The sequence below is a fragment of the Mytilus trossulus genome, unplaced genomic scaffold, assembly GCF_036588685.1.
Source record: "Mytilus trossulus isolate FHL-02 unplaced genomic scaffold, PNRI_Mtr1.1.1.hap1 h1tg000486l__unscaffolded, whole genome shotgun sequence".
NCBI lineage: Eukaryota > Metazoa > Mollusca > Bivalvia > Mytilida > Mytilidae > Mytilus > Mytilus trossulus.
The window spans coordinates 245,826-390,004 of record NW_026963378.1 but is presented as its reverse complement, the minus strand read 5'-3'; the positions used below and the strand labels follow the sequence as shown (position 1 = coordinate 390,004).

The 144,179-nt window shown below is 34.3% G+C and overlaps 1 protein-coding gene and 3 long non-coding RNA genes across 5 annotated transcripts; 3 read left to right on the top strand and 1 right to left on the bottom strand.

Moving 5' to 3' along the window:
* The first annotated feature begins 36,995 nt into the window (after nucleotides 1-36,995).
* On the top strand, nucleotides 36,996-54,550 carry LOC134702469 (collectin-10-like). The gene is made up of 10 exons (XM_063563368.1): nucleotides 36,996-37,017; nucleotides 37,255-37,395; nucleotides 38,652-38,838; nucleotides 39,270-39,328; nucleotides 40,201-40,368; nucleotides 40,815-40,877; nucleotides 41,749-41,925; nucleotides 45,927-46,021; nucleotides 52,018-52,099; nucleotides 53,268-54,550. Exons 1-10 carry the CDS (start codon nucleotides 36,996-36,998, stop codon nucleotides 53,495-53,497), a joined length of 1,224 nt encoding a protein of 407 aa, XP_063419438.1. The 3' UTR covers nucleotides 53,498-54,550.
* An 18,465-nt stretch (nucleotides 54,551-73,015) lies between these two features.
* LOC134702476 (uncharacterized) lies at nucleotides 73,016-143,255 on the bottom strand. Its single transcript, XR_010104422.1, has 2 exons — nucleotides 143,090-143,255; nucleotides 73,016-73,489 (listed from the first exon to the last, which is right to left on the bottom strand). It is a non-coding gene; the product is annotated as an uncharacterized LOC134702476 (long non-coding RNA).
* LOC134702467 (uncharacterized) lies at nucleotides 96,993-111,691 on the top strand. 2 transcript variants are annotated; one of them, XR_010104418.1, is made up of 3 exons: nucleotides 96,993-97,070; nucleotides 105,252-105,449; nucleotides 111,304-111,691. It is a non-coding gene; the product is annotated as an uncharacterized LOC134702467 (long non-coding RNA). The 2 variants fall into 2 exon arrangements; XR_010104417.1 differs by lacking the exon at nucleotides 96,993-97,070 and adding an exon at nucleotides 103,778-103,873.
* Nucleotides 114,238-120,801, top strand: LOC134702478 (uncharacterized). The gene is made up of 3 exons (XR_010104424.1): nucleotides 114,238-114,941; nucleotides 115,387-115,438; nucleotides 120,747-120,801. It is a non-coding gene; the product is annotated as an uncharacterized LOC134702478 (long non-coding RNA).
* Nucleotides 143,256-144,179: the final 924 nt, after the last annotated feature.

The window sequence follows — 144,179 nt, the reverse complement described above, 5'->3', positions numbered from 1 at the left end:
ATAAACAAATACACCGTATCAACTATAGCATTTGTACCAACTTCAGATTGAAAAATATAAAAAAAAAAACGTCTTGATCTCGTAGAATTGAATTTATCTGAAACCGATCATTGTTTAATATTCTCTTGTTGTCTTCGAAAATAATGTGGAGTGTTTCAATTTGAAGTGATTAATTATAAAAAAAAAAAAGAAGATATGGTATGATTGCCAATGAAACAATTCTCCACAAGAGACCAAAATGACACAGAAATCAATAACTGTAGCTCAACATACGACCTGTTTCTTTACTTTGTTTGCTTGTTTCTTTAAGCATGTTACTCGTACTATCACGTATACCTTGAGTACATTCACATTAGTTTGCATTTTACAATTTTTAAGGTAGCATTCCGTTTAAAGAAAGACTAAACTTTGCACTACGGAGGTTTCACATTTAGATGTTGGTTTACACAATATTATATCAAAAACGAAATAATGAACTAATTAGTAAAATTTAATCGCATCTCTGATTTAAAGTTATTGTTAAAAGAACATGTTTACCAATCATGTTTCTTTTAGGTCCTGCCCCTAGCTCTTATTAATTTATGTATTTAGGATCATTAATAGCAATCAATCTACTGGACAAATGATCTGTCAAATTAATAACCACGACGACAATTTTTAAATAAAACATAACTATTTAATGATTTCCATGCAAATTTATCTCAAAACTATCAAAATTGAAAAAAAAGTCCGGTTAACCGGTTAGCGTTTTTGGTATTCGGTATTCGGTTGTTCGACCGGTTAACCGGTTAACCGGTTAACCGTTGACAACACTAGTTATAAGCCAAAAACTGCATTTTACCCCTATGTTCTATTTTAGCCGTGGCGGCAATCTTGGTTGGTTGACTGGGTCACGCCACACATTTTTTAAACTGAAATAAATGATGATTGTGGCCAAGTTTGGTTTGATTTGTCCCAGTAGTTTCAGAGGAGAAGATTTTTGTAAAAGCTAACGCCGGACGACGACGGACGCAAAGTGATGAGAAAAGCTCACTTGGCCCTTTGGGCCAGGTGAGCCAAAAATAAGATTGGTATGTACTGCGCTGTTTCTGGTGTTGCAGTTAATTGAATGTATGGAATGTGTATTCAAATTATTACTGTTATTAATCTTGTATTTATGCAGACATTCTCAGCTTAGTGGTTTCATTCCAAATCTCGGGATTAATGCAGTCTTTTGTAAAGGTTAAAGAGATAGATACAGAAAATAAGGGCGTAATTCATGTAAAGGTTAAAAAAAAAACGTTGAGAGTAGCAAAGCATTTTTTTGAAGATTCATCCTAAAAAAATGATACCTCTATTTACCGGTTTACTATCTTAAAGGAGAGGAGGGGGGTTTCAGAAGGATAAGAAGTGTGCTTCAGCTGAACCCCCTCCCTAAAACACACACACACAACAAGATATAATGTTATCGGAATCTAGAACTTGTGAGATATATGTAGAACGACCCATAGTAAGGAATGATTCCTTATTGATACAATTATATTGCTTTATAATTCTGATTTGGTACTTTTTCCGGTAATAGCATAATTATTCTTCCGGGATTAACACAATTCCAACTTAGCAGATGTATTCTATTTGTCTATCTCAGAGATCCTGAATTTCAATTGCAGGATAGTAGTACAACAAAGCAGTTATTGATGAAATGTGAATAGCTACATGTATATATTGAGAGGATTCCATTATACTGGACTTCCGATATTAGCTATCACCCATTGCGTATTATTATTTTTAAAATCACCACTAACGTAAAATGTGTTCAATTTGCCTGTCCGTCTATATCCACCCGTCCATCACACTTCAGTTTCAGTTTAGAAATGTTTTGACCAAATGATTCTATTAATGGTTTGTTAATATTATGTTACGGATCAATTTTGTGATTTATGCTGGTGGAATAACATCTCATCTGCCATAAGAAATTAAGATTTTTTTTACATTTGTTAGGGCCATATATCTCTCGTCTTTCCATAAGCCAAGTTGACCCAGCTATTGCAATCCCATGAAGTTCATCATCTGTCAACCTTAAACCAAATGCTCCACAGGGCACAGCTTTATACGACCACAGAGTTCAAACCCTGAACAGTTGGGGCAAGTATGGACACAACATTCAAGCTTGATACAGCTCTGAATTTGGATTGCGATTAAATAGTTGACAAAACATAGTTTTCTGACCCAGAATAAATGTGGTATGAGAACTATAACTCAAAAACTTAATAATTGGACATTTACCTATTATGGTCCAATATCCAAAATCTAAATACATGATTAGATTCAGCATATCAAAGAACCCCCAAGAATTCAGTTTTTGTTAAAATCAAACTAAGTTTAATTTTGGACCCTTTGGACCTTAATGTAGACCAATTTGAAAACGGGACCAAAAATTAAGAATCTACATTCACAGTTAAGATTCGGCATATTAAAAAACCCAATTATTCAATTTTTGACGAAATCAAACAAAGTTTAATTTGGACCCTTTTGGTCCCTAATTACTAACCTGTTGGGACCAAAACTCCCAAAATAAATTCTAAACTTCCTTTATGGTCATAAACCTTGTGTTAACATTTCATAGATTTCTATTTACTTGTACTAAAGTTATGGTGCGAAAACCAAGAAAAATGCTTAATTGGGCCCCTTTTTGGTCCCTAATTCCTAAACTTTTGGGACCAAAACTCCCAAAATCAATCCCAACCTTTCTTTTGTGTTCTTGAACATTGTGTTTGAATTTTATAAATTTCTATTCACTTATACTGAAGTTATTGTGTGTAAACCAAGAAAAATGTCTAAATGGGCCCTTTTTTGGCCCCTAATTCCTAAACTAAAGGGACCAAAACTCTCAAAATCAATCCCAACCTTCTTTTTGAGGTAAATAACCGTGTGTTTAAATTTCATAGATTTCTATTTACTTACAAGAAAGTAAAAGTGCGAAAACCATTGTTTTTTCAGACGACGAAACGCTATTAACTTTTCAAATATCTACTTGTATGCAACATTTGAAAAAATCAACTTACCCCCTCCCCCCTATTTCCAAGCACGCCCCCCCCCCCCCCCCCCCAACCCTAATGTTTTATGACATTACATTTATTGAAAAATCTGAAGAAAAAATCCCAGACAAGACTGTGAGTGAAGCAAAGAATGAAGTCATATTCCAATTTGAACCCTTTATTTATCTATTTTTTTCACATAAATTTCTATTTATGCAGTTTTTTAGTGGATGTTGCTATGGATAATATGTCTGTTCGTGGTAACTATTGAACTCAACAACACTTAACGATTGTAGTTTAAAGTTTGCATTAGCTTTTATGTATTTTTCTTATCAGTTATGAAAAATTCAGGACATTTAAGCTCTTAAACTGCAATATTCTGCAAATGAAAACTCCGTTTCCAAGGAAAAAATCGGTTGCTATGGTGATAAAACTAAAAAAAATCCCACACATTTTTCTATTAAATTTGGTAAAGTAGTATCCAAACTTCATAACTACAGTGCTAACTATTCTGTACACATTTGCACTTTTCTGAAAAACACCAGAGAAAATGGGGTAATTCAGCAAAAATCCCAATTTCAGAAAAGTTGAAAAAATGCATTTTTTCACCAAGTTTTACAAAAAAAATACAAATTTGGTTGACATGCAATTTTCACTAAAATGAAGCTTAAAGCAAGTTCTATCAATGTTACATATGAAAATTAATGAAAAATGCATTGTTCTATTCATAATCAGGCACTGAAATGTGGTGATTTACTTGATTTTTGAAAGATTTTACAACGCTTAACAGCCAAAAAATTGTGTGTCCGTTACCATGGCAACCACTCATAATTTCACACTCAAAATTATTTTTTGAGCATTTTTCATATAAAGCTTCTACTAGGCCAATTATAGATAAAATCTGAAACCCCCCATGTATCACATGTATATGGCACACTGTCTGGTTCTTATAAAGAGCTGTACTTAATTGAAAGGACGATTGTGGTTCACCTGTACAGTGTAGTGAACGTTAGAAAACTTAATTGAAAGGACGATTGTGGTTCACCTGTACAGTCTAGTGAACGTTAGAAAACTTAATTGAAAGGACGATTGATGTTCACCTGTACAGTGTAGTGAACGTTAGAAAACTTAGTTGAAAGGACGATTGTGGTTCACCTGTACAGTCTAGTGAACGTTAGAAAACTTAATTGAAAGGACGATTGTGGTTCACCTGTACAGTCTAGTGAACGTTAGAAAACTTAGTTGAAAGGACGATTGTGGTTCACCTGTACCGTCTAGTGAACGTTAGAAAACTTAATTGAAAGGACGATTGTGGTTCACCTGTACAGTCTAGTGAACGTTAGAAAACTTAATTGTAAGGACGATTGTGGTTCACCTGTACAGTCTAGTTAACGTTAGAAAACTTAGTTGAAAGGACGATTGTGGTTCACCTGTACAGTCTAGTGAATGTTAGAAAACTTAGTTGAAAGGACGATTGTGGTTCACCTGTACAGTCTAGTGATTGTTAGAAAACTTAGTTGAAAGGACGATTGTGGTTCACCTGTACAGTCTAGTGAACGTTAGAAAACTTAGTTGAAAGGACGATTGTGGTTCACCTGTACAGTGTAGTGAACGTTAGAAAACTTAATTGAAAGGACGATTGTGGTTCACCTGTACAGTCTAGTGAACGTTAGAAAACTTAGTTGAAAGGACGATTGTGGTTCACCTGTACAGTCTAGTGAACGTTAGAAAACTTAGTTGAAAGGACGATTGTGGTTCACCTGTACAGTCTAGTGAACGTTAGAAAACTTAATTGAAAGGACGATTGTGGTTCACCTGTACAGTTTTAGTGAACGTTAGAAAACTTAGTTGAAAGGACGATTGTGGTTCACCTGTAAAGTCTAGTGAACGTTAGAAAACTTAGTTGAAAGGACGATTGTGGTTCACCTGTACAGTGTAGTGAACGTTAGAAAACTTAATTGAAAGGACAATTGTGGTTCACCTGTACAGTCTAGTGAACGTTAGAAAACTTAGTTGAAAGGACGATTGTGGTTCACCTGTACAGTCTAGTGAACGTTAGAAAACTTAGTTGAAAGGACGATTGTGGTTCACCTGTACAGTCTAGTGAACGTTAGAAAACTTAATTGAAAGGACGATTGTGGTTCACCTGTACAGTTTTAGTGAACGTTAGAAAACTTAGTTGAAAGGACGATTGTGGTTCACCTGTAAAGTCTAGTGAACGTTAGAAAACTTAGTTGAAAGGACGATTGTGGTTCACCTGTACAGTGTAGTGAACGTTAGAAAACTTAATTGAAAGGACGATTGTGGTTCACCTGTACAGTCTAGTGAACGTTAGAAAACTTAGTTGAAAGGACGATTGTGGTTCACCTGTACAGTCTAGTGAACGTTAGAAAACTTAGTTGAAAGGACGATTGTGGTTCACCTGTACAGTGTAGTGAACGTTAGAAAACTTTGTTGAAAGGACGATTGTGGTTCACCTGTACAGTCTAGTGAACGTTATAAAACTTAATTGAAAGGACGATTGTGGTTCACCTGTACAGTCTAGTGAACGTTAGAAAACTTAGTTGAAAGGACGATTGTGGTTCACCTGTACAGTCTAGTGAACGTTAGAAAACTTAGTTGAAAGGACGATTGTGGTTCACCTGTACAGTGTAGTGAACGTTAGAAAACTTAGTTGAAAGGACGATTGTGGTTCATCTGTACAGTCTAGTGAACGTTATAAAACTTAGTTGAAAGGACGATTGTGGTTCACCTGTACAGTCTAGTGAACGTTAGAAAACTTAGTTGAAAGGACGATTGTGGTTCACCTGTACAGTGTAGTGAACGTTAGAAAACTTAATTGAAAGGACGATTGGGGTTCACCTGTACAGTCTAGTGAACGTTAGAAAACTTAGTTGAAAGGACGATTGTGGTTCACCTGTACAGTCTAGTGAACGTTAGAAAACTTAATTGAAAGCACGATTGTGGTTCACCTGTACAGTTTTAGTGAACGTTAGAAAACTTAGTTGAAAGGACGATTGTGGTTCACCTGTACAGTCTAGTGAACGTTAGAAAACTTAGTTGAAAGGACGATTGTGGTTCATCTGTACAGTGTAGTGAACGTTAGAAAGCTTAATTGAAAGGACGATTGATGTTCACCTGTACAGTCTAGTGAACGTTAGAATACTTAATTGAAAGGACGATTGTGGTTCACCTGTACAGTCTAGTGAACGTTAGAAAACTTAGTTGAAAGGACGATTATGGTTCACCTGTACCGTCTAGTGAACGTTAGAAAACTTAATTGAAAGGACGATTGTGGTTCACCTGTACAGTCTAGTGAACGTTAGAAAACTTAATTGTAAGGACGATTGTGGTTCACCTGTACAGTCTAGTTAACGTTAGAAAACTTAGTTGAAAGGACGATTGTGGTTCACCTGTACAGTCTAGTGAATGTTAGAAAACTTAGTTGAAAGGACGATTGTGGTTCACCTGTACAGTCTAGTGATTGTTAGAAAACTTAGTTGAAAGGACGATTGTGGTTCACCTGTACAGTCTAGTGAACGTTAGAAAACTTAGTTGAAAGGACGATTGTGGTTCACCTGTACAGTGTAGTGAACGTTAGAAAACTTAATTGAAAGGACGATTGTGGTTCACCTGTACAGTCTAGTGAACGTTAGAAAACTTAGTTGAAAGGACGATTGTGGTTCACCTGTACAGTCTAGTGAACGTTAGAAAACTTAATTGAAAGGACGATTGTGGTTCACCTGTACAGTTTTAGTGAACGTTAGAAAACTTAGTTGAAAGGACGATTGTGGTTCACCTGTAAAGTCTAGTGAACGTTAGAAAACTTAGTTGAAAGGACGATTGTGGTTCACCTGTACAGTGTAGTGAACGTTAGAAAACTTAATTGAAAGGACGATTGTGGTTCACCTGTACAGTCTAGTGAACGTTAGAAAACTTAGTTGAAAGGACGATTGTGGTTCACCTGTACAGTCTAGTGAACGTTAGAAAACTTAGTTGAAAGGACGATTGTGGTTCACCTGTACAGTGTAGTGAACGTTAGAAAACTTTGTTGAAAGGACGATTGTGGTTCACCTGTACAGTCTAGTGAACGTTATAAAACTTAATTGAAAGGACGATTGTGGTTCACCTGTACAGTCTAGTGAACGTTAGAAAACTTAGTTGAAAGGACGATTGTGGTTCACCTGTACAGTGTAGTGAACGTTAGAAAACTTAGTTGAAAGGACGATTGTGGTTCACCTGTACAGTCTAGTGAACGTTATAAAACTTAGGTGAAAGGACGATTGTGGTTCACCTGTACAGTCTAGTGAACGTTAGAAAACTTAGTTGAAAGGACGATTGTGGTTCACCTGTACAGTGTAGTGAACGTTAGAAAACTTAATTGAAAGGACGATTGTGGTTCACCTGTACAGTCTAGTGAACGTTAGAAAACTTAGTTGAAAGGACGATTGTGGTTCACCTGTACAGTCTAGTGAACGTTAGAAAACTTAATTGAAAGCACGATTGTGGTTCACCTGTACAGTTTTAGTGAACGTTAGAAAACTTAGTTGAAAGGACGATTGTGGTTCACCTGTACAGTCTAGTGAACGTTAGAAAACTTAGTTGAAAGGACGATTGTGGTTCATCTGTACAGTGTAGTGAACGTTAGAAAGCTTAATTGATTGGACGATTGATGTTCACCTGTACAGTCTAGTGAACGTTAGAAAACTTAATTGAAAGGACGATTGTGGTTCACCTGTACAGTCTAGTGAACGTTAGAAAACTTAGTTGAAAGGACGATTGTGGTTAACCTGTACAGTGTAGTGAACGTTAGAAAACTTAATTGGAAGGACGATTGTGGTTCACCTGTACAGTGTAGTGAACGTTAAAAAACTTAATTGAAAGGACGATTGATGTTCACCTGTACAGTGTAGTGAACGTTAGAAAACTTAATTGAAAGGACGATTGTGGTTCACCTGTACAGTCTAGTGAACGTTAGAAAACTTAATTGAAAGATCGATTGATGTTCACCTGTACAGTGTAGTGAACGCTAGAAAACTTAATTGAAAGGACGATTGTGGTTCACCTGTACAGTCTAGTGAACGTTAGAAAACTTAATTGAAAGGACGATTGTGGTTCACCTGTACAGTCTAGTGAACGTTAGAAAACTTAGTTGAAAGGACGATTGTGGTTCACCTGTACAGTCTAGTGAACGTTAGAAAACTTAATTGCAAGGACGATTGTGGTTCACGTGTACAGTGTAGTGAACGTTAGAAAACTTAATTGAAAGGACGATTGTGGTTCACCTAGCCTGTACAGTGTAGTGAACGTTAGACAAACTTTATTGAAAGGACGATTGTGGTTCACCTGTACAGTGTAGTGAACGTTAGAAAACTTAGTTGAAAGGACGATTGTGGTTCACCTGTACAGTCTAGTGAACGTTAGAAAACTTAGTTGAAAGGACGATTGATGTTCACCTGTACAGTCTAGTGAACGTTAGAAAACTTAATTGAAAGGACGATTGATGTTCACCTGTACAGTCTAGTGAACGTTATAAAACTTAGTTGAAAGGACGATTGTGGTTCACCTGTACAGTGTAGTGAACGTTAGAAAACTTAATTAAAAGGACGATTGATGTTGACCTGTACAGTCTAGTGAACGTTAGAAAACTTAGTTGAAAGGACGATTGTGGTTCACCTGTACAGTGTAGTGAACGTTAGAAAACTTAATTGAAAGGACGATTGATGTTCACCTGTACAGTGTAGTGAACGTTAGAATACTTAATTGAAAGGACGATTGATGTTCACCTGTACAGTCTAGTGAACGTTAGAAAACTTAATTGAAAGGACGATTGTGGTTCACCTGTACAATGTAGTGAACGTTAGAAACTTAGTTAAAAGGACGATTGTGGTTCACCTGTACAGTAAAGTGAACGTAAGAAAACTTAATTGAAAGGACGATTGTGGTTCACCTGTACAGTTTTAGTGAACGTTAGAAAACTTAGTTGAAAGGACGATTGTGGTTCACCTGTACAATGTAGTGAACGTTAGAAACTTAGTTGAAAGGACGATTGTGGTTCACCTGTACAGTAAAGTGAACGTTAGAAAACTTAATTGAAAGGACGATTGTGGTTCACCTGTACAGTTTTAGTGAACGTTAGAAAACTTAGTTGAAAGGACGATTGTGGTTCACCTGTACAGTCTAGTGAACGTTAGAAAACTTAGTTGAAAGGACAATTGTGGTTCATCTGTACAGTGTAGTGAACGTTAGAAAACTTAATTGAAAGGACGATTGATGTTCACCTGTACAGTCTAGTGAACGTTAGAATACTTAATTGAAAGGACGATTGTGGTTCACCTGTACAGTGTAGTGAACGTTAGAAAACTTAGTTGAAAGGACGATTGTGGTTCACCTGTACAGTCTAGTGAACGTTAGAAAACTTAATTGAAATGACGATTGATGTTCACCTGTACAGTGTAGTGAACGTTAGAAAACTTAATTGAAAGGACGATTGTGGTTCACCTGTACAGTCTAGTGAACGTTAGATAACTTAGTTGAAAGGACGATTGTGGTTCACCTGTACAGTCTAGTGAACGTTAGAAAACTTAGTTGAAAGGACGATTGTGGTTCACCTGTACAGTCTAGCTAGTGAACGTTAGAAAACTTAGTTGAAAGGACGATTATGGTTCACCTGTACAGTGTAGTGAACGTTAGAAAACTTAATTGAAAGGACGATTGTGGTTCACCTGTACAGTCTAGTGAACGTTAGAAAACTTAGTTGAAAGGACGATTGTGGTTCACCTGTACAGTCTAGTGAACGTTAGAAAACTTAATTGAAAGGACGATTGTGGTTCACCTGTACAGTCTAGTGAACGTTAGAAAACTTAATTGTAAGGATGATTGTGGTTCACCTGTACAGTCTAGTGAACGTTAGAAAACTTAGTTGAAAGGACGATTGTGGTTCACCTGTACAGTGTAGTGAACGTTAGAAAACTAAGTTGAAAGGACGATTGTGGTTCACCTGTACAGTCTAGTGAACGTTAGAAAACTTAGTTGAAAGGACGATTGTGGTTCACCTGTACAGTCTAGTGAACGTTAGAAAACTTAGTTGAAAGGACGATTGTGGTTCACCTGTACAGTGTAGTGAACGTTAGAAAACTTAATTGAAAGGACGATTGTGGTTCACCTGTACAGTCTAGTGAACGTTAGAAAACTTAGTTGAAAGGACGATTGTGGTTCACCTGTACAGTCTAGTGAACGTTAGAAAACTTAGTTGAAAGGACGATTGTGGTTCATCTGTACAGTGTAGTGAACGTTAGAAAACTTAATTGAAAGGACGATTGATGTTCACCTGTACAGTCTAGTGAACGTTAGAATACTTAATTGAAAGGACGATTGTGGTTCACCTGTACAGTGTAGTGAACGTTAGAAAACTTAATTGAAAGGACGATTGTGGTTCACCTGTACAGTCTAGTGAACGTTAGAAAACTTAATTGATTGGACGATTGATGTTCACCTGTACAGTGTAGTGAACGTTAGAAAACTTAATTGAAAGGACGATTGATGTTCACCAGTACAGTCTAGTAAACGTTAGAAAACTTAATTGGCAGGAGGATTGTGGTTCACCTGTACAGTCTAGTGATTGTTAGAAAACTTAATTGAAAGGACGATTGTGGTTCACCTGTACAATGTAGTGAACGTTAGAAACTTAGTTGAAAGGACGATTGTGGTTCACCTGTACAGTAAAGTGAACGTTAGAAAACTTAATTGAAAGGACGATTGTGGTTCACCTGTACAGTCTAGTGAACGTTAGAAAACTTAATTGAAAGGACGATTGTGGTTCACCTGTACAGTCTAGTGAACGTTAGAACACTTAATTGAAAGGACGATTGTGGTTCACCTGTACAGTCTAGTGAACGTTAGAAAACTTAGTTGAAAGGACGATTGTGGTTCACCTGTACAGTCTAGTGAACGTTAGAAAACTTAGTTGAAAGGACGATTGTGGTTCACCTGTACAGTCTAGTGAACGTTAGAAAACTTAGTTGAAAGGACGATTGTGGTTCACCTGTACAGTCTAGTGAACGTTAGAAAACTTAGTTGAAAGGACGATTGTGGTTCACCTGTACAGTCTAGTGAACGTTAGAAAACTTAGTCGAAAGGACGATTGTGGTTCACCTGTACAGTGTAGTGAACGTTAGAAAACTTAATTGAAAGGACGATTGTGGTTCACCTGTACAGTCTAGTGAACGTTAGAAAACTTAGTTGAAAGGACGATTGTGGTTCACCTGTACAGTCTAGTGAACGTTAGAAAACTTAATTGAAAGGACGATTGTGGTTCACCTGTACAGTTTTAGTGAACGTTAGAAAACTTGGTTGAAAGGACGATTGTGGTTCACCTGTACAGTCTAGTGAACGTTAGAAAACTTAGTTGAAAGGACGATTGTGGTTCACCTGTACAGTGTAGTGAACGTTAGAAAACTTAATTGAAAGGACGATTGTGGTTCACCTGTACAGTCTAGTGAACGTTAGAAAACTTAGTTGAAAGGACGATTGTGGTTCACCTGTACAGTCTAGTGAACGTTAGAAAACTTAGTTGAAAGGACGATTGTGGTTCACCTGTACAGTGTAGTGATCGTTAGAAAACTTTGTTGAAAGGACGATTGTGGTTCACCTGTACAGTCTAGTGAACGTTATAAAACTTAATTGAAAGGACGATTGTGGTTCACCTGTACAGTCTAGTGAACGTTAGAAAACTTAGTTGAAAGGACGATTGTGGTTCACCTGTACAGTCTAGTGAACGTTAGAAAACTTAGTTGAAAGGACGATTGTGGTTCACCTGTACAGTGTAGTGAACGTTAGAAAACTTAGTTGAAAGGACGATTGTGGTTCACCTGTACAGTCTAGTGAACGTTATAAAACTTAGTTGAAAGGACGATTGTGGTTCACCTGTACAGTCTAGTGAACGTTAGAAAACTTAGTTGAAAGGACGATTGTGGTTCACCTGTACAGTGTAGTGAACGTTAGAAAACTTAATTGAAAGGACGATTGTGGTTCACCTGTACAGTCTAGTGAACGTTAGAAAACTTAGTTGAAAGGACGATTGTGGTTCACCTGTACAGTCTAGTGAACGTTAGAAAACTTAATTGAAAGCACGATTGTGGTTCACCTGTACAGTTTTAGTGAACGTTAGAAAACTTAGTTGAAAGGACGATTGTGGTTCACCTGTACAGTCTAGTTAACGTTAGAAAACTTAGTGGAAAGGACGATTGTGGTTCATCTGTACAGTGTAGTGAACGTTAGAAAACTTAATTGAAAGGACGATTGATGTTCACCTGTACAGTCTAGTGAACGTTAGAATACTTAATTGAAAGGACGATTGTGGTTCACCTGTACAGTGTAGTGAAAATTAGAAAACTTAATTGAAAGGACGATTGTGGTTCACCTGTACAGTCTAGTGAACGTTAGAAAACTTAATTGAAAGGACGATTGATGTTCACCTGTACAGTCTAGTGAACGTTAGAAAACTTAATTGAAAGGACGATTGATGTTCACCAGTACAGTCTAGTAAACGTTAGAAAACTTCATTGGCAGGATGATTGTGGTTCACCTGTACAGGCTAGTGAACGTTAGAAAACTTAATTGAAAGGACGATTGTGGTTCACCTGTACAATGTAGTGAACGTTAGAAACTTAGTTGAAAGGACGATTGTGGTTCACCTGTACAGTAAAGTGAACGTTAGAAAACTTAATTGAAAGGACGATTTTGGTTCACCTGTACAGTTTTAGTGAACGTTAGAAAACTTAGTTGAAAGGACGATTGTGGTTCACCTGTACAGTCTAGTGAACGTTAGAAAACTTAGTTGAAAGGACGATTGTGGTTCATCTGTACAGTGTAGTGAACGTTAGAAAACTTAATTGAAAGGACGATTGTGGTTCACCTGTACAGTCTAGTGAACGTTAGAAAACTTAATTGATTGGACGATTGAAGTTCACCTGTACAGTGTAGTGAACGTTAGAAAACTTAATTGAAAGGACGATTGATGTTCACCAGTACAGTCTAGTAAACGTTAGAAAACTTAATTGGCAGGAGGATTGTGGTTCACCTGTACAGTCTAGTGATTGTTAGAAAACTTAATTGAAAGGACGATTGTGGTTCACCTGTACAATGTAGTGAACGTTAGAAACTTAGTTGAAAGGACGATTGTGGTTCACCTGTACAGTAAAGTGAACGTTAGAAAACTTAATTGAAAGGACGATTGTGGTTCACCTGTACAGTCTAGTGAACGTTAGAAAACTTAATTGAAAGGACGATTGTGGTTCACCTTTACAGTCTAGTGAACGTTAGAACACTTAATTGAAAGGACGATTGTGGTTCACCTGTACAGTGTAGTGAACGTTAGAAAACTTAATTGAAAGGACGATTGTGGTTCACCTGTACAGTCTAGTGAACGTTAGAAAACTTAGTTGAAAGGACGATTGTGGTTCACCTGTACAGTGTAGTGAACGTTAGAAAACTTAATTGAAAGGACGATTGTGGTTCACCTGTACAGTCTAGTGAACGTTAGAAAACTTAATTGTAAGGACGATTGTGGTTCACCTGTACAGTCTAGTTAACGTTAGAAAACTTAGTTGAAAGGACGATTGTGGTTCACCTGTACAGTCTAGTGAACGTTAGAAAACTTAGTTGAAAGGACGATTGTGGTTCACCTGTACAGTCTAGTGATTGTTAGAAAACTTAGTTGAAAGGACGATTGTGGTTCACCTGTACAGTCTAGTGAACGTTAGAAAACTTAGTTGAAAGGACGATTGTGGTTCACCTGTACAGTGTAGTGAACGTTAGAAAACTTAATTGAAAGGACGATTGTGGTTCACCTGTACAGTCTAGTGAACGTTAGAAAACTTAATTGAAAGGACGATTGTGGTTCACCTTTACAGTCTAGTGAACGTTAGAACACTTAATTGAAAGGACGATTGTGGTTCACCTGTACAGTGTAGTGAACGTTAGAAAACTTAATTGAAAGGACGATTGTGGTTCACCTGTACAGTCTAGTGAACGTTAGAAAACTTAGTTGAAAGGACGATTGTGGTTCACCTGTACAGTGTAGTGAACGTTAGAAAACTTAATTGAAAGGACGATTGTGGTTCACCTGTACAGTCTAGTGAACGTTAGAAAACTTAATTGTAAGGACGATTGTGGTTCACCTGTACAGTCTAGTTAACGTTAGAAAACTTAGTTGAAAGGACGATTGTGGTTCACCTGTACAGTCTAGTGAACGTTAGAAAACTTAGTTGAAAGGACGATTGTGGTTCACCTGTACAGTCTAGTGATTGTTAGAAAACTTAGTTGAAAGGACGATTGTGGTTCACCTGTACAGTCTAGTGAACGTTAGAAAACTTAGTTGAAAGGACGATTGTGGTTCACCTGTACAGTGTAGTGAACGTTAGAAAACTTAATTGAAAGGACGATTGTGGTTCACCTGTACAGTCTAGTGAACGTTAGAAAACTTAGTTGAAAGGACGATTGTGGTTCACCTGTACAGTCTAGTGAACGTTAGAAAACTTAATTGAAAGGACGATTGTGGTTCACCTGTACAGTTTTAGTGAACGTTAGAAAACTTAGTTGAAAGGACGATTGTGGTTCACCTGTAAAGTCTAGTGAACGTTAGAAAACTTAGTTGAAAGGACGATTGTGGTTCACCTGTACAGTGTAGTGAACGTTAGAAAACTTAATTGAAAGGACGATTGTGGTTCACCTGTACAGTCTAGTGAACGTTAGAAAACTTAGTTGAAAGGACGATTGTGGTTCACCTGTACAGTCTAGTGAACGTTAGAAAACTTAGTTGAAAGGACGATTGTGGTTCACCTGTACAGTGTAGTGAACGTTAGAAAACTTTGTTGAAAGGACGATTGTGGTTCACCTGTACAGTCTAGTGAACGTTATAAAACTTAATTGAAAGGACGATTGTGGTTCACCTGTACAGTCTAGTGAACGTTAGAAAACTTAGTTGAACGGACGATTGTGGTTCACCTGTACAGTCTAGTGAACGTTAGAAAACTTAGTTGAAAGGACGATTGTGGTTCACCTGTACAGTGTAGTGAACGTTAGAAAACTTAGTTGAAAGGACGATTGTGGTTCACCTGTACAGTCTAGTGAACGTTATAAAACTTAGTTGAAAGGACGATTGTGGTTCACCTGTACAGTCTAGTGAACGTTAGAAAACTTAGTTGAAAGGACGATTGTGGTTCACCTGTACAGTGTAGTGAACGTTAGAAAACTTAATTGAAAGGACGATTGGGGTTCACCTGTACAGTCTAGTGAACGTTAGAAAACTTAGTTGAAAGGACGATTGTGGTTTACCTGTACAGTCTAGTGAACGTTAGAAAACTTAATTGAAAGCACGATTGTGGTTCACCTGTACAGTTTTAGTGAACGTTAGAAAACTTAGTTGAAAGGACGATTGTGGTTCACCTGTACAGTCTAGTGAACGTTAGAAAACTTAGTTGAAAGGACGATTGTGGTTCATCTGTACAGTGTAGTGAACGTTAGAAAGCTTAATTGATAGGACGATTGATGTTCACCTGTACAGTCTAGTGAACGTTAGAATACTTAATTGAAAGGACGATTGTGGTTCACCTGTACAGTGTAGTGAACGTTAGAAAACTTAATTGAAAGGACGATTGTGGTTCACCTGTACAGTCTAGTGAACGTTAGAAAACTTAATTGAAAGGACGATTGATGTTCACCTGTACAGTGTAGTGAACGTTAGAAAACTTAGTTGAAAGGACGATTGTGGTTCACCTGTACAGTCTAGTGAACGTTAGAAAACTTAATTGAAAGGACGATTGTGGTTCACCTGTACAGTCTAGTAAACGTTAGAAAACTTAGATGAAAGGACGATTGTGGTTCACCTGTACCGTCTAGTGAACGTTAGAAAACTTAATTGAAAGGACGATTGTGGTTCACCTGTACAGTCTAGTGAACGTTAGAAAACTTAATTGTAAGGACGATTGTGGTTCACCTGTACAGTCTAGTTAACGTTAGAAAACTTAGTTGAAAGGACGATTGTGGTTCACCTGTACAGTCTAGTGAACGTTAGAAAACTTAGTTGAAAGGACGATTGTGGTTCACCTGTACAGTCTAGTGATTGTTAGAAAACTTAGTTGAAAGGACGATTGTGGTTCACCTGTACAGTCTAGTGAACGTTAGAAAACTTAGTTGAAAGGACGATTGTGGTTCACCTGTACAGTGTAGTGAACGTTAGAAAACTTAATTGAAAGGACGATTGTGGTTCACCTGTACAGTCTAGTGAACGTTAGAAAACTTAGTTGAAAGGACGATTGTGGTTCACCTGTACAGTCTAGTGAACGTTAGAAAACTTAATTGAAAGGACGATTGTGGTTCACCTGTACAGTTTTAGTGAACGTTAGAAAACTTAGTTGAAAGGACGATTGTGGTTCACCTGTAAAGTCTAGTGAACGTTAGAAAACTTAGTTGAAAGGACGATTGTGGTTCACCTGTACAGTGTAGTGAACGTTAGAAAACTTAGTTGAAAGGACGATTGTGGTTCATCTGTACAGTCTAGTGAACGTTATAAAACTTAGTTGAAAGGACGATTGTGGTTCACCTGTACAGTCTAGTGAACGTTAGAAAACTTAGTTGAAAGGACGATTGTGGTTCACCTGTACAGTGTAGTGAACGTTAGAAAACTTAATTGAAAGGACGATTGGGGTTCACCTGTACAGTCTAGTGAACGTTAGAAAACTTAGTTGAAAGGACGATTGTGGTTCACCTGTACAGTCTAGTGAACGTTAGAAAACTTAATTGAAAGCACGATTGTGGTTCACCTGTACAGTTTTAGTGAACGTTAGAAAACTTAGTTGAAAGGACGATTGTGGTTCACCTGTACAGTCTAGTGAACGTTAGAAAACTTAGTTGAAAGGACGATTGTGGTTCATCTGTACAGTGTAGTGAACGTTAGAAAGCTTAATTGAAAGGACGATTGATGTTCACCTGTACAGTCTAGTGAACGTTAGAATACTTAATTGAAAGGACGATTGTGGTTCACCTGTACAGTCTAGTGAACGTTAGAAAACTTAGTTGAAAGGACGATTATGGTTCACCTGTACCGTCTAGTGAACGTTAGAAAACTTAATTGAAAGGACGATTGTGGTTCACCTGTACAGTCTAGTGAACGTTAGAAAACTTAATTGTAAGGACGATTGTGGTTCACCTGTACAGTCTAGTTAACGTTAGAAAACTTAGTTGAAAGGACGATTGTGGTTCACCTGTACAGTCTAGTGAATGTTAGAAAACTTAGTTGAAAGGACGATTGTGGTTCACCTGTACAGTCTAGTGATTGTTAGAAAACTTAGTTGAAAGGACGATTGTGGTTCACCTGTACAGTCTAGTGAACGTTAGAAAACTTAGTTGAAAGGACGATTGTGGTTCACCTGTACAGTGTAGTGAACGTTAGAAAACTTAATTGAAAGGACGATTGTGGTTCACCTGTACAGTCTAGTGAACGTTAGAAAACTTAGTTGAAAGGACGATTGTGGTTCACCTGTACAGTCTAGTGAACGTTAGAAAACTTAATTGAAAGGACGATTGTGGTTCACCTGTACAGTTTTAGTGAACGTTAGAAAACTTAGTTGAAAGGACGATTGTGGTTCACCTGTAAAGTCTAGTGAACGTTAGAAAACTTAGTTGAAAGGACGATTGTGGTTCACCTGTACAGTGTAGTGAACGTTAGAAAACTTAATTGAAAGGACGATTGTGGTTCACCTGTACAGTCTAGTGAACGTTAGAAAACTTAGTTGAAAGGACGATTGTGGTTCACCTGTACAGTCTAGTGAACGTTAGAAAACTTAGTTGAAAGGACGATTGTGGTTCACCTGTACAGTGTAGTGAACGTTAGAAAACTTTGTTGAAAGGACGATTGTGGTTCACCTGTACAGTCTAGTGAACGTTATAAAACTTAATTGAAAGGACGATTGTGGTTCACCTGTACAGTCTAGTGAACGTTAGAAAACTTAGTTGAAAGGACGATTGTGGTTCACCTGTACAGTGTAGTGAACGTTAGAAAACTTAGTTGAAAGGACGATTGTGGTTCACCTGTACAGTCTAGTGAACGTTATAAAACTTAGGTGAAAGGACGATTGTGGTTCACCTGTACAGTCTAGTGAACGTTAGAAAACTTAGTTGAAAGGACGATTGTGGTTCACCTGTACAGTGTAGTGAACGTTAGAAAACTTAATTGAAAGGACGATTGTGGTTCACCTGTACAGTCTAGTGAACGTTAGAAAACTTAGTTGAAAGGACGATTGTGGTTCACCTGTACAGTCTAGTGAACGTTAGAAAACTTAATTGAAAGCACGATTGTGGTTCACCTGTACAGTTTTAGTGAACGTTAGAAAACTTAGTTGAAAGGACGATTGTGGTTCACCTGTACAGTCTAGTGAACGTTAGAAAACTTAGTTGAAAGGACGATTGTGGTTCATCTGTACAGTGTAGTGAACGTTAGAAAGCTTAATTGATTGGACGATTGATGTTCACCTGTACAGTCTAGTGAACGTTAGAAAACTTAATTGAAAGGACGATTGTGGTTCACCTGTACAGTCTAGTGAACGTTAGAAAACTTAGTTGAAAGGACGATTGTGGTTAACCTGTACAGTGTAGTGAACGTTAGAAAACTTAATTGGAAGGACGATTGTGGTTCACCTGTACAGTGTAGTGAACGTTAAAAAACTTAATTGAAAGGACGATTGATGTTCACCTGTACAGTGTAGTGAACGTTAGAAAACTTAATTGAAAGGACGATTGTGGTTCACCTGTACAGTCTAGTGAACGTTAGAAAACTTAATTGAAAGATCGATTGATGTTCACCTGTACAGTGTAGTGAACGCTAGAAAACTTAATTGAAAGGACGATTGTGGTTCACCTGTACAGTCTAGTGAACGTTAGAAAACTTAATTGAAAGGACGATTGTGGTTCACCTGTACAGTCTAGTGAACGTTAGAAAACTTAGTTGAAAGGACGATTGTGGTTCACCTGTACAGTCTAGTGAACGTTAGAAAACTTAATTGCAAGGACGATTGTGGTTCACGTGTACAGTGTAGTGAACGTTAGAAAACTTAATTGAAAGGACGATTGTGGTTCACCTAGCCTGTACAGTGTAGTGAACGTTAGACAAACTTTATTGAAAGGACGATTGTGGTTCACCTGTACAGTGTAGTGAACGTTAGAAAACTTAGTTGAAAGGACGATTGTGGTTCACCTGTACAGTCTAGTGAACGTTAGAAAACTTAGTTGAAAGGACGATTGATGTTCACCTGTACAGTCTAGTGAACGTTAGAAAACTTAATTGAAAGGACGATTGATGTTCACCTGTACAGTCTAGTGAACGTTATAAAACTTAGTTGAAAGGACGATTGTGGTTCACCTGTACAGTGTAGTGAACGTTAGAAAACTTAATTAAAAGGACGATTGATGTTGACCTGTACAGTCTAGTGAACGTTAGAAAACTTAGTTGAAAGGACGATTGTGGTTCACCTGTACAGTGTAGTGAACGTTAGAAAACTTAATTGAAAGGACGATTGATGTTCACCTGTACAGTGTAGTGAACGTTAGAATACTTAATTGAAAGGACGATTGATGTTCACCTGTACAGTCTAGTGAACGTTAGAAAACTTAATTGAAAGGACGATTGTGGTTCACCTGTACAATGTAGTGAACGTTAGAAACTTAGTTAAAAGGACGATTGTGGTTCACCTGTACAGTAAAGTGAACGTAAGAAAACTTAATTGAAAGGACGATTGTGGTTCACCTGTACAGTTTTAGTGAACGTTAGAAAACTTAGTTGAAAGGACGATTGTGGTTCACCTGTACAATGTAGTGAACGTTAGAAACTTAGTTGAAAGGACGATTGTGGTTCACCTGTACAGTAAAGTGAACGTTAGAAAACTTAATTGAAAGGACGATTGTGGTTCACCTGTACAGTTTTAGTGAACGTTAGAAAACTTAGTTGAAAGGACGATTGTGGTTCACCTGTACAGTCTAGTGAACGTTAGAAAACTTAGTTGAAAGGACAATTGTGGTTCATCTGTACAGTGTAGTGAACGTTAGAAAACTTAATTGAAAGGACGATTGATGTTCACCTGTACAGTCTAGTGAACGTTAGAATACTTAATTGAAAGGACGATTGTGGTTCACCTGTACAGTGTAGTGAACGTTAGAAAACTTAGTTGAAAGGACGATTGTGGTTCACCTGTACAGTCTAGTGAACGTTAGAAAACTTAATTGAAATGACGATTGATGTTCACCTGTACAGTGTAGTGAACGTTAGAAAACTTAATTGAAAGGACGATTGTGGTTCACCTGTACAGTCTAGTGAACGTTAGATAACTTAGTTGAAAGGACGATTGTGGTTCACCTGTACAGTCTAGTGAACGTTAGAAAACTTAGTTGAAAGGACGATTGTGGTTCACCTGTACAGTCTAGCTAGTGAACGTTAGAAAACTTAGTTGAAAGGACGATTATGGTTCACCTGTACAGTGTAGTGAACGTTAGAAAACTTAATTGAAAGGACGATTGTGGTTCACCTGTACAGTCTAGTGAACGTTAGAAAACTTAGTTGAAAGGACGATTGTGGTTCACCTGTACAGTCTAGTGAACGTTAGAAAACTTAATTGAAAGGACGATTGTGGTTCACCTGTACAGTCTAGTGAACGTTAGAAAACTTAATTGTAAGGATGATTGTGGTTCACCTGTACAGTCTAGTGAACGTTAGAAAACTTAGTTGAAAGGACGATTGTGGTTCACCTGTACAGTGTAGTGAACGTTAGAAAACTAAGTTGAAAGGACGATTGTGGTTCACCTGTACAGTCTAGTGAACGTTAGAAAACTTAGTTGAAAGGACGATTGTGGTTCACCTGTACAGTCTAGTGAACGTTAGAAAACTTAGTTGAAAGGACGATTGTGGTTCACCTGTACAGTGTAGTGAACGTTAGAAAACTTAATTGAAAGGACGATTGTGGTTCACCTGTACAGTCTAGTGAACGTTAGAAAACTTAGTTGAAAGGACGATTGTGGTTCACCTGTACAGTCTAGTGAACGTTAGAAAACTTAGTTGAAAGGACGATTGTGGTTCATCTGTACAGTGTAGTGAACGTTAGAAAACTTAATTGAAAGGACGATTGATGTTCACCTGTACAGTCTAGTGAACGTTAGAATACTTAATTGAAAGGACGATTGTGGTTCACCTGTACAGTGTAGTGAACGTTAGAAAACTTAATTGAAAGGACGATTGTGGTTCACCTGTACAGTCTAGTGAACGTTAGAAAACTTAATTGATTGGACGATTGATGTTCACCTGTACAGTGTAGTGAACGTTAGAAAACTTAATTGAAAGGACGATTGATGTTCACCAGTACAGTCTAGTAAACGTTAGAAAACTTAATTGGCAGGAGGATTGTGGTTCACCTGTACAGTCTAGTGATTGTTAGAAAACTTAATTGAAAGGACGATTGTGGTTCACCTGTACAATGTAGTGAACGTTAGAAACTTAGTTGAAAGGACGATTGTGGTTCACCTGTACAGTAAAGTGAACGTTAGAAAACTTAATTGAAAGGACGATTGTGGTTCACCTGTACAGTCTAGTGAACGTTAGAAAACTTAATTGAAAGGACGATTGTGGTTCACCTGTACAGTCTAGTGAACGTTAGAACACTTAATTGAAAGGACGATTGTGGTTCACCTGTACAGTCTAGTGAACGTTAGAAAACTTAGTTGAAAGGACGATTGTGGTTCACCTGTACAGTCTAGTGAACGTTAGAAAACTTAGTTGAAAGGACGATTGTGGTTCACCTGTACAGTCTAGTGAACGTTAGAAAACTTAGTTGAAAGGACGATTGTGGTTCACCTGTACAGTCTAGTGAACGTTAGAAAACTTAGTTGAAAGGACGATTGTGGTTCACCTGTACAGTCTAGTGAACGTTAGAAAACTTAGTCGAAAGGACGATTGTGGTTCACCTGTACAGTGTAGTGAACGTTAGAAAACTTAATTGAAAGGACGATTGTGGTTCACCTGTACAGTCTAGTGAACGTTAGAAAACTTAGTTGAAAGGACGATTGTGGTTCACCTGTACAGTCTAGTGAACGTTAGAAAACTTAATTGAAAGGACGATTGTGGTTCACCTGTACAGTTTTAGTGAACGTTAGAAAACTTGGTTGAAAGGACGATTGTGGTTCACCTGTACAGTCTAGTGAACGTTAGAAAACTTAGTTGAAAGGACGATTGTGGTTCACCTGTACAGTGTAGTGAACGTTAGAAAACTTAATTGAAAGGACGATTGTGGTTCACCTGTACAGTCTAGTGAACGTTAGAAAACTTAGTTGAAAGGACGATTGTGGTTCACCTGTACAGTCTAGTGAACGTTAGAAAACTTAGTTGAAAGGACGATTGTGGTTCACCTGTACAGTGTAGTGATCGTTAGAAAACTTTGTTGAAAGGACGATTGTGGTTCACCTGTACAGTCTAGTGAACGTTATAAAACTTAATTGAAAGGACGATTGTGGTTCACCTGTACAGTCTAGTGAACGTTAGAAAACTTAGTTGAAAGGACGATTGTGGTTCACCTGTACAGTCTAGTGAACGTTAGAAAACTTAGTTGAAAGGACGATTGTGGTTCACCTGTACAGTGTAGTGAACGTTAGAAAACTTAGTTGAAAGGACGATTGTGGTTCACCTGTACAGTCTAGTGAACGTTATAAAACTTAGTTGAAAGGACGATTGTGGTTCACCTGTACAGTCTAGTGAACGTTAGAAAACTTAGTTGAAAGGACGATTGTGGTTCACCTGTACAGTGTAGTGAACGTTAGAAAACTTAATTGAAAGGACGATTGTGGTTCACCTGTACAGTCTAGTGAACGTTAGAAAACTTAGTTGAAAGGACGATTGTGGTTCACCTGTACAGTCTAGTGAACGTTAGAAAACTTAATTGAAAGCACGATTGTGGTTCACCTGTACAGTTTTAGTGAACGTTAGAAAACTTAGTTGAAAGGACGATTGTGGTTCACCTGTACAGTCTAGTTAACGTTAGAAAACTTAGTGGAAAGGACGATTGTGGTTCATCTGTACAGTGTAGTGAACGTTAGAAAACTTAATTGAAAGGACGATTGATGTTCACCTGTACAGTCTAGTGAACGTTAGAATACTTAATTGAAAGGACGATTGTGGTTCACCTGTACAGTGTAGTGAAAATTAGAAAACTTAATTGAAAGGACGATTGTGGTTCACCTGTACAGTCTAGTGAACGTTAGAAAACTTAATTGAAAGGACGATTGATGTTCACCTGTACAGTCTAGTGAACGTTAGAAAACTTAATTGAAAGGACGATTGATGTTCACCAGTACAGTCTAGTAAACGTTAGAAAACTTCATTGGCAGGATGATTGTGGTTCACCTGTACAGGCTAGTGAACGTTAGAAAACTTAATTGAAAGGACGATTGTGGTTCACCTGTACAATGTAGTGAACGTTAGAAACTTAGTTGAAAGGACGATTGTGGTTCACCTGTACAGTAAAGTGAACGTTAGAAAACTTAATTGAAAGGACGATTTTGGTTCACCTGTACAGTTTTAGTGAACGTTAGAAAACTTAGTTGAAAGGACGATTGTGGTTCACCTGTACAGTCTAGTGAACGTTAGAAAACTTAGTTGAAAGGACGATTGTGGTTCATCTGTACAGTGTAGTGAACGTTAGAAAACTTAATTGAAAGGACGATTGTGGTTCACCTGTACAGTCTAGTGAACGTTAGAAAACTTAATTGATTGGACGATTGAAGTTCACCTGTACAGTGTAGTGAACGTTAGAAAACTTAATTGAAAGGACGATTGATGTTCACCAGTACAGTCTAGTAAACGTTAGAAAACTTAATTGGCAGGAGGATTGTGGTTCACCTGTACAGTCTAGTGATTGTTAGAAAACTTAATTGAAAGGACGATTGTGGTTCACCTGTACAATGTAGTGAACGTTAGAAACTTAGTTGAAAGGACGATTGTGGTTCACCTGTACAGTAAAGTGAACGTTAGAAAACTTAATTGAAAGGACGATTGTGGTTCACCTGTACAGTCTAGTGAACGTTAGAAAACTTAATTGAAAGGACGATTGTGGTTCACCTTTACAGTCTAGTGAACGTTAGAACACTTAATTGAAAGGACGATTGTGGTTCACCTGTACAGTGTAGTGAACGTTAGAAAACTTAATTGAAAGGACGATTGTGGTTCACCTGTACAGTCTAGTGAACGTTAGAAAACTTAGTTGAAAGGACGATTGTGGTTCACCTGTACAGTGTAGTGAACGTTAGAAAACTTAATTGAAAGGACGATTGTGGTTCACCTGTACAGTCTAGTGAACGTTAGAAAACTTAATTGTAAGGACGATTGTGGTTCACCTGTACAGTCTAGTTAACGTTAGAAAACTTAGTTGAAAGGACGATTGTGGTTCACCTGTACAGTCTAGTGAACGTTAGAAAACTTAGTTGAAAGGACGATTGTGGTTCACCTGTACAGTCTAGTGATTGTTAGAAAACTTAGTTGAAAGGACGATTGTGGTTCACCTGTACAGTCTAGTGAACGTTAGAAAACTTAGTTGAAAGGACGATTGTGGTTCACCTGTACAGTGTAGTGAACGTTAGAAAACTTAATTGAAAGGACGATTGTGGTTCACCTGTACAGTCTAGTGAACGTTAGAAAACTTAATTGAAAGGACGATTGTGGTTCACCTTTACAGTCTAGTGAACGTTAGAACACTTAATTGAAAGGACGATTGTGGTTCACCTGTACAGTGTAGTGAACGTTAGAAAACTTAATTGAAAGGACGATTGTGGTTCACCTGTACAGTCTAGTGAACGTTAGAAAACTTAGTTGAAAGGACGATTGTGGTTCACCTGTACAGTGTAGTGAACGTTAGAAAACTTAATTGAAAGGACGATTGTGGTTCACCTGTACAGTCTAGTGAACGTTAGAAAACTTAATTGTAAGGACGATTGTGGTTCACCTGTACAGTCTAGTTAACGTTAGAAAACTTAGTTGAAAGGACGATTGTGGTTCACCTGTACAGTCTAGTGAACGTTAGAAAACTTAGTTGAAAGGACGATTGTGGTTCACCTGTACAGTCTAGTGATTGTTAGAAAACTTAGTTGAAAGGACGATTGTGGTTCACCTGTACAGTCTAGTGAACGTTAGAAAACTTAGTTGAAAGGACGATTGTGGTTCACCTGTACAGTGTAGTGAACGTTAGAAAACTTAATTGAAAGGACGATTGTGGTTCACCTGTACAGTCTAGTGAACGTTAGAAAACTTAGTTGAAAGGACGATTGTGGTTCACCTGTACAGTCTAGTGAACGTTAGAAAACTTAATTGAAAGGACGATTGTGGTTCACCTGTACAGTTTTAGTGAACGTTAGAAAACTTAGTTGAAAGGACGATTGTGGTTCACCTGTAAAGTCTAGTGAACGTTAGAAAACTTAGTTGAAAGGACGATTGTGGTTCACCTGTACAGTGTAGTGAACGTTAGAAAACTTAATTGAAAGGACGATTGTGGTTCACCTGTACAGTCTAGTGAACGTTAGAAAACTTAGTTGAAAGGACGATTGTGGTTCACCTGTACAGTCTAGTGAACGTTAGAAAACTTAGTTGAAAGGACGATTGTGGTTCACCTGTACAGTGTAGTGAACGTTAGAAAACTTTGTTGAAAGGACGATTGTGGTTCACCTGTACAGTCTAGTGAACGTTATAAAACTTAATTGAAAGGACGATTGTGGTTCACCTGTACAGTCTAGTGAACGTTAGAAAACTTAGTTGAACGGACGATTGTGGTTCACCTGTACAGTCTAGTGAACGTTAGAAAACTTAGTTGAAAGGACGATTGTGGTTCACCTGTACAGTGTAGTGAACGTTAGAAAACTTAGTTGAAAGGACGATTGTGGTTCACCTGTACAGTCTAGTGAACGTTATAAAACTTAGTTGAAAGGACGATTGTGGTTCACCTGTACAGTCTAGTGAACGTTAGAAAACTTAGTTGAAAGGACGATTGTGGTTCACCTGTACAGTGTAGTGAACGTTAGAAAACTTAATTGAAAGGACGATTGGGGTTCACCTGTACAGTCTAGTGAACGTTAGAAAACTTAGTTGAAAGGACGATTGTGGTTTACCTGTACAGTCTAGTGAACGTTAGAAAACTTAATTGAAAGCACGATTGTGGTTCACCTGTACAGTTTTAGTGAACGTTAGAAAACTTAGTTGAAAGGACGATTGTGGTTCACCTGTACAGTCTAGTGAACGTTAGAAAACTTAGTTGAAAGGACGATTGTGGTTCATCTGTACAGTGTAGTGAACGTTAGAAAGCTTAATTGATAGGACGATTGATGTTCACCTGTACAGTCTAGTGAACGTTAGAATACTTAATTGAAAGGACGATTGTGGTTCACCTGTACAGTGTAGTGAACGTTAGAAAACTTAATTGAAAGGACGATTGTGGTTCACCTGTACAGTCTAGTGAACGTTAGAAAACTTAATTGAAAGGACGATTGATGTTCACCTGTACAGTGTAGTGAACGTTAGAAAACTTAGTTGAAAGGACGATTGTGGTTCACCTGTACAGTCTAGTGAACGTTAGAAAACTTAATTGAAAGGACGATTGTGGTTCACCTGTACAGTCTAGTAAACGTTAGAAAACTTAGATGAAAGGACGATTGTGGTTCACCTGTACCGTCTAGTGAACGTTAGAAAACTTAATTGAAAGGACGATTGTGGTTCACCTGTACAGTCTAGTGAACGTTAGAAAACTTAATTGTAAGGACGATTGTGGTTCACCTGTACAGTCTAGTTAACGTTAGAAAACTTAGTTGAAAGGACGATTGTGGTTCACCTGTACAGTCTAGTGAACGTTAGAAAACTTAGTTGAAAGGACGATTGTGGTTCACCTGTACAGTCTAGTGATTGTTAGAAAACTTAGTTGAAAGGACGATTGTGGTTCACCTGTACAGTCTAGTGAACGTTAGAAAACTTAGTTGAAAGGACGATTGTGGTTCACCTGTACAGTGTAGTGAACGTTAGAAAACTTAATTGAAAGGACGATTGTGGTTCACCTGTACAGTCTAGTGAACGTTAGAAAACTTAGTTGAAAGGACGATTGTGGTTCACCTGTACAGTCTAGTGAACGTTAGAAAACTTAATTGAAAGGACGATTGTGGTTCACCTGTACAGTTTTAGTGAACGTTAGAAAACTTAGTTGAAAGGACGATTGTGGTTCACCTGTAAAGTCTAGTGAACGTTAGAAAACTTAGTTGAAAGGACGATTGTGGTTCACCTGTACAGTGTAGTGAACGTTAGAAAACTTAATTGAAAGGACGATTGTGGTTCACCTGTACAGTCTAGTGAACGTTAGAAAACTTAGTTGAAAGGACGATTGTGGTTCACCTGTACAGTCTAGTGAACGTTAGAAAACTTAGTTGAAAGGACGATTGTGGTTCACCTGTACAGTGTAGTGAACGTTAGAAAACTTTGTTGAAAGGACGATTGTGGTTCACCTGTACAGTCTAGTGAACGTTATAAAACTTAATTGAAAGGACGATTGTGGTTCACCTGTACAGTCTAGTGAACGTTAGAAAACTTAGTTGAACGGACGATTGTGGTTCACCTGTACAGTCTAGTGAACGTTAGAAAACTTAGTTGAAAGGACGATTGTGGTTCACCTGTACAGTGTAGTGAACGTTAGAAAACTTAGTTGAAAGGACGATTGTGGTTCACCTGTACAGTCTAGTGAACGTTATAAAACTTAGTTGAAAGGACGATTGTGGTTCACCTGTACAGTCTAGTGAACGTTAGAAAACTTAGTTGAAAGGACGATTGTGGTTCACCTGTACAGTGTAGTGAACGTTAGAAAACTTAATTGAAAGGACGATTGGGGTTCACCTGTACAGTCTAGTGAACGTTAGAAAACTTAGTTGAAAGGACGATTGTGGTTTACCTGTACAGTCTAGTGAACGTTAGAAAACTTAATTGAAAGCACGATTGTGGTTCACCTGTACAGTTTTAGTGAACGTTAGAAAACTTAGTTGAAAGGACGATTGTGGTTCACCTGTACAGTCTAGTGAACGTTAGAAAACTTAGTTGAAAGGACGATTGTGGTTCATCTGTACAGTGTAGTGAACGTTAGAAAGCTTAATTGAAAGGACGATTGATGTTCACCTGTACAGTCTAGTGAACGTTAGAATACTTAATTGAAAGGACGATTGTGGTTCACCTGTACAGTGTAGTGAACGTTAGAAAACTTAATTGAAAGGACGATTGTGGTTCACCTGTACAGTCTAGTGAACGTTAGAAAACTTAATTGAAAGGACGATTGATGTTCACCTGTACAGTGTAGTGAACGTTAGAAAACTTAGTTGAAAGGACGATTGTGGTTCACCTGTACAGTCTAGTGAACGTTAGAAAACTTAATTGAAAGGACGATTGTGGTTCACCTGTACAGTCTAGTGAACGTTAGAAAACTTAGATGAAAGGACGATTGTGGTTCACCTGTACCGTCTAGTGAACGTTAGAAAACTTAATTGTAAGGACGATTGTGGTTCACCTGTACAGTCTAGTTAACGTTAGAAAACTTAGTTGAAAGGACGATTGTGGTTCACCTGTACAGTCTAGTGAATGTTAGAAAACTTAGTTGAAAGGACGATTTTGGTTCACCTGTACAGTCTAGTGATTGTTAGAAAACTTAGTTGAAAGGACGATTGTGGTTCACCTGTACAGTCTAGTGAACGTTAGAAAACTTAGTTGAAAGGACGATTGTGGTTCACCTGTACAGTGTAGTGAACGTTAGAAAACTTAATTGAAAGGACGATTGTGGTTCACCTGTACAGTCTAGTGAACGTTAGAAAACTTAGTTGAAAGGACGATTGTGGTTCACCTGTACAGTCTAGTGAACGTTAGAAAACTTAGTTGAAAGGACGATTGTGGTTCACCTGTACAGTCTAGTGAACGTTAGAAAACTTAATTGAAAGGACGATTGTGGTTCACCTGTACAGTTTTAGTGAACGTTAGAAAACTTAGTTGAAAGGACGATTGTGGTTCACCTGTAAAGTCTAGTGAACGTTAGAAAACTTAGTTGAAAGGACGATTGTGGTTCACCTGTACAGTGTAGTGAACGTTAGAAAACTTAATTGAAAGGACGATTGTGGTTCACCTGTACAGTCTAGTGAACGTTAGAAAACTTAGTTGAAAGGACGATTGTGGTTCACCTGTACAGTCTAGTGAACGTTAGAAAACTTAGTTGAAAGGACGATTGTGGTTCACCTGTACAGTCTAGTGAACGTTAGAAAACTTAATTGAAAGGACGATTGTGGTTCACCTGTACAGTTTTAGTGAACGTTAGAAAACTTAGTTGAAAGGACGATTGTGGTTCACCTGTAAAGTCTAGTGAACGTTAGAAAACTTAGTTGAAAGGACGATTGTGGTTCACCTGTACAGTGTAGTGAACGTTAGAAAACTTAATTGAAAGGACGATTGTGGTTCACCTGTACAGTCTAGTGAACGTTAGAAAACTTAGTTGAAAGGACGATTTTGGTTCACCTGTACAGTCTAGTGAACGTTAGAAAACTTAGTTGAAAGGACGATTGTGGTTCACCTGTACAGTGTAGTGAACGTTAGAAAACTTTGTTGAAAGGACGATTGTGGTTCACCTGTACAGTCTAGTGAACGTTATAAAACTTAATTGAAAGGACGATTGTGGTTCACCTGTACAGTCTAGTGAACGTTAGAAAACTTAGTTGAAAGGACGATTGTGGTTCACCTGTACAGTCTAGTGAACGTTAGAAAACTTAATTGAAAGGACGATTGTGGTTCACCTGTACAGTTTTAGTGAACGTTAGAAAACTTAGTTGAAAGGACGATTGTGGTTCACCTGTAAAGTCTAGTGAACGTTAGAAAACTTAGTTGAAAGGACGATTGTGGTTCACCTGTACAGTGTAGTGAACGTTAGAAAACTTAATTGAAAGGACGATTGTGGTTCACCTGTACAGTCTAGTGAACGTTAGAAAACTTAGTTGAAAGGACGATTTTGGTTCACCTGTACAGTCTAGTGAACGTTAGAAAACTTAGTTGAAAGGACGATTGTGGTTCACCTGTACAGTGTAGTGAACGTTAGAAAACTTTGTTGAAAGGACGATTGTGGTTCACCTGTACAGTCTAGTGAACGTTATAAAACTTAATTGAAAGGACGATTGTGGTTCACCTGTACAGTCTAGTGAACGTTAGAAAACTTAGTTGAAAGGACGATTGTGGTTCACCTGTACAGTCTATAGCTAGTGAACGTTAGAAAACTTAGTTGAAAGGACGATTGTGGTTCACCTGTACAGTGTAGTGAACGTTAGAAAACTTAGTTGAAAGGACGATTGTGGTTCACCTGTACAGTCTAGTGAACGTTATAAAACTTAGTTGAAAGGACGATTGTGGTTCACCTGTACAGTCTAGTGAACGTTAGAAAACTTAGTTGAAAGGACGATTGTGGTTCACCTGTACAGTGTAGTGAACGTTAGAAAACTTAATTGAAAGGACGATTGGGGTTCACCTGTACAGTCTAGTGAACGTTAGAAAACTTAGTTGAAAGGACGATTGTGGTTCACCTGTACAGTCTAGTGAACGTTAGAAAACTTAATTGAAAACACGATTGTGGTTCACCTGTACAGTTTTAGTGAACGTTAGAAAACTTAGTTGAAAGGACGATTGTGGTTCACCTGTACAGTCTAGTGAACGTTAGAAAACTTAGTTGAAACGACGATTGTGGTTCATCTGTACAGTGTAGTGAACGTTAGAAAGCTTAATTGAAAGGACGATTGATGTTCACCTGTACAGTCTAGTGAACGTTAGAATACTTAATTGAAAGGACGATTGTGGTTCACCTGTACAGTGTAGTGAACGTTAGAAAACTTAATTGAAAGGACGATTGTGGTTCACCTGTACAGTCTAGTGAACGTTAGAAAACTTAATTGAAAGGACGATTGATGTTCACCTGTACAGTGTAGTGAACGTTAGAAAACTTAATTGAAAGGACGATTGATGTTCACCAGTACAGTCCAGTAAACGTTAGAAAACTTAATTGGCAGGAGGATTGTGGTTCACCTGTACAGGCTAGTGAACGTTAGAAAACTTAATTGAAAGGACGATTGTGGTTCACCTGTACAGTCTAGTGAACGTTAGAAAACTTAATTGAAAGGACGATTGATGTTCACCTGTACAGTCTAGTGAACGTTAGAAAACTTAATTGAAAGGACGATTGTGGTTCACCTGTACAGTCTAGTGAACGTTAGAAAACTTAGTTGAAAGGACGATTGTGGTTTACCTGTACAGTCTAGTGAACGTTAGAAAACTTAATTGAAAGGACGATTGATGTTCACCTGTACAGTGTAGTGAACGTTAGAAAACTTAATTGAAAGGACGATTGATGTTCACCAGTACAGTCTAGTAAACGTTAGAAAACTTAATTGGCAGGAGGATTGTGGTTCACCTGTACAGTCTAGTGAACGTTATAAAACTTAATTGGCAGGAGGATTGTGGTTCACCTGTACAGTCTAGTGAACGTTAGAAAACTTAATTGAAAGGACGATTGTGGTTCACCTGTACAGTCTAGTGAACGTTAGAAAACTTAGTTGAAAGGACGATTGTGGTTCACCTGTACAACAGTCTAGTGAACGTTAGAAAACTTAATTGAAAGGACGATCGATGTTCACCTGTACAGTCTAGTGAACGTTATAAAACTTAATTGGCAGGAGGATTGTGGTTCACCTGTACAGTCTAGTGAACGTTAGAAAACTTAATTGAAAGGACGATCGATGTTCACCTGTACAGTCTAGTGAACGTTAGAAAACTTAATTGAAAGGACGATTGATGTTCACCTGTACAGTCTAGTGAATGTTAGAAAACTTAATTGAAAGGACGATTGTGGTTCACCTGTACAGTCTAGTGAACGTTAGAAAACTTAGATGAAAAGACGATTGATGTTCACCTGTACAGTCTAGTGAACGTTAGAAAACTTAATTTAAAGGACGATCGATGTTCACCTGTACAGTCTAGTGAACGTTATAAAACTTAATTGGCAGGAGGATTGTGGTTCACCTGTACAGTCTAGTGAACGTTAGAAAACCTAATTGAAAGGACGATCGATGTTCACCTGTACAGTCTAGTGAACGTTAGAAAACTTAATTGAAAGGACGATTGATGTTCACCTGTACAGTCTAGTGAACGTTAGAAAACTTAATTGAAAGGACGATTGTGGTTCACCTGTACAGTCTAGTGAACGTTAGAAAACTTAGTTGAAAGGACGATTGTGGTTCACCTGTACAGTCTAGCGAACGTTAGAAAACTTAATTGAAAGGACGATCGATGTTCACCTGTACAGTCTAGTGAACGTTATAAAACTTAATTGGCAGGAGGATTGTGGTTCACCTGTACAGTCTAGTGAACGTTAGAAAACTTTATTGAAAGGACGATTGATGTTCACCTGTACAGTGTAGTGAACGTTAGAAAACTTTATTGAAAGGACGATTGTGGTTCACCTGTACAGTGTAGTGAACGTTAGAAAACTTAGTTGAAAGGACGATTGTGGTTCACCTGTACAGTGTAGTGAACGTTAGAAAATTTAATTGAAAGGACGATTGATGTTCACCTGTACAGTCTAGTGAACGTTAGAAAACTTAATTGAAAGGACGATTGTGGTTCACCTGTACAGTCTAGTGAACGTTAGAAAACTTAGTTGAAAGGACGATTGTGGTTAACCTGTACAGTGTAGTGAACGTTAGAAAACTTAATTGGAAGGACGATTATGGTTCACCTGTACAGTGTAGTGAACGTTAAAAAACTTAATTGAAAGGACGATTGATGTTCACCTGTACAGTGTAGTGAACGTTAGAAAACTTAATTGAAAGGACGATTGTGGTTCACCTGTACAGTCTAGTGAACGTTAGAAAACTTAATTGAAAGATCGATTGATGTTCACCTGTACAGTGTAGTGAACGCTAGAAAACTTAATTGAAAGGACGATTGTGGTTCACCTGTACAGTCTAGTGAACTTTAGAAAACTTAATTGAAAGGACGATTGTGGTTCACCTGTACAGTCTAGTGAACGTTAGAAAACTTAGTTGAAAAGACGATTGTGGTTCACCTGTACAGTCTAGTGAACGTTAGAAAACTTAATTGCAAGGACGATTGTGGTTCACGTGTACAGTGTAGTGAACGTTAGAAAACTTAATTGAAAGGACGATTGTGGTTCACCTGTACAGTGTAGTGAACGTTAGAAAACTTTATTGAAAGGACGATTGTGGTTCACCTGTACAGTGTAGTGAACGTTAGAAAACTTAGTTGAAAGGACGATTGTGGTTCACCTGTACAGTCTAGTGAACGTTAGAAAACTTAGTTGAAAGGACGATTGATGTTCACCTGTACAGTCTAGTGAACGTTAGAAAACTTAATTGAAAGGACGATTGATGTTCACCTGTACAGTCTAGTGAACGTTATAAAACTTAGTTGAAAGGACGATTGTGGTTCACCTGTACAGTGTAGTGAACGTTAGAAAACTTAATTAAAAGGACGATTGATGTTCACCTGTACAGTCTAGTGAACGTTAGAAAACTTAGTTGAAAGGACGATTGTGGTTCACCTGTACAGTGTAGTGAACGTTAGAAAACTTAATTGAAAGGACGATTGATGTTCACCTGTACAGTGTAGTGAACGTTAGAAAACTTAATTGAAAGGACGATTGATGTTCACCTGTACAGTCTAGTGAACGTTAGAAAACTTAATTGAAAGGACGATTGTGGTTCACCTGTACAGTCTAGTGAACGTTAGAAAACTTAATTGAAAGGACGATTGTGGTTCACCTGTACAGTCTAGTGAACGTTAGAAAACTTAGATGAAAAGACGATTGATGTTCACCTGTACAGTCTAGTGAACGTTAGAAAACTTAATTTAAAGGACGATCGATGTTCACCTTTACAGTCTAGTGAACGTTATAAAACTTAATTGGCAGGAGGATTGTGGTTCACCTGTACAGTCTAGTGAACGTTAGAAAACCTAATTGAAAGGACGATCGATGTTCACCTGTACAGTCTAGTGAACGTTAGAAAACTTAATTGAAAGGACGATTGATGTTCACCTGTACAGTCTAGTGAACGTTAGAAAACTTAATTGAAAGGACGATTGTGGTTCACCTGTACAGTCTAGTGAACGTTAGAAAACTTAGTTGAAAGGACGATTGTGGTTCACCTGTACAGTCTAGCGAACGTTAGAAAACTTAATTGAAAGGACGATCGATGTTCACCTGTACAGTCTAGTGAACGTTATAAAACTTAATTGGCAGGAGGATTGTGGTTCACCTGTACAGTCTAGTGAACGTTAGAAAACTTTATTGAAAGGACGATTGATGTTCACCTGTACAGTGTAGTGAACGTTAGAAAACTTTATTGAAAGGACGATTGTGGTTCACCTGTACAGTGTAGTGAACGTTAGAAAACTTAGTTGAAAGGACGATTGTGGTTCACCTGTACAGTGTAGTGAACGTTAGAAAATTTAATTGAAAGGACGATTGATGTTCACCTGTACAGTCTAGTGAACGTTAGAAAACTTAATTGAAAGGACGATTGTGGTTCACCTGTACAGTCTAGTGAACGTTAGAAAACTTAGTTGAAAGGACGATTGTGGTTAACCTGTACAGTGTAGTGAACGTTAGAAAACTTAATTGGAAGGACGATTATGGTTCACCTGTACAGTGTAGTGAACGTTAAAAAACTTAATTGAAAGGACGATTGATGTTCACCTGTACAGTGTAGTGAACGTTAGAAAACTTAATTGAAAGGACGATTGTGGTTCACCTGTACAGTCTAGTGAACGTTAGAAAACTTAATTGAAAGATCGATTGATGTTCACCTGTACAGTGTAGTGAACGCTAGAAAACTTAATTGAAAGGACGATTGTGGTTCACCTGTACAGTCTAGTGAACTTTAGAAAACTTAATTGAAAGGACGATTGTGGTTCACCTGTACAGTCTAGTGAACGTTAGAAAACTTAGTTGAAAAGACGATTGTGGTTCACCTGTACAGTCTAGTGAACGTTAGAAAACTTAATTGCAAGGACGATTGTGGTTCACGTGTACAGTGTAGTGAACGTTAGAAAACTTAATTGAAAGGACGATTGTGGTTCACCTGTACAGTCTAGTGAACGTTAGAAAACTTAATTGAAAGGACGATTGTGGTTCACCTGTACAGTGTTGTGAACGTTAGAAAACTTAATTGAAAGGACGATTGTGGTTCACCTGTACAGTATAGTGAACGTTAGAAAACTTAATTGAAAGGACGATTGTGGTTCACCTGTACAGTCTAGTGAACGTTAGAAAACTTAATTGAAAGGACGATTGATGTTCACCTGTACAGTGTAGTGAACGTTAGAAAACTTAATTGAAAGGACGATTGTGGTTCACCTGTACAGTCTAGTGAACGTTAGAAAACTTAGTTGAAAGGACGATTGTGGTTCACCTGTACAGTCTAGTGAACGTTAGAAAACTTAATTGAAAGAACGATTGATGTTCACATGTACAGTCTAGTGAACGTTATAAAACTTAATTGGCAGGAGGATTGTGGTTCACCTGTACAGTCTAGTGAACGTTAGAAAACTTTATTGAAAGGACGATTGATGTTCACCTGTACAGTCTAGTGAACGTTAGAAAACTTAATTGGCAGGAGGATTGTGGTTCACCTGTACAGTCTAGTGAACGTTAGAAAACTTAATTGAAAGGACGAGTGTGGTTCACCTGTACAGTCTAGTGAACGTTAGAAAACTTAATTGAAAGGACGATTGTGGTTCACCTGTACAGTCTAGTGAACGTTAGAAAACTTAATTGAAAGAAGGATTGTGGTTCACCTGTACAGTGTAGTGAACGTAAGAAAACTTAATTGAAAGGACGATTGATGTTCACCTGTACAGTCTAGTGAACGTTAGAAATCTTAATTGAAAGGACGATTGTGGTTCACCTGTACAGTCTAGTGAACGTTAGAAAACTTAATTGAAAGGACGATTGTGGTTCACCTGTACAGTCTAGTGAACGTTAGAAAACTTAATTGCAAGGACGATTGTGGTTCACGTGTACAGTCTAGTGAACGTTAGAAAACTTAATTGAAAGGACGATTGTGGTTCACCTGTACAGTCTAGTGAACGTTAGAAAACTTAATTGAAAGGACGATTGTGGTTCACCTGTACAGTCTAGTGAACGTTAGAAAACTTAATTGCAAGGACGATTGTGGTTCACGTGTACAGTGTAGTGAACTTTAGAAAACTCTTTCATCATATCGTGAATTGTCTTTTGATCCTTTTGGGGATTGCGTAAGTGATGATAATGTGACAGGTTATATTCAAACTATTCTTCTATAGGCAACTTTTCCATTTACCTTTCCAATCCGAACACCTGAAAAAACTGAACAAATCGCAAAGTTCCGTGGGTGTTCGGTTTAGACAGGTTTCACTGTAGTTCGATGGGATAAATTCGTTCAACATAGTCAACATTTTTTGTATTATTTAGCGAGAGTACATTATCTATAAAGTCGAATGTTAAGTTAAAGTATATTGCTAACTTTTTATCTTTCTCCCTAAAAAGTTCCTATATGAAGTCAGTCTCACAATAAGAAGAGGGTCACAACTTGTTCCCATTTGAATTGCGACAGTGTGTTAAAAAACACGTTACACAAACGTCTTTCGAACGTACACGTAGCAACTGATGGGACTCGAATATCTTACAAAACGTGTTAGGATGTAATAAGGGTGATTTGAAATCTGATGAGTAGGTCAAGAGGGTGATATTAGAAAATTAAATATGAAAAATAACTGAAACATTTTTTTTCCATTTTGAAAATTGGAAAAGTCAAGGTTTTTCATCATTTGTCACTTCCAGTTTCCAATAAATAGCGATGTATATCATTTCCAACCAAGGTAAGTGGGGATTTGATAACAACAAAATATGTCCTTGTTTGTCTATTGAGAAAATTATATTTATACGTTAAATTTTCTACGAAAACACTTGACAATGATTTTTTTATTTGTGGAATGAGTTGGATTAGACTGTTGGCACAAGGATATTTTTATATTTTGTTAATCACAATTAAATCCAATACTGAAACTATTTAGGAATATGTACAAAAGTTACTGAATTGCTTATTAATTTTAAAGGAAATAACTATTTGAATATGGAAGAAAAAGTTGGACATGCAAACGATCTACTAATGGAAGACCTAAATGCAACAAAACACGAACGTAGTAATATTACTGATAAGTTAAATGATAAACAACTTACAGATCTTTATAAAGCAAGTAGGCACAGAGATATCCTATTAGTGGTACTGATAATAATGCAGTTCATTTGTTTATCAGTGGCAGTTGCATCCATTATTGTAAATTTTCGTGGTAAGAATTTTTCAATCTTTTACTTATTGTCAATTTAGTATGCAAGTATACCCAAAATGAAAAAAGAAACGCAATCCACTTGAAATCTCGACGTCTTGCATTAAAGGTGAAATATACGCTGAAGAAAAAAATACCATTACTTCTTATCGAACAAGAGAGGCGAACTATACCAAATGAACATTAAAACTCAGTATTAGAAAATACACTGGCAACGCTTTGACAAAAACAAAATGACAAAAAGACCAAAACTAGATGTGTCAAAGCGACACGAATGGCCCCGTCTCAAAAATTTTCAAAATCTGCATTTCAATAACACATATGGGCGCAAACATGATGGTAGTCTCACATATCAAAAATCAGCTCAAAATCTGGAGGCGTGTAGAAAAAAAGTCTGTTACATGTAGCTGTGATTTTCAACAATTTTCAAAGTTGTAAACCCTTTATTTTGGCAAAAATTAGCAAAGTGGAACGAACTCAAACTGTTCTGTAACTCATCATGGTTAGCTCACATACAAAAAAACAGCCCAATATTTGAAAGCATTTAGAAAAAAGGTCAAAATAACTGTGATTTTCAAATATTCATACGTCCAAAGCACCAAATAACAACAAAAATTAGCCGAGCGGAACGAAACTTAAACTTGATCTGTAACTCATTATGGATAACTCACATACCAAATATCAGCCCAATATCGGAAGGCTTTTAGAAAAAAAGTCCGTATAACTGTGATTTTCAACAATTTATCAAAGTCCAAAGCCCGTAATTACGGTAAAAATTAGTGGAGCGGAACGAAACTTAAACTTGTTTTGTATCTCATCATGGTTAACTCACATACCGAAAATCAGCCCAATATCCTAAGGCGTTTAGAAAAAAACTCCGTATAATGGTTAATAGTTTCAAAAACTACTAGAACAGAGGGGCGAAAAATACCAGAGGGACATTCAAACTCATAGATAAAAAACAAACTGACAACGCCATGGCTGAAAAAGAAAAGGACAAACAGACAAATAATAGTACACAAGAAACAACATAGAAATCTAAAAACTGAGCAACACCAACCCAACCAAAAACTAAGATAAGTTGGATGTTTACAAAATGTTATAAATATTATTTATGTTACTTTTCTCATTCGCGGTTATTTATCTTGACTCATTTTGTTTAAAAGAGACAGAAGAAAACGGCTCAATCGGTTCACAACTTCCACTCGGAGACAATGGTACAGTTGGTGCAATAGATCTGAATGAATACAAAGGTGCTGTTGGGGAAAAGGGTTCGAAGGGCGATATGGGCATGTCTGGTATAGATGGCACAAGAGGAGAATCGGGCTTAAAAGGTGAACCATTGCTAACATAGTATCAAAGCTATCCATAGAAAATATTATAGGGTTTATTAAACCTGTACAATGTCAAGTGGAGTCAAAAAAGAAAACTACGTCTATTCTGGAAAAAAAAACCATTGCAAGTTCATGAGAATAATAGAGAATGAACAGAATACTGAATTGAAAAAGAGAGAAACAAATATTCTATGACCAACAATTGCTGTTACATTAGTAAATTAATTAAGAGAAGACCAACTTGTCTTTATGACGAATAAAATAGTATTGCTTTAATTGTTTGTAAGGTAATTTTGCGACATTGCGTGTTGTCCTTTTTTATGATGATTGCTTGTCCATCTTGGTATCTCTTGTTCCATTAATGCATAACATATAATATATAAAAAAAAAATACATTTTCATTATTCTTGACAATATTTTCATTAAATAACTGTATTCTTATAATAGGAGCAATGGACTAAAAGGAGAAAAAGGAGGACAAGGTGAAAAGAGAAGACGAGGGGAATCAGGTACATTAATGGGGATATTGATTTTTTTTCTTTTTTTCAGAAAGCTCATTGTTCCTTACCAAAAGCTAATTTTACTTGTTGGCGAAGTTGTTATAAATGTCAGAGATAGTTTTTTTAATATTAAACAGAGGAAGATTTTTTTCCAAATCATTAATAACATGCGCATATATTTGGAAAAGATGTTCTTGGACATCTTCTTTGTAGTTCGGTTCCAGCGTTCCTGATTTGGTTAAAGATTTGGAGTACGCAATGGATTGGATTATCGTAACATCTTATTAATAACTAGTCACAAACTACGCACCTACCCTTTATGAGCCACACAGGCTTTTTAGAGCTTTTTTTTATTATTATTATTTGCGAGTTTTCAAGATTTCGAATGATGAGTAAAAAATATATCATTACCTAGAATATTAAAACTTTTTTCATAATTTATTTTTCTTATTTTTCTGAGTTAATCTTTGAAGCATTTTAAAAATAATCATACTTTTGATTTGAGTTAACTATTTTAAACATCATTCCAGTCAGCTAAGAGGTATTTTTGAAAAAATAATTCTGTTTTTGTCATTATGTTTGTGTATGTGTTGCTTTGTTTGAATGTAATGTATTGTTCCTTGTTTTGTGGAGAGGGCTTACATAGGCTATGCGTGTTGCCCAATCCAATTCAATTTATTTGAATAAAGCATTGTTTAAACTAAAAAAAAAAGAAAAAAAAGAGGGGCGAAATATATAGAAAGGGACATTCAGGTAAACAAACTAATTAACTATGCTGTGAAATAGTCTATTTGCATATTTACATGTTGTTATAAATATTTATCAAATTAATGTTACTTTTCTCCATCATGGTTATTTATCTTGACTTTTTTTTTTTAAAGATCCAGAAGATAACGGCTCAATCGGTTCACAACTTCCACTGGGAGACAATGGTACAGTTGGTGCAATAGATCCGAATAGATACAAAGGTGCAGTTGGGGAAAAGGGTTCCAAAGGCGATATGGGCAGGCCTGGTCTAGATGGCACAAGAGGAGAATCGGGCTTAAAAGGTGAACCATTGCTAACATAGTATCAAAGCTATCCATAGAAAATATTATAGGGTTTATTAAACCTGTACAATGTCAAGTGGAGTCAATAAAGAAAACTACGTCTATTCTGGAAAAAAACCCATTGCAAGTTCATGAGAATAATAGAGAATGAACAGAATACTGAATTGAAAAAGAGAGAAACAAATATTCTATGACCAACAATTGCTGTTACATTAGTAAATTAATTAAGAGAAGACCAACTTGTCTTTATGACGAATAAAATAGTATTGCTTTAATTGTTTGTAAGGTAATTTTGCGACATTGCGTGTTGTCCTTTTTTATGATGATTGCTTGTCCATCTTGGTATCTCTTGTTCCATTAATGCATAACATATAATATATAAAAAAAAATAACTTTTTTATTATTCTTGACAATATTTTCATTAAATAACTGTATTCTTATAATAGGAGCACATGGACTAAAAGGAGAAAAAGGAGGACAAGGTGAAAAGAGAAGACGAGGGGAATCAGGTACATTAATGGGGATATTGATTTTTTTTTTCTTTTCAGAAAGCTCATTGTTCCTTAGCAAAAGCTAATTTTACTTGTTGGGGAAGTTGTTATAAATGTCAGAGATAATTTTTTGAATATTAAACAGAGGAAGATTTTTTTCCAAATCATTAACAACATGCGCATATATTTGGAAAAGATGTTCTTGGACATCTTCCTTGTAGTTCGGTTCCAGCGTTCCTGATTTGGTTAAAGATTTGGAGTACGCAATGGATTGGATTATCGAAACATCTTATTAATAACTAGTCACAAACTACGCACCTACCCTATATGAGCCACACAGGCTTTTTAGAGCCTTTTTTTATTATTATTATTTGCGAGTTTTCAAGATTTCGAATGATGAGTAAAAAATATATCATTACCTAGAATATTAAAACTTTTTTCATAATTTATTTTTCTTATTTTTCTGAGTTAATCTTTGAAGCATTTTAAAAATAATCATACTTTTGATTTGAGTTAACTATTTTAAACATCATTCCAGTCAGCTAAGAGGTATTTTTGAAAAAATAATTCTGTTTTTGTCATTATGTTTGTGTATGTGTTGCTTTGTTTGAATGTAATGTATTGTTCCTTGTTTTGTGGAGAGGGCTTACATAGGCTATGCGTTTTGCCCAATCCAATTCAATTTATTTGAATAAAGCATTGTTTAAACTAAAAAAAAAAGAAAAAAAAGAGGGGCGAAATATATAGAAAGGGACATTCAGGTAAACAAACTAATTAACTATGCTGTGAAATAGTCTATTTGCATATTTACATGTTGTTATAAATATTTATCAAATTAATGTTACTTTTCTCCATCATGGTTATTTATCTTGACTCTTTTTTTTTTAAGATCCAGAAGATAACGGCTCAATCGGTTCACAACTTCCACTGGGAGACAATGGTACAGTTGGTGCAATAGATCCGAATAGATATAAAGGTGCAGTTGGGGAAAAGGGTTCCAAAGGCGATATGGGCAGGCCTGGTCTAGATGGTGTTAATGGAAGAAAAGGAGAACCGGGCTTAACATGTAAGCCATTGCTTATGCTATATCAAAGTTATCAATAGAAAATATTATGTGGTTTGTTCAATTCAATTCAAATCTTTATTGCTATAAAACTACATATTAATAGTTGGTGACACAACATAACAAAATGAAAATAAAAGGATTGATTGCCTATTGAGGATCAATATCACTAAAATTTCGTATCTGTAACAAAATTAACGCATACACGATCTTATCATTTTAAAAATGTTGCTTGACCCTATTGATATTTGAAAGTGTTAACAACCTGTTCAGTCTATTGTTTTCAATTACATGGTTTAACCGACTAATTCTGTTTGAAGTGATGATGCAATGGTGGAATTTAAATGCGGTTGTAAATAGACTACCAACCTATTAGAGGCCGATCAATGCATTTGAATTGGGACATATGGTTGGACCCCACCCCCTTATCCTAGGTTTGAAACTCCCTTTCGAAAACGGCTGGATCTGCCCTTGAGGTCACACTGCTATAGCCTATCCAAATGGGTAATATCGAAACAGACAAAAACTAGATATGTCAAAGCAACACGAATTGTCCCGTCTTAAAATGTTGAAAAATCTGCAATTTCAATAACAAATGTGGACACAAACATGACGGTAGTCTCACATGTCAAAAATCAGCTCAAAATCTAGAGGCGTATAGAAACATAGTAAGTATAAATGTGATTCTCAATAATTTTCGAAGTTGTTAACCTTTAATTTTGGCCAAAATTAGCGGAGCAAAACAATTTTAAATTTCATCTGCAAATCATCATAGTTAGCTCACATACAAAATCAGTCCAATATCTGAAAGCATTTAGAAAAAAAGTCTGTATAACTGAGATTTTCAACAATTTATCAAAGTCCATAGCCCGTAATTTCGGCAAAAAATAGCCAAACAGAATAAAACTTAAACTTGATCTGTAACTCATCATGGTTAACTCACATTACATTAATCAGCCCAATATATGAAGGCGTTTAAAAAAAACCTCCGTATAATGGTTTGTTACGAATTGACGGAATTTCAGAATGTCGGAATTTCGAAATTACGGAATTTCGGATTTTTGGAATTACGGAATTTCGAACAAGGGTACAGCTATATGGCACCGACAACTTCGTTGCGGACCATACATATCATTACTTAAAAAAAAACATTTTCTCAAACAGTCCAATCTAATACAGCTCCAAATAACAATAAATATTCAAATGGTAAAATAAATATTCCAAACAAATTAAAATGTACAAATGCTGATGTCCCGAACTTTGAAGATACCAACCGAGTAGCCTCAGACTATAAATTGAACAACTTCAGATACAACGAAAATCAAAAATCTTGTCAAACAGAAAATGTATTTATTATTAACATAGACAAAATATTGAGAAGGAAAACAGTTCTTTTTTATATCAAAGACTTTCCCCGTTGGTAAATCGATATCACTATATGAACATAATCAGCTCGCCGCCTGAACGCTCTTTTACATCGCGATGACCGTGAGGGCATTCCGTTGCTTTGTTACCACAGAGATTTGAATTGCGTTTTTGACTAGTAATCGATCGGATAAATAACAATCCGTATCGCTTGTTATAAATTCATTTCTTCCATGAATACAAAAAAAATGTTTAGAAATCAAATGAATAAGATGTTAATGTCTGTTGACGTTAGAAATGTGTATATATTTTTTCTATATTTATACACTTAGATCGGTCAGTGCTGTTTATTTGGTATTTTTATTGACGAAATCGTTCTTTTACCATCATAACTGTCGTTACCTGTAAAGCTTTAGAAGTGTGTTTGTTCATATTGCACTTAACAAAAGATTCAGCACCCAAATGACGTTTTGAAGGACAATAAAGCAGTTATTTATCAAGGGTTTATCTGATATAAGATTTACAGATATATTAAGAAGATAGTGCATGAGTTCGAATGAGAGAACTTTCCATCAAAGTAATAGTAAACCATTATAGATCAAAGTAGGCCCTTAAACACGGAACCTTGACTCTCAGCGAACACCACGCTATATAGGAACCAAAAAATTACTAGTGTTAAACCACTCAAACAGGAAAACCAACAGTCTAATTTGTATAAAAAAAAAGGAGATTCAAAAATGCAGAGGCCAAATTTTGTCGAATCAATCTGAACGAGGACAGTATGATTCATCTTTGTCAAAAGTTAGTTTCATTGTTTTCAATACTGAAGAAAGTCTTGCATGCATGCGTTGTGAGCATATCTGATATATATTATTTCGGTGCGTTCATTATAAATTTGCTAAATGTTATATATATGTGAACAATGATTTTGATACTTAGCTATATAATTACGACATTGTTTATTATACCCCATTGGTACTGGCATTTTCAAATTTTGAAAATGGTGGATTGAACGTTATATTGCGCAAAACCTGTCACGTGTGTCACAATATTATCAAATTCTGTCATATTTACAACGATGCATGAACAAAACAGACATAATAGGGAAAAATGTCAAAATATGGATACAGCAGTCAAATATTAATACTAATAATTACTAATATCAATATTACAAAAACACCGCTATGATATTTTAAAAGTATCGCATTAATATTTTAAAAGTATCGCATTGTCTTTTTATGTATATAAGAAAAACACAGCACTTCAAATTTTACACGGACATAAACTTTAGCTTCTAACTAACTTCTGAATGTATATTTAGACAATATACGTATAGTGTCTTGAAATATGAAATTTATTTGTATGAGACTTAGAAACGGGAAAATGCGAGGTTCTACCGAGCATTTTCCCGTTTCGTGCCGAAAACAAATAAATTTCATATTTCAAGACACTATACGTATTATGTTTTTTATACTGAAATCGAAAAAAAAAAATGAAAAAATGAAAAAAACATTTAACAAAAATTGTTAAAAAAAAGTGTTTGGAATTTCCCTCTTGAGGTACCATTTTGGGGGTATTTCCCTATGAGCGTAGTCCATGTGGTAAGACATTGGCGTATTAAGGAATTAGAAAGGGAAAATTAACTTAATTAATAACATTTGATAAACATGATATATAAATAACCAATTTGAAGACATAAAAGTTTAAATTGAAAAAAGTTTCACCATTGTTACTTTACGTTGTCATGGTCGTGACGTGATGTTGTTGATGAAATACAATAAGGAGGCGGGCTTATACAGTTGGGGTCATTGACGTATAAAGCTAACGTTTATACGTATAGCTTTAGCTGTACAGTAAACTAGCTGATTGCAGTATAATTAGACTTAATTGTTGTTTATATTTGAAAAATAAGTTTTAAAGTTAGTATTTTCTTATTTTTTCGTTGCCGAAAACACCATTTTCCGCATGGAATGTCTGCATATTTACAATTGATATTAGACAATATCGCTCATTGATATAAGAAAAGTTTTTATGGATACGCTTCTTCCTTAGACTGCTATACGATAAAAGATTTCGGCTATTTTGTTCCTTGAGTTTTTGCTTCTTTTGGTGCATGTTTGGGCTTTATTACATGAGTGGGAACAGCAGAGTAGTCTTGAAAAAAAAGATACCGGCTCCCAAGAAAAAATCTAAATTTAACGTGTGTAAAGTCCCTTATTAAATGTCAAAACCAAATATATTACATTAATATATAATTAATTGAACGTAAACTTATAACATGGAATTTCAATTTTCAAGGATTGCAGAATTTGCATATTTGTGGGTATTTGAGTTTGTGGTTTTGCAAATCTATGTATACAAAGCCTATTGAAAATATGTTATAAGTTGAACATTAGTGTTTCACCTGTACCCACGAAACCCACGAAAATTAGTATCCAATGAAAAATAATGAATCCTTAGTAATTGTCTACCATAGGTGTTCGTAAATTGATTTTCACTTGTATATAAAAAACAAAAAAAAAGATTTAGTAGCCTCCTCGTAAGCAAAAACAAAACCAATTGAACAACAAAATCTTAAGAATAAACGAATGTCTTTAAAAGTATCATATCAAACAATAATTATACGTTTTTCTTAACAGTTAAACCATTGAACTGTTCGTATGGATGGGTAGAGTTTATGAGCAGTTGTTATTACTTTGAACTTAGTAACGACAAAACATGGAGTGCGGCAAAGGTGGGTGTTATGATGGTGTATTACAGCCCGTCATCAAGTAAAACATCTTATTTACAAAAACAGCAATTGCGTGTCTTCTATTCATCCGCTTGAAAATAGGGTAAAAATTGTGTTTTAGGTACTTAGATCTAATTTCAAAAATGGCTATGTTGTAGTGTTGGCAAATCATAATCTAAATAAAGCAAATTATCAAAATGGAAAAATTAGATAATGAAAAAAATCATCATAGATACCAGAATTAAATTTTATATTTATGCCAGACGTGCAATTCGTCTAAAAAGAGGGACGAAAGATACCAGAGGGACAGTCAAAATACAAAAACCCTCATCAGTGACACTCGAATCGAAAAAAAATATAAAGGCCAAATAAAGTACGAAGTAGAAGAGCAATGAGTCCCATTCATAAAAATTTTGCCAGAAACATCTAAGGTAATCTATTCATGAGGTAGAAAAGCCTTAGTATTTCAAAAATTCAATTAATATTGTTAAGTATGGATGAGAGCCGTGGTGTAGTGGTTAGTGCATCGGACTACTAACACAAAGGTTCCTGGTTCGATTCCCGTTTGGGATGAAAATTTCTGGAACTCAATTTTCGGCTCTCCCTTGACATCATTTGCGATTATGGTCTTGAGGAAACGACGATAGTCCGTCGGACGGGGACGATAAATGGCTGACCCGTGTTAAGAGAGAGCCACATCTCTTGCACGTTAAAGACACCCTTGTAGATTTCGAAAAAGAGTAGGCTAATATGCCGCTACAAGGCAGCACTCGCACCCGCAAAGTGGAGAGGGATTAATATAAGTTGCAAAACTTGTTTCCCAATCCACTATAAATAAATATGTTTAAACTAAAAAAGTATGGATTTTAGTTTTTGCGGCGAATGAAACGACAATAAAAACAAGAAGAATTACCAGTAAAAATCGAACACCCAGTGAAAGAAAGACAAAATAACAACAATACTCAAAATAACATCAAGAAAAAAGAAAAAAATAGCGCATATGAAACTTGAGATCATTCGATTGAAGCTCTACATATAAAATCAGAAATTTTAACTATTCAAACCATTCTTTAGAAGCAACTCATTTGTTAATCTGTTTGCACTAAGGACTACATAACAAATTACACATGTCATATGATAGTATTTAATTTAGGTAGTCTCATAGTTTTTAAATTGTTTTACATCAGAGAATAACTCAAGGATAAACAGACATAATTTTTTTGGAATACGTGTTAAGAACCTTGGTGTTTATTTTGACAAAACATTGGGGATGGACCAACAGATTAGTGCGACCTCGAAATCTTGTTTCTATCAAATCAGAAATATCGGTCGAATTCGTCCATTCATTACAGAGAATGCAGCAAAGACACTTGTTTGGTCTTTAGTAACGTCTAGCTTGGACTACGGAAATGCATTATTATATGGACTTCCGGCAAATGCAATCCAACGATTACAACGTGTACAGAACACCACCGCAAAATTAATCACAAGGAAAAAGAAAAACGAACATGTTACCCCAATTTTAAAACAACTTCATTGGCTGCCAATATCATTTCGTTGCAAATACAAAGTGTTGCTTTATGTGTTTAAAGCTCTGAAAAAAGAGGCACCTGTATACCTTCAAGAACTAGTTAACATTTACAAGCCAACAAGAACTCTTCGGTCTGAAAACAATATGTTATTAGTCAAACCACCAGTAAGAACAAAAACATATGGAGAGAGACGGTTTGATAGAGCTGCCGCCGTTTTATGGAATGACTTACCGAAAGAACTGCGAAACACGGAAACTGTGAATGAATTTAAGAAAAACATTAAAACTCATCTTTTTAGACAGGCTTATCCACATGATTAATAATCGGACAGTACTTAGACTTTTATTCGATCTCAGTATATATTTTAATGTATCATATCTACTTTTTATTGCATTTTTATTTCCTTTACTCTTTTTATTTTTAGTCATTTTTCATACTGACTTATTTTTTATTGCATTTTTATTTCCTTGAAATTGAAGCTCTTCTGTTGATTTTACTTTTTATTTTCATATTTATTTATCAACTTGAAATTCATCTATATTTTAAAATTATATTTGATGAATAATTTTTAATTTTTATAATTTGAGTTATACTTTTTTTTACGGTCTCTATTTTGATTCTATTGAGCCATTGACACAAAGATATATATATATAGTAACAATAACATCTTCATGCCTTATATATCATGTACTGTAGTACGCCGCTAGATTAAAACTGACGTGGAAAGGTAACATATGGCCACCGAAAGCTCTTTTTTTGAGAGCCCAGGTGGTCGTGTGGTCTAGCGGGACGGCTGCAGTGCAGGCGATTTGGTGTCACGATATCACAGTAGCATGGGTTCGAATCCCGGCGAGGGAAGAACCAAAAATTTGCGAAAGCAAATTTACAGATCTAACATTGTTGGGTTGATGTTGAGACGAGTTGTATATATATATATATATATATTTTTAAATTGTGTTTATTTATCATTTTATATATATGTACTTGTATCATTGTCTTTTAAATGCATTGTAAAGCGCTTAGAGTAAATGTTTATTTAGATAAGCGCTATATAAGCACTGTAAATAATAATAATAATAATAATAATAATATTGTTTAATTACTTAAATGAATTCATTTCCCGTGAACAATTTGTAATAAAAACTATCTAAAAGTAAAATATGCTCGCTAGAAGAACTTATTTTGCCTTTTCACATAGAATATTCGAAGGAAAGAGTTAAAATAAACTAGAAATGAATAAGGAGTTGTATCAGCTAACTTTTTTTTAGCTCACCTGGCGCAAAGGGCCAAGTGAGCTTTTCTCACCACTTGGCATCTGTCGTCCGTCGTCCGTCGTCCGTCGTCCGTCGTCGTCGTCGTCGTCGTTAACTTTTTACATTTTGAACTTCTTCTAGAGAACCACTGAATGGAATGAAACCAAACATGGCATGAATGTTCCTTATGAAGTGCTGACCAAGTGTTGTTACTTTGTAGCCGATCCATCATCCAAGATGGCCGCCAGCGGGGGACTTAGTTTAACATAGGACCCTATGGGAAATGCATACAAATGACTTCTTTTAGAGAACCACTGAATGGAATGAAATCAAACATGGCATGAATGTTCCTAATGCGGTGCTGACCAAGTGTTGTTACTTTGTAGCCGATCCATTATCCAAGATGGCCGCCAGCGGGGGACTTAGTTTACCATAGGACTCTATGGGAAATGCATACAAATGACTTCTTTTAGAGAACCACTGAATGGAAGGAAACCAAACATGGCATGAATGTTTCTTATGAGGTGCCGACCAATTGTTGTTACTTTGTAGCCGAGACATCATCCAAGAAGGCCGCCAGCAGGAGACTTAGTTTAACATAGGACCCTATTTGAAATGCATACAAATGACTTCTTTTAGAGAACCACTGAATGGAATGAAACCAAACATGGCATGAATGTTCCTTATGAGGTGCCGACCAAGTGTTGTTACTTTGTAGACGATCCATTATCCAAGATGGCCGCCAGCGGGGGACTTAGTTTAACATAGGACCCTATGGGAAATGCATACAAATGACTTATTTTAGAGAACCACTGAATGGAATGAAATCAAACATGGCATGAATGTTCCTTATGAGGTGCTGACCAAGTGTTGTTACTTTGTAGCTGATCCATCATCCAAAATGGCCGCCAGCAGGGGACTTAGTTTAACATAGGACCCTATGGGAAATGCATACAAATGATTTCTTTTAGAGAACCACTGAATTGAATGAAACCAAACATGGCATGAATGTTCCTTATGAGGTGCTGACCAAGTGTTGTTACTTTGTAGCCTATCCATCATCCAAGATGGCCGCCAGTGTGGGACTTTTGAATGAAATTAAACATAGCCTGAATGTTCCTTTCCGTATGAGGTTGTGTTGTCACTTTAATCCAAATTTATATTTTTTTTATATGATTTCAAAAACCCAAGTAGAATCAGGTGAGCGATACCGGCTCTTGAGAGCCTCTAGTTTTTAGCTCACCAGTCTAAAAGGCCAAGTGAGCTTTTCCCATCACTTGGCGTCCGTCGTCCGTCGTCCGTCGTCCGTCGTCTGTCGTCCGTGGTCGTTAACTTTTACAAAAATCTTCTACTCTAAAACTATTGGGCCAAATTAATCCAAACTTGGCCACAATCATCATTGATGTAGCTTGTTTAAAATTTGTGTTTTTTGACCCGGCCAACCAACCAAGATGGCCGCCATGGCTAAAAATAGAACATAGTGGTAAAATGAAGTTTTTGGCTTATAACTCAAAAACCAAAGCATTTAGAGCAAATCTGACAGGGTAAAATTGTGTAATGGGTCAAGATCTATCTAACCCATTGTTGGGTTGCTGCCCCTAAATTGGCAATTTAAAGGAAATTTTACTGTTTTTGGTCATTATCTTGAATATTATTATAGATGGAGATAAACTGTAGACAACAATAATGTTCAGCAAAGTAAGATTTACAAATAAGTCAACATGATCATAATGGTCAGTTGATCTCTTTACGAGTTATTGCCCTTTATAGTCAACTTTAAACCATTTTTCGTAAATCTCCATGATCTTTTACAAAAATCTTCTCCTCTGAAACTACTGGGCCAAATTAATCCAAACTTGGCCACAATCATTATTGATATATCTAGTTTAAAAATTAAGTTTTTTTACCCGGCCAACCAACAAAGATGGCCGCCATGGCTAAAAATAGAACATGGAGGTTAAATGCAGTTTTTGGTTATTACTCAAAAACCAAAGCATTTAGAGCAAACCTGACAGGGGTAAAATTGTTTATCTGGTCAAGATCTATCTGTCCTGAAATTTTAAGATGAATGGGACAATCCGTTGTTGGGTTGCTGCCCCTGAATTGGTAATTTTAAGGAAATTTTGCTGTTTTTTTGATATTATCTTGAATATTATTATGGATAGAGATAAACTGTAAACAGCAAAAATGTTCAGCAAAGCAAGATTTACAAATAAGTCAACAGGACCAAAATGGTCAGTTGACCCCTTTAGGAATTATTGCCCTTTATGGTTAATTTTTAACCATTTTTCGTAAATCTTAGTTAACTTTTACAAAAATCTTCTCCTCTGAAACTACTGGGCCAAATTTTACCAAACATAGCCAGAATCATTATTAGGCTATCTAGTTTAAAAATTGTGTTTTGTGACCGGGCAAACCAACCAAGATGGCCGCTACGGCTAAAAATAGAACATTAGGGTAAAATGCAGTTTTGGCTTATAACTCAAAAACCAAAGCATTTAGATCAAATCTGACAAGGGATAAAAATGTTTATCAGGTCAAGATCTATCTGCCCTGAGATTTTTAGATGAATCGGACAACTTGTTGTTAGGTTGCTGCCCCTAAATTGGTAATTTTAAGGAAATTTTGCTGTTTTGGGTTATTATCTTGAATATAATTAAAGATAGAGATACAGCAATAATATACAGCAATTTAAGACTCAAAAATAAGTCAAAATATAATTAAAGATAGAGAAACAGCAATAATATACAGCAATTTAAGACTCAAAAATAAGTCAAAATGACCAAAATAGTCAATTGACCCCATTAGAAGTTATTGTCCTTTATAATAAGTTTTTAACAATTTTCATAAAATTTGTGAATTTTTACTAACATTTTCCACTGAAACTACACGGACAAGTTCATTATAGATAGAGATAATTGAAAGCAGCAAGAATGTTCAGTAAAGTAACATATCACAATCACCTAAACACAATGTTGTCATGAACTGTCTGCTTTTTGTTTAATTTACATATACCAAGGTGAGCGACACAGGCTCTTTAGAGCCTCTAGTTTTTATTATTAAAAGTAAAATTAACTTATCATGTTTATTGTGTAAAAGGATAAGTATATGTTATCTGTTAAATAAGTTTCGTAGTTACCAAAACTAAATTATAAAAACACCATGATTTGACTAAAATAATTGTAATCTGCTCTTGTTGTATTTTGAATTTTAGGATGACTGTCGTAGAAAAGGAGGATTTCTTGTAAAAGTTGACGATGCCATTGAAAATTGGTTCTTGAAATCCTTTATGAGTCGTGAGTACCATAGCATCAGTTTATACTTGTATTCATGCGTGTCATAAATTCATCAGTTTATACTTTTAGTCGTGAGTACTTGATGGTATTAATGCATCAGTAAATACTTGCACGAACACTATCTCTATTGTTTATTTGTGCATTTTTCATGTTTTATATTTAATTCCAAAACGTAACATTTAGGATGTAAAACATAAATAAACTCTTCATAGATACCAGGACTCAATTTAGAATATACGCCAGACGCGCGTTTCGTCTTCTAAAGACTCATCAGTGACGCTCGAATCCAAAAAAGTTTAAAATGCCAAATAAATTACGAAGTTGAAGAGCATTCAGAACCAAAAGTCCTAAAAGTTTTGCCTAATACAGCTAAGTTAATCTATGCCTGAGATAGAAAAGACTTAGTATTTGAAACAAATTTAAAAAAAATTGTGAACAGTAAATTTAGAAATATAACCATATCAATGACAATTCATGTCAGCACAAACAGTGTTGACTACTGGGTTTGTGATACCCTCGGGGAAATAAATCTCCACCAGCAGTGGCATCGACCCAGTGGCCAGTAAAACATTACATCTATCTATCTGCAGATCATATCAGTTTTTTATTCTCAAAACATTACTACTGTGTTTGGAGTGGTTTTATTATACTGAGGAAAACCACCCTTTTCAAGGACGCTATGTTTTGACATGTGAACAAAATCAAAAAGGGTATACTTTTTTTCGCTCCTTAAGAATGATAATATTTCAATTTGTTCTAAGAACTATACATGTACTTTTGAAAATTGCATTCAGTCTATTTTCAACTTATAACTTTGAAAACCCTTTTGATATTTTCTGTCTCTCTGAAGTCCCTAAAGCAAATCACCCCCGATATACATTTAAGCTTAAGAAATTAACATTATAAACATAAAGCTGTTATTTTTTTTTACATTTCGCAGACATCCGTAAACTTTCGTTTTCACGCAATTCAAAGAAGATTTCTTAAATATTTGGTCTGTTATTAACATAAACGATGGCAGTGAAAAATATACTGCATAATATCAGAAACCTAAAAAAATCTTGATATCAACACAACTATTAATGAGAAACTATACACAAGTTAATCGTTTAGTTGATACCTTTGTTGGCTCTCCTGATAATTGAGATTGATCTTTGTTTCATTTCAGACACAAACAGTTTTGCATCAGTTTGGATTGGAGCAAACGATATTAACCGAGATTACAATTTTGTTTGGGACTTCGACAAATCAGAGCTTACGTATACAGACTGGTCAGTTGGAGAACCTAATAATAAATACAACTCGGAGGATTGTGTACAGATGCGTGAATCGGTTAACTACGCATGGAATGATTCTGAATGTTCAAAAGCAGAATCATATATTTGTGAGAAATTATGAAATGCACAATGCGCTACAAAAATTTGTTTCATGTATCATATCACTAGTGTGTCAGTTATTTTCATTATTACAGAATAGATAATAGTGGTACATCATGAATACAAAAGTGCGTTTTTTTGTTAACTCTTTTGAAAAGCACCAAATTTAAAGTTTGGAGGCAAAATGAAATTCAAAAGACTGTTGTTCGTGCACACATGGTCTCAAATATTGTGGATTCATTCATTTTCGTAGGTATCAATTTTTATGGATTGAAGAAAACTAAAAAAAATTGTTGATGTGTAACTTCATTATTTTCTCAAAGTCTGAATATGTCATTCCTTAGATATTTGAACTTGCGTTTCTGTTGTTTAATCAGCGAAAAGAAGTATCCAGCGAAATACAATTTTACATGTATAAAACACCTTATAATCACAGAAAAACTGGGTAGCTCATATGTACATTACGTCAGTCACGAAATAGAGACTTTTGAAAATCAAACAGAAAATTCAACCAAAGCTGTCAACCGGATGTGGATTTATACAAATTAATTATCGAATATTTAATTGAGACTTATCATCGAATTAGCATAAAGAATTAATTTAGCCACATTAATGAAGCAGTATATCCTTATCATTTTGGCTCTCCTGGTGTCATACTAATGTAGAATAATGTTGCTCAATCGTATATTTTCTTTGTGATGTTTTGTAAACGTGACATTTTTTCGTTGCCTCTAATTTTTCTATATATATGGGTTTTTTTGCCATGTATTCCTCAAAATTTTCTATTCAAAAGGGTATCTACTTTTCAATAAATAATGAAAACTCTGCGTTCCTTGAAACTAAATGTAACCAAATGTGATCCTCAATATGCCAAACTAATAAACAACAAAATTCAAAATTCAATTCTACCAATTTATCCGAATACCGTACCTGATTACAATTTTTTTCACTATCAAAAGTGTATCATAAACAAACGGCATAAACACACGCTTAAACCCTTTGCCTACATTTTTCCGTTGCTCTAAAAAAATGAATATGAAGATATTTTTGAAACATGGGTTTACATTTTAGTCGATGTTATCCACACTGATTGCATGCCTATTGTTTCAATAGAGAGCGATACGTATAAAATTGCATCCCATCGCAACGTTTGATATACTTTTCTATGATTTGATGGTGCTTGAATTTGTTTGAAAGCTATGAAGGCAGGTAAAGTTCAAATTTGAAAAATATTGAAGCTTTTACTTTGATTTGTTTGTTTTATTAATTGTATATTTAAAAAATTTATTTGTGTGATAATTCTGTAAAATCAGCTAAACGTGTTGTTAAGGGAATATTAAACTTCTGGATTATTAAAATTAGTGTTTGTCAATCTGCTATATAACAGGGTAATTTTTTCTGAAAAATGGTTGGTTCAAATTTTTTGAAATTTTTATGATTTTGTCAAAGGGTAAAGTAAATAAATCAATTTATTATGACATTTCTGAGTACGTAGTTCCCTTTGATAAGTACATAGTTTTTCGCCAATATAACAAATGAACAACTGTCTTATACATGTAGTACATTCATTGTTTGAGGCATTTCATCACCAAATCAGATATTAGAAATACATTTTATTCTAGAGTTAAATGGTTAAATTAAAAAACAAAAGTAGCTTTCTTGAAGTCCTTTTTTTAACAAAAGTTGCTGCACTTTAAAAATTTTAAATTGTTAAACCAGAGGCGGAAGATTCCACGGAAATATAAACTAGTGAATCGAAAACAAACTAACAACGTCTTGTGTTGTACTGTATAGAAAATATTTAGCATATAAAGTTTTAACATATATTTGAACATGAATAAGAGTGAATGCAGATTTAGTATTTCTTTAATTCGACCTGTTGATACTGTATATAATGTTTTTTTGTTATTTTATATTTATATGGATCTTGTCTATATACCAGCTTTGATTATTTGGAATATCTTCTAATTTTCACTATTTCTTACTTCATTTGTATAAACTTCAAGATTTACCTGTATTATTAAAACCGGTTTTTTTTCAAAAATTATTATTTTCGAAGGGTTAAATATTTCGCATTGCCATGGCTTTATTTGTTTGCTTTTTGGCCTTGAATGTTTGTCCCTAATATTTTATTAACTGTGCATTTGCATTCAGATATCGCAGATCAAATTTATTTGTTCTTAGTGTATTAATTCGCGTTTTTCGATTGAGTTAAGCCTGCCAATTGATATTTTATCGTGTGTTTTTCTATGTTGTGATGTTATGCTATTGTTTCAGAAAAAGGTAGAAGGTTTGGTACCTTTAAAACGTTTAATCCCCCTGAAAATGTTTGCACCTGTCCTAAATCAGGAATCTGATGTACAGTAGTTGTCGTTTGTTTATATAATTTATACGTGTTTCTCGTTTCTCGTTTTTTTTTTTATATAGATTAGACCGTTGTTTACCCGTTTGAATGGTTTGACAATAGATATTTTGGGTCCCTTTATATCTTATTGTTCGGTGTGAGCCAAGGCTCGTGTTGAAGGCCGTACCTTGACCTATAATCTATAATGGTTTACTTTTTTAAATTGTTATTTGGATGGACAGTTGTATTAATTTGAAAATCATAAAACAAATAAGCGTTAAGAGGAGTGAAAAGATACGTAGGAAATCGTTTTATGATTCCTTAACTCCCAAAAAATCATTGCAGTAGGGCCTTCTCCCGGTTATACCTTTTCATATGAGCCATGTCCGGTGGCGAAATTTGCTTTGCGGAGCTTATGTAGGTTGTATACGTATTTTTTTTCTTATCAGCAATTTTGAACCATAGTAATTCACGTTTTGGCCTAAATCCAAAAAAAAGTCACTTCAGTAGAGCCTTCCCCAAGTAATAACATTTGATTCAAACCCTGTCCAGTGGCTATTTTGCCGTACGGAGCTGGCGAGTCTTACCGAAATAATGTAGGTTGTACACATATTTATTTTTTAACAGCAACATTGAACCAAAGCATTTACCGAATGGTCCTAACTCCCAAAAAATCAGTTCCGTATAGCCTTTTTCTAGTTATACCCTTTCATTTGAACCAAGACAGGTAGAGAACTTTGCCGTACGGACCTGACGAGTCTTACCGAAATACTGTAGGTTGTACACGTATTTTTTAACAAAATTCCCGAATAGGCCTTACTCATAACAATCAATTCAGCGGAACCTAGTTATACCCTTTCATTTGAGACATCTCAAGTGGCGAACTTTGTCGTACAGAGTTGGCGAGTCTTACCGAAATACTGTAGGTTGTACACGTATATTTTCTTTTCGTAACAGCAACTTTGAACCATAGCCATTCCCGAATGGGCTTTACTCCCATAAAAATAATTTAAGTGTGGCCATTCTTCAGATATAGCCTTTCATTTGAAACATGTTCAGTGGCGAACTTTGCTCTACGAAGCTGCCAAGTTTTATCGAAATAATGTAGGTTGTATACGTATTATTTCTTTCTTAATAGCAACTTCGATCCATAGCAATTCCCGAACGGGTCTAATTCTCACAAAAAAAAACCCATTTCAATGGGGGCCTTCCCCCAGTTATACCCTTTTATTTGAAACATGTTCAGCGGCAAACTTTGCTCTACAAAGCTGGCGATTTTTATTAAAAAAAAATGTAGGTTGAATACGTATTTTTCCCCCTTAACAGCAACTTTGAACCAAAACAATTTCCTAATGGTCCTAACTCCCACCAAATCGTTTCAGTGGGGCCTAACCATAGTTATACCCTTTCATTTGAGCCATGTCCGGTGACAAACTTTGTGGTATGGAGCTAGTGAGTTGTACCGAAATAATGAAGATTGTTTATGTATTTTTTTTTCTTAACAGCAATTCTGAACCACGGTTATTCCCGAATGGGCATAACTCCCAAACAATCATTTCAGTGAAGTCTTTCCCTTGTTATACCCTTTCATTTGAGCAATGTCCGGTGGCGAACTTTGTAGTACGGAACTGGCGAGTCTTACCGAAATACTGTAGATTGTATATGTATTTTTAGCTCATCTGGCCCGAAGGGCAAAGTGAGCTTTTCTCATCACTTGGCGTCCGTCGTCGTCTGTCGTCGTCCGTCGTCTGTAGTCGTTTACTTTTACTAAAATCTTCTCCTCTGAAACTACTGCGCCAAATAAAATCAAACTTGGCCACAATCATCATTAGGGTATCTGGTTCAAAAAATTGTGTCCGGTGACCCGGCCAACCATTCAAGATGGCCGCCATGGCTAAAAATAGAACATTGGGGTAAAATGCAGTTTTTGGCTTATAACTCAAAAACCAATGTATTTAGAGCTAATCCGACAGGGTAAAATTGTTAATTAGGTCAAGATCTATCTGCCCTGAAATTTTCAGATAAATTGGACAACTGGTTGTTGGGTTGCTGCCCCTGAATTGGTAATTTTAAGGAAATTTTGCTGTTTTTGGTTATTATCTTGAATATTATTATAGATAGAGATAAACTGTTAACTGCAAAAATGTTCAGCAAAGTAAGATTTACAAATAAGTCAACATGACCAAAATGGTCAGTTGACCCCTTTAGAAGTCATTGCCCTTTATAGTCCATTTTTAACCATTTTTCGTAAATCTTAGTTATCTTTTACAAAAAATCTTCTCCTCTGAAACTACTGCGCCAAATAAAATCAAACTTGGCCACAACCATCATTGGGGTTAAAGTTTAAAAATTGTGTCCGGTGACAAGGCCAATCAACCAAGATTGCCCCCATGGCTGAAAATAGAACAAAAGGTTAAAATGCAGTTTTTGGCTTATAACTCAAACACTAATGCATTTAGAGCTAATCTGATTGGGGGTTGATAATGTTCATCAGGTCAAGATCTATCTGCTCTGAAATTTTCAGATGAATTGGACAACTGGTTGTTAGAGTGCTGCCCCTGCATTGGTAATTTTAAGGAAATTTTGCCGTTTTTGTTATTATCTTGAATACTATTATAGATAGAGTTCAACTGTAAACAGCAATAATTTTAAGCAAAGTAAGACCTAAAAATAACTCAACATGATCAAAATGGTCAATTGACCCACTTAGGAGTTATTGCCCTTTATAGTCAATTTTTAACAATTTTCATAAAATTTGTAAATTTTAACTAACATTTTCCACTGAAACTACTGGGCCAATCATTGTAGATAGGGATAATTGTACGCAGCAAGAATGTTCAGTAAAGTAAGATCTACAAACACATCACCATCACCAAAACACAATTTTTATCTGTGTCCTTTGTTGAATATTCACATAGACCAAGGTGAGCGACACAGGCTCTTTAGAGCCTCTAGTTTTTCTTAACAGCAATTTTGAACCACAGCAATTCTCGAATGAGCCTAACTCCCAAATATCATTTAATTAGGGCCTTCCACCAGTTAAGCCCTCTCATTTGAGCGATGTCTTATGGCGAACTTTGTTGTACGGAGACGGAGAGTCTAACCGAAATAATGTTGATTGTTTACGTTTTTTCTTTTTCTTATCAGCAATTTTGAACCACAGCAATTCCAAAATAGTCCTAACCCCCCAAAAATAATTACGTTGAGACCTTCGAAAAATTATATTCTTCCGAATGAGCCATGTCCGGTTGCGAATTTTGTCGTTCGGAGCTGGCGAGTCTTACCGCAATAATGTAGGTTATATCCGTATTTTTTTTTCTTAACAGCAAATTTGAACCACAGCAATTCCCGAATGGACCTAACTTACAAAAAAAGTTTGTCGAGACCTTCCCAAAATTTTATACCCTTTCAATCGAGCCATGTCCGGTTGCAAACTTTGCCGTACAGAGCTGGCGAGTCTTACCGAAATAATGTAGGTTTTTACGTATTTAATTTTCTAAACAGCAACTTTGAACCATAGCGATTCCCGAATGGTCCTAACTCCCCAAAAAATCATTTAAGTGGGACCTTCCTCCAGTTATACCCTATCATTTGAGCCATGTCCAGTGGCGAACTTTTTCATACGGAGATGGCGAGTCCTACCGAAACAATGTAGATTGTATATAGTTTTTTTTCTTCTGAACAGCACTTTTGAACCACAGCAATTCCCGAATTGATTTCACTGGTGTCTTCCGCCAGTTATATCATTTCATTTCAGCCATGTGTGGTTAGCGAAATTTGTCGTACTTAGCTGGCGAGTCACCAAAATAATACAGGTTGTGTACGTATTTATTTTTTCTTAACTGCAACTTTAAACAACAGCAAATTCCAAATGGTCCTAACTCCCACAAAATCATGTCAGTGGGGCCTTCCCCCATTCATACCATTTCATCTTAACCATGTCCGGTGGAAAGCTTTGTCGTTAGAAGCTGGCGAGCCTTGCCGAAATAATGTAGGTTGTATACGTAATTTGTTTTCTTAACAACAACTTTGAACAACCGCAATTCCCAAATGGTCGTAACTCCCAAAAAATCATTTCGTTGAGGCCTTCCCCCAATTATACCCTTATAATTGAGCCATGTCCGGTTGCGTACGGAGCTGGCGAGTCTTACCGAAATAATGTAGGTTGAATACGTATTTATTTTTCTTTACAGCAATTTTGAACTACAACAATTTCCAAATGGTCCTGGTCCTAACTCGCAATAAATCATTTCAGTGGGGCCTCCTCCTAATTATACCTTTTCATTTGAGCTATATCCGGTGGCAATCTTTGCCGTACGGAGGTGGCAAATCTTACCCAAATAATGTAGGTTGTACACGTAAATTGTTTTACATAACATCAACTCTTAACCAAAGCAATTCCCTAATGTTCCTAACTCCTAAAAAATATATTTCAGTGAGGCCTTCCCCTAGTTATACCCTTTAATATGAGCCATGTTCCGTGGCGAAATTTGTCTTACGGAGCTAGCATGTCTTACCGAATAAAGGTAGATTGGATACGTATTTTTGTTTCTTAACAGCAACTTTGAATCACAGCAATTCCCGAAACGTCCTAACTCCCAATAAATAATTTCGTTGAGGTCTACCCCAAATTATACCCTTTCAATTGAGCCATATAAAAAAGAAGATGTGGTATGATTGCCAATGAGACAACTATCCACAAAAGACCAAAATGACACAAACATCAACAACTATAGGTCACCGTACGGTCCGGTTGCAATGTCTGGTTGTACCTTAAAATATTTTCGGTGAGACTTTCCCCCAGGTATACCTTTTCATTTGAGCCATGTCCGGTTGCAAACTTTGCCGTACGGAGCTGGCGAGTCTTACCGAAATAATGTAGGTTGTATACGTATTCATATTTCTTAACAGCAACTTTGATCCTAAGCATTTCTTGTTCCAAACTCCTTAAAAATAATTTCGGTGAATACTTCTCCCAATTATACCCTGTTCATTTGAGCCATGTCCATTGCAAACTTTGCCGTACGGAGCTGGCGAGTCTTACCGAAATAATGCAAGTTGTACACGTATATATTTTTCTTAACAGCAACTTTGAACCTGATCATTTCCCGAATGGTCTAAACTCCCTAAAAAATTTATTCTGTCAGACCTTCCCCTATTTGTACCCTTTCATTTGAGCCATTTCCTGTTGCGATATTTGTCGTACGGAGCTCGTGAGTCTAACCGAAATATAGCAGGATGTATACGTATTTATTTCTCTTAACAGCAACTTTGAAACACAGCATTACTCGAATAGTCCTAACTCCCTTAAAAATAATTTCAGTGTGAATTTCCCCCAATTATATCTTTTCATTTGAGCCATGTCCAGTTGTGAACTTTCCCGTACTTCCGGAAGTGGCGTTTCTTACCGAAATAATGTAGGTTGTATATGTATTTTATTTTCTTAAGGGCAATTTTGAACCTCAGCAATTCCCAACTGGTCTTAACTCCCAAAAAGTATTTTCGATGAGACCTTCCCTAAATATACCCTTTCATTTGAGCCTTGTCCGGTTGCGAAATTTGCCGTACAGAGCTGGCGAGTCTATTCGAAATAATGTCGGTTGTATACGTTGTTTTTTTTTTTGCAGCATTTTTGAACAATAGATTTTCCGGAATGGTCCTGACTCCCTAAAAATATTTTCGGTGAGACCTCCCCTTAAATATACCCATTCCTTTGAGCCATGTCCGGTTGCGAACTTTGCCGTACAGAGCTGGCGAATTTTACCGAAATAACGTATGTTGTATACGTATTTATTTTTCCTAACAGCAACTTTGAACCACAGTATTTCCCAAACGGTCCTAACTCCCTAAAATGACTTTTATGAAAACTTCCCCCAATTATACCCTTCCATTTGAGCCATGTCCGGTTGCGATATTTGAATTAACTTTTTAGGGCAACCGGACATGTTTAGGGCAAATTTTTTCTTAAAAGCAACTTTGAACCACAGCATTTCCCAAATGGCCCTAATTTCCGGTTGCGATATTTGCCGTACGGAGCTGGCGAGTCTTACCGAAATAATGCAGGTTGTATACGTATTTATTTTTCTTAACATCAACTTTGAACCACAGTGATTCCCGAATAGTCCGAACTCCCTAAAAATATTTTCGGTGAGACCTTCCCCCTAAATATATCCCCCCTATCATTTGAACCATGTTCGGTGGCGAACTTTGCCGTACATAGATGGAGAGTTTTACCGAAATGATGCAGGTTATAAACGTATTCATTTTTCTTAAAAGCAACTTTGAACCACATCATTTCCCAAACGGCCCTAACTCCCTAAAAAATTTATTCTGTCAGACCTTCCCCCAATTATATCCTTTCATTTGAGCCATGTCCGGTGGTGAACTTTGCCGTCCGGATCTGGCGAATCTTACCGAAATAAAGCAGGTTGTATACGTCTTTATTCTTCTTAACAGCAACTTTGAACCACAGCGATTCCAGAATAGTCCTAACTCCCTTAAAATATTTTTGGGGAGACTTTCACTCAGGTATACCTTTTCATTTGAGCCATGTCCGGGGGCGAACTTTGCCGTACAGAGCTGGCGAGTCTTACCGAAATAAAGCAGGTTGTCTACGTATTTACTTTTCTTAAGAGCAACTTTGAACCACAGCGATTCCCGAATAGTCCTAACTCTCTTAAAATATTTTCGGTGAGACTTTCCCCCAGGTATACCTTTTCATTTGAGCCATGTCCGGTTGAGAATTTTGCCGTAAAGAGGTTGGGAGTCTTACCGATATAATGTAGGTTAAATACGTATTTATTTTCTAAACAGCAACTTTGAACCACATCATTTTCCAAACAGTCCTAACTCCCTGGAAAATCAATTAAGTCAGACCTTCCCCCAATTATACCCTTTCATTTGAGCCATGTCCGGTGGCGAACTTTGCCGTACAGAGCTGGCGAAACTTACCGAAATAATGCAGGTTGTATACGTATTTATATTTCTTAACAGCAATTTGAATCATAGCATTTCCCAAACAGTCTTAACTCCCTATAAAATAATTCTGTCAGACCTTACCCTAATTATACCCTTTGATTTGAGCCATGTCCAGTTGCATTCTTTGTCGTATGGAACTGGCGAGTCGAAATAATGCAGGTTTTATATGTCTTTATTTTTCTTAACAGCAACTTTGAACCACAGCAATTCCCGACTGGTCTTAACTCCCATAAAATCATTTCACTGGTGACTTCCCCTAGTTATATCCTTTCTTTTTAGCCATATCCGGAGGCGAAATTTGGCGAACGGAGCTGACGAGTCTTACCGAAATAATGTAGGTTGTATACATATTCATATTTCTTAACAGCAACTTTGATCCTAAGCATTTTTTAGTCCTTACTCCTTAGAATTAATTTCGGTGAATACTTTCCCCAATAATACCTTTTCATTTGAGTCATGTCCATTGCAAACTTTGCCGTACGGAGCTGGCGAGTCTTACCGAAATAATGCAAGTTGTATACGTATTTATTTTTTTAACATCAATTTTAAGCATAGCATTTCCCAAACTGTCCTAACTCCCTATAAAATAATTCTGTCAGACCTTACCCCAATTATACCCTTTGTTTTGAGCCATGTCCAGTTGCAAACTTTGCCGTATGGGACTGGCGAGTCGTACCAAAATAATGCAGGTTGTATATGTATTTATTTTTCTTAACAGCAACTTTGAACCACAGCATTACTCGAATAGTCCTAACTCCCTTAAAATAATTTCGGTGTGACCTTCCCCCAATTATATCTTTTCATTTAAGCCATGTCCGGTTGTGAACTCTCCCTTACGGAAGTGGCGTTTCTTACCGAAATAATGTAGGTTGTATATGTATTTAATTTTCTTAACAGTAATTTTGAACCTCAGCAATTCCCAACTGGTCTTAACTCCCAAAAAGTATTTTCGACGAGACCTTCCCTAAATATACCCTTTCGTTTGAGCCTTGTCCGGTTGCGAAATTTGCCGTACAGAGCTGGCGAGTCTATTCGAAATATTGTCGGTTGTATAGGTTTTGTTTTTTTGCAGCATTTTTTAACAATAGAATTTCCGAAATGGTCCTTACTCCCTAAAAATAATTTCGGTGAGACCTCCCCCTAAATATACCCTTTCCATTGAGCAATGTCCGCTTGCGATATTTGCCGTACGGAGCTTGTGAGTCTAACCGAAATAATGCAGGTTGTATATGTATTTATTTCTCTAAAAAGCAACTTTGAAACACAGCATTACTCGAATAGTCCTAACTCCCTTAAATTAATTTCGGTGTGACCTTCCCCCAATTATATCTTTTCATTTGAGCCATGTCCGGTTGTGAACTTTCCCGTACGAAAGTTGCGTTTCTTACCGAAATAATGTATGTTGTATATGTATTTAATTTTCTTAACAGCAATTTTGAACCTCAGCAATTCCCAACTGGTCTTAACTCCCAAAAAGTATTTTCGATGAGACCTTCCCTAAATATACCCTTGCATTTGAGCCTTGTCCGGTTGCGAAATTTGCCGTATAGAGCTGGCGAGTCTTTTCGAAATAATGTCGGTTGTATACGTTGTTTTTTTTTGCTGCATTTTTGAACAATTGAATTTCCTGAATGGTCCTAACTCCCTAAAAATATATTTTCGTTGACACCTTCCCCTATCTATACCCTTTCATTATAGTCGTCTTCTGTGGCGAACTTTACCGTACAGAGCTGTCGAGTCTTACCGAAATAATGTGGTTGTATACGTATATATTTTCTTAACAGCAACTTTGAACCCCAGCAATTCCCGACTGGTCTTAACTCCCATAAAATAATAGATTGTTCTACCACCTTACCAGATTTGTCCTGTTTATCATGTATGCTTCATGTGATATCAGTATGTGCCGGTGATGTGACTCTCAATGAACGATTTAGTTTGTTTATCTCAACGTTGAGAATGTGGATCTGATGGAGTAAGTTTTGGTCTTGTTCAATTACGTCCTCAGGATTGGGTACCTTTAGATTTTCGTTGTATTTGAATATGGAATATACTGGGATATTCAGAAAGGTAACCCGGCAGGATGGTAATTTTTCAATGAAGCTTAAAATGTCTCTGTACAGTTGTAGTACTAGATCTATTGAACTATTATTTGAAGTTGTTAGAGAAATAGAGCCACCTCTGTGTTTAGTAGTCAGGTTGCATGTAGCTGCCCACGCATATAGATGAATATCTCCAAAGTTTTTGATTTCGGTTTGAAAATTTTCTTTTAACCAATCAACACACTGTTGTGTAGAGGCCCCTGGTTTGCATTTAAAGACAATTTTGTCATGGATTGCGTTGTCTGATTGAATTTCTCTTTCAAGCCTTGTTCCTTTGCTGTCAGGTAACAAGAGAGGAGTTCTTCTTTGGATACCTTGTACCGTAGGTTGCTGTCTTGCAATGTATTTTCTAAGTTTGTTTGTTGTCATTAGTAAATTGCAGATTATAATATATAAGTGATATGAAGACTAATATGGCAATGAAATGTTCAGATGTGAGATGATTGTACAAATGTTCAATGAAAAAAAAAATGGCGCCAAATTTCTGCACGGACTTTAGTGGGTCGCCATATTGGATTTACTAGAATGGCATAAAAAGTTCTGGTAAATTAATAAAAAGTTTATAATATCACTAAAATGATAAAATGACGCACAAGCGGTGATAATGGTAAAATCTAGATGATTATATTGAAGCAAAAGGTAAACAAACCGTAGCCAACACTCACGCCACGTCGCGCGTTTGAGACAGTTACATGGACATAAAATAATTATTTACAGTTTATAAGGTCTATATTACAGTTCAAAGTGTGTAAAGTAACTATTAAAATGTTAATTTAAGACTTTGGTAGCGATGTAACACTTAAAACATTCAAAATTCTGTGCTGCTAAAAAATCCCTCCACCATTCATGAATCTTGTAAGTGTAAAATCCATTATGCTTAAGGGGTGTTCATATGTCATGTCAAGATGATATAGGCTATTTACCGTTGTTTGCCACAAAAAAAATCTGGTAAAGTCACTTTTCTGAAAAACCAATATAAATATAGTTAACATATTTATATATTTAATCTAACTGTGTTCATTGACCCGAATTTTTTAATGACAACACACACCTAAAATTCGTTTTGGCCTATTCTATGACATTTGCGCGGGAAATATTCATCAGAGACTTTAATAATTTTAATGGACGTTCATTTGGAAAATTTTACTATCTATTTTATGTGAACAATCGTCATATGTTTTTGTTTTTCATACATTTAAAGGATCAACGTTATTTAAATTCCGTATATCTTCATTTGACATCAGGTTTGTACGCATTTAGTCTCTTCTCTAGTCTATAATCAAAACTGAAGGCCGCGAAGGGACACATGTCATGATGACACATGCTGCACAATCCCACACATTTCACATTATGTAATAAAATTCTACTGATTGCGATAAAAAATATTCACTGTTTAGGGGTGTTGAAATTAGGTCTTACATAGTTGATGCGTATCCGATCCGTGATTTGTATATATTTCAATGGTGCTCTCGGTAAGGCCAAAAAAATATATGTTTGATTATGGGTACCTGACCGATCCTATTTTGAGCACCCACCCTAAGCCATTTTATTGCCGTCATAAGAAATAATCCAATCATTATAAATAGGGGGACTCTCGCACCATGGACAACTCGGACCACACAATTCAAAATCATGGCACAAAAAATAAAATGGACAAAATAATAAAAAGAAAATACCGACCTACCTACCTACCCTACATATTTTGATGATGTAACCTTAAACAGACATGTTAGTTTTCTCGTTTGAATTGTTTTACATTGTCTTATCAGGGCCTTTTATAGCTGACTGCGGTATGGGCTTTGCTCATTGTAACATGTACAAAAATCAAACATCAACCCACACTAAACTGAATGTAATTGTAACATGTACAACAATCAAACATCAACCCACACTAAACTGAATGTAATTGAAAGACATCTAGAGGTTGATATCAGAGGTGGATTTAGGGGGGGGGGGGGGTCGTGGGCGCCTGCTTTTTGAGAAAAAAATTGGTTGCTTATATAGGGAATCACTGAATCGTGACTGGAGCGAGCCCCCTCTTAGGTCAGTCAGTGGGCTCCCACTTTAGAAAATTTCTGGATTCGCCACTGGATATACAGTATCGAACAGAAGATAAAAAAGGGAACAATATGGTGAATTTTAGAGATTAATATTATTTCATGTACATGCATTTGAAATATTTAAGATATATTGTTTCCCTTTTTTTTGTTCTAGGTTCCACGGTGACCTAGCTTCCATTTTCGAAAACTGTGATTTAAATGCTAGTCTATTAGAAGGATATTTCCTTTTCATTGGTTGTAGATATGGAATCTTATTTTACCATGAAGTCAGATTTGAAAATGACTTTGGGAATGAAGATATCGTAAAGACTGAATGTCAGTTTTAGTCTTATATATCTATAATACTAAAATTACGAGGTCCAATTTGTCAGCCGTCATCGCGTAAAAACGACGAATCAAAGAATTCGACTTTATATATAACTAATGTAGTACAAAGGTGTAGATTAAAAATTACACCACTCCAGGCCCTTTTGTTTTCCACGTAATTAATATTGCCAATAATTAAGAAGTTCCGGATCGAGTCCGATACCGATACCAAAAATTAATAGTATATTCACCTGTTACCGATTACCTTATTTGTACGTTCCGCGTCGGACAGGTGCACCACCAAACGGTGTATTCAGGATTAATATGCTATATACACGGGTCGTATCCACAGGGTTGAAACTACTAAATTGTCAAATTTTAATCAGTTTAGACTTTCTAAGATACATTGTAACAATACAAATACTAAAATCTGGACTAAAAATAAGGCGTATATGTACAGTTTTCAATTTGTAAGCCGGCATGACGTAAAACAGCGAATCGAAGAATTCAATTTTATTTACAACTAATACATGTATGTATATGACAATGCTGTTGATTAAAAAAATACTCCATTCCAGGAACTTTTGTTTTTCAAATAATTAATATTACCAATAATTGATAAGTTCCAGTTCGACGGTTTCAATCAGAAAGATTTGAAAGCAGAGAAAACTGTGTATCGTTTAATCGGCATAACTTTATCAGATAAAAATACTAATACTAAAATAAGGCTTGCACATAGTTATATACGTTAACTCAGTCATGGACCTGCGATACCACGTGTCTGTTCTAGTGTACTTTATAATTTTAGTCTTGCATGTACATAATTATGTGTACATATATCACTGATTCAGTGGCAATGGTAAATAGACACCAAGTCTTAGATAATATTTTATAGTTTTGAATGTTTTGTCCGTTGACTAAAATTAGGTGGAGGTTTGTGTGTTCTTATTTCCAACAGAGGTAAACTCAACACATATCAATATTTGCATGAAGCAAATTGATAGTTGCTAGATACGGAATGATTGTACCACAAGAAAGTTTAAACCTGTGTGTATATACTTAAAATATGATAAAAAAAATCATGTCTTTTTCAGGACTTCTGAATCCAACCATGTAGTATGGAATGTTTTTGAGATGTGGTTTTGGTCGATGGATGTTAATGAAGGACCTGTAGTACAAAGTATATCACTGAATTTAGCTCTTTGTCTTAAAGTGTATTATTGAATACTTTGCTTTGAGCTCAGTTCATTGTTATGCAAATCATTCTTTGTGAAATAAAGATTTGACAGAAAACTCTCATGTACAAGGATTTGTCAAAGTAGTATCACCTCTATTTACAATGTAAGTATTAGGGAGATAAAAGCATTCTATATTGATTTGAACCAAATATATTATAAAAAAAAAAGAACAAATTTACCCGAGAATGCTACTACCACTACTAGCAATATGATGCTAGGTTGTTTTAATACATCTGTACTAGCTGCCTACTGATGACTCGGTTCTGAGTGTAAATGGTCCTTCAACTATGCAGGAAAAAATTATAAGGCATATCTAGGCTTATCAATTTCTAAAACAATATTTCATCGTACATGTTTGAAATTTTTAAACAACCACAGAAATTTTTGCAGTTGAAATACATGTATGTATCCTGTCGTCGTCTTCCCAATACGGATGGTTTCCAGATAATAACTTCAGTTTAAGTAAAAAGGAAGCCTTAAAATTATAACATACTGTGGATTCATTTATTTTCGTGGATTAAAGAAAGTTTGCATTTTCGTGGATATTTAATTTCGTGGTTTTGCCGAAGTCTGCATACAAGCCTATAGAAAATTTGTTAATCGTTGAACATTTAATTTCGTGGTAAGACTCTAGCCACAAAAGCCACGAAAATTGGTATCCAAAGAATAATAATGCATCCACAGTAATATTTATAATCATAAAAGGAAGCCTGGGATTGTTTGGGGGGGGGGGGGGGGGGTTATATATATAGTCCCTAAGGTTTAGGAATAAGGGTTCCAAAGGTGACCAAAACAAACATTAATCTAGTGTCCGTACAAAAAGTTGTGTATAAGTATTTCAATTGTTCTGAAATTGTACCATAATATTGAATACCATAAGTAGAAGGTTGAGGTCTATTTTGTGGGTTATGGGTCAAACAGTCTAGGAATTAAGGGCCAAAAACAAACATTTTTGTAGATTCCAGACAATAAATTTGAGTTATTTCTTTGTCCAGAATGGTTGTTGAATTACCTAAAACCAATGCTTTATGAAATCTTCTTTAAAAATTGGAGTTTAGATTTCTCTGTCCATAATAGTAGTTGAATCAACTTAAAATAATGCTATACATGTATATACACTATACAATGCAAAATTCACTTTATTACCAACTGATAAATTTAAGCAGTCTTTAATAGCCATTCAGTGATTACAAGCACTTTGATTATCATTCTAGGGTTATGCCCTTTCACAAATGGAAAAATTTCTCAAGTTTGTCTCAACTAAATTTAGTGAAATGTGTATATAATGCTTATTACCTCTAAACTCAGTTTAAGTTCAATTTTTGGCAGCTTCACTTTATGTACCTTTTTAACGTTATATGCTAGCGGGGGCATCATCACCATGACTGTATGACATTTATATTTTAATACGTAATGTTTTATTAAAATGAGTAGTTGAATAATTATTGTTGCAAACTCCATTAGAAATTTGATTTGAGATCATTTTTATACCACCACAAAAATTGAAAACTTTTTGGTTGTACATTTGTATCACGTTGGCGTCATCGTCTTCATCCAAAGACATTTGGTTTTAGCACTCTAACTTAAGTAAAAGTCAATAGAAATATATGAAATTTAGACACAAGGTTTATGACCATGAAAGGAAGGCTGGGATTGATTTTGGGTATTTTGGTCTCAACAGTTTAGGAAAAAGGGCCCAAATTTAGCATTGTTCTTGGTTTTTGCTCTATAACTCAAGTATTAGTAAACAGAAATCTATGATATTTTAACGTAAGGTCTATTGCCACACAAGGAGGGTTGGAATAGATTTTGGTAGTTTTAGTCCCAACAGGGTAGGATTTAGGAACCAAAAACAGGTCCCAAATAAGCATTTTTCTTGTTTTTTTTAACAATACCTTTAGCATAAGTTAATAGAAATCTATAAAGGTTTATGACCACAAAAGGAAGGTTTGGGTTATTTTTGGGAGTTTTGGTCCCAAGGAATAAGGGGCCAAAATTAAACTTTGTTTGCTTTCATCAAAAAAATGAATTATTGTGCTTCTTTGATATGCCAAATCTAACCGTGTTAAGATTCTTAATTTTTGGTCCTGTTTTTAAATTGATCTTCATTAAGATCCAAAGGGTCCAAATTTAAAATCAGCTTGATTTTAACAAAAATTGAATATTTTGGGGTTCTTTGATATGGTGAGTCTTAACATGTACTTAGATTTTTGATTATGGGCCCAGTTTTCAAGTTGGTCCGATCAAAAATTGAATTCTTCGGGTTCTATGATATTCTGAATTTAACCATGTATTTAGATTTTGGATATTGGACCAAAATAGGTAAATGTCCAATTTAAAATTTTTAAGTTGAAGTTCTTTATAGACCACATTCAATCTGTGTCAGAAACCTATGTTGTGTCAACTATTTAACCACAATCCAAATTCAGAGCTGTATCTAGCTTGAATGTTGTGTCCATACTAGCCCCAACCGTTCAGGTTTCCACCTCTGCAGTCGTATAAAGCAGCACCCTGCGGAGTATCTGTTCCATTCATTTGTTTTTTCTTAATTTGTGTGAATTAACATTGTTACAGTAAATGCTAATTACTACACTTGCATACCACAACAAATACTGTATTGGTACATGTATCACTTATATTTGTATCCATATAACAAAACAAAAAATGAAAAGGAATAATTTTGCAATACCTTTTGAGTACTAAATAGCTTTTTAGGTATTTAGACATATTTTAAGACTTATTAAGTAGATGTTGATGATATCTGCTTGACATGCTTCAAATTCGATCAGATTACTTTTGGAGCAGTTATGAGTCTTTGAAGCATGCTCACAAAGGTTCTTTCGGTGAAATCATTTTTATTTTGGTCAAAATTTGTCTTTGCTTCGACCAGCTTTGGAGGAGATATACAGAATTGATATAAATCAGCACAGAGGTTTACTTCCGATCTTATTTAGCCCCAATAATCATGTCAGACTTAAGCCATTGTCATTACTTAAAACCAATAAATGTATTCTAATCTGAGGAAGAAATTCGACATTTTTTTTTTTTACTAATGATACTGACGATTCACCACAAAGTAATGTAAATAGAACTATACCAATAGTAAGCAAATACATATAAAAAAAGATGAGGTATGATTGCCAATGAGACAATTCTCCACAAGAGACCAAATCGACACAGAAATTAACAATTCCCAGCTACAAAATGTATCCAAAACCAAAGATGTAGAACATGTTCTATCATAATCATTTGGTAACTAATGTAATAACTGTCTCCCCATGTCTGTATTGAACATTAAAAAATATCAAATAAATAACACTCCTAATGCTCAGATCGGTTGTCACCATGCGACACAGCTATTAACACCATATAGGAAAAACATAGAACTTTATTGTCATAAGACACTGTCAAACATCCAAACACACTATCCACACTCATCCGTGTCCACACTTGTTTAATAGAAAATTGCAATATAAGTCTCACTTTTGACCTCGAATATAAAGGGATTAACCATATTGTAAGCGTAATGTACATGTTTCCCTTCTTTTTTTTACTTTTAGACTAGTTAAAATCTCCTTTTAATTTTGAAACAGACATGGACATGTGTGAATAGTTAAACAACATTTTGACTTGATTGTTAGTTAAAACCCTTTTTTTTTTTACTTTATACAAACTGCACGAAAATGTGTCTTCCTTTGTTGTTGATCAGGCTGATTTAATTGATGTTTGCTTAACGTCCAGTGGCAAATATTTCATTTTTTTTTGTTGTTGATCAGGTTGATTTAATTGATGGTTGCTTAACGTCCAGTGGCAACTATTTCATATTCTTTTTTACATATTGATGTGTGAGTGTATGACATTCATTTTTTTCTGTACAGTATATGCAATATAATGTCTAACTCTCCACAAGAAACCAAATGATACAGACATCAACATTTTAAGGTGACCAAAAGGCTCTAAGCAATGCGTAAAATTCATATTTTACTGTCAACTATACAAGGTCTATTTAAGAAAAAGGTTTAACACATCAAACAAGAAAACTCACTGTCTAATTATGAACAAAATAATAAGAAAAAAAATCCAAATATGATATATACAGCAGCACACCAGTGAATTACAGGCTCCTTACTTTGGGAAAGCACATACATAATAAAGGCTTCGTCCCCATTTACAGGTAATGCCTGCTTCATATTAAAGGCATGATAATAGATTTAACCATAATCACAAGCCGTATAATTTTATGTTCTTGTTTGGTTTTTTTTTCCCCACAGTAATCATATTAATAAAACCTATAAACCAATTAATGTGGTGTGGCGTTTGAATAAACCAAATAACATCTGTAAAAAAAACACCTACATACATCCCAGTATTCTGAAATGAAAAGGACCAGTCAGACTGAGAATCTGAACATGTACATGTATTTATGTATACAATATATCTAGAATATCACTACACATTATTCCATCCTTTTTCAATAACTAAACCAAAATGTGAGAGAACAAAAACAATTCCAGGTATAAATAATATTTTTATTATCAAACATTTATTCACAATGTTACTGTCAATGAAAACTGAGAGTTTTATGATCATTGCCCTGCAACTGATCTGGTACAGTTCAACTATACAAATTTCGGTATCTGTACAGCTAAGGATATATACATGTATCAGCGATGGTAACTTGTAATAAATTGCATACAGTGAAAGGGAAATGGCAAGATTCTTCATCTTTATTGTGTGTCTCATTCACTGCAAATATCTCAATTTCTTGTGCAATCAGTTGCTCTGTGCCTTTCACTGGTGCTAGAAAAAGAAACAGCATGACAATCAAATAAAAGCGTTCATATTTCTTCATTCTCTTTCCATCTTCAGTGTGGATTGCAACTGGAACAGATGTCTCCTCCATACTGGTACCAACAGCTGTTCATGGTCGAGGATTACTCTCTTTTTAACTCCATTTGTTAATTTCTACATCTTTTCCTCTTTGGCATTCTAAATTGAAAAAAAAGATAGAGTTGAATAGACTATTTGTCTTACTTGTAAACTTTACTTCCTACATGTATGTCACAACATTCTGCCGGTTTTTATTATGCTAAATCAGAGACATATATTGTATTATATGTATCTGGCTAAATCTATTTTAAATTTCATTTTGTCATGTATAGACCTTTCAAGCTTGCTATAGGTACACAATTTTGATCATGTTTGTCAATTGTTAAACGTGGTACCGTGAACATACAATGTAAGTTGCTGACATCAACGTTAACTTTATTTAGTCTCTGCTTCTACATATTTTGTAGGTCTCATGAGGGTTTAGAAGGGGTTTACAAAAGCATAACGGACTGAAAGTTGCAGGACATAAAGTCACAAATTTAGTAGAACAAAAAGTCACAAGACAAAAAAATCCCAAATAATCTTTTGATAATTGTTTGTATATATAAGAGAAATATCTTTAAAACATATATTTATATTAAAGTTACGAAATGTGTTATTATATTTGAAAAATGAAGATTTATTAAATTTTGATAATACAAAAGAAAGACTTATTGGCACCATGAAGCCATTTAAGTGCCAAACCAGTTTGACATTTTTTTTTTGGTAACAACTATTTGATCATCTTTGATATGTTGTGATAATTTTTGTATACAAAGTTGGTTTGTATACAATAGTTCAAGAATAGAAATAAGTGTTTTTTGTTCAAGTAAAATAATCAAAAAAAAATAATTTTGACATTTTGTCCTGTGGCTTTCTGGCACTGTCCTTCATTCATACAAAAGAGTATCGGAATAACTGCATATTTGAAATCAGAGAAGTAAGGACAAGAGGAAACATCTTATCAAAATATCAAGATTGGAGAATGATGGGGTGCTAAAATAAATAAAGAATAGAGAATGATGGGGAAAATTTACAAAGAAAAGAGAAATAAATTGGGAATGTCTACATGTCCATGGTAATACAAATATATGCCCCGCTGATCTTATTTTAACAAGAAAACATTTGGAATAAATACAGGCTCATTAAAATGCATATTTATTCTATAATTTCTAAGTTTTATGAAAAAAGGTAAGTCCCACATAGCCGGGTTTGGGTATCAATGTGAACAAAATAAATCACCTTTGATGGTATTTTATAAAAACACTATTTAATCAAAGTATACGAAAATAGTATCATTTTAACAAGATAACAATCGGGAAAAGAATAACACTATGGAATTGCATGTATAATCGTAAATTTCTAAGTTTTATGAAAAAAAGGTAGTTCTCGCATAGCTGGATTTGAGTATTAATGCGGTCTCTAAAAACACCGCAAAGGACCTCCTCTGTGCACAAAGGAGCACTAAGGACCCCAAAGAAGTTTGTTAAGAGCACAAAGGACCTGAAATTCCCTTCAAAGAATAAAATTAACATAATTCCTGAAGAAAAATGATAAAAAAAATAATTAATTTCAATAAAAATTGTGATTTTAATAATGTACGATTTGGTGTTGTCACCGGTATCGGTTTGGAACCTACATCATATCCGGGCTATGCGATAGCTCATGTATATGAAATTTTTAACTAGTTATAATATTATATAAACAGAGACTATATGTCTCTGATTTTAATGATAACGTCAATTAGTATGCTTAATATTTTTTTGTCGTAATAAAAATACTTTACCCAAACTACGAAAATTATGTAAGTATTAGCGGGCACAAAGGACCACAAAGTAGTTTGATAAGTGCACAGAGGAACTGAAATTATTTATGAACTGGGGGAAAGTGATTGCCAACGAAGAAATATTTATTTTTTCACAAAAAAAACCCCGTCTTCGGTAAAATTGGAATTAAAGTTGAAGATTTGAGAACCGTGTTCTGTAATCAGTACGGATGTGTTGAAAAATATTGAGAAAACACAAACATATGATATAAATACAGACTGGACATGAAACCGAAAATAAATAAATAAAGCAAACACTGTTTGTCAAGATTTATATCCATTTGAAAATTAAAAAAAATTGCGACAAGTTTAGGATCTCTTAACCAAGACCTTCATAAGACAGTTTCAAGATGAGGTCTGATATATGTCCGAGAAGTAAACGGACAGAAAGTCACAAATTTGATAGGATAAAAAGTCACAAATATTTTTTTAACAATTGTTAAATATATTTTGAAATATTTTTATATTTTTCAACATACATGACATTTATTCATTTTTAAGTTTCGGAGCTCATTACCGTTGATAAATGAAAATGCATTAACTTTCAATCATGCAGAGGATATATATTTATTGGCAAAATGAAGCCATTTAAACCTCGTTGATATTTTGTTTTCGTAACAATTATTTATTAATTATTGATATTTATTGAATAAAGGAGTAGGAATCATTTTGGCCTCAAATTTCAGTTTCATCTGACGAAGGATTTGGACCACTTTCTCAACACTTAAGTGTCTTTTTCACTTGATTCAATTAGTTTATGTGAAAGATTTTAACTGATTAAGTCATTAAAAACGATCCGATTGAAGCTCAAATATGAAAAATCTCTCAAATATGCAAAAAAACGTCACTTTTGAGATGGTTTTTGGCAAAAATGAAAGTGGCCGCATCCGTGTTCATCCACAACCTTTATATGTTATGTATTATCATAAAATACAATTTACATTGCAATATTATGGATGAACACGAATGCTACCACTATCATTTTACACGTAAACCGTCTAAAATTTAACTTAAATGATAGAATTTTGAAGATTTCAGTAAGTTAGCACGACTTACTGGTGCTACAACCCGATACATGTGCATTGTATTGCCAAAAACGGCCCATATTTATTTAGCAGAAGCATTCAACTGTCCAATAAAAAACTAAAAGTTTACATTTTAACAATTTTGTAAAACTGTTATATTTTGGGCCAAAAGGGGCCTTACCGGACCTACTCCTTTTCATTACAAAGTTGCTTCACAAATTAAACCTCAAGAAAAAAACTGAATTATGATTTTTTCTCCTGTGACTTTTTTCTGTGACTTTCTGTCCATTACTGTTGTGTGCAAAATAAAATTTGATACAACAGAGTGTGTATTGAAATTTCTTGAAAAATACGAATTGAAAAAATCAACCCAATTTCCTACCTAGAGAGTAAATCACATACTGTTCCCTTTGTGGCTTAGAAACGTTTTCTTTAAAGCACAAAATATGTAGTTTGAGACTCACCAAGTAAGAACATTTCGGTACATACTTTATTTTTGTGTAGAATAAAATTTTATATAACAAAGTGTGTATTGAAATTAATTTCATAAAATACGAATTGACAAATCCAAATTAATTACCTACCTTTAGAATAATGGTCATACCGTTTTATTTGTGCCTTTAAACAAGTTTTCGTCATAGCAATAAATACTACCATACATAAAAAAAACTGATGATGAAATATGAGACCAGCTGGGAAAAAAAACAACAAAGTATCGGTATCCTTACATGATTTTCGTAGTTTTGGTAAAGTCTCTTGTCTTAAATTTTTTTTATAACAACAAAGTAATTGAGGTTTTTATCAGTTATACTATATTATGACTACTAGTATTTAAAAAGTTACATACATAAGCTTTCACATAGCCCGAATATAAAGTCGGTTCAGTTAATCATACACGAGGGTATCTTGATGTGAACTGACAGAATGCAGGTATTGAATAAGCTGTGACTGAAACTACAATTGGCAATGATTAGGTGAATTGCAAAACTGGCATCTGGAAAATCCAGAATGTTTTTTTTTTTTAATTCTTAGACATAAAATACATATTACTTTCATAAAGTTATGACAATATATCCATTATTAAAAGTTACCCACATGCTATGCGAATATAACCCTAAATAAGTGTTTTTTTTATAAGTATAAAACATCATCAGGTCAGGAATAACCACCAATTGATGTATAATCCACCAATTGATATATAATGGTATAGACCAATTGGTGTATAATTCTTTGTTTTTGAAAACAAATTATTCCATCAAAATGGAGCATTGTTTTCTTAAAACCATAGTATGGTATGAATACTTGTCAAACATTCCTAGTTTAGTATAGTGACATAACATATTGCATTTCATCAATAATTGTATTTGAAGTTTCTTCTTTTGTTATCTTGTCAATTCTTGATTGGCAAATTTACCTGTAATCACCTGTCAACGGACATCATTACTGTCTGCAGTCATGTGATCATGAGTACAACTCCATAGGTGAACCAGAGACATATATATGTATATATATCTCTCTGGGTGAATGGAGCTCTTTGTTAATACTTGACTTTCATTATCAAAAGTCAATCATGGTCAATAGTACAAATGGTTCAACAAAAGAATTGTTGTACACATGCATTCTCAAGAGATGCAGCAGACTTTGACAAAACTGAAACTTTCAGAGGACTCAATAAGGGTCATGAAATAGGTTGCAAGTTGCAAAATCATGCTCCTATCTCATACTAGCATTTAATTACAAAAAACTTTTATTATACATCAATATTGGTCTATACCATTATACCTCAATTGGTGGATTATACGTCATTTGAGGTATAATCCACCAATTGGTGGTTATTCCTGACCTGATTATATATATATATTATTATGAGATACGACAATCAAAGATGAGGGGTCAGTAGAAGCCTTTGGCTTATGTAACGACCCGAAGGTAAAGGTACAAAGGTATGACACAGTGGAAGTCAGTGACAGGTTTGTTTTGTATACGTACCATCTATAAATTTTGTGCTGTGAACATGACCATGTACATCATTGCATGCTTTTCGTTTAAAAAAGTTCTGGAACAGAAAAAATGTTACCAGTTATCATTTAAAGGGTAAACTAATCTCCACACAGCTATAAGTTTGTGGTTACTTTTTGTTTTGAAATGTCATTATATTTCGTGCTATTTTTACCGGAAGTTTATTGTCCGTTTTTAAAATTAAATACATACCGGTTAGGGACCCATGCAACTTCCGAGTTAGAACCGTAGTCATCTCAAATGTTCCCCGAAGAGATGCATAACCATACATACATGTACACGAGTGCAATCCTTGCTTAGAAGTTGAGAACTTGTCTCGTTGGTTGAAAAATAATTATACAAACTTTAGAACTTGTCTCGTTGGTTGAAAAATAATTATACCAGTTTTGTAATATGATATTTATTGTATTATATGTCTCTGACCATACGGATTCACTTTAGTGAAAATTATTTCCAAGATGATTTTCCCTTGTAAAAGCAAAATACATGAATAATTCTTACATCTTATCTTTTTCTATCTCAAAGCAAGGATTTGTATACAAATACAAGTCCTTGCTCAAAGTTCATGACTACACTTGTATAAGGGTGTACTTATAGCAATTACAATTTTAGAATTCATAAGTTCAGAGGTAAAAGAACTAGAAACTGAATGTGAAGTAGTCTGGGCAGAAATCAATATCGCTGGCTCAAAAAACATCTTTATATCATCATATTACAGACCACCATCTGGTGACAGGATTGTCACTAAAGCAACTCCATCAATCTCTAAATCGTATCAATAGTCAATCCGCAAATGCAACTATCATTGTGTGTGTGTGTGTGGGGGGGGGGGGGGGGATTTTAACTTGGGACATCATGATTGATTGGTCAACATCAAGCACAATACCAGACAAACCTGACATACAACTTCACCAAAATATCTTAGATATATATAATGAATGGCACAAACCTTTTTTTTAAGGCTACATCAGAATACTAGATCTAATAATGATTAATAACCCAACATACATCAACAAAGTAACCACACTACCACCAATAGGTTTAAGCGACCATAAACCCCACAATAGGTATACAAGTATAACAAAGCCAACTGGGACGAAATTAAACTTGGCATAGGTACCATCTGCAAATCAACCAATGACAACTATGATTCTCTTTAACACCAATGAGCTATGGGAACTATTCAAAACCAAACTCATCAGCTCTGTCGAAAAACATATTCCATCAAAGATCCTACGAAACAAACATCGATTACCGTGGATATCTGATAAATTAAGATGTCAAATTAACAAGAAAAACAAACTTTTCAAAAAGCGAAAAAAACAGCGAATACACTGAGAAATATAAAAAGATGAAAGCTCAAGTACAAAAAGATTTTCTTTTATGCCTCTGCTGGTGGACTATAAGTCCCCGAGGGTATCACCAGCCCAGTAGCCAGTACTTCGGTACTGGCATGAAAATACGGATTTGTTTTGTGTTATTAAAATATGATGCTATAGGGTTATTGCATGAATATTGGGGAATATTGTCCCGAATAGAATTTTATATTGCACGAACTTGCGAGTGCAATATATGTTCTACGAGGGACAATATTCCCCAATATTCATGCAATAACCCTTTTATTGTATAGCAATATAATATTTGAAAGTAAAAATTGGTTTAAACTAAGATTTAAACGTTGATGACGTCATGAATTTTGAAGATTTATTGCACTAGTGCAATATTATAGGGTTATTGCATGAATATTGGGGAATTTATATTTATATTGCACGAGCTTGCGAGCGCAATATATGTTCTACGAGGGACAATATTCCCCAATATTCATGCAATAACCCTTTTATTGTATAGCAATATAATATTTGGAAGCAAAAATTGGTCTAAACTAAGATTTAAACATTGATGACGTCATGGATTTTGAAGATTTATTGCACTAGTGCAATATTAGAATTTATTGCACGCTAACTTTTGGTTACGATCTGTGGGGAATATTATATTGCTATACAATAATATAATTTATTCCATATTGATAAAATATTAGTAGGTTTTTCTATATGAATGGGATTTTGAATAAATAAGCATATTCACCTGCGGAAAAGGATATTCACCGCACAAAACGTCGCGTGCTTTTACGTGTATAATTTTGGTAAAAAAAACGTTTGATGTACAATTGGTTTTGGTAAATATTTTACATTTCATTAATTTCTCTCGGAATATAGAATAAAACATTTACTGTCTTTTGTTTCGGTAAATATGTGGTTTTATTGACTTTTGAAAAACTGATATTCACTTCGGCCGTTAGCCTCAGTGAATATCAGTTTTTTCAAAAGTCAATAAAACCACACATTTACCTCACCAAAAGACAGTAATTGTAAAGTATTGCACGCTAACTTTTGGTTACGTTCTGTGGGAAATATTATACGCTACTGGTGTTACTTTGGTGAAATCACGGACACGACATATTCATCTTATTAATTTTTAAACATTTACAATGATATTATAAAGTGTTGTATATCATTTTAAAGCTCTAAAACTCTTCTTCCAGATTATTGCAATTTTCTATATGTAATAGACCATCTTCATTAATTAAAACTCAATAAAACCTTTATTTTGCAATATGATTTCCTTGTCCCGCGTTACACTTTTAGTTTTGTGAAATTAGGAATACCGGAAAAAAACATATAACCTTTTTTACCAAACGATATAAAAGTTTGTCTAGAACAAGCAATTTATAAGTGGGCGATGACGTTATTTCGATTTTTCTCTCTCGAAAAGACGGATATATAAGAAAAAGGGATCAAGATGATACAAATTATTTGTCCCATGCACGGAAGGTTGCCGTAAATTTTTTTTAATTGTCCCAAAAAGGGAATTCCAGAGCAATCCCCATGTCGAAAGTAAATAATTCTTATACTAGTATTTTGTACAAAGATCACACTTTCGCCTCATGCAATAATCAGGAAATTTTAAAACAAATTCTTTTTATTCGAGTTGATTAACAATGTCCGACATTTTGTCCCCTTCAAACCAAATTAAACGTAGGGTTACGTTTTCTGTGTTTTCATGATGTTTATTTAATACAGTGCCATTCGCTACATAATTTTTTTTATAATAGATAAAAGTACAAAAATTTATCTCTATTTTGATATTAAATTCCCATATATTAAATCTAATATACAAGATATCAGATAAAACTAAAATGTCCGATACAATGTCCCCACATACGAGTTTGACGTTATTTAATAATATATGTTTCTAACGTTCCTTTTTATTGACCTGATTGCGATTTTCACAGACGATTTGGAATACGGCTATTTTATTTTGTTGCATAATAAGAAAACTTTAGAATTAATGTTTTATTTTAAAGCTCTACCGATTCACAAAGAAGGGGTGGGGAGAGAGATTTCCTCGCGGAACTGAAGTGTTTTCCGGACTATAATAGTCGGATCCGCTATAATACAAATTAATAGAAAAAACAGCTATAATAATTGTTCCTGCTAATTTCCTTGCATATATTTGTGCAGAACTGCCATGCTAGATATGCCGTAGTCCTTTAGCCTTGACATTCTGGAGTGCAAAAATGAATGCATTTGCAGTGCATAGTTTATCCATAAAAAAAGAACTCGATTGCCCTTATAATTAAAATGTATATAATTAAATGGTTTCAATTCAAGTTACTTTTTTTATTTCTTATTTGTTAATAAAACTAAAGCTTAACATCTTTTATCTTAGAAAAAAATCCTTTCTTAGGGAAAAAAATCAATCCTTTAAAATTTATTGTAAAAAGCCATCTGAACAACATGCATTCCAACGTTTTTATTTTGTCTTGAATAACGTTGAATGTGTAACGTTAGGTGACACCAGTATAGCCGGGTGAAATGGCTATTCGACTAAATGTAAATCAAGAAGGAAGATTCGCTCCTAAAACTTTTATTTTAGCAGTTCGGCAAGACCGAACAACAAACTCCAAACTAAATGTAAAGTAACATACAAATAATAACAATATATATAAGCACAAGCAATTAAAGGATTAAGCAGATTAACATATGACAAATTAGAAATAACAATATATTAAAAGAGTAATTAGTGTCCGACACGTATTTGTAAATTGTAGTCCAAACTATAGCCAGACTATTTGCTGGGTATTAAAATGAAGATTCAAGTCGGCATAAAGTTTAACAATTTAATAAACGATCCAACAAGAATATAAACGATGTCACAATATTGAGTCCGGTGTTTACGGTTTAAGAACCTATCCAAAACTGAATATAAATTATTTCTAAGAAGTATATAAAACAGAATGACAAAGAAATACATGTAATAAGGGATTAAGCAATTATTGTCCATTGTTCAGATAATCTGCTAAAACTGTCTTTGACACGTAGATTCGAAGTCCATTATCGGATTAGCAGAAACATACAGTTTAAACTAAAAGATAATTGTGTAGGAATATTTGAGCTAATAATGACAATTAAAAGATATAGTAATTAAAGTCAGAAAGATGATAGTCCAAATAATTAGCATGCTTCTCGTCCGGTCATACCAGTATCGTGCGACGTTTCTATACAATAATACAAAATATTAGAATTTTTTATAAATTCAGGAATGTGTCTCCCTCATGCAAAGCTCTGATTCCTTTCACGGATTTGGCTATACTTTTTGGACCTTTTGGATTATAGCTCTTCATCTTTTATATAAGCTTTGGATTTCAAATATTTTGGCCACGAGCATCACTGAAGAGACATGTATTGTCGAAATGCGCATCTGGTGCAAGAAATTTGGTACCGTTAATTTTATTGTAAATGAGACATGACCGAAATTGTCTGTAGGGCCTTACAGAATTAAGATTCATTTTAGGTGGGGGCTAGGAGTAACTTGATTCTCTTTGTGATTTAGAACCTTTCAGAGAGATCCATACACTAACGCACAAGTATAACTGTCCTCGAAACGACGATGACGATTTTCAAAAAAATGTTGCATATAGTGAGAAAAGAAATATAAAATTGAGAATCACTGCATGAAAATTGAAGTGGGGAATATGTCAAATGGACCCGACCAATTAACATTGAGAATTGAAGTTGGGAATATGTCAAAGAGACCCGACCAAATAACATTGAGAATTGAAGTGGGGAATATGTCAAAGAGACCCGACCAAATAACATTGACAGTTGAAGTGGGAATATGTCAAAGAGACCTGACCAAACTTAGTAACATTGAGAATTGAAGTGGGGAATAGTTCAAAGAGACCAAACCTAATAACATTGAGAATTGAAGTGGGGAATAGTTCAAATAGACCAAACCAAATAACATTGAGAATTGAAGTGGGGAATAGTTCGAAGAGACACGACCAAATAACATTGAGAACTGAAGTGGGGAATATATCAAAGAGACCCAAAATAATAATGAGAATTGAAGTGGGGAATATATCAAAGAGACCCAAAATAACATTGAGAACAACAGCCATATGCCACCAATAGTTCTTCAACAGCAACGAGCCAGTTAAAAATATTCTTTGACCTTACACTTGGAACAATGTACGGGGATCCATGTCTTCTTTTTCGAGTGACAGAAAGGAGAAATGCATACTTGGTTTTCTTTTGAAATTGGGCTAGATTACATAGAAATACTCAAAGAAGGGGTGGGGAGAGAGATTTCCTCGCGGAACTGAAGTGTTTTCCGGACTATAATAGTCGGATCCGCTATAATACAAATTAATAGAAAAAACAGCTATAATAATTGTTCCTGCTAATTTCCTTGCATATATTTGTGCAGAACTGCCATGCTAGATATGCCGTAGTCCTTTAGCCTTGACATTCTGGAGTGCAAAAATGAATGCATTTGCAGTGCATAGTTTATCCATAAAAAAAGAACTCGATTGCCCTTATAATTAAAATGTATATAATTAAATGGTTTCAATTCAAGTTACTTTTTTTATTTCTTATTTGTTAATAAAACTAAAGCTTAACATCTTTTATCTTAGAAAAAAATCCTTTCTTAGGGAAAAAAATCAATCCTTTAAAATTTATTGTAAAAAGCCATCTGAACAACATGCATTCCAACGTTTTTATTTTGTCTTGAATAACGTTGAATGTGTAACGTTAGGTGACACCAGTATAGCCGGGTGAAATGGCTATTCGACTAAATGTAAATCAAGAAGGAAGATTCGCTCCTAAAACTTTTATTTTAGCAGTTCGGCAAGACCGAACAACAAACTCCAAACTAAATGTAAAGTAACATACAAATAATAACAATATATATAAGCACAAGCAATTAAAGGATTAAGCAGATTAACAGATGACAAATTAGAAATAACAATATATTAAAAGAGTAATTAGTGTCCGACACGTATTTGTAAATTGTAGTCCAAACTATAGCCAGACTATTTGCTGGGTATTAAAATGAAGATTCAAGTCGGCATAAAGTTTAACAATTTAATAAACGATCCAACAAGAATATAAACGATGTCACAATATTGAGTCCGGTGTTTACGGTTTAAGAACCTATCCAAAACTGAATATAAATTATTTCTAAGAAGTATATAAAACAGAATGACAAAGAAATACATGTAATAAGGGATTAAGCAATTATTGTCCATTGTTCAGATAATCTGCTAAAACTGTCTTTGACACGTAGATTCGAAGTCCATTATCGGATTAGCAGAAACATACAGTTTAAACTAAAAGATAATTGTGTAGGAATATTTGAGCTAATAATGACAATTAAAAGATATAGTAATTAAAGTCAGAAAGATGATAGTCCAAATAATTAGCATGCTTCTCGTCCGGTCATACCAGTATCGTGCGACGTTTCTATACAATAATACAAAATATTAGAATTTTTTATAAATTCAGGAATGTGTCTCCCTCATGCAAAGCTCTGATTCCTTTCACGGATTTGGCTATACTTTTTGGACCTTTTGGATTATAGCTCTTCATCTTTTATATAAGCTTTGGATTTCAAATATTTTGGCCACGAGCATCACTGAAGAGACATGTATTGTCGAAATGCGCATCTGGTGCAAGAAATTTGGTACCGTTAATTTTATTGTAAATGAGACATGACCGAAATTGTCTGTAGGGCCTTACAGAATTAAGATTCATTTTAGGTGGGGGCTAGGAGTAACTTGATTCTCTTTGTGATTTAGAACCTTTCAGAGAGATCCATACACTAACGCACAAGTATAACTGTCCTCGAAACGACGATGACGATTTTCAAAAAAATGTTGCATATAGTGAGAAAAGAAATATAAAATTGAGAATCACTGCATGAAAATTGAAGTGGGGAATATGTCAAATGGACCCGACCAATTAACATTGAGAATTGAAGTTGGGAATATGTCAAAGAGACCCGACCAAATAACATTGAGAATTGAGGTGGGGAATATGTCAAAGAGACCCGACCAAATAACATTGACAGTTGAAGTGGGAATATGTCAAAGCCTGAGACCTGACCAAACTTAGTAACATTGAGAATTGAAGTGGGGAATAGTTCAAAGAGACCAAACCTAATAACATTGAGAATTGAAGTGGGGAATAGTTCAAATAGACCAAACCAAATAACATTGAGAATTGAAGTGGGGAATAGTTCGAAGAGACACGACCAAATAACATTGAGAACTGAAGTGGGGAATATATCAAAGAGACCCAAAATAATAATGAGAATTGAAGTGGGGAATATATCAAAGAGACCCAAAATAACATTGAGAACAACAGCCATATGCCACCAATAGTTCTTCAACAGCAACGAGCCAGTTAAAAATATTCTTTGACCTTACACTTGGAACAATGTACGGGGATCCATGTCTTCTTTTTCGAGTGACAGAAAGGAGAAATGCATACTTGGTTTTCTTTTGAAATTGGGCTAGATTACATAGAAATACTCTAACAAAAAATCATTACAGCATTTTTATCGATTCCTGATACACGTTTTATAATCGGAACGCTTGCTTTCCGATTCAGTTGGCAGTAACGCTTGCTTTCCGATACACATCACACTTGATTCAGATTTATATTGACGAAGAAGCAGGAGAAACGACTTGGAATTCACAATACTTTAATCTGATGGTAGCTGTATTCCCTTTTGTATCTCACGGAACACTAGAAATATTTTTCTTGTTAAAGATGCAGAGGCGGATCCAGCCATTTTAAAAATGGGGGCTCCCAACCCAGGAAAAAAAGGGGAGTTCCAATAATATATCCCCATTCAAATGCATTGATCGGCCGACAAAGGGGAGTTCAAACCCCCTGAAAATTTTTAATACATTTAAAAAGAACTCGGGTTTCCAATCCTCTATTTATTCTCCTTACATTAATAGTCAATCTTTCACAAGCAAAAGATAGATGATATTTTTAACCAGCACCTGTGCATAAATTTTACGGCACAATTTGGAACTATATATAATAATTTATCTAATGCTGTATGTATTTTTTTACATCAGAGGACTGTCAGGGCCTCGGGTGTATTGCCATCGCCTAATTTTCCGCCCAATTTGATTATCTGTATACATAATTAGTTTTGGTTTGATAACCGACATATAAAAATTATAGACCCGCGGACCGTTATATAGTGCAGAATAAAATTCCTTATCGCTTCTTTTAAATTCATGTTTTCAATGGATACTCAGATTTTTCAGGTAATGACTCAGTTAGTCATCAAATGCATGTTAAAAGAGACAAGTGTATCAGTGTACCCTTATAACTTTTATTTAATTTGTCATTTGAAAAGGCAGAGTTTCCTAGTCAATGGAAAACAGCTATTGTTATGCCGTTATTCAAAACCGGAGACAAATCACTGATTTCCAATTATAGACCAATCTCATTATTATCAGCAGTGGGTAAAGTTTTTGAAATAATTGTGTTTAAATATGTATTTAATCACTTATATATATAGCAAACAAGTTATTATACAAATTTCAATCAAGTTTTATTCCAGGTCTTTCTACCGTTCACCAGCTAATAGAAATTTACTATAGGATATGCATGTCACTTGATGATCGCTGTATAACATCTCTTATATCATGTGATATCTCGAAAGCTTTTGATAGGGTACGGCATGGTGGTCTCTTAGTAAAACTAAAAACGTATGGTATTGATAGAAATCTGTATCGATATAAATGGTTTGAAAGTTATATTTCAAATAGAAAACAAAGCGTTTTTGTTTCAAATAACATTGAGAATTGAAATGGGGAATGTGTCAAAAAAGACAACAACCCGACCATAGAAAAAACACAACAGCAAAAGGTCACCAACAGGTCTTCAATGAAGGGAGAAATTCCCGCACCGGAGGCGTCCTTCAGCTGGCCCCTTAACAAATATATACTAGTTCAAATATATACTAGTTCAGTGATAATGAACGCCATACTAATTTCCAAATTGTACACAAGAAACTAAATTTAAAATGATACAAGACTATAACAAAGACCAGAGGCTCCTGACTTGGGACAGGCGCAACAATGCAGCGGGATTAAACATGTTTGTGAGATCTCAAGCCTCCCCTCATGATACCGTGGCTCCAGCCAATGTAGAAAAGTAAACGCATAACAATACGCACATTTAAATTCAGTTCAAGAGAAGCCCGAGTCTGATGTCAGAAGATGTAACCAAAGAAAATAAACAAAATGACAATAATACATAAATAACAACAGACTACTAGCAGTTAACTGACATGCCAGTTCCAGACTTCAATTAAACTGACTGAAAGATTATGATTTCAACATATGCACATCAGGCACAATCCTTCCCGTTAAGGGGTTTAGTATCATACCATCATAACATATGAGCCTTTTGATAATACTAATGCAGAAGTTCCGCAAGGCTCTGTATTAGGTCCTTTACTATTTCTTATTTATGTAAATAACATAGCTGATAATTTGACAAGTCTAACTCGATTGTTTGCTGATGATACATCTCTTTCTTATTCCAGCAATAACCCTGACACTATAGGATGTCTTAAATAGCGATTTAGAACTAATTTCGGTATGGTCTAAAGATTGGCTTATTAATTTAAACCCTAATAGATCATAATAAGACACAGGCAATGATATTCTCCTACCATACTTCCCCAGATGATATTGAAATAGAATTTCAAAACCAATCAGTAGAATTTGTCCCCTGTCATAAACAATTAGGGATTACTTTTGATTCCAATGGTAAATTTAATATATATATATATAGAAAACATTTTAAAGTGTGCAAGCACAAGATTAAATGTTCTTTAAAAAAAGAAATATATGTATTGAATAGAAATTATCTTGCTCGTATATATATTTAACTTTTATAAGACCCGTTATGGAGTATGCATGTGAGTTATGGGATGGTTGTACTCAACAAGAAGCCGACAATTTAGAACATGTTCAGTTAGAAGCAGATAGGTTAGTAACTGGGTTGCCCGTGTTTGCTAGTCGGGAAGCTATATATTTTATACTGGCTGCATGGCAATTGCTTGTGTACAGAAGAAAGTCCAGAAAGCTCAATATGTTCTATTCTTTACATAATGGGACTGCCCCTGATTATCTCTGTGATTTAATGCCCCCCGCAATCAGAACTTAAAGTAATGTATTTCATCGATTCCAGAAAGCCCCTATGCATTTCTATACAATTTACTTGGGCTTGATACGGGTGCCGGATGTGTGACGTCACAAAAGTCACGTGATGACTGCTATAGTTGGATATGCGAGCGTCACTGATGCTTTTTTTGTATCTACTGAACTCGTGTCTGGCGTACATCATTTTAATTCTGGTATCTTTTAATATCTACATACCTTTTTATATAAATTGGTTATTTTGAAAGTGTGTACAGGTATTCTTAAACTTTTGATTTAAGAAATTCTTCGGCAAAACTAAGTTTCCCAGTAGAATGTTTGAATTGATTTAAGTAAAATCAGGAAATCCTTAAAATTTGAGATGTTTTATGAGACCAAAATAAGTCTCTTCATAAGAGGTCCCAATCAATTGCATGCCACAGGTTTCACCGCATACAACATCTTCCATGAGTTAAGACAGCTTCAAATACGAGTTAAGAATATAAAGGCATTCATGTAGGAAACAAAATATAAAGATATGATAGATAAAATAAATGCATCCAGAATTCAACATTACAAAGCAAACTGAGTAGGTTTGTGCAATTTGCATAAGTCATCCGGTTAGTAGTAATTATGATTTGCCAAAGGGTTATCATCGGAAAAATTATGTACATTCCCAAGTAATAAATAAATTAGTCGAGCTTTAAAATAACTATTCAAATAAAATCTGTAAATTATAATTTCAACTGGCTTCTTATATTCACAGTCAATTATTTTAATTCAAAAGCAAACACAAATTCAGCAACAATCTTTTGGTGACCCGGCAGTCAGCTGTCTCGGGTTCATGTATTGCTTTTCTTTTTTTAAAGAAAGCAACTTGTTTTAGAGTGCGCTTTTCACAACGAAGCAAGAGAAATACTGTTTTCAAAATTAGATAGATACATATGCTATATCCATTGTGCTTCTATTGGCTAATGACGGTGACCTTTCTTTTCAGCAAAACAAAGACATGTTTGAGTCCGTACAATCTCATATCAGAATAACGCAAAGATTTAAAGATATCAATTAGCATTCTTAGTTTCTACTTTACAACCTTTCACTCCAGTCCAGTTGTTTCATTATTATTCCTTATTATATTGTTTTTTTTTTCTTTTTATTTCTTATTTTCGTTTGTAGTATGTATTACAATAAAACATGCATTCCTACTATGTTTTTTCGTCATTATCTAATGTACTTTGTGTTTATATCTATATTGGGAGAGGACGTCTCTAATGTTGTTATAACTTAATTGTGTCCAATCCCTTTCGCTAACGGTAGGAGCCGGTAAAGTAGTAATTTGTATACGTATGCTTTCTAAACTGACATGAGTTGTTCGTCATCTGGTGTTGGGAAAATTTCTACTGCCAAAAATTTAAATAGTACGTAAAAATACACCCAAACACTATATTCTGGTAAAGGTTAAATAATTACTTCGACTAGACATGTAAATGAATTCACAATTCAAATTCAAATTCAAATATTTTATTGGACAAAGCACATATGATACAATGCGTATTCCAAGATACAAACACATTACACATGACAATTTATGCAAATACAACATAAAGAAACCATTTCAAGTTCTTATTATATATATAATATCACAGTATTACACAGTATTATACTTATGGTAGACCAACTGACATTAAATTATTATTACGAAGTTCGAAAGCTTGACTTAAATAAATACATATTTGTCTGGTGTCAACCAGATTTACTGGGTTAAGTAAATGAATCGTTGATTTAATACCATTATCATTATTAAGGTTTTTGAAAATATCAAACTTCTCTCGAAGGTCTTTATATAGAGGACAATATAAAAGAAAATGAACTTAATCTTCTACTTTATCTTTACAAAGTTTGCAGTATCTTTCACTTGCTAAAATTTTTGGTTTGCTATACCTCCCAGTTTCAATTGCAAGTGAATGTGCACATATTCTAATTTTTGTAAGCAATGATCTATCACATTTCTTAATATCAAATCTTAAGTAAGCTTTTAAGTCAAATGATGAGCATATTTTACTCTAAAATCTTAGTTTACCTGTGTTATTAGATTTAATATGCTCAAGTTGACCTAAATTCTTGCATATATAAAAGTTTTTAGTGAGTCCTCAAACACATTATGTGATATTTGAAGTGAATCAAAGTTGATTAACTTTTTTAGTTTATCTTATGATTGTACCCAGCAAGAGCTCTTCTGTGTATACAATTTTTTATCTTCAATGAATGCAGATTTTAATAAAAAATTTGGGTTGTTTCCAACTTCAATGTCAGTTAATATAGCTAGCATCTATAATACTAAAATTACAAGGTCCAATTTGTCAGACGTCATCACGTAAAAACGACGAATCAAAGAATTCAACTTTATATATAACTAATATAGTACAAAAGTGTAGATTAAACATTACACCACTCCAGGCCCTTTTGTTTTCCACGTAATTAATATTGCCAATAATAAAGAAGTTCCGGGTCGAGTCCGATACCGATACCAATAGCATATTCACCTGTTACCTATTACCTTATCTGTACGTTCCGAATCTGACAGGCGCACCACCAAACGGTGTGTTTAGGATTAATATGCTATATACACGGGTCATAAATTATCACAGGGTTGACACTACTAAATTGTCAAATTGTTACCTATTGTAGTATTTTAATCAGCAAGACTTTATAAGATAACACTACGAATACTAAAAATAAGGCGTATAGGTACAGTTTTTAATTTGTTAGCGGGCATGACGTCATGAAAACAGCGAATCAAAGAATTCAACTTTATTTATAACTAATATAGGACAATGCTGTTGATTAAAAAAATACTCCATCCCAGGACCTTTTGTTTTCCAAATAATTAATATTACAAATAATTGATAAGTTCCAGTTAGACGGGTTCAAACAGAAAGATTTGAAAGCAGAGAAAACTCACTGTGATAATTATCTTAAAATCGGCGGCATGACTTTATCAAATGACAATACTAATACAAAAATAAGTCTTGCGCATAGTTATATACTTTAATTCAGTCACGGACCCGCGATATCACGGGTGTGTTCTAGTAGTATTTAAACATTAGTTTATATGATATAAAACACACTGGATAAATCTCAAGTTCTGTACGTAAAGCTAAATTGGAAGCCTTACCATGAACACCAAGAACATTTTTCATAATTATATTCTGAAACTTTTCAAATGGCAGTTTATCAGCAGTGTCAAGATTTATATTAAAATCTGAGATCCACATTTCAGATCCATAAGTCATAATTGGTGAAATTAATGAGTAGAAAAGTCTTTCCCATTTTTCCACTGCAATACAATTAGAATACAGGCGAAGTATGCCTTACGCGCTTTATCAGCAAGATTTTCAGCTGCTATATTAAGTTTACCTCTATTGTTGAAGACTATACCTAAGTATTTATATTCCGTAGCAGATTCTAATGGTTGGGGACCAAAATAAAAATAATGTTTATCTAATAAAGATCTATTTTTACTATTTGATAAAATCATAGTTTAGGTTTTCTTGGTGTTCACTTTAGGCCCCAATCAATACAAAAGGATTGTAAGGCATTCACACAGTGTTGCAAGCCATTAGGTGTTTCTGAAATTAAGATTAAATCATCTGCATAAAGAAGATGACTAAAGTTATATTATGATTTGAATTAACTGGGTCAGACAAAACGGGGTTGAAATAGGAATCAATGTCATCTACAAAAATATTAAAAAGGGAGGGGCTAAGACTGTCCCCCCTGTTTCACCCCTAAATTAGCATGGAATGATTCACTAATGAATCCATCTGTTTTATAACAATACAATGTATTACTATACATATGTTTTAACAAGTCATTAAATTTCCCACCTATTCCCTTTTTGAGCAATTTATGTAGTAATGTCTTTCTTACAACACTGTCGAATGCCTTTTGAAAGTCCACAAAACAAATGTAAAGATTTTTCTTACACTTATTTAAATATTTATTAATTAAAGTTTTCATTATGAATATATTGGTCACTTGTTCTATATCCTTCACGAAAACTCAACAAGTCTTTAGACTCTATGAACACAGTTAATCTGTTTTGCAGTAATGAAGTAAATAATTTACCTAAACAGCTAGAGACACATATACCTCTATAGTTATTGCAATCATTTGGATCACCTGATTTAAAAATTGAAGAAATATATGACAGATTCCATGATTTTGGAAATTTTCCACATTGTAGTATTTCATTAAAAAGTTTTACTATAACTAGTACCATGGATGAGGCACTACATTTAATAAACTCATTCAATATCAAATCAGGACCACTAGACTTACCAGATTTAAGTCTTGTGATACCTTTTTTTAACTTCATTACAAGTAAATGGGTAATCCAGAGAGCAATGATTGTCTTTTGATGTTTCAAGATCATCAGGAAAATTAAGTTCTGAATCAGAGTTTAATAAGGATTCAGTGTAATGTTCTACCCATTCCTGCTTTGATAATGGACTCGGTGCCTGTTGGTGGTTATTTTTTAGATTGTTAATAGATTTCCAAAAGGACTTGGAGTCTTTGTGTTCTAGGCTATTCAATTTACTAATACATGTCCTATAAAACTCGGCTTTTAAGCTCTTTTTGTTTTGTTTATTATAATGTTTTACACAATTAGAATATGTTTGGCGAAGGTTAGCATTATTTTTATCCTTTTGGAGTCTTTTACCAAGAGACCTTACTTCTTTCCTCGCCAGCAGACAATCATTGGACATCCATGCTTATTTTGGTTTAGCTCTTCTTCTCTTATTAGATGGACTAAAGTTTCTGATGCTGCATTTACATAAATTTTATTAACTGATGAGACAAGAAAATCGATATCATCACAGTTTTCATCATCAATATTGTTCATTAGATCTATTATATCATTTACAGACTCTTTATGCAATAAAGCATCATGATAATTGTCTGACATGGAATGTTCCCTTTGAAATTCACCAACATCAGAAAGAGACTCAAGAGTTGTGTCTCTTTGAGTACATGATCTAAAGCATACAGATAATAAACAGTGGTATGACAATTCCACTGGAGATCTAAAAATAAAATGCTGTACACAATAGAATAAATTAGGTGTTGTTAACATATAACCAACTGTGCTTTGGCCAATAGAATTATAAAAAGTAAAAAATCCTAAGGAATCGACTAGAAATCTCCCATTAAGAAGTCTCAACTGCAAAGCTTTGCAAAGGGACACAAGAACAGTGCCAACATGTTTTTTTCCGACGTAGTCGGTATAGTTTCGGTGTGTGCCCTTTGAACTTAAGGACGCTTAACTATAGCAACAGAATACGCATGCTCGAAAATCCTTTCTGTGATTGGACAAAATGCAGTAATGGTGGGTGATTGGGTTGTGTTTGAAAAAACGTCTCGAAAATTATATCGTTATTGAAAGCAAGTGAAAAACTATAAATATTTGAACTAGATCTTACAAAGATTTATATTTTGATTAAAATATTTTTTCTCCAATAGCTCTTTGCATCCATGACAGCTGTTTATTCGGGACAATTATATAATTTTTAATGTAAACTTTGTTGTACGAACGTACATGACTTTTAGAATGCACCTACGCATGTGAGATTTCCGCGGGGTTTTGGTGAATATACTTAAATTTAAATAAGTCGGATATCTTTTTTTAAAGATAGTTCTTGTTTCTATATCCATTTGACGTTTTACTACGGGAATATCAGGGGAGTAATTAATAGGTACAGGACAATCAATCAAATTTTCATTTCCATCATCATTTTGGATGTAGTCCTACAAACGTTACGCACGATACTGGTGTCACCAAACGTAACGTCGAATTACGACGTTTTCTACATGGAAAATGAAACGTTGAAAAACGACGGCATTGAAAGACTGAATTTGATGTTTTTTAATTCGATTGTATGTTTGTTTTGTTTATTTCCCTTTCAGTTTACGTTAATTGTTTCTTTAGGTTGTCTTTTTTCAATGTTTGTTTGTTTACTTTTTAAGAAATATACAAAACATAAGAGCAATTCAAAGACAAAATAACTCGTTCAATTTTATTCCGAATAGTCTGTTATAAACTGCTTTGCTCTGCCAGTCCAATTATTTCTTCGTGAATGGCCAAGGAATTTTTTTTTGCTTAATTGAGTTGTGTTTTTCCCTTTGTCCTCTCTTTTTTTTTACAACAGCTATGGAATATTTGTATTCTTTTATTCTCTCATTTTGTTTCATTTCGTAGTATAATTTATTTCTCTCACTTTTTTGTTGTTTTTTCCTTTCTCTATACATTTTCATTTGTCAATTTTACCTTTTGATTTCATGATGGAAACTACAGTTGCAAAAATATCTTTAATTTAAAACACATCGCAAATTAAATACGTCGAATTGACGCATAAGAAAGGTGACGTTAAAAAAAGATAAATGTTAAGGGTTAGCGCTATAGAACCAGGTTTAATCCACTATTTTCTACATTTGAAAATGTCTGTACCAAGTCAGGAATATGACAGTTCTTGTCCATTCGTTTTTTATGCGTTTTGTTATTTGCCATGTGATTATGGACTTTCCTAATTGATTTTCCTCTGAGTTCAGTATTTTTGTGATTTTACTTTTTACGTTGAAATACGAAAAAAGACGTAGGGGACATTTTGTAAGTCTCAGAAAGTTAGAAATATTATTAATTAACTAAACGGCTATACCAATACAATGGGTACCATTTTAAAGCTTAATCCATGAGCAATCTGATAATCATAAAGTACAAAGTGTGAAAGCTTCGCATTCTGAACTGAGATGACACAATCTAAGAAAATGTGTAAGGAAACGTTGAATGTAGAATAAGGGGACATTTTGTAAGACTAAGAAATATGGCTTGTTTGGTTTTAAAAAAAACCACGATTTTGAGCAAACTTTTATACGTTGAAGTATAGTTTATGAGCCGTCTTTCTATATTTTTAAATAGTGTTAGTCATTTAAAATATTGCAATTATTTAGAGAAGAAACTTTTATATGCAAATCTAGTGACGTTAAAATCAAATGATTACAATGCTTACCTTTATTGTTTTCCGCCACCATTTTGCCTATTGACATGCCTTTTTCGCCAAAGTCCTCCTGTTCGGGCATTAAAGTCACCACAGATTAGAATTTCTCCCTGATGTTTAAACTGCATGATTTCACTTTGAAGCTGTGTAAATATCAATTCTGAATCATCTTTATTCATATATGGTTTTATATAACAAAAACACAAATAAACTGTATAAGATAGTCCAGGTATTTGCTTATCCAGCTTTAACCAAATTGAAATTTTGATCTTTTTATCTCTTTTACTCCCTTTCTGATATGCGGTTTGCAGTATACTGCTTTACCACCTGATGCCTTCCCTTTCTTTTGAATTCAAAAGCTTTAAACCATTTGTTCTATGACAACATCGTTTTTCGCCCTCTTTTACTTTCGCACCCTAAATGCTCGCACCCTACATGTTCGCGCCCAATTTGAATTGGTCTTGTGTTGAATAACTTTGTAATCAAGGTTTGGCAAGTGTATTCTTATAAGTATAATTGTTGTCATTTTCTCAAAATAAAGTGAGACAGCATTTATTTTTTTGTGTAGAATAAATCTTAATCATATTTTGGATAGTGTATTGTTAAAAAATAATAATATTCCTTTCTAAATAAAGTTAAATTTGTCAATGTTTTATTGTGCGTTGAATAACTCTTAATCATGTTTTGGTTAGTGTATTGCTGATCATTGCTATAACTTTGTTTCATTGACTTGTTTCAAAATGAAGTGAGATTGTGACTACGTTTTTTTTCGTGTTGAATAAATTTTATCATGTTTTGGTCATACTAGTGTTACTGTATTGCTATATTTCATTGTTTCAATGTTTCAGATCAAAGGGACCAAGCTGTTAAAAACAATTACCTTTTGTGTTTTTCATTTAAAATCTTCAATATTTCACTCATACAAAGCTATAAATACATTCAGTATTTACACCAAAGCAATTTAAAACAACAATCATGATTTTCAAACTATTCAACTGAAATTTGAATTAGAATTGGTCGCGAACGTGTAGAGTGCGAACGGACATTGGGTGCGAACGTGCGAGGTGTGAACGTGTAAGGTGCGAAAGTGTATTGGGCGCGAACGGACCTGATACCATATATTAGTTTCATTCCCCTATACAAATTCATCCCCAGCACAGGATGTGGAACCTGGAGTGTGTGTCGGGAACTACTACACGTGCTATGAGCCTATGTAATTACATTTGACCTATTTAAGTTTACACCTCAAACAGCAGTTGTTGTGAGTTAATATTGTAGTTTCTTTATATACCCCACCCTTTTCATATATTTCGTTTATCAAAAATATATACCTTGTCATATATTAATGAACAAAAAACAGACCTATAGATATATATTAGGATATTTTTCATCTTCTTGTACATTAAAGTTTACAAACATTTTACGTTTTTGTTTAGATGCAAAGCAGTCGCAATAATCACACCTTGCTTCTCCAATAAATTCTTCACTCCCCTATTTGCCCCTTTTATAACTGAGGTTTAATCGCATCCAAAATAAATACGAACATTTAATTAGTTTCAGATACTTATAATATAAATCCAGCAAGTGATAATATCAACCTATTGATATATTTAATCTGAATTTCTCACCCTTTTCATATATCACGAAGCATGAAATAGTGACCTATTCCAGCGGCTCATCCCTACCAGTCATTACGTAGGAAGTGCCCCCCCCCCCCCGAGAGTTCACAAAGGGGAGTTGTACAAATGAGTGTTAGGCAGCAACCATTTGATTTTCAACAAGTCGAAAGCATTTTATTTCTTCCAATTTCAGCATTACATATAGCATGTATAGCGACAACTGAGGGTGAAACAAACATTTTTTTTCTCAGAATCTAAACAAATTATTTTTTTTCTCCAAAAACTGGAAACAATTTTTTTTCCAAAAAAATCCATGTTAACTAAATACTGGAAGTGTTTAATGACATTAAGGTTACAAAACAGAATATTTTGAAGGAATTCAATTTTTTTGTGTGTGTGTGTGTCTAGAACAGTGGCGGATCCAGAAATTTTCATAAAGGAGGCTGATTGACCTAAAGGGAAGCCCGCTCCAGTAATGCTTCAGTGATTCCCTAAATTATCCAGTTCTGCCAACTTTTAATGAAGCAAATGCATGAGATTTGGCCAAAATTGATATTTAGATCAAAGAGAGAAAACAATGCCAAAAAAGCATGAACATGCATGAGTCTAAATGCAAGAGTCTAAATGCGTGAGACTTGGCATCCCTGTATAATCATAATTAATCAAATTTAACCCACAAAGGGGGGGGGGGTCCCTGGACCCACCTATGTAGAAAACAATGGTCAGAACATTGAATTTACATACATACATGTACAATGTATATGCTATAATTGTATTACTGACAAGGAAAAGAGAATTAAAAAGAATCGATCACATTGATGATCAGAAAACAATTTAGAACATGATTTACATTGCACTTTTTTCCATTCATGCTTCTAAAATCAAGAGAAAGATTCAGCTTTTATTCCCATATTAATAATTTGATATTCATTCAAATCAATTTTAAAAATTACAACACGGAGTGACTGATGTATTAAGTATCATATATATGCATGTATCAGGAAAGATGAAGTAACAAAAGGCATAAGAAAAAAACTTTTTAGTGTATTATAAACCACACGAATAAAAACAGTGGCAGATTCAGGGGGAGGGGTGTTGCGGGAATCGAGTCCCCTTTTAGTTTGACGATCAATGCATTTTAAAGGGGACATGTAGTTAGACCCCTTTATCATGTTTGTTCTAGGTTAGGAACCACTCCCCCTCAATGGACTAAACCTGGGCTAAAAAATTCTCTAATAAATTAAAGCATGGCCAGAGATTATAAAGATTTGTAAAATAACTAAGCGTGGAACAACAAATTGGCTGGACATGATATTATAAAGGAACAAATCACAAAAAAAGATAATTAAAAAAATTAAATAAAGAACATTAATTTTAATTGAATTGCTTGTCTGGAATATTGGTTTGAAGACTTGGTGTGACTTTGTAATGCATGAACTAACATAGGGCCCCAGCTTTTTTGTTGCAATAAGAATGGGACATCACCTTTTAAGTTTACCTGGCCTAAAGGACCATGTGATCTTTTCTCGTCACTTGACGTCCGTTGTCCATTGTTGTTAACTTTTACAAAAATCATCTCCTCTGAAACTACTTGGCCAAACTTAGCCATAATCATTTTTGGGGTATCTAGTTTAAAAAGATGGCAAAGCATTTAGAGCATGAATTCTGACTGTGTAACATTTGTTAACCACCATGTCAAGATCTATCTGCCCTGAAATTTTCAGAGGAATCAGACAACTGGTTGTTGGGTTTGCTTCTGCGGAATTGGTAATCATGGAAATTTTATGGAAATTTTGCTGTTTTTGGTTATTATCTTGAAAATTATTATAGATAGAGATAAACTGTAAACAGCAATACTGTACAGCAAAGTTAGACCTACAAATAAGTCAACATGACCAAAATGGTTTATTGACCCCATAAGGAGTTACTGCACTTTAAAGTCAATTTTTAACAATTTTCATAAATTTGGTATCTTTTTACAAAATATTTTCCACTGTTGCTACTTAGCCAAGTTCATTATAGATAGAGATAATTATAAGCAGGAAGACTGTTCAATAAAGTAAGTTCTACAAACACATCAGCATCACTAAAACACATTTTTGCCATAAATCCATCTGTGTCCTTTGTTTAATATGCACATAGACCAAGGTGAGCAACACAGACTTGAGCCTCTAGTCTTCATTCGCTGCTGCATTACCATGGAACTTTTATTTTTTTAGGTAAAGATTTGCAATCAAAACCTTATGGGACTGGCTTGCTAACCTCTTGATCTTTATTAAAATTAGAGTTATCTTCCTTTGTCTAGAATCTATAATACTAAAATAATGAGATCCAATTTGTCAGCCGTCATGGGGAAAAAACAACAAATTTAAGAATTCAACTTTATATATATATCTGATATAGATAAACTCATCATAGATACCTGTGAGGACTAAAATTTGTATATATACGCCAGATGCACGTTTCTTCTACAAAAGACTCATCAGTGACTCTCAAATCCAAAAAAGTTAAAAAGGCCAAATAAAGTACGAAGTTGAAGAGCTTTGAAGACCAAAATTTCTAAAAGTGTTGCCAAATACAGCTAAGGTAATCTATGCCTGAGGTAGATCAACATTTTGTAAACAGTAAATTTATAAATATGACCATATCAATGACAATTCATGTCAGCACAAAAAGTGCTGACTACTGGGCTTGTGATACCCTCAGGGAAATAAATTTCCATCAGCAGTGGCATCGACCCAGTGGTTGTAAATAAACTCATAGATACCAGGACTAAAATTTGTATATACGCCACGAAGGTTTAACATTTGTTTAATGTCCTACTTTATAAAATGGCCTGAAATTGCCATTATAATTACAATTAATTGGTAGTCTTAAAAACACTGTTAACAATAAGTCCTAAGTATTGGTAACTTGAAACATACTCAACATTTTTATCCATAGTTTGATAGTTTGATATTTTACATTTATTAATTCATGCATAAGTTGTCCCACTAAATTTGTTTGAATCTCTGTAGAATCTCTCCTCATCAGAGGCGAATTAAGGGGGGAGGGAGGGGACATCAAAATGGATTGGCCCTTCCTTAATTTGTAAAATTGTCAATTGTGAATTAAAATAGATTTAAAGGGAATTGGCTGTTTCTAAATTGGTAAAGTATGCATGCAATGATTTGAATAAAGTAAAAGGGAACTGACCTTACGCCATATTATTTATGTATGTGCCTCTGTCCCAAGTCAGGAGCCTGTTATTCAGTGGTTGTCGTTTGGTTATGTATTTGTTTTTCGTTAATTTTTTAATATAAATAAGGCCGTTAGTTTTCTCATTTGAATTGTTTTAATTATTGTCTTATCAGGGCCTTTTATAGTTGACTATGTGGTATGGACTTTGCTCATTGTTGAAGGACGTATGGATATAGTTGTTAATGACTGTCATTTTGGTCTCTTGTGGACAGTTGTCTCATTGGCATTATCATACCACATCTTCTTTTTTATATTACCTAAATTGGTAAAGTTGGCAAAAGTGTATTTGCCCTACATAAACTGCTTAGATTTGCAATGGTGGTTTAAAATAAAATAAATTCAAAAAGATTATTAATTGGTACTTAACCTCTTTTCTGTTGCAGTTGGTATGATTTTTATGATTTATATATTCGTGAGTTTTGGATGTGTCTATGGGCCACTCGATATCTCTCGGCCGGAAGTCAGAATAAAATTCTCGGAACGTCTCGAAAGTTTTCGGTCATTTATACAGGTCTTAACAGGTTGTTATCTACGTCTTTGATATGGTCCCTTGATGACCCTTGACGACGCAATTATTTTTGTTTTAAAACGACTACTGCACACTGTGTGTATCTGGGTCAATTATAATGTGGTACTGCATGTTGTCTCGATAACATGTGAATTAATTATGTTGGAAGATTTAACCACAGGATACTGAGTGTGTATTCCATCATAGACTTACGGGAGAGAAGAACCTGGTTAAAATAAAATATTGATATTTGATCGAAAAACAGAAAGTTAATATTCTTATCAAAAGTATTTAATTCAATCGGAATCAAAGAAATATATACAAAATATGTACTGTCACATGACTGTATTTATGTTTCTGAAGAAACTAACAATGATTAAAATCAAAATATTTTCAGAGTTGCAATTAAGAAATAAGTATTTTATATTACAAGATACTCTGCTTTGGTATTTTTAGATATTCAGTTGTGAAGGAAACATAAAAATTAAATCTAAATAAATTCTTGCATCCTACAAAAAAAAATGTTTAGAAACAATTAATCATTATACTTCTATGTTAATTATTTCATACCATTTTAGTATTTAGGTTTTATGAGTAATTATTAATAATTTTTTTATTGTAATATATCCATAAAACGGAAAGTAAGATAAATTTAGTAAATATTTAAATTTTAAACAGCCGTGAATAAAAATACTTGTGTGTTTTCAATTCATAAAGCATATGATTTTAAATCCTTGCAACTCATAACTTTCCAACAATCACAACAAAATTTAATTACAACCATAATGTTGATTATTTTATACCGTTTTAGTATGGATAGAAGTCTTTGCTTATATTTTGTATAGTAATATATTCACATAGTGCATTGTTAGAATTTAAAAGTAGATTATATCAATAAATGAACGTAAATACTTGACGTTCGTGTTTGACATAAAATATATTCAAAAAAATTTGAAAAAAATACTAACAGGAACTTTAGTTTTTTATAAAATTTAAATTCATTTTTTGTTTGTTTGTTTTAATAGTTTAACCGTATAGCATCTACATATTTGTACTATATATGGTATGGTTTTGAAAATTGTATTCATTGTGTTGACTAACTTCCCTACACTTCTTGATTCATTTACATTGTAGTCCACTATAGATCACATTTCAAAAGCAAACTATCAGTTTGCGTTCTCAAAAATTAAGATATGTGATGATGCAAATGCGTATTCTTTTCCTGAGTATCAGTGAGATGCTTTCTATTTACTATTTCGTGCGCTAAGATACTACTTGCATGCAATACTATTAAATTCACTCGTGAAAGCTTATTTTCGTTTTTGTTATCTAAATTCAGGACACAGCAGAAAGAGCTTCACATGTGACTTTCAAAACAGTCATCATTTCTAACGGTATTCTGACCTCGAATTGTTTCTCTTTTAAATTCTTTTTTGAGTCACTGTCCTATTATTAAACTTTGACCTTTTCGAAAAGCTAAGGATTGTCTACCCAAGGTATAGATTCCTTAACTTTGTAATGTATTTAGCCTTTTAACTCTTGTCATTCGAGCGTCACTGATGCTTTTTTTTGTATCTACTGAACTCGTGTCTGGCGTACATCCTTTTAATTCTGGTATCTTTTTATAGATATAGGAAGATATGTCTACATACCTTTTTATATAAATTGGTTATTTTGAAAGTGTGTACAGGTATTCATAAACTTCTGAATTAAGAAATTATTCGGCAAAACTAAGTTTCCCTGTAGAATGTTTGAATTGATTTAAGTAAAATCAGGAAATCCTTAAAGTTTGAGATGTTTTATGAGACCAAAATAAGTCTCTTCATAAGAGGTCCCAATCAATTGCATGCCACATGTTTCACCGCATACAACATCTACCATGAGTAAAGACAGCTTCAAATACGAGTTGAGGATATAAAGGCATTCATGTAGGAAACAAAATATAAAGATATGATAGATAAAATAAATACATCCAGAATTCCACATTCCAAAGCAAACTGAGTAGGTTTGTGCAATTTGCATAAGTCATCCGGTTAGTAGAAATTAGGATTTGCCAAAGGGTTATAATCGGAAAAATTATGTACATTCCCAAGTAATAAATAAAATAGTCAAGCTTTAAAATAACTATTCAAATAGAAGAGGAAATATATACTTTCAACTGACTTCTTATATTCACAGTCAATTATTTTAATTCAAAAGCAAACACAAATTCAGCAACAATCTTTTGGTGACCCGGCAGTCAGCGGTCTTAGGTTCATGTATTGCTTTTCTTTTTTTTAAAGAAAGCAACTTGTTTTTGTATTGATTGTGTATATATATGTGGTTAACAGGTAATTTTTTATATTTTTATTTTTGTATTAAATTTTTACATAATTTATTATATATACCATGTATATATCTGATGAGTTTGACATATTTAATTCTTTATATTTATTGAGTAGTTTTAAGTTATGCATCAGTGGTTATATTTATTGTAAGACTTTGTCATGGCTCAGTGAGTTCTGATATATTGGTTATACATGTAACTCTCTAGGTTTTTCTAATTTGTGTTATGAAAACTCTGTTCTGTATGATAATTGGTTAATTAAGTCATATGGGGAAATTCTATTGTTTGGTTAGAATAGGATTTATTTTGAACTGAGAGAAAGTGTTATGCTGTTATAGTATTCATAATTTGGTATTTGATAAAAACATAAGGTCAGTTTTCTCAACTTATTTATAGGGATTTCTAAAAACATGAAAATGTAAAAAAAAGTTGTATAAATAACATATACAAACAGCAGCTACATTTGAAATATTTTTATTGCTATATTCTGGACAGTAATTCCTATTTAACATGTTTAAGAAATATATAGTTCAGTTACTAATTATTTGAATTGAAGTCCTAAATATTTGCACACATTTCCTATAGTTGTGTTACAATAGTGTCATGTTTGAATTAGACTGTTATAGAGAGAAAATGTATTTTTTTGAAGTCCCAATGAATGTGCATGAATTATATGATAGCTAGTAACAATGGCGGATCCAGAAATTTTCATAAGTCAGGGGCCCCGCTCTGAGAATGCTTCAATGGTTCCCTGTATTCAACCAAATTTCTAAATTCGCTGTAAGTAAATGCTATATTATTTTAAAATAGTATTTCTATGAACTCGGAGAAATAATATATCATGGATATTAAATGATACATGTATTTTTACATGCAGCTACAAAAGGTCCAAAATAATGTCTTTGAATAATAATATACTTAATGTAATGTACTGTGAAAGTACTTTTATTCGTGGGGTACCAATTTTCATGGTTTTCGTGGATGACTTTATTCACGAATTTAAGTGTCCAACGAAATAAAACAACCATTGTCCAAATCAAGACATTGAAAGATCCCCATCGGTATGTTTGACTACTGATATGATCTAGAAAATGATATATTGAATAACGTCAAAACTGAGAATACCTTAATAGCGGTCACAGAACTACAACTGCATGCAGGATTTACCCATTTAATCTTTAATAACCTAAACTGTACAACTTTTGATCTTTTAATAAAAAATAGTTTTGATCGATGATAGGCATCTTTCCGGTATTGATATGCTTAAGTATGATAAAGTGTCCATTTTATATCCTCATAGTCCTCGCACTTATGGGAAATAATAATTTCATGTTGGGCTTTAATAAGAATTCTTGGACAATATAAGATACGTTTATAGCATTTGTTTATATCACTGTTTTCTTTAGGTGACATGTTTATGGCCTAATTAACACTTTTGATGGTCTTTAATCTGGTGATCACTTTATCATGGGTTAATTGGTGTTATCACTACGATTTACACGGGTCAATGTTTACTTTGCAATTTCCTTCATGATCCAGACTATTTGTTACCTTCGTGTCTAAAGGCGTATTTTTTTTTATTTTTTTTTATAGATTTCTAAAATCCACGAATTTAAAAACCCACGAACATGTAAATATTGTTCAAACCACAAAAATTGATACCCACGTTTTAAAGTACTTTCACAGTAACTGCAGTTATAATTTAGTTCATTAGACTTATGTAGACCTGTTATTTTATATTTTGTACAGGATTAGAAAGCTGATGTTTTAATGATCTGGTGATCTGGTGTCGGTGATGTTACCAAATAATCTGATAATAGGAGATGGACATTTGTATAAATATACATGGTAGAAGATCAGTGTTTTCATTTTTGTCGAGCCTGTCACTTTTGTTGCAGAAAGCTCGACATAGGGATAGTGACGACAGTGAAGATTATGTGATATTAGGTGAGACGTCATTTCAGTATGTGCATTCTTGTTTTTAGATACTGTGAGTTTATTGATATTCATTGGATACCAATTTTCAGGGATTTTTTGGAATAAGGGAACCACAAATTTGAATATTCAACAAATAACAAATTTTCAAAAGGAATGAATGGAGACTTTGCCTTTATACCATGAAATTTAATATCCACCAAATGCAAGTTTTCCTTAAACCTCGAAAATAAATGAATCCACAGTAGTCTGTGTTTGTCTAAAGAATAAACACCCATTTCTTGTTTCAATGCTAAGGCAGCAACCATTTGATTTTGGGCTATGGGTTTTTTTTCTGTGCAAACTTTTTTTTCGCCTTTGGCGAAGAACAATCTATTTTTTTAGCGACAAACCGAAAACATTTTTTTTCTTTCAATTTTAACATTACATATCGTGGCAGCTGAGGGTGAAACAAAAATTTTTTTTTTCTCAGGGTCCAAAACAAATTTTTTTTCTCACTAAAACATGTAAAACCTGGAAACAAAATTTTTTTTCCAAAAAAAAACCATAGCCCCCCCCCCTGAAAATGAAATGGTTGCTACCTAAGCATATATATGCAAATTTTAAAGAAACTTTATAGTAATAGATATACCTCATTTATAAATCAATGAGTGATTACCATTGTACATGGGATGAAATAACCACCATATTGGGTGTTTACTCCTAACCTATTGTAGTGGATACTAAGAATGTAGTAATTTAGTAGATCTACATCGTACGACGATCCATCAGCACATTGATGACTATACATGTATGTCAGCGCATCGCAAACAGTCACACTTAATAAAATATAATAACGAATGAGTGCAATAATTCAAAAATAATTTTGTGCAAAAACAAAACAAATAAATTAACACATTTACATATTAAATTGTACACACAGGTTGGATATCTAAATATACTGACTCTGGATCAGTATTTTAAACTGATCCAGGGAGTTACCCACGGAGAGGGGGGGGGGGGGTAACTTCCTATTATTAGGTATACAGGGATGTGCCAAACATATGGGTCATTATAATTTTGCAAGATTTTATATAAGGATGACCCTCCTTTTTAATGACATCCTATATTAAAATGCATTTATGTTTAATAACTGTATATTGATTTGGGGTGTGATCTACATATTATATATAAATATGCTATTTAGAATCTTACATTATAAAATATTTGTGCATCAAACGATGTCAATTCATATATAAAAACTTGAGGGTAGCTGGAATATTTATGAATTATGAGTGATGATGAGTTAGTGCTTATATAAGCATGGGTCATATTTTGAATATTGTATTATATATAAGTATGGGTCATTCTCTCTTAAATATTTATATAACTATAGGTACTGAATTTCAGTGAATGTTATATTAATATGGGTACGTTGTTTGAGGCAAAAATGGCACACCCCTACCAAACAAATATCGAAGTAACAGATCAAGTTTGATTTTTAGCTCACCTGGCCCAAAGGGCCAATTGAGCTTTTCCCATCACTTGGCGTCCGTCATCGTCCAGCTTTTTTTTTTACAAAAATCTTCTCCTCTGCAACTACTGAGCCAAATTACACCAAACTTGGCCACAATCATCATTGGGGTATCTAGTTTAAAAAATGTGTCCGGTGACCCGGCCAACCATTCAAGATGGCTGCCATGGCTAAAAATAGAACATAGTGGTAAAATGCAGTTTTTGGCTTAAAACATAAAAACCAAAGCATTTAGACCAAATCTGGAGTAAAGTTGTTTATCAGGTCAAGATTTATCTGCTCTTGAAATTTTTGGATGAATCACAACCCATTGTTGGGTTGCTGATCCTGAATTGTTAGTTTTAAGGAATTTTGCTGTTTTAGGTTATTATCTTGAATATTATTATAGATATTATATTTATATACAGATGAACTGTAAACAGCAATAATGTTCAGCAAAGTAAGATTTACAAATAAGTCAAGTGACTGAAATGGTTTATTGACCCCCTAAGGAGTTATTGTCCTTTATTGTAAATTTTTAACAATTTTCATAAAATTTGTAAATTTTTTCTAACATTTTCCACTGAAACTACTGGGCCAAGTTCATTATAAATAGAGATAATTTTAAGCAGCAAGAATGATCAGTAAAGTAAGATGTACAAACACATCACCATCACCAAAACACAATACCACAATTTTGTCATGAATCCATCCTCTTCCTTTGTTTAATATTCACATAGACCAAGGTGAGCGACACAGGCTCTTTAGAGCCTCTAGTTTTTCTGTTCTAATAAATTTGTGCAAAGTTTTGGTTTTTGGACACAAAAAAATCACTTAAATAATCAGTTTTCAACAACTTCTTTACATTGAAGACCTGGTGGTGACCTTCTGCTGTTGTTTTTTTCCATGGTCGGGTTATTGTCTCTGATACATTCCCCATTTCCATTCTCAATTTTATTCATCTGACCTTGACCTCATTTTCATGGTTCATTGGTCAATGTTTAAGTTTCCTGGTAAATGTTAAGATTATGTGACAAAGCTTTATATTTAGGACTATCAATACAATATCAATGATACATAAAGACATTTCAGCATGTGCTGTCTTGTTCTGGTATCACCTGTAGGTTGAACAAAGGTATATATGTACAGAAAAAAATATATTAATTAACATTACATTGCATTGTACATTTGTGCATAAAAATATGAGTTATATTACAATGGTATGATCAGTTTAGCTGACAGGTTAACATCAGAGAGAATCCAGTTTGTCATTTATAATTCTAATAAATTGGCACAATTTTTGAAGTTTAGATTTCTGTTTTTGGTTCAGTATAGCATTGTATTTTAACAGCTTATCAATAAGTAGTGCTATAGTTCGTTTTTATGTTGTACTGTTATACCACTGTCCCAGGTTAGAGGGAGGGTTGAGATCCCGCTAACATATTTATCCCGTCACATTATTTATGTATGTGCCTGTCCCAAGTCAGGAGCCTGTAATTCAGTGGTTGTCGTTTATGTGTTACATATTTGTTTTTCGTTCATTTTTTTTACATAAATTAGGCCGTTAGTTTTCTCGTTCGAATTGTTTTACATTGTCTTATTGGGGCCTTTTATAGCTGACTATGCTGTATGGGCTTTGCTCATTGTTGAAGGCTGTACGGTGACCTATAGTTGTTAATGTTTGTGTCATTTTGGTCTTTTGTGGATAGTTTTCTCATTGGCAATCATACCACATCTTCTTTTTATACCCCACGCAATGGGTTGCGGAGGGTATAAAGATTTTGACCCGTCAGTCCTGTTTCTTGTCATCGCAACTCCTCTGAAACCACACAACAGAATTTTATGAAACTTTGTAGATAATAAGGACATTCTACGAAGATGTGCATATCGACAGGAAATTATGATTCATTTATATCTCTTAAAAAAAGTTGAAAATTTTCATCACATTTTTCTCAGGAACTACAATACAAGGATTTCTGAAATTTGGTTTCAGGATTTATATAAGTCAGCTATACCGTGTGAAGTGTTTTCAGATTAATCACTTGACAACTTCCTGTTTACCAAACACTTGTATGATTTTACACATGATAGCCAAGTTGAAAATTTTCGTCACATTTTTCTCAGGAACTACAATACAAGGATTTCTGAAATTTGGTTTCAGGATTTATATAAGTCAGCTATACCGTGTGATACGTTTTCAGATAGATCACTTGACAACTTCCTATTTACCGAACACTTGTATGATTTTACACATGATAGCCAAGTTGAAAATTTTCGTCACATTTTTCTCAGGAACTACAATACAAGGATTTCTGAAATTTGGTTTCAGGATTTATATAAGTCAGCTATACTGTGTGATGCGTTTTCAGATTGATCACTTGACAACTTCCTGTTTACCGAACACTTGTATGATTTTACACATGATAGCCAAGTTGAAAATTTTCGTCACATTTTTCTCAGGAACTACAATACAAGGATTTCTGAAATTTGGTTTCAGGATTTATATTAGTCAGCTATACTGTGTGATGCGTTTTCAGATTCATCACTCGACAACTTCCTGTTTCCCGAACACTTTCATATTTTTACACTATTAATATCCACATGCGTCGGGGGTATCATCAGTGAGCAATAGCTCGCAGTTTCACTAGTTTTTTCTAGGAGTTACGCCCCTTTGAACTTATTTGCTTCAATGTGCTTCTGCAACAGTTTGTCATCTCAACTCCTCTGAAACCACACAACAGAAATTCATGAAATTTTGAAGATAATAAGGACACACTATGCATGTAGATGTGCATATTTACAGGAAATTATTATTCAATTTTTTTTCTTATACAATTTTTTTTCCTTACACTTATTTAATTTCTCCAATGACAATGTGGGGACGTGGGGTATGTGAGCGTGCTCACTAAGGTTCTTTAATTAATGCTTTATTGTTGTCAGTAGACTTGCATTCCATTACATAGTGGTGTTCGTCACCTATTGCAACTCTGCACAAAGGACTGTTCTCAGGAAATGTTTTTCCATCTTAAAGATGTTTAATTTCGCTGCAATCAATTTGATTATTAATGTAGAATACGACAGGATAAATGAAATGTTGATTTGAAAATGTCTGATAGGTAAAGGTAAACCTCGATGCAAAAAAGGACTGTAAAACATAACATTTAGTTTTTGATTTAGTTTAAACATATTTATTTAGAGTGGATTGGGAAACAAGTTTTGCAACTTATATTAATCCCTCTCCACTTTGCGGGTGCGAGTGCTGCCTTGTAGCGGCATTAGCCTACTCTTTTTCGAAATCTACAAGGGTGTCTTTAACGTGCAAGAGATATGGCTCTCTCTTAACACGGGTCAGCCATTTATCGTCCCCTTCCGACGGACTATCATCGTTTCCTCAAGAGTTTTTGATTACCTACATTGATGGTAGAAAACAGAGAAAATGTTGTATTTAACATTAAGAGACCTTTCCAATCTTGTAGTAAACAGGGAATCCTACTTTAGACAAAATATCCGTTGGTTATAAACTATTAATAGAGGTCTGAAGCAAGGTTGAATCTAAATCATTTAAGGAGGCTCGTGGGTATAAGATTTTCAGAAAAAAATGAAACATTTATTTTTCATTACAAATTTATTAATTACCTTTAGTAGTTGTTACTTTATCATATGGTACAAATATCATCCCAAAAAATCATTTTTTGCTGGCCCCAGGTGACTTTTAAAATGGAGATATCATTGAAAAAGCTCCAAATTATCTCCCTTTGGTGCAAAAATGCCATTTTTTGCCTTATTTAAAAATTGAAATATCTTTTTCAACTCATTGGTGACCGATATTTTTTATTGTTGTTTTCGAATAAGCTGTACATAAACTAAGTAATTGTAAAGTTTAAGCAATTTTCGGTAATTTACTTCTTTTTTTATTTCCATATTACCGCTTTTTCTCCCATTAGTTCAACAGAAAAAAAGGACATTATCAAAAATGTATGCTTCTTTCGAATGAAGATTGTGAGCGTAAATGAACAGTTACCCCATTTTTTATTTCATTTTTCTATATAGTATAAAATAAAATTCATTTATAGAAAAATATAGCGAAATCCTATATTAAATAAAAAAAAATATTTAGACCCGTGAGCCCCCTTAACCAAGGATTAAACAAAGGAGTTAAATTTATCCACAGGATGAACAGAAAATACCATTCTAAAAAAATTAAAATGGCAAACATGAACCAACCACAATCATGTTCATTAGCAAATTTAAAAATGTTTGCATATTCATGTTTAGTTTTAGGATGATTTTATTCCAACCAGTAGTATAATCATGATAATGTAGCTAGGATAATGTAGCTAGGATAATGAATACTGTTTTTTGTTTATTTTTCAGTATGTAGAGAGAAGTTCAGAACAAGATATTGTTTGAAGAGGAATCACAGAGGAAAAGAGCTCAACTTTTAATGAATCTTCTTAGTACAGCACTGAATCATGAGACAATAATTCATATTTGATTGTTATTACAAAAAGTGGATGTATCTGACTAGCATTTGTATGACATGTATCATGAAGACTTACAAGGCAAAGAATCAGATTTTACAAACAAATGTGTGTGCATTTAAAGACATGAATATATGTAAATGTTACTTTCTTCTTGTGATTTGAAGAGAATTTGTTTTAGATACTAACTGTGTATGAATTGATGGTTGTTTTAATACTATTTATAAATACATGATTGTAACCCTTAATCAATTAAAGAAGAAAACAGAAATGTTAGAAAAGTTGGGTTTTTTTTTCATGCCACTTATTACATAATTCTTATAAACTGATTCTTGATTGATATGCTTAGTGTAGAGACATACCACACAAATAGACCTTTGGAAAATGTATGTATCCTTCCATTATCTTTATTTCATAGATTCTATAAGATGTTTGTGTATGACACATTATATATGTGTTCATAGATTGATTTACTGGAGCTAATGCCACACTTGTGTCATTTGTAAGCAACACAAAATACTACAGTTGTACTCTCAGCCAATGATGACACGGGAGAAGTGAAATGATTGCCAATGAGACATTCACATACTCCATTTATTAATCATGTATCAAAGATAATGAATCAATGATAAATTATCATGGAATTAAATACATAAGAAAAGTCACCAAATTGAATACTATTAATGCTGTATAAAGTTATGATAGTTTACTGTTAAAAACTGTTTTGACATCTTCGTGTATTTCTGGTTGAGCTGTATTGTTCAGTTTCTGTCACACAGTGTTTACCCTATGACCACAACTTTCCCTATACTTTCAACTAAAATTGAAGAATGAAATTGAGAATGGATATGGGGAATGTGTCAGAGAGACAACAACCCAACTAAAGAGCAGAAAACAAGACAAAGGACACCTAATGGGTCTTCAATACATCGAGAAAATCAGACGCTCAGCTTGCTTCAGCTGGCCGCTAAACAAAAATATGTACTAATTCAATGATAATGGACTGGTTATTAGAACTTGACAATTATAACACCTTATAATTTTTTATACCGATATTATTGATTTGCATTAGGTTCTTCAGTTGTTATAATTTTTCAGTGACTGACATGAAAAACAAAACATTATGTATAAGTTGGATACTTGTGTAAACATATGGGAAGTTAAGTCGCCATCTGTGTTTAGGGTTCACAGATACTATACCTCCCATTTAGGTATAGTAACGTCCCCTACCATATGTTACACAACGTATCCACAAACTGAGGCAGCTCAGTTTGACCGAAAAAAAAAATTCTTCAGCACACCATATGTACCTAGTAACCATTATTACTGGTACTAACTGAGAGTGAGGAGGCTCAATTTGACTGATTCAGGTCACTCGGTATCTACCAAGTATGCTCTATTACTTGTACTAACTGAGAGTGAGGAGGCTCAATTTGACTGATTAAGGTCACTCGGTATTTACCAAGTATGCTCTATTACTGGTACTAACTGAGAGTGAGGAGGCTCAATTTGAATGATTTAGGTCACTCGGTATCTACCAAGTATGCTCTATTACTGGTACTAACTGAGAGTGAGGAGGCACAATTTGACTGATTTAGGTCACTCGGTATCTACCAAGTATGCTCTTTTACTGGTACTAACTGAGAGTGAGGAGGCTCAATTTGACTGATTTAGGTCACTCGGTATCTACCAAGTATGCCCTATTACTGGTACTAACTGAGAGTGAGGAGGCTCAATTTGACTGATTTAGGTCACTCGGTATCTACCAAGTATGCTCTATTACTGGTACTAACTGAGAGTGAGGAGGCTCAATTTGACTGATTTAGGTCACCCGGTATCTACCAAGTATGCTCTATTACTGGTACTAACTGAGAGTGAGGAGGCTCAATTTGACCGATTTAGGTCACCCGTTATCTACCAAGTATGCTCTATTACTGGTACTAACTGAGAGTGAGGAGGCTCAATTTGACTGATTTATGTCACTCGGTATCTACCAAGTATGCTCTATTACTGGTACTAACTGAGAGTGAGGAGGCTCAATTTGACCGATTAAGGTCACTCGGTATCTACCAAGTATGTCCTAGTACTGGTACTAACTGAGAGTGAGGAGGCTCAATTTGACCGATTTAGGTCACTCAGTATCTACCAAGTATGTCCTAGTACTGGTACTAACTGAGAGTGAGGAGGCTCAATTTGACTGATTTAGGTCACTCGGTATCTACCAAGTATGCCCTATTACTGGTTCTAACTGAGAGTGAGGAGGCTCAATTTGACTGATTTAGGTCACTCGGTATCTACCAAGTAAGCCCTATTACTGGTACTAACTGAGAGTGAGGAGGCTCAATTTGACTGATTTAGGTCACTCGGTATCTACCAAGTATGCTCTCTTACTGGTACTAACTGAGAGTGAGGAGGCTCAATTTGACTGATTTATGTCACTCGGTATCTACCAAGTATGCTCTATTACTGGTACTAACTGAGAGTGAGGAGGCTCAATTTGACCGATTAAGGTCACTCGGTATCTACCAAGTATGTCCTAGTACTGGTACTAACTGAGAGTGAGGAGGCTCAATTTGACCGATTTAGGTCACTCAGTATCTACCAAGTATGTCCTAGTACTGGTACTAACTGAGAGTGAGGAGGCTCAATTTGACTGATTTAGGTCACTCGGTATCTACCAAGTATGTTTTATTACTGGTACTAACTGAGAATGAGGAGGCTCAATTTGACTGATTTAGGTGACTCGGTATCTACCAAGTATGCCCTATTACTGGTACTAACTGAGAGTTGGATGGCTCAATTTGACCGATTTAGGTCACTCCGTAACTACCATTTGTACCAATTAATCGCTATTACTGGTTTAAATTTGGATGTTCAACTGTTTCTGTAAAGTTTTTAAATTCAGATGTTTTACTGTTTTTGTAAAGCTTTCAAAGGGGAATATTTAACTGTTTTTGTAAAGTTTTTAAATTCGAACGTTTAACTGTTTTTGTAAAGCTTTCAAATGGGGATGTTGAACATGTTGAAACTGTTTTTGTAAACTTGTTAAATGGGGATGTTAATCTGGTTAATCTGGTTTTGGATTTTAACTGATTTTTGTAAAAAAATAAATAATTGGGGATGTTTACATATAGTTTTTGTTTTTGTAAAGTTTTTAAATGGGGAAGTTTAACTGTTTTTAGTAAAGCTTTTAAATCGGAATGTGTAACTGTTTTTGTATAGTTTTTAAATTGGAATGATTTAATATTTTTGTAAAGTTTTTAAATGGGGATGATTTAATGACTCTCAATGTTTGTAAATTACAAAATAGTAAATCGGATATTTTACTTTCATCAACATTTTAGTTGCCTTTTTTTTATTTAAAAAAAATAACAACTTGGCTGAATACCTTATGCCAAAGTCATAACAGAGAATTGAAACTGGTATATCGAAAGGAAGAGGCAGGTGTTTTGCAGTTGGCATTTACCTTTGTCTACATGCACTTTTAAGTCCAGATAGACCACAGCTGAGCTGGCGAGCACAAGCAAACAGGTTAGTTTATAACATTTGACCTTTTTAGCACTTATTTTAACGTTTAGAATTTTGCCTTTTTTTGTCGAGCCTGTGACAAAAAAGCAAGACACATCAATCCTACTTTCTGTCATTGTTGTCGTTGTAAAAGGTGGCGGCATCCACCAATATTTACTCTGTGGTTAGTCTTTGAAATTTTGATAACTCTTAAAATATCCTGCTTTTCTACCAAACTTGGACAGAAGATTGTTTATGATAAGATTGTATCCAGAAATACATTTTTATTACCATAACCTCATGGTATCTTGGTCAATACTATATATTTTTTTTTTCGTTTTTTCAATTATAATAAGCAATAGGTCAATTATAATTTGTGTTTTGAAATATTGGAAGATGTATATGTCTGCCTGACAGCATTGAGTTGTATACCGATAATACTGATGAAAAACTGTTTTTACTTCTTTAGATTGCTCTTCCGAATCCTGAAGCCAGTATCAGAATGTCCTTCCACAGAAAAGGTAACCTGTAGATAAAATATATTCTCCAAGGTCAAAAATGGTTAAATTCATACAAGTCTCTTGGATTATTGTTGGTACAATACTAATTTACAATCACCACAAGGTATAATACTTATAACTTAAATCTTCTACTGTATTCTTAATATGGTCCTAAAAAATAGTACTGTCAGTATGAGGACCACCATCTTTGTTTGTAGGATGACTTTATTTTGGTCAGGCATTTTTTTTTTATTGTACATCAAAATTATAGATATAGTGCTGAATTTCCGGTAGGACATGTGCTTTATGATGGTAAGCATTCATCTGTGCAAAAGACATTGGATGTTACCGATCTAGAAAACTTGCTCAAGTTGGAGAATTCACTTCTGCTATAGCCATATGAGCTAACCCTACCTTTTTAACAAAAGCTTTCTATAGGCAGATCCTATTTTTATAGACGAATCCAATAGGACTGAAATTCTAACTATTGTTGAGGAAAATCGACCAAACTACCTTTTGATATTTGTTTGTAGAACCGTATCTAATTTGCTTCTCCCCTTCACTACTTCACCTCTCTTAACTAGAAGATTGTCAAGGGTCATTTATACGGAAAGTTGGACTGATAGTGTGAGATATAACCTTCCTAACACTATCGGTATCCAGGACTCTCCTCTTGACTAGAAGATTGTCTAGGATCCTTCATATGGAAGGCATTAGACTGATAGTGTGAGATATAACCGTCCTCACACCATCAGTGTCTTAGACATCAATCTTCACAGACTGGCATGCTTTACACACTTCCACTTCACCACTTTGGTTTCCTGCCATGTGATGAAGCAGAAGATTTGGGTTCAGAAGTCCTCTTGACTTGAAGATTGTCTAGGATCCCCCATATGGAAGGCATTAGACTGATAGTGTGAGATAAAACCGTCCTCACACCATCAGTGTCTTAGACATCAATCTTCACAGACTGGCATGCTTTACACACTTCCACTTCACCACTTTGGTTTCCTGCCATGTGATGAAGCAGAAGATTTGGGTTCAGCAGTCCTCATGACTAGAAGATTGTCTAGGATCCCCCATATGGAAGGCATTAGACTGATAGTGTGAGATATAACCATCCTGACACCATCAATGTCTTAGACATCAATCTTCACATACTGGGATGCTTTACTCCCTTCCACTTCATCACTTTGGTTTTCTGCCACGTGATGAAGCAGAAGATTTGGGTTCAGCAGTCCTCATGACTAGAAGATTGTCTAGAATCCTCCATATGGAAGGCATTAGACTGATAGTGTGAGATATAACCATCCTGACACCATCAATGTCTTAGACATCAATCTTCACATACTGGGATGCTTTACTCCCTTCCACTTCATCACTTTGGTTTTCTGCCACGTGATGAAGCAGAAGATTTGGGTTCAGCAGTCCTCATGACTAGAAGATTGTCTAGGATCCTTCATATGGAAGGCATTAGACTGATAGTGTGAGATAAAACCGTCCTCACACCATCAGTGTCTTAGACATCAATCTTCACAGACTTGGATGCTTTACTCCCTTGCACTTCATCACTTTGGTTTTCTGTCATGTGATGAAGCAGAAGATTTGGATTCAGCAGTCCTCATGACTAGAAGATTGTCTTTGATCCTCCATAAAGAAGGCATTAGACTGATAGTGTGAGATATAACCATCCTCACACCATCAGTGTCTTAGACATCAAACTTCACAGACTGGGATGATTTACTCCATTCCACTTCATCACTTTGGTTTTCTGCCACGTGATTAAAGCAGAAGATTTGGGTTCAGCAGTCCTCATGACTAGAAGATTGTCTAGGATTCTCCATATGTAAGGCATTAGACTGATAGTGTGAGATATAACCATCCTCACACCATCAGTGTCTTGGACATCAATCTTCACAGACTGGGATGCTTTACACCTTTCCACTTCATCACTTTGGTTTTCTGCCATGTGATGAAGCAGAAGATTTGGGTTCAGCAGTCCTCATGACTAGAAGATTGTCTAGAATCCTCCATATGGAAGGCATTAGACTGATAGTGTGAGATATAATTATCCTCACACCATCAATGTCTTAGACATCAATCTTCACAGACTGGGATGCTTTACTCCCTTTCACTTCGCCACTTTGGTTTTCTGCCACGTGATGAAGCAGAAGATTTGGATTCAGCAGTCCTCATGACTTGAAGATTGTCTATGATCCTCCATATGGGAGGCATTAGACTGATAGTGTGAGATATAAATATCCTCACACCATCAATGTCTTAGACATCAATCTACACAGACTGGGATGCTTTACTCCCTTCCACTTCGCCACTTTGGTTTTCTGCCACGTGATGAAGCAGAAGATTTGGATTCAGCAGTCCTCATGACTAGAAGATTGTCTATGATCCTCCATATGGAAGGCATTAGACTGATAGTGTGAGATATAACCATCCTCACACCATCAGTGTCTTAGACATCAATCTTCACAGACTGGGATGCTTTACACCCTTCCACTTCATCACTTTGGTTTCTGCCATGTGATGAAGCCGAAGAATTGGGTTCAGAAGTCCTCTTGACTTGAAGATTGTCTAGGATCCTCCATATGGAAGGCATTAGACTGATAGTGTGAGATATAATCATCCTCACACCATCAATGTCTTATACATCAATCTTCACAGACTGGGATGCTTTACTCCCTTCCACTTCGCCACTTAAGTTTTCTGCCACGTGATGAAGCAGAAGATTTGGGTTCAGCAGTCCTCATGACTAGAAGATTGTCTATGATCCTCTATATGGAAGGCATTAGACTGATTGTGTGAGATATAACCATCCTGACACCATCAGTGTCTTAGACGTCAATCTTCACAGACTGGGATGCTTTACACCCTTCCACTTCATCACTTTGGTTTTTTGCCATGTGATAAAGCAAAAGATTTGGGTTTAGTAGTCCTCATGACTAGAAGATTTTCTAGGATCCTTCATATGGAAGGCATTAGACTGATAGTGTGAGATATAATCATCCTCACACCATCAATGTCTTAGACATCAATCTTCACAGACTGGGATGTTTTACTCCCTTCCACTTCGCCACTTTAGTTTTCTGCCACGTGATGAAGCAGAAGATTTGGGTTCAGCAGTCCTCATGACTAGAAGATTGTCTATGATCCTCTATATGGAAGGCATTAGACTGATTGTCTGAGATATAACCATCCTGACACCATCAGTGTCTTAGACATCAATCTTCACAGACTGGTATGCTTTATTCCCTTCCACTTCATCACTTTGGTTTTCTGCCATGTCATGAAGCATAGGATTTGAATTCAGCAGTCCTCATGACTTGAAGATTGTCTCGGATCCTCGATATGGAAGGCATTAGACTGATAGTGTGAGATATAATCATCCTCACACCATCAATGTCTTAGACTTCAATCTTCACAGACTGGAAATGCTTTACTCCCTTCCACTTCGCCACTTTGGTTTTCTGTCACGTGATGAAGCAGAAGATTTGGGTTCAGCAGTCCTCATGACTAGAAGATTGTCTATGATCCTCTATATGGAAGGCATTAGACTGATAGTGTGAGATATAACCATCCTCACACCATCAGTGTCTTAGACATCAATCGTCACAGACTGGGATGCTTTACACCCTTCCACTTCATCACTTTGGTTTCTGCCATGTGATGAAGCCGAAGATTTGGGTTCAGAAGTCCTCTTGACTTGAAGATTGTCTAGGATCCCCCATATGGAAGGCATTAGACTGAAAGTGTGAGATATAACCATCCTCACACCATCAGTGTCTTAGACATCAATCTTCACAGACTGGGATGCTTTACACCCTTCCACTTCATCACTTTGGTTTCTGCCATGTGATGAAGCCGCGGATTTAGGTTCAGAAGTCCTCTTGACTTGAAGATTGTCTAGGATCCCCCATATGGAAGGCATTAGACTGATAGTGTGAGATATAACCATCCTCACACCGTTAGTGTCTTAGACATCAATCTTCACAGACTGGGATGCTTTACATCCTTTCACTTCATCACTTTGGTTTCCTGCCATGTGATGAAGCAGAAGATTTGGGTTCAGCAGTCCTCATGACTAGAAGATTGTCTAGGATCCCCCATATGGAAGGCATTAGACTGATAGTGTGAGATATAACCATCCTCACATCATCAGTGTCTTAGACATCAATCTTCACATACTGGGATGCTTTACACCCTTCCACTTCATCACTTTGGTTTCTGCCATGAGATGAAGCAGAAGATTTGGATTCAGAAGTCCTCTTGACTTGAAGATTGTCTATGATCCTCCATATGGAAGGCATTAGACTGATAATGTGAGATATAATCATCCTCACACCATCAATGTCTTAGACATCAATCTTCACAGACTGGGATGCTTTACTCCCTTTCACTTCATCACTTTGGTTTCTGCCATGAGATGAAGCAGAAGATTTGGGTTCAGAAGTCCTCTTGACTTGAAGATTGTCTATGATCCTCCATATGGAAGGCATTAGACTGATAATGTGATATATAATCATCCTCACACCATCAATGTCTTAGACATCAATCTTCACAGACTGGGATGCTTTACTCCCTTCCACTTCACCACTTTGGTTTTCTGTCATGTGAGGAAGCTGTCTCTTGACTAGAAGATTGTCAAGGATCCTCCATATTGAAGGCCTTAGAATGATAGTGTGAGATATAACTATCCTCACACCATCAGTATGTTGGACTTCAATCTTCACAATCTATCCATCACCACTATGGTTTTCTTTAATGGGTTTTAAGCAGAAAATCTAAGGTCAGCTATCCTCTTGAAGAGAATATTTTTTTAGAAACTTTCTTTTGGAAGGTATAAGACTTATAGTATGAGATATTATACACCTTCTTCCCATTCGAATGTTGGTTCAGCTGAGCCAATTTGGCCTAGAAATTCAATTCCATTGGATATGTCTATCAGAATTAATCTAGCAAGAAAAGTTTTGTTAAGAGAGTAGGTTGACTTTCTCGTATGGGCATTAGCAGAACTGAATCCTCCAATTTAAGCTGGTTTTTATCCCACTGTTTTCTGGTTTGTCATTTTTGAATTTTTGAGAACCATTTTTCAGGAATAAAATTTTTATTAGAAAAAGTAATCTGAGATAGGATTTTCTTTCAAATAGAAGTTTAATTCAATTGAAGATAACTGAAAGAGCAAATAGTAAAACAAAATTAAGGTTGAAATTAATATAAAAAAAAATGTTAGAAAACTAAATTTTAGGCTGCTGATTTCATAGATTTGTAAAATATATATTTGTGTTCATTTTTATTCTTTTGTATGTTATTTCAGCGACAATGTTTTCATGAATGTGGACTTGGACAAATACTGCATATATATTAGTAGGTATGTAATTCTTCTAGTGAAACACATTTTATTTTCGGAATAAAATAATTTAAAGGAAGTGTTCTAGTTTTTAAAGCTGAAAGAGGTGAGAAAACCTTTTTTCTTCATATTTTTATGACTTTGAAGTTTTTAAAGATTTGAAATAGATAGTTAAAGCTGCAAGGAATATAATTTAGTACACCAGACGTGCGTTTCGTTTACATAAGACTCATCAGTGAAGCTCATATCAAAATAGTTATAATGCCAAACAAGAATTAAGTTGGAGAGCATTTAGGATCTAAAATTCAGAAAAGTTGTGCCAAATATGTCTAAGGTATTCTATTCCTGGCTGGGTTACGAAAATCCTTAGTTTTTCAAAAATTCAATGTTTTTGTAAACAGGAAATATATGAAAATAACAAATACAATTGACGTTCGTGTCAAAGTCTAGTAGATGTCATATTTTTTGTGTTTTTGGGATGATGTCAAACTGTGTTCCCTTCATCTCCTAGCAAATTTTCTATGGCTTGTATGCAGACTTTGGCAAAAAACTGAATCAAATTCCTACAAAAATACAATTCTTCCTTAATCCATGGGAATCTTTACCCACAAAAATCCTGAATAAATTGAAAATGTTACCCACAAAAATATAATTGTCCATCAATCCATGATAATAGTTAACAACAATAAATACAAATGTTCCTCAATCCAAAGTTAAAGGAATCTGATAATATTTGAACACTGATTTTTTTTAACAAATTTCGAATGACTTATCATTTTACTTTTTAGGCCAGCATTTATTATAATTTGTCAGTATGGATTGATGTTTTAAATAGTTATTGGAGTTGACTTTTAAGGTAAGAAAGAGTATTGTAATAGTATCACCTTGTGATTGCAACACCTGGAAACATTTGATAGACAGCTCTCATACTTGTTACGATAGTTTGCCATGGTGTGAGGTTGATTTCCATTTTGATCCAACCCTTTTTACAGGAATTTAACCATAAATGTCTATTGTACCACAATTACACATTCTCTTGACTGTTTAGTTTAAACTGGTTTATTTATAGTGGGTTGGGAAACAATTAGTTATTACAACTTATATGAATTCCTTTCCACTTTACGAGTGCAAGTGTTGTCTTGTACCAGCATACTAGCCTGCTCTTTTTCGAAATCTATAAGGGTTTTACGTGCAAGAGATAGTGCTCTCTTTTAACACAGGTCAGCCATTTATCGTCCTTTTCCGACGGACTATCATTGTTTCTCAAAACCATACTCATTAAACGTGTGACTGTTAAGGGAGAGCCGAAAATTCAGTCACTGAAGTTTTCTACCCGGAACTGTTATCGAAGCACCAACCTCATGCCTCGGCAAAATTTATAGGTCATAAGTGAGAAACATATATTGACACAGAGATATTGAATAATGATACAAATAATAAACTAAGCTATTGCTTGAACCAGTCTGGTATTTCTATCTTTCATTAAGAAAAAAATTAAACCTAAACTGTTTTTTTGGCCGTGCCATGATGAAATATCCAAACCATCCCCGAGCAGGGCGCTTTCACCTAATTCGTGGGAAAGTGAGTTATGGATGTTTTGGAACTTCGATTATCAAAGAAGTTGTTTATAAAAACCACAACTACAAAGTAACAATTGTTTTACTTTAACAGCTAACCAGCCTATAGGATATTTTTCATCAAATGCTGCTGTAGTGCGTTTGACACCTTCCTTTGAAGTATATTATATTTATAGAACTTAAACAAACCATAGGTTTGTTGTTAAGTAATCATGTTTGTTGTGATAAACTTACTTTTTAAATTTTCGTCCTCTCAACAAATACTTTTTATTTCTGAGGACACCCATGCTTTGCAAATTTTAAGGGGGCGCTATCCTGCCACAATCCCGCCTAAATCTGCGAAAAAAACCTATTTGATATCAACTGCCATATTCCTGACTGGGTACAGAACATTTTAAAAAATAGACAATCATTCCACTTGCTTTATATGCCAGAAAAATTGAAAGTGTCTTAATTCTTTTTCAGCCTACCATTACCATGATAACTGTGACTGCATATCAGAATTGGAATTAATTTTGTCTTATCTTAATGTTAACATACAGTTAGCCTACCGTGCATGTTTTCATTCAAAGGACACAGCTTTCAATAAAGTTCATCACATTGAGCTAGCACTTGATAACAACTGTTGTGCTATTCTTGGTATGTGAGACTTATCTGCTGCATTTGAAGTTATTGACCAGCTGATTCTGATTGAACATCTTGAATACTTCTACAGAATATCTGTTATGCCATTTCATTGACAAGATTTTACTGAAGCAACTGAACATAAATTGTCACAAAACTCTCTATTAAGATTACCACAAGGCTCTCTATTAGGATAACCACAAGGCTCTCAATTAGGATTACCACAAGGCTCTCAATTAGGATTACCACAAGGCTCTCAATTAGGATTACCACAAGGCTCTCAATTAAGATTACCACAAGGCTCTCATTAGGATTACAACAAGGCTCTGTATGAGGATAACCACAAGGCTCTCTATTAAGATTACCACAATGCTTTCAATTAGGATTACCACAAGGCTCTCAATTAGGATTACCACAAGGCTCTCAATTAGGATTACCACAAGGCTCTCAATTAGGATTACCACAAGGCTCTCTATTAGGATTACCACAAGGCTCTCAATTAGGATTACCACAAGGCTCTCTATTAGGATTACCACAAGGCTCTCTATTAAGATTACAACAAGGCTCTGTATGAGGATTACCACAAGGCTGGTTTGACATATATAATTGCATAGATGAGTTCAAATTAGATATGCTTACATTAAATCAAGACAAAACTGAACATATTGTTTTTGCTCTTAAGCAACTAAAAATGGACATATTAGATTTCTGGCTTGCTTTCGTTGAATCTTCAGTGTGTAATGCTTAATTTGTTAATAGGTATATAGGTATATTTATACAGTTGTAATGATTATTCATTCTGTAATTTTATGTAGTTTTATTGTATCAACCTTTTTATTTTATCTGATGTGACATATTTTAGTTTGTTAATTGACAAGATTATTCAACATTTCATGACATATATAAGTGTGATTTGAAAATAGCCCCGTCCCCTCAGACAACCATTTCAATTTTTTAAATGATATTTTGAAATCTAGTATAAATATTAGTTAAAGGAACCTGCAAGATAAGATTTTTCTTTGTTTAATTTGTAATGATCAGTTAAAGAGGATAACTTTTGTGTATTTGTCCATCTTCACCTTCTATCCAAAACTTCCTCCTGAACATGCATGCAATATATGACACTGGACGTAAAGCAACCAACAATCACTCAATCCAAAGTCCAATACGATGTAATCTGAAAGTGATTCATGTATGAAGGGTTGGGTTTTGATAAATCACAGAATAAGATGATTTAAAAGAACAAGAGTTTAGGGATTGCTGCAGTGATTGGTAAGATAGACATAATTTGGTTTCTATGGCACCTTCATCAGAATTAAAACTACAGAGGTATACTAAAGCCTGAAGAAAAAATTAGTATTTTACAATGTCACCATCAGGAGAAATTATAAATAGGTAGTGAACGTAGATGTGAAAGATAACTTGATCAAGAATGTTTAATAAAATATGTTTTTTTTTATAAATTTGGACGACATTTTACTTGCAATTATGTATCATTTCCTACATTGGAAATAGTACAGACTTGCAGTCCTGTACCAATTCAACACTTGAAGAAGTATGTACGGTTGTCTGAGCGAAGCCAATTGGAAGCATGTACCTCTTAGTGAAGCTAATTGGGAGTGTACCCTCTGTCCTTGCGAAGCCAATTGGAAGCAGTGCATATATATCTCTGTCTGCTAACACTAATTGGAAGTAATGTACCACTGGCAGAGCGGTCCCAATTAGAGGCATGTAACTCTGAGCGAAGCCAATTGGAAGCATGTACCTCTGCAAAATTAATTAAACACTTTTACACAAATTTTATTTAACATTCTTTTTAAAGTTTACTTTCATACCTACTTTCATTTTCTATTTATGATTATTCCCCCTGTTGACACTTTGAAGTGCAAATTATTACTTCACCATTTTGTACTCATCTGTAGTTCTTATTCTGATGAAGGTGTCCTAGAAATTAAAACATGCAAACATCGTTAAATACTCCAACAATCCCTGACATTTATTAATTCATATGAACAAATTGTGCAACGATATCAGTTTGTTTATTAACATTTGTAACAATGAATAATCATAATATCCTTGACATAAAAGTAATTATAAGTCACCTAATAGAATTTACTAGAAACAAAGTACTTTTAAAATGTTGCACAAAATAGATTTAAACAGTAGCCTAAAGTACTTAATATGACAACAGATAGATTTTACTATTTATAAGTACTTAAAATAACACCATATAGATTTGAATAGAAACATTAAGTACTGTATATGGCACCAAATAGTATGAAATAATTCATTTATCACAACCAACATAATGTAAAATAATCTGTTTCATTGATACATGAGCTCTGTATCTGTCAAAAAAAACTTATTGCATGTTTTCATTGTATTTAGTTAATTAATCTGTATGCAAATTACAACATCATAATTTGTGAACAAAAATATCTATTTTCCTTTGTTTTAACACAATGTAATCTTTTTTTTATCTATTTTCCATTTTGTTATTGTTAAAGCTTATGATACTTAGTGATAAGTAAGGATACAAAAGGGAAATAATCCATTACAGTAAACACATAGTTTTTGTTAAAAAAAATCAAAACATGCTGAGATTGTAATCAAAATGCATATAGATACAATATGCTACTACAAATAGATTTTAATGTCAAATTTGATGAATTAAACTTAGTATTTTTTAGAAATATTCTTTTTGTGCTAGGATTGTTATGAAAATTTATATATAGATTTGAGCTGTTATTCCAAATTGATTTGCTATGTCAAAAATGTTGTGAAACTTTATATTTACTAAGATCAAATCTTATGAATTTTTATTTCTAGTGTTTAAATTCATGAAATTTGAAACCCTTTTACAGTCATGTCAGGTTTAGGAAATTTTGTCAGATTATTATTTTTGAACTCCTATGCTTTCTTTCTATGATTCAGTGAAAAATATTTTGCACTATATCACCCACTTTTCTTTTCTTTTTTAAGACTTTAAAAGTTCATAAAAGGTCATTTACCAAAATTTACGCAGATTCTCTGTTTCTTTTCTTAAGATTTTAGACCCCAAAAATGCCAATCCTTATTTGATGGTAAAAGTCTGTGTCAGCCATTTCCCATCATTTTTAAAATACATGTATTAGATATTAAATATCTTTAAAAGGAGTTCAACAACCATCAATATTTAGCTTATTTTGATTCTTATCTTATGCTCCTCCCTGATTCAAAGTACCAATTTTAAATATCACTGGACTACTGCTTATTTTGATCCTTAACTTATGCTCCTCTCTGATTCATAGTACCAATTATAAATTTCACCGGACTACTGCTTATTTTGTTTGTATCCAATTAAAAGTGTATGTATATGCATCACACAAAAATGTGCAAGCTGGACAATAGCTTTCTTGGTCTGTTTTATAACAACATGTGCACTGGTAAATGTTTATAAAAACATTAGGTTGTGTCATTTATGCATTTTGAATTATGAGGCAAAAGTTTCCCTCATTTCAGGGAATAGCAAAAAAACTTGTTAAGAAGTGTTAAGTTTTTGTTTAATTATTATTTAAAATATGAAATATTTTGTTTTTTAGCTCACCTGGCCCAAAGGGCCATGTAAGCTTTTCTCATCACCTTGCATCCGGCGTCCGTCATCTGGCGTTAGCTTTTACAAAAATCTTCTCCTCTAAAACTACTGGGCCAAAATCAAACCAAACTTGGCCACAATCATCATTGGGGTATCTAGTTTAAAAAATGTGTGTCTTGACCCGCCAAACCAACCAAGATATCCGCCATGGCTAAAAATAGAACATAGGGGTAAAATGCAGTTTTTGGCTTATAACTCAAAAACCAAAGCATTTAGTGTGTAATGCTCAATTTGTTAATAGGTATATAGGTATTTTTATACAGTTGTAATGATTATTCATTCTGTAATTTTATGTAGTTTTATTGTATCAACCTTTTTATTTTATCTGATGTGACATATTTTAGTTTATTAATTGACAAGATTATTCAACATGTCATGAAATATTTAAGTGTGATTTGAAAATAACCCTCGGACAACAATTTCAATTTTTAAATGATATTTTGAAATCTAGCATAAATATTAGTTAAAGAACCTGCAAGATAAGATTTTTCTTTGTTTAATTTGTAATGATCAGTTAAAGAGGATAACTTTTGTTATTTGTCCAGCTTCATCTTCTATCCAAAACTTCGTCCTGAACATGCATGCAATATATGACACTGGATGTAAAGCAACCAACAATCAAGCAATCAAAAGTCCAATACGATATAATCTGAAAGTGATTCATGTATGAAGGGTTGGGTTTTGATAAATTACAGAATAAAATGATTTATAAGAACAAGAGTTTAGGGATTGCTGCAGTGATTTGATAAGATAGACATAATTTGGTTTCTATGGTACCTTCATCAGAATTAAAACTACAGAGGTATACTAAAGCCTGAAGAAAAAAATAGTATTTTACAATGTCACCATCAGGAGAAATTATAAATAGGTAGTGAAAGTAGATGTGAAAGATAACTTGATCAAGAATGTTTAATAAAATATGTTTTTTTAATAATTTGGACGACATTTTACTTGCAATTATGTATCATTTCCTACAATGGAAATAGTACAGACTTGCAGTCCTGTACCAATTCAACACTTGAAGAAGTATGTACGGTTGTCTGAGCGAAGCCAATTGGAAGCATGTACCTCTTAGTGAAGCTAATTGGGAGTGTACCCTCTGTCCTTGCGAAGCCAATTGGAAGCAGTGCATATATATCTCTGTCTGCTAACACTAATTGGAAGTAATGTACCACTGGCAGAGCGGTCCCAATTAGAGGCATGTAACTCTGAGCGAAGCCAATTGGAAGCATGTTCCTCTGCAAAATTGATTAAACACTTTTAAACAAATTTTATTTAACATTCTTTTTAAAGTTTACTTTCATACCTACTTTCATTTTCTATTTATGATTATTCCCCCTGTTGACACTTTGAAGTGCAAATTATTACTTCATCATTTTGTACTCATCTGTAGTTCTTACTCTGATGAAGGTGTCCTAGAAATTAAAACATGCAAACATTGTTAAATACTCCAACAATCCCTGACATTTATTAATTCATATGAACAAATTGTGCAACGATATCAGTTTGTTTATTAACATTTGTAATAATAAATAATCATAATATCCTTGAAATAAAAGTAATTATAAGTCACCTAATAGAATTTACTAGAAACAAAGTACTTTTAAAATGTTGCACAAAATAGATTTAAACAGTAGCCTAAAGTACTTAATATGACAACAGATAGATTTTACTATTTATAAGTACTTAAAATAACACCATATAGATTTGAATAGAAACATTAAGTACTGTATATGGCACCAAATAGAATGAAATAATTCATCTATCACAACCAACATAATCTAAAATAATCTGTTTCATTGATACATGACCTCTGTATCTGTCAAAAAAAACTTATTACATGTTTTCATTGTATTTAGTTAATTAATCTGTATGCAAATTACAACATCATAATTTGTGAACAAAAATATCTATTTTCCTTTGTTTTAACTCAATGTTATCTTTTTTTTATTATCTATTTTCTATTTTGTTATTGTTAAAGCTTATGATACTTAGTGATAAGTAAGGATAAAAAGGGAAATAATCCATTACAGTAAACACATAGTTTTTGTTAAAAAAATCAAAACATGCCGAGATTGTAATCAAAATGCATATATATACATATATAGATACAATATGCTACTACAAATAGATTTTAGTGTCAAATTTGATGAATTAAACTTAGTATTTGTTAGAAATATTCGTTTTGTGCTAGGATTGTTATGAAAATTTATATAAAGATTTGAGCTGTTATTCCAAATTGATTTGCTATGTCAAAAATGTTGTGAAACTTTATATTTACTAAGATCAAATCTTATGAATTTTTATTTCTAGTGTTAAAATTCATGAAATTTGAAACCCTTTTACAGTCATGTCAGGTTTAGGAAATTTTGTCAGATTATTATTTTTGAACTCCTATGCTTTCTTTCTATGATTCAGTGAAAAATATTTTGCACTATATCACCCACTTTTTTTTTCATTTTTAAGACTTTAAAAGTTCATAAAAGGTCATTTACCAAAATTTACGCAGATTCTCTATTTCTTTTTTAAAGATTTTAGACCCCAAATATGCCAATGCTAATTTGATGGTAAAAGTCTGTGTCAGCCATTTCCCATCATTTTTAAAATACCTGTATTAGATATCAAATATCTCTAAAAGGAGTTCAACAACCATCAATATTTAGCTTATTTTGATTCTTAACTTATGCTCCTCCCTGATTCAAAGTACAAATTTTAAATTTCACCGGACTACTGCTTATTTTGTTTGTATCCAATTAAAAGTGTATGTATATGCACCACACACAAAAGTGCAAGCTGGACAATAGCTTTCTTGAATTGTTTTATAACAACCAGACTGCATGAACATGTGCACTGGTAAATGTTTATTAAAACATTAGGTTGTGTCATTTATGCATTTTGAATTATGAGGCAAAAGTTTCCCTCATTTCAAGGAATAGCAAGAAAACTTGTTAAGAAGTGTTAAGTTTTTTGTTTAATTATTATTTAAAATATGAAATATTTTGTTTTTTAGCTCACCTGGCCCAAAGGGCCAAGTGAGCTTTTCTCATCACTTTGTGTCCGGCGTCCCGCGTCGTCGTCCGGGGTTACCTTTTACAAAAATCTTCTCCTCTAAAACTACTGGGCCAAATCAAACCAAACTTGGCCACAATCATCATTGGGGTATCTAGTTTAAAAAATGTGTGTCTTGACCTGCCAAACCAACCAAGATGGCCGCCATGGCTAAAAATAGAACATAGGGGTAAAATGAAGTTTTTGGCTTATAACTCAAAAACCAAAGCATTTAGGGCAAATCTGACACGGGGATAAACTTGTTTATCAGGTCAAGATCTATCTGCCCTGAAATTTTCAGATGAATCAAACAAGCCGTTATTGGGTTGCTGCCCCTGAATTGTTAATTTTAGAGAAATTTGGCTGTCTTTTGTTATTATCTTGAATGTTATTATAGATAGAGATAAACTGTAAACAGCAATAATGTTCAGCAAAGTAAGATTTACAAAGAAGTCAACATGACCAAAATGGTCATTTGACCCCTTTAAGAGTTATTGACCTTTAAAGTCAATTTTTAACCATTTTTCGTAAATTTTATGTCTTTTACAAAAATCTTCTCCTCTGAAACTGCTAGGCCAAATTAATCCAAACTTGGCAACAATCATTTTTGGGGTATCTTGTTTAAAAAATGTGTAGCGTGACCCGCCAAACGAACCAAGATGGCCGCCATGGCTAAAAATAGAACATAGGGGTAAAATGCAGTTTTTGGCTTATAACTCAAAAACCAAAGCATTTAGAGCAAATCTGACGGGAGTGACATTGTTAATCAGGTCAAGATTTATCTGCCCTGAAATTTTCCGATGAATCAGAGAACCTGTTGTTGGGTTGCTGCCCCTGAATTGGTAATTTTAAGGAAATTTTGCCGTTTTTGGTTATTATCTTGAATATTATTATAGATAGAGATAAACTGTAACAGCAATAATGTTCAGCAAAGTAAGATTAACAAACAAATCAATATGACCAAAATGGTCAATTGACCCCTTTAGGAGTAATTGCCCTCTACAGTAAATTTTTAACCATTTTTCGTAAATTTTATATATCTTTTACAAAAATCTTCTCCTCTGAATCTGCTAGGCCAAATTAATCCAAACTTTGCCAAAATCATCTCTGGGGTATCTAGTTTATGAAATGTGTGGCGTGACCCGCCAAACGAACCAAGATGGCCGCCATGGCTAAAAATAGAACATAGGGGTGAAATGCAGCTTAAGGCTAATAACTCAAAAACCAAAGCATTAAGAGCAAATCCAACACGGGATAAAATTATTAATCAGGTCAAGATCTATCTGCCCTGAAATTTTTAGATGTAATCGGACAACCCGTTGTTGGGTTGCTGCCCCTGAATTGTTAATTTTAGGGAAATTTGGCTGTTTTTGGTTATTATCTTGAATGTTATTATAGATAGAGATAAACTGTAAACAGCAATAATGTTCAGCAAAGTAAGATTTACAAACAAGTCAACATGACCAAAATGGGCAGTTGCCCCTTTAGGAGTTATTGCCCTTTAAGTCAATTTTTAACCATTTTTCGTAAATTTTATGTCTTTTACAAAAATCTTCTCCTCTGAAACTGCTAGGCCAAATTAATCCAAACTTGGCAACAATCATTTTTGGGGTATCTTGTTTAAAAAATGTGTGGCGTGACCCGCCAAACGAACCAAGATGGCCGCCATGGCTAAAAATAGAACATAGGGGTAAAATGCAGTTTTTGGCTTATAACTCAAAAACCAAAGCATTTAGAGCAAATCTGACGGGGGTGAAATTGTTAATCAGATCAAGATTTATCTGCCCTGAAATTTTCCGATGAATCAGAGAACCTGTTGTTGGGTTGCTGCCCCTGAATTGGTAATTTTAAGGAAATTTTGCTGTTTTTGGTTATTATCTTGAATATTATTATAGATAGAGATAAACTGTAACAGCAATAATGTTCAGCAAAGTAAGATTATCAAACAAATCAACATGACCAAAATGGTCAGTTGACCCCTTTAGGAGTAATTGCCCTCTACAGTAAATTTTTAACCATTTTTCGTAAATTTTATATATCTTTTACAAAAATCTTCTCCTCTGAATCTGCTAGGCTAAATTAATCCAAACTTTGCCAAAATCATCTCTGGGGTATCTAGTTTATGAAATGTGTGGCGTGACCCGCCAAACGAACCAAGATGGCCGCCATGGCTAAAAATAGAACATAGGGGTGAAATGCAGCTTTTGGCTAATAACTCAAAAACCAAAGCATTAAGAGCAAATCCAACACGGGACAAAATTATTAATCAGGTCAAGATCTATCTGCCCTGAAATTTTTAGATGTAATCGGACAACCCGTTGTTGGGTTGCTGCCCCTGAATTGTTAATTTTAGGGAAATTTGGCTGTTTTTGGTTATTATCTTGAATGTTATTATAGATAGAGATAAACTGTAAACAGCAATAATGTTCAGCAAAGTAAGATTTACAAACAAGTCAACATGACCAAAATGGGCAGTTGCCCCTTTAGGAGTTATTGCCCTTTAAGTCAATTTTTAACCATTTTTCGTAAATTTTATATATCTTTTACAAAAATCTTCTCCTCTGAAACTGCTAGGCCAAATTAATCCAAACTTAGCCACAATCATCTCTGGGGTATCTAGTTTATGAAATGTGTGGCGTGACCTGCCAAACGAACCAAGATGGCCGCCATGGCTAAAAATAGAACATAGGGGTGAAATTCAGCTTTTGGCAAATAACTCAAAAACCAAAGCATTTAGGGCAAATCTAACATGGGATAAAATTATTAATCAGGTCAAGATCTATCTGCCCTGAAATTTTCAGATGAATCAGAGAACCCGTTGTTTGGTGCTGTCCCTGAATTGGTAATTTTAAGGAAATTTTGCTGTTTTTGGTTATCTTGAATATTATATCAAAGTATTTATAAGGTTAAGACACAGGTTTCCAACTTTTTTTCACGAGTTTGCTCGTTTTAGTTGGTTTTTCCTGACCAGGGGGATTGTCGATGACAACAATTTTGCCATTTCTTTCTCTTTCAAATACATTTTCTTATTAATAATTGTTATGATTTTATTGATGCTTATGCTTATGAGTAGTATTAATGTATATTGTTTTAATAAATATTAAAATCTATTGCCCTACTAGCTGTCTGGGTTATTGGCAATATATATTTGTAGTTTGCGAAAAGATGTTGCTGGTGAGTTAGGTCATAACATATATAATGTAATGGTAACATTATTCTTGATTTGGTGATATAAACACTTATGTTGTGTCTGTTTCAACCCAGTTCTTCCTCATAATTTAGTTCATGTCACCAAATCTTAATTTCTGCATTCGACACTCAGGTGTTACAATTAGAAGAGAACCTTCTAAACCTTCCGTGTGCACTTGAGATAACCCCTGGTTTGCAGTAAGGGTCGTGTTGATCTTTAGATTCCTATGTAGTGTTTTGTAGAATTTTGTTTGTCATATATCGCTCTTCAACTTTTGCCATAATGTTTTGATATTATTGCTGATTATTGGTACTAAATAGATAGCATTATTCAGATATGAGGAAATTGACAATTGGAAAGTTAAAATCATCCTTTTAAAAGATTTTGGTTTGAAGGCGTCAATCTGTGTCAATATCAAAGTAAAGGTTGAGATATGAAGCAAAAATCTTGGTTTCTGTAGTATCCTTTATCACAAGCTCACTGACGTATATGATATGTAAGTACTGATTGACTGACAATTGGGTCTTAAAAAGAGAAACATGATATCTTTAATATATCGAACTTTGAAATCAAAGAATTAAGCAAAATGTATTTGTAGAGGTGTACAGGTCCAACTGGCAGGTGTCATCTGACCTTGTCCTCATTTTCATGGTTCAGTGTTTACAGTTAGGTTTTTGCGTTTGTTTTGTTTTTCTATTACTGTAAGCAAAAGGTCTACTATGTTTGGTATATGGAATGATTACAAGTTAGACATGTCTAGTTGGTAGGTTTCATCTGACCTTGACCTCATTTTCATAGTTAAGTGGTCAAAGTAAAGTTTTTAGGTCAATTATATTTGGTGAATGGAAATATTTTATGATGTACATGTCAGTTTCGCAGGTTTTATTTAACCTTGACCTCATTTTCACGGTCCATTGTTCAGTGTAACCTTTTTGTGTTTTGGTCTGTTTTTCTTAAACTATGATAAGCAATAGTTCAACTGAATTTGTTTAATGGCAGATTTGAAATCTGTACATGTCTGCCTAGCATGGTTCATCTGACCTTGATCTCATTTTCTTGGTTTATTGGTCAATGTTTAGTTTACTTGGTTAATATAAAAAAAGATGATGTGGTATGATTGCCAATGAGACAACTGTCCACAAGACACCAAAATGACATAAAAATAAACAGCTATTGGTCATTGTATGGCCTTCAACAATGAGCAAAGCCCATTCCACATAGTCTGCTATAAAAGGAGGGCCAGAAATAACATTGTAAAACAATTCAAACAAGAAAACTAACAGCCTTATTTATATAAAAAAAAAATGAACGAAAACAAATATGTAACACATAAAAAACAGTCTGTTTCTTAGAAACTATGAGCAATAGGTTAACTATCATGGGAAAATTTGGATGATTATATAAGAAATCGCTGAAGCATGACTGGAGCGTTCTAACCTTTTTTTTTTTACAAAAAGTAAGTATATAATATAGAGGGTCTCTGTATATCAAAGTAGTATATTAATCATAGTATGCATGCAGATTCAGCATGTGTTTAAATGTTCAGATTTACTGACATTGGCTGGACAAACTAACAGAACATAACTGTTCAGATAATCGGGCATTGGCCGGACAAACTAACAGAACATAACTGTTCAGATAATCGGACATTGGCCGGACAAACTAACAGAACATAACTGTTCAGATAATCGGGCATTGGCCGGACAAACTAACAGAACATAACTGTTTAGATAATCGGGCATTGGCCGGACAAACTAACAGAACATAACTGTTCAGATAATCGGGCATTGGCCGGACAAACTAACAGAACATAACTGTTCAGATAATCGGACATTGGCCGGACAAACTAACAGAACATAACTGTTCAGATAATCGGGCATTGGCCGGACAAACTAACAGAACATAACTGTTTAGATAATCGGACATTGGCCGACAAACTATTAACAGAACATAACTGTTCAGATAATCGGGCATTGGCCGGACAAACTAACAGACCATAACTGTTCAGATAATCGGACATTGGCCGGACAAACTAACAGAACATAACTGTTCAGTAATCGGGCATTGGCCGGACAAACTAACAGAACATAACTGTTCAGATAATCGGACATTGGCCGACAAACTATTAACAGAACATAACTGTTCAGATAATCGGGCATTGGCCGGACAAACTAACAGAACATAACTGTTTAGGTAATCGGATATTGGCCGGAAAAACTAACAGAACATAACTGTTTAGATAATCGGACATTGGCCGGACAAACTAACAGAACATAACTGTTTAGATAATCGAACATTGGCCGGACAAACTAACAGAACATAACTGTTTAGATAATCGGACATTGGCCGGACAAACTAACAGAACATAACTGTTTAGATAATCGGACATTGGCCGGACAAACTAACAGAACATAACTGTTTAGATAATCGGACATTAGCCGGACAAACTAACAGAACATAACTGTTTAGATAATCGGACATTGGCCGGACAAACTAACAGAACATAGCTGTTTAGATAATCGGACATTGGCCGGACAAACTAACAGAACATAACTGTTTAGATAATCGGACATTGGCCGGACAAACTTATAGAACATTACTGTTTAGATAATCGGACATTGGCCGGTCAAACTAACAGAACATAACTGTTTAGATAATCGGCCATTGGCCGGACAAACTAACAGAACATAACTGTTTAGATAATCGGCCATTGGCCGGACAAACTAACAGAACATAACTGTTTAGATAATCGGACATTGGCCGGACAAACTAACAGAACATAACTGTTTAGATAATCGGCCATTGGCCGGACAAACTAACAGAACAATGTACAAACCATAAGACATATAGAGGTCACCATGCAGTCTCCACAGAAAACATGCATCTTTAAAAAAGAAAAAAAAAACAAGCTCTAAATAATAAGTATGAGTTTTATGAAAAAAGCAGATCATCACAGATCTGCATTACGCACCAAACTCCCAAAGTCAACTGATTAAAAAAACCAAAAAAACAGCTTAAAAGAGTCTCCAAACTTGACAAACGGAGATATGGTATGATTGCCAATGAACCAACACTATCCAACAAAGTACAAATGAAGTTGATATAAGTAATGATAGGTCGAAAGCATGGTCTTCAACAATACGAAACCAGATGCTCCGCAAGGCGTAGCTTTATACGACCGCAGAGGTTGAACCCTGAACGGTTGGGCAAGTATGGACACAACATTCAAGCTGGATACAGCTCTAAATTTGGATTGTGATTAAATAGTTGACACAGCATAGGTTTCTGACACAGAATGAATGTGTTCTAATGAACTTAAAATTTTTGTTTTCTCTTAGAGCAATTCACTATGCTGTTGAATATTAATCCTCTCAAAAAAATGTTTCAAGGCATTTTCTTTTTATTTATGAAATTTCAAATGAGAATGAACCCAATTTTTTAATCACATCCCCCTTTCCCTTATTCCAAAACTAATCTCAATTAAAATTTCTAATGGAGTTTGCAACAATAACTACTCATTTAAATACATCATAAAATATTAAGATGTAAAAAAACTGCTTGTTATCACTGGATGGTAAAGATTATTTTAATTTATCAGTTGGTAGTAAAAAGTGAATATATATACATTGTATATTGTATATAACAAAGATTTAAGTTGATTCTGGACAAAGAAAGATAACTCCAATTAAAAAAAAATCTTGCAATTGCACAATATTGTGCAATTAGATATTTCTTGCTTACTATTCTGGACAAAGAAAGATAACTCTAATTAAAAAAAAAATGCTTTTTCACAATATTGTGCAATTAGATATTTCTTGCCATTGCGCAATACTGTGCAATTGAAAAGACTTGCTATTGCACAATACTTAATATAATAATTTTAGATCCTGATTTGGACCAACTTGAAAACTGGGCCCATAATCAAAAATCTAAGTACATGTTTGGATTCAGCATATCAAAGAACCCCAAGATTTCAATTTTTGTTAAAATCAAACTAAGTTTAATTACAGACCCTTTGGACTTTAATGTAGACCAATTTGAAAACAGGACCAAAAATGAAAAATCTACATACACAGTTAGATTTGACATATCAAAGAACCCCATTTATTAAATTTTTGATGAAATCAAACAAAGTTAAATTTTTACCCCGATTTGGACCAACTTGAAAACTGGGCCAATAATCAAGAATCTAAGTACATTTTTAGATTCAGCATATCAAACAACCCAACCGATTCATTTTTTGTCAAAATCAAACTAAGTTTAATTTTGGACCCTTTGGACCTTAATGTAGACCAATTTGAAAACGGGACCAAAAATTCAGAATCTACATACACAGTTAGATTCGGCATATCAAAGAACCCCAATTATTCAACTTTTGATGAAAATCAAACAAAGTTTAATTTTGGACCCTTTGGGTCCCTTATTCCTAAACTGTTAGAACCAAAACTCCCAAAATCAATACCAACTTTCCTTTTATGGTCATAAACCTTGTGTTTAAATTTCATAGATTTCTATTTACTTATACTAACGTTATGGTGCGAAAACCAAGAAAAATGCTTATTTGGGTCCCTTTTTGGCCCCTAATTCCTTAACTGTTGAGACCTAAACTCCCAAAATCAATACCAACCTTCCTTTTGTGGTCATAAACCGTGTGTCAAAATTTCATAGATTTCTATTAACTTAAACTAAAGTTATAGTGCGAAAACCAAGAAAATGCTTATTTGGGCCCTTTTTGGCCCCTAATTCCTAAAATATTGAGACCAAAACTCCCAAAATCAATCCTAACCTTTCTTTTGTGGTCATAAACCTTGTGTCAAAATTTCATAGATTTCTATTAACTTAAACTAAAGTTATAGTGCGAAAACCAAGAAAATGCTTATTTGGGCCCTTTTTGGCCCCTAATTCCTAAAATATTGAGACCAAAACTCCCAAAATCAATACCAACCTTCCTTTTGTGGTCATAAACCTTGTGTTAAAATTTCATAGATTTCTATTCACTTTTACTAAAGTTAGAGTGCGAAAACTAAAAGTATTCGGACGACGACGACGACGACGACGACGCAGCAATATACAACGAAAATTTTTTCAAATTTTGCGGTCGTATAAAAACATCCTTTATGAATGATATGGTAACAGGAAAATCAAAAGGTTTGTAAATTTTACACAAATATAAGCAATTTTTGGGTCAAAATTGATAAATGCGAAAATAATTGTCCTGTCCCCGTCTGAGTAAATCATGTGTTAAAACCGAGGTGCAATAGTATTGGTTCTTTTAAGAAGAAGTTCATATGTACGAAACAAGAAATACATGCACACCTAATATTATTCAAAACACTAAATACATGTACATGAAATAGTCAGTGGCGGATCCAGTCTATTCATAATTTTGATCTTATTTACGACCGGCAAAATAGCCAAACTCTATATTAAATCGCTATTGTGCCGGAGCCGGCAAAATAGCAACTGTCTTATAGTACACCTATGTTCGTAGTATATAGAAACACAAAAATTTATAATCCATTCATCAGCTTTTTATTAAATGGTGTTGAAATCCGATGAAACACAAAATGTCCCCGTTTACAGTTCGTATTTTTTACCTTTATTATAATTTGTCATCAAAAGGGCTTCCAGGATTATCTTTTTCGCCTAATGCATAGAACATTATGTGTGATGTTTGAATAAAAAATTGAAGAATTTCAACGGAGGCAACTTTCATAAAATCTTTATTACGTTTACAGTTATTGTGCTCCTCTATTTTACTTTTCGATCAGGGCGATTTTGACTCGGGGTTTTTCGGCAATACAAAATAAATCGGTGGAATTTCAGCGGCGGAATCAGGTGGTGTGGAGGGAAGTTACGCCACCTTCTATTTAATAATAATATCTTTATTTGCAAAACATACAAAAACCAATTTTGATTGTGGCAAATACATTGACAAACAAACATAATGAAACATATTGAAAACTCGACAATATTATAAGAAATATGATAAAAACAGTTACTGTTCTCCTTTCCTCAGTTCTAATGACTCTTTAATAAAAGAAACAACTGCTTTTACATCATTTGGTGTTGATGGTTTAAGTATTATCACGAGTTTATCAGTAAAATTAAGTGTATTAAAATTTACATATTTTTGTATATAATATTTTAGAAAGATTTCTCTTTTATTTTTATTTATTTTGCAGTTGAAGAAAAAATGAAATTCATCGTCTAAGATATTACATCTTTTACATTTTCTTTCATTTCGTGGTATTTTGGTATATCGTCCAGTTTCTATGAAGAGACAATGATCGCTTATTCTAAATTTGGTTAACATTTTTCTTGTCTCTTTACTTGGGTGTGCTGTAGGTTGTATTTCATTTGGTTATTCATATTAGATTTAAGAAATTTATATAGATATATTTTATTATTTTCATTTAAGTTATTTATTTTATCATCAATAAGAGTTTGATAATAGTTGATATAACTTTTTTTTAATTGGGGTTTTAACATTTTAGTCTGTTTTAAAGTTTTAGTTTCCTCAATAAGTTTAATGTCAATATTTATATCTTGTGACACATTTTTTGCAAAAGTATGGGAAATACATCCCTAGCATTAACTTGTCCCAAATAAAATCTATATATTGCTTTTGTTTAAAAATTTGGGTAGCTTGATAATGCCCTTTTCAAAAATCCTCGATCCCTCCTGTTATTTCACTGATTTCATATTTATTTGGGGTAAATCTGAGACTGCTATAACTACTGTGTTATAGTAGTTTCAGGGTAAATTACCACCCATAATTCTGAAATCCTCACAAAGCAGTAGTCCGGTGCCAACTTCTTTTACGAATTATTCATGCATGATGCGTTACAGTAAATAATGTCCTTGGCAAGAATGGTAAGAATGATTTTTGCCACGGTGCTCTCTCCATACACAAAACATGTATAGTTGCCGTTTCATAATCAGTATGTAGGAATGGACATCTCTCAACCCCAACTTGTCCTAATCCTAATTTAAAAAAAAAAAAAGAATTATAAAAAAGGTCAATCCGTCCCTCGCTCCTGATTTTATTTACTATTTTTTTTTTTTTCAAACCTTAGATTGATACATTTAAGAAGTAAGATTGAGTTGAAACTTGAATATGTTTTTGAAAGATCTCAAAGTTCAAGCCATGACAAGCACACAAGCACTCAACAATAAGCACTGTAAAACTCAGTTTGAAAGAAATCTTTCTATGACAATGACATAAAAAAAATAATGCAATATTCTTGATTTATTGTACTACGGGTTTTATTTACGATGATTTAAAAAACAAAACAACAAAAAACCGCTTTTTAAAATTTCGCGCATATTTATACTTTATATTTTTTTGATTTTGATTGGTTGGATAACACAAAATATGCTAATGAGGTAAAAACACCGCAAAGGACCTCCTTTGTGCACAAGGGAGCACAAAGGAGCACTAAGGACCCCAAAGAAGTTTGTTAAGAGCACAAAGGACCTGAAATTCCCTTCAAAGAATAAAATTAACATAATTCCTGAAGAAAAATGATAAAAAAAAAAATTAATTTCAATAAAAATTGTGATTTTAATAATGTACGATTTGGTGTTGTCACCGGTATCGGTTTGGAACCTACATCATATCCGGGCTATGCGATAGCTCATGTATATGAAATTTTTAACTAGTTATAATATTATATAAACAGAGACTATATGTCTCTGATTTTAATGATAACGTCCATTAGTATGCTTAATATTTTTTTGTTGTAATAAAAATACTTTACCCAAACTACGAAAATTATGTAAGTATTAGCGAGCACAAAGGACCACAAAGTAGTTTGATAAGTGCACAAAGGAACTGAAATTATTTATGAACTGGGGGAAAGTGATTGTCAACGAAGAAATATTTATTTTTTCACAAAAAAAAACCCGTCTCGAGTAAAATTGGAATTAAAGTTGAAGATTTGAGAACCGTGTTCTGTAATCGGTACGGATGTATTGAAAAATATTGAGAAAACACAAACATATGATATAAATACAGACTGGACATGAAACCGAAAATAAATAAATAAAGCAAACACTGTTTGTCAAGATTTATATCCATTTGAAAATTTAAAAAAATTGCGACAAGTTTAGGATCTCTTAACCAAGACCTTCATAAGACAGTTTCAAGATGAGGTCTGATATATGTCCGAGAAGTAAACGGACAGAAAGTCACAAATTTGATAGGATAAAAAGTCACAAATATTTTTTTAACAATTGTTAAATATATTTTGAAATATTTTTATATTTTTCAACATATATTCATTTTTAAGTTTCGGAGCTCATTACCGTTGATAAATGAAAATGTATTAACTTTCAATCATGCAGAGGATATATATTTATTGGCAAAATGAAGCCATTTAAGCCTCGTTGATATTTTGTTTTCGTAACAATTATTTATTAATTATTGATATTTATTGAATAAAGTAGTAGGTCCGGTAAGGAATCATTTTGGCCTCCAATTTCAGTTTCATCTGACGAAGGATTTGGACCACTTTCTCAACACTTAAGTGTCTTTTTCACTTGATTCAATTAGTTTATGTGAAAGATTTTAACTGATTAAGTCATTAAAAACGATCCGATTGAAGCTCAAATGCGAAAAATCTCTCAAATATGCAAAAAAACGTCACTTTTGAGATGGTTTTTGGCAAAAATGAAAGTGGCCGCATCCGTGTTCATCCACAACCTTTATATGGTATGTATTATCATAAAATACAACTTACATTGCAATATTATGGATGAACACGAATGCGACCACTATCATTTTACACGTAAACCGTCTAAAATTTAACTTAAATGATAGAATTTTGAAGATTTCAGTAAGTTAGCATGACTTACTGGTGCTACAACCCGATACATGTGCATTGTATTGCCAAAAACGGCCCATATTTATGTAGCAGAAGCATTCAACTGTCCAATAAAAAACTAAAAGTTTACATTTTAACAATTTTGTAAAACTGTTATATTTTGGGCCAAAAGGGGCCTTACAGGACCTACTCCTTTTCATTACAAAGCTGCTTCACAAATTAAACTTCAAGAAAAAAACTGAATTGTGATTTTTTTCTGTGACTTTCTGTCCATTACTGTTGTGTGCAAAATAAAATTTGATACAACAGAGTGTGTATTGAAATTTCTTGAAAAATACGAATTGAAAAAATCAACCCAATTTCCTACCTAGAGAGTAAATCACATACTGTTCCCTTTGTGGCTTAGAAACGTTTTCTTTAAAGTACAAAATATGTAGTTTGAGACTCACCAAGTAAGAACATTTCGGTGCATACTTTATTTTTGTGTAGAATAAAATTTTATATAACAAAGTGTGTATTGAAATTAATTTCATAAAATACGAATTGACAAATCCAAATTAATTACCTACCTTTAGAATAATGGTCATACCGTTTTCTTTGTGCCTTTAAACAAGTTTTCGTCATAGCAATAAATACTACCATACATAAAAAAAAAACTGATGATGAAATATGAGACCAGCTGAGAAAAAAAACAACAAAGTATCGGTATCCTTACATGATTTTCGTAGTTTTGGTAAAGTCTCTTGTCTTAATTTTTTTTTATAACAACAAATTAATTGAGTTTTTTATCAGTTATACTATATTATGACTACTAGTATTTAAAAAGTTACATACATAAGCTGTCACATAGCCCGAATATAAAGTCGGTTCCAAACCGATACCGGTGACTATACAAAATCGTATATTATAAAAATCGCAATTTTTTATTGAAATCAATTATTTTTTTTAACATTTTTCTTCAGGAATTATAATCATTTTATGCTTTAAAGTGAATTTCATGTCCTTTGTGCTCTTAACAAACTTCTTTGGGGTCCTTTGTGCTCCTTTGTGCACAAAGGAGGTCCTTTGCGGTGTTTTTAGAGACCCGTATTAATGTGAAAAATAAATAAATCACCTTTGATGGTATTTTATGAAAACACTATTTGATCAAAATAAACGAAAATAGTATCATTTTAACGGGATAACAATCGGGAGTAGAATAACACTATAAAATTGCATATATTATCGTAAAATTCTAAGTTTTATGAAAATAAAATGGTGGGCCACACCGGTTCTACAGCATTGAAAGAGGGGAAGCTGAATGGACCGAATTTAAATATGTCTGCATTGGATTATTATCATCATCTCAGGACATTATAGTATAAACAAATCGGTGGAACTAGTTAGATGTATCTTTTGAATATACTTACATGCTTTAGCTGTGAAAGCAATTGACATAAACGAGAAAACAAATCTGTAAGCGTATCGTCTCTCTTTACAACAATGGCGAAATTTTCTCATCTCGATCCTCCTTCATCCCAGGTCACATCATAATCCCAAGCACTTCCGGTGGCCAAGTGATTTCATTGGCCGTTATATAGACTCTCTTGTATTATATTCTCTGATCAAAGCAAGGATTTCTATAGTAAGATTATATTTAATTTTTCATAAAGAATCTCTGATGTTTCTGTTATTTTCCTTTAGTGATATTTCGATATCATTGATTTCAAAATTTCTTAATAAAAAAAAATATTTTGAGTGTGACACGGGAACATTTATTTTGACAGATATTCATCCAGGAGATACTGTTACCAGAAAATACTTTACAATATCTATAATAAAAAAAAAACTCTTCTTTTCTAAAGGTGTTTTTCAATTTTTCTGTATATTTTATCTTTCTTTAGAAATATATTTATTCATTTCTTTTAAAACAAAAAAAAAATGTTTTCATCCTAAGAGAAAAAAAAAACAATGTCCAATTATAATAGATAAATATTCTATACCTTTAAAATTTCATTCCTTTACCAAACAGGTGAAATCTAACTTGGGTTAACGTTATAATGTTACATCATAATATATTGTCAGGTAGACGTGAAAACCAAAAGCAACCAGCTGACATTAAACATCCTGTCAGTGTGTATACATGTATTACCAGAGTTTAAATTTTGTGATATACAAAAGATTTCATAAATGTACAAATAAATATCTTCTCCTTCCCGTGTCAAATCAGAAGAAGTATGTTTCATTATAAACTTTAGGAAAATATGAATATTATGAAAATTTCTTTAAAAACATATTTTTTGCTTAAAAGGCATTCAAATATTTATATGTTTCTATAATTATTTCAAAGAAATATTCTGATTCAAATTTTAATTTAAATGAATTTCGATCATTGAATATGATTTTGTTGTTATTTATCTTTTAATTCAATATTTAAAGCTAAATCCAGGCAATGAATCGATTGGAAGTGTAAATTGTGTAAAACAAAAGATTTATTATATACATTCCAACAGAGACGTA

What these genes read in the sequence shown, in the direction of transcription:
- LOC134702469 (XM_063563368.1), top strand. Translation starts at nt 36,996, where the DNA reads ATGTATATCATTTCCAACCAAG. An exon ending in GGTGAACCATTGCTAACATA is followed by an intron (nt 38,839 to 39,269) that starts GTATCAAAGCTA and finishes TTATAATAGGAG; the next exon opens with CAATGGACTAAAAGGAGAAA. An exon ending in CTTGAAATCCTTTATGAGTC is followed by an intron (nt 52,100 to 53,267) that starts GTGAGTACCATA and finishes GTTTCATTTCAG; the next exon opens with ACACAAACAGTTTTGCATCA.